The sequence below is a fragment of the Myxine glutinosa genome, chromosome 12, assembly GCF_964187855.1.
Source record: "Myxine glutinosa chromosome 12, kmMyxGlut1.1, whole genome shotgun sequence".
Taxonomy (NCBI): domain Eukaryota; kingdom Metazoa; phylum Chordata; class Myxini; order Myxiniformes; family Myxinidae; genus Myxine; species Myxine glutinosa.
The window spans coordinates 48,622,193-48,766,371 of NC_136272.1; the positions used below are offsets into that span (position 1 = coordinate 48,622,193).

A 144,179-nucleotide genomic window follows, 5' to 3' on the forward strand; every position below is an offset into this window, starting at 1 on the left:
GCACCAACACAAGTGCGAAAAGTGGATTTCAACACTAACACAAGTGCGAAAAGTGGTTTTTCAACACTAACACAAGTGCGAAAAGTGGTTTTTCCACACTAATACAAGTGCAAAAGTGGTTTCCTGCACCAACACGAGTGCGAAATGTGGTTTTTCAACACAAACACAAGTGCGAAAAGTGGTTTTTCAACACTATCACAAGTGCAAAAAGTGTTTTTTCCACACGAATACAAGTGCAAAAGTGGTTTCCCGCACAAACACAAGTGCGAAAAGTGTTTTTTCCACACTAATACAAGTGCAAAAGTGGTTTCCTGCACCAACACAAGTGCGAAAAGTGGTTTTTCAACACTAACACAAGTGCGAAAAGTGGTTTTTCAACACTAACACAAGTGCAAAAAGTTGTTTTTCAACACTAACACAAGTGCGAAAAGTGGTTTTTCCACACTAATACAAGTGCAAAAGTGGTTTCCTGCACCAACACAAGTGCGAAAAGTGGTTTTTCAACACTAACACAAGTGCGAAAAGTGTTTTTTCCACACTAATACAAGTGCAAAAGTGGTTTCCTGCACCAACACAAGTGCGAAAAGTGGTTTTTCAACACTAATACAAGTGCAAAAGTGGTTTCCTGCACCAACACAAGTGCGAAAAGTGGTTTTTCAACACTAACACAAGTGCGAAAAGTGGTTTTTCAACACTATCACAAGTGCAAAAAGTGTTTTTTCCACACTAATACAAGTGCAAAAGTGGTTTCCTGCACCAACACAAGTGCGAAAAGTCGTTTTTCAACACTAACACAAGTGCGAAACGTGGATTTTCAACACTAACACAAGTGCGAAAAGTGGTTTTTCCACACTAATACAAGTGCAAAAGTGGTTTCCTGCACCAACACAAGTGCGAAAAGTGGTTTTTCAACACTAACACAAGTGCGAAAAGTGGTTTTTCAACACTAACATAAGTGCGAAAAGTGTTTTTTCCACACTAATACAAGTGCAAAAGTGGTTTCCTGCACCAACACAAGTGCGAAAAGTGGTTTTTCAACACTAACACAAGTGCGAAAAGTGGTTTTTCAACACTAACACAAGTGCGAAAAGTGGTTTTTCCACACTAATACAAGTGCAAAAGTGGTTTCCTGCACCAACACAGGTGCGAAAAGTGGTTTTTCAACACTAACACAAGTGCGAAAAGTGGTTTTTCAACACTATCACAAGTGCAAAAAGTGTTTTTTCGACACTAATACAAGTGCAAAAGTGGTTTCCTGCACCAACACAACTGCGAAAAGTGGTTTTTCAACACTAACACAAGTGCGAAAAGTGGTTTTTCAACACTAACACAAGTGCGAAAAGTGGTTTTTCCACACTAATACAAGTGCAAAAGTGGTTTGCTGCACCAACACAAGTGCGAAAAGTGGTTTTTCAACACTAACACAAGTGCGAAAAGTGGTTTTTCAACACTATCACAAGTGCAAAAAGTGTTTTTTCCACACTAATACAAGTGCAAAAGTGGTTGCCTGCACCAACACAAGTGCGAAAAGTGGTTTTTCAACACTAACACAGGTGCGAAAAGTGGTTTTTCAACACTAACACAAGTGCAAATAGTGGTTTTTCCACACTAATACAAGTGCAAAAGTGGTTTCCTGCACCAACACTAGTGCGAAAAGTGGTTTTTCAACACTAACACAAGTGCGAAAAGTGGTTTTTCAACACTAACACAAGTGCGAAAAGTGGTTTTTCAACACTAACACAAGTGCGAAAAGTGGTTTTTCCACACTAATACAAGTGCAAAAGTGGTTTCCTGCACCAACACAAGTGCGAAAAGTGGTTTTTCAACACTATCACAAGTGCAAAAAGTGTTTTTTCCACACTAATACAAGTGCAAAAGTGGTTTCCTGCACCAACACAAGTGCGAAAAGTGGTTTTTCAACACTAACACAAGTGCGAAAAGTGGTTTTTCAACACTAACACCAGTGCGAAAAGTGGTTTTTCCACACTAATACAAGTGCAAAAGTGGTTTGCTGCACCAACACAAGTGCGAAAAGTGGTTTTTCAACACTAACACAAGTGCGAAAAGTGGTTTTTCAACACTATCACAAGTACAAAAAGTGTGTTTTCCACACTAATACAAGTGCAAAAGTGGTTTCCTGCACCAACACAAGTGCGAAAAGTGGTTTTTCAACACTAACACAAGTGCGAAAAGTGGTTTTTCAACACTAACACAAGTGCGAATAGTGGTTTTTCCACATTAATACAAGTGCAAAAGTGGTTTCCTGCACCAACACAAGTGCGAAAGTGGTTTTTCAACACTAACACAAGTGCGAAAAGTGGTTTTTCAACACTAACACAAGTGCGAAAAGTGGTTTTTCAACACTAACACAAGTGCGAAAAGTGGTTTTTCCACACAATACAAGTGCAAAATTGGTTTCCTGCACCAACACAAGTGCGAAAAGTGGTTTTTCAACACTAACACAAGTGCGAAAAGTGGTTTTTCAACACTATCACAAGTGCAAAAAGTGTTTTTTCCACACTAATACAAGTGCAAAAGTGGTTTCCTGCACCAACACAAGTGCGAAAAGTGGTTTTTCAACACTAACACAAGTGCGAAAAGTGGTTTTTCAACACTAACACAAGTGCGAAAAGTGGTTTTTCAACACTAACACAAGTGCGAAAAGTGGTTTTTCCACACTAATACAAGTGCAAAAGTGGTTTCCTGCACCAACACAAGTGCGAAAAGTGGTTTTTCAACACTAACACAAGTGCGAAAAATGGTTTTTCAACACTAACACAAGTGCGAAAAGTGGTTTTTCAACACTAACACAAGTGCGAAAAGTGGTTTTTCAACACTAACACAAGTGTGAAAAGTGGTTTTTCCACACTAATACAAGTGCAAAATTGGTTTCCTGCACCAACACAAGTGCGAAAAGTGGTTTTTCAACTCTAACACAAGTGCAAAAAGTGGTTTTTCAACACTATCACAAGTGCAAAAAGTGTTTTTTCCACACTAATACAAGTGCAAAAGTGGTTTCCTGCACCAACACAAGTGCGAAAAGTGGTTTTTCAACACTAACACAAGTGCGAAAAGTGGTTTTTCAACACTAACACAAGTGCGAAAAGTGGTTTTTCAACACTAACACAAGTGCGAAAAGTGGTTTTTCCACACTAATACAAGTGCAAAAGTGGTTTCCTGCACCAACACAAGTGCGAAAAGTGGTTTTTCAACACTAACACAAGTGCGAAAAATGGTTTTTCAACACTAACACAAGTGCGAAAAGTGGTTTTTCAACACTAACACATGTGCGAAAAGTGGTTTTTCCACACTAATACAAGTGCAAAAGTGGTTTCCTGCACCAACACAAGTGCGAAAAGTGGTTTTTCAACACTAACACAAGTGCGAAAAGTGGTTTTTCAACACTAACACAAGTGCGAAATGTGGTTTTCCACACTAATACAAGTGCAAAAGTGGTTTCCTGCACCAACACAAGTGCGAAAAAGTGAATTTCTACACCAACAAAAGTGCGGAAAGTGGTTTTCAACACTAACACGGATGAGAAGATTGGTATCGCAACAATAGCACAAGTGCGGAAAGTTGTTTTTCAATACCAACACGAGTACGAATAGTAGTTTTGCAACACCAACAAATGTGCCGAAATGTGTTTTTCAACACCAGCGCAAGTGTGTAAAGTGGTTTTGCAACACTAGCAGAAGTGCGGAAAGTGGTTTTGCGACACTGGCACAGGAGCTGAAAGTGGTTTGCAATACTAACACGGGTGAGAAAAGTGGTTTTGCAACACGAACGCATGTGCAAAAAGTATTTTTCAACTTCAACACTAGCATTGTCTGTGTGTGTGTATGTTTGTGTGTCTGTGTGCGGTGTGTATGCGTTCGCATGATAATGTAAAGCGCCATGAGGGTAGTTTACTCTGCTTGATGGGGCTATATAAGACTCCTTTATTATTATTATTATTATTATTATTATTATTATTATTATTATTATGAGTGCAGAAAGTGTTTTTGCAACACCAGCACATGTGCGGAAAGTGGTTTTGCAACACTAACACAAGGGCAGAAAGTGGTCTTGCAACATGAGCAGAAGTGCGGAAAGTTGTTTTCAACATTAACACGAGTTCGAAAACTGGTTTTTCAACACTAACACATGTGCACAAAGTATTTTTCAACACTCGCATGAGTGCAGAAAGTGTTTACGCAACATTGGCACATATGCGGAAAGTGGGTTTGCAACACTGGCACAAGTGCGGAAAGTGGGTTTCAACGCCAGCACAAGAGCTGAAAGTGGTTTGCAATACTAACATGGGTGAGAAAAGTGGTTTTGCAACACGAACACATGTGCAAAAAGTATTTTTCAACTTCAACACTAGCATGAATGCAGAAAGTGTTTTTACAACACCAGCACATCTGCGGAAAGTGGTTTTGCAACACTAACCCAAGGGCAGAAAGTGGTCTTGCAACACTAGCACAAGTGCGGAAAGTGGTCTTGCAACACTAGCACAAGTGCGGAAAGTGGTTTTCAACACTAACACAAGTGACGAAAAGTGGTTTTTCAACACTAAGAGGAGTGCAAAAAGTGGTTTTCAACACGAGCATAAGTGAGGAAAAGTGGTTTTTCATCACTAACATGATTGCGAAAAGTGTTTTTCAATACTAGCACAAGTGCGGAAAGTGATTTTCAACGCCAGCACAATAGCTGACAGTGGTTTTGCAACACGAATACAAGTGCAAAAAAGTGATTTTCGACACAAACAAAAGTGCGAAAGTGGTTTTCAACACTAACACGGATGAGAAGATTGGTTTCGCAACAATAGCACAAGCGCGTAAAGTTGTTTTTTAACACTAACACGAGTACGAAAAGTGTTTTTACAACACTATTTCAATAAAACAAGTGTGTAACGTGGTTTTGCAACACGAGCACAAGTGAGGAAAGAATATTTCAACAACAAAAAGAGGTTTTCAACACTAACACGATTGCAAAAAGTGTTTTTCAACACTAGCATGAGTGCAGAAAGTGTTTTTACGACACCAGAACATGTGCGGAAAGTGATTTTCCAACATTAACACAAGTGCGAAAAATGTTTTTCACACAAGCATGATTGCAGTAAGTGTTTTTACAACAATAGCACATGTGCGGAAAGTGTTTTTCAACACTAACACAAGTACGAAAAGTGGTTTTTTTACACGAACAAAAGTGCGGAATGTGGTTTTCAACACTAACACGGATGAGAAGATTGGTTTCGCAACAATAGCACAAGTGCGGAAAGTTGTTTTCAATGCCAGTAATAGTGCGGAAAGTTGTCTTCAACATTAACACGAGTGCGAAAAGTGGTTTTGCAACACTAACAAATGTGCAAAATGTGTTTTTCAACACTAGCATGAGTGCTGAAAGTGTTTTCACAACACTAGCACATGTGCGGAAAGTTGTTTCGCAACACTGGCACAGGTGCGGAAAGTGGTTTTCAACGCCAGCACAAGAGCTGAAAGTGCTTTTCAACACTAACATGGGTGAGTGTATCACTAGTACAAGTGCAGAAAGTGGTTTTGCAACACTGCCACAAGTGCGGAAAGTTGTTTTCAATGCTGGCACAAGTGCGCAACGTGGTTTTACAACACTAACAAATGTGCGAATAGTGTTTTTCAACAATAAAACAAGTGCATACAGTGGTTTTGCAACACTAAAACAAGCGCGTACAGTGGTTTTGCAACACTATCACAAGTGCGGAAAGTGGTTTTCAACACTAGCATAAGTGAGGGAAAGTGGTTTTTCAACACTACGAGGAGTGCAAACGGTTTTCAACACTAGCACGAGTGCGGAAAGTGGTTTTCATCAATAATACAAGTGTGTAAAGTGGTTTTGCAACACGAGCACAAGTGAAGAAAGAATATTTCAACACTAGCTCGAGTGCAAAAGGTGGTTTTCAACACTAACACGATTGCGAAAAGTGTTTTTCAATACTAGCACAAGTGCGGAAAGTTGTTTTCAACACTTGCACAAGAGCGAAAAGTGGTTTTGCAACATTAACACAAGTGCGGAAAGTGGTTTTCAACACAAGCAGGAGTCTAATAAGTGTGTTTGCAACACAAACACAAGTGTGAAAAGTGTGTTTCAACACTTGCATGAGCGCGAAAAGTGGTTTTGCAACACAGGCACAAGTGCGGAAAGTGGTTTTCAACGCCAGGACAAGAGCTGAAAGTGGTTTTCAACACTAATACAGGTGAGAAAAGTGGTTCTGTAACACTAGCACAAGTGCAGAAAGTGGTTTTGCAACACTGGCAAAAGTGCAGAAAGTTGATTTCAACACTGGAACAAGTGCGCAACGTGGTTTTGCAACACTATCACAAGTGCAAAAAGTGTTTTTTCCACACTAATACAAGTGCAAAAGTGGTTGCCTGCACCAACACAAGTGCAAAAAGTGGTTTTTCAACACTAACACAAGTGCGAAAAGTGGTTTTTCAACATTAACACAAGTGCGAAAAGTGGTTTTTCAACACTAACACAAGTGCGAAAAGTGTTTTTTCCACACTAATACAAGTGCAAAAGTGGTTTCCTGCACCAACACAAGTGCGAAAAGTGGTTTTTCAACACTAACACAAGTGCGAATAGTGGTTTTGCCACACTAATACAAGTGCAAAAGTGGTTTCCTGCACCAACCCAAGTGCGAAAAGTGGTTTTTCAACACTAACACAAGTGCGAAAAGTGGTTTTTCAACACTAACATAAGTGCGAAAAGTGGTTTTTCAACACTAACACAAGTGCGAAATGTGGTTTTTCCACACTAATACAAGTGCAAAATTGGTTTCCTGCACCAACACAAGTGCGAAAAGTGGTTTTTCAACACTAACACAAGTGCGAAAAGTGGTTTTTCAACACTAACACCAGTGCGAAAAGTGGTTTTTCCACACTAATACAAGTGCAAAAGTGGTTTGCTGCACCAACACAAGTGCGAAAAGTGGTTTTTTCAACACTAACACAAGTGCGAAAAGTGGTTTTTCAACACTATCACAAGTACAAAAAGTGTTTTTTCCACACTAATACAAGTGCAAAAGTGGTTTCCTGCACCAACACAAGTGCGAAAAGTGGTTTTTCAACACTAACACAAGTGCGAATAGTGGTTTTTCCACACTAATACAAGTGCAAAAGTGGTTTCCTGCACCAACCCAAGTGCGAAAAGTGGTTTTTCAACACTAACACAAGTGCGAAAAGTGGTTTTTCAACACTAACACAAGTGCGAAAAGTGGTTTTTCAACACTAACACAAGTGCGAAAAGTGGTTTTTCCACACTAATACAAGTGCAAAATTGGTTTCCTGCACCAACACAAGTGCGAAAAGTGGTTTTTCAACACTAACACAAGTGCGAAAAGTGGGATTTCAACACTATCACAAGTGCAAAAAGTATTTTTTCCACACTAATACAAGTGCAAAAGTGGTTTCCTGCACCAACACAAGTGCGAAAAGTGGTTTTTCAACACTAACACAAGTGCGAAAAGTGGTTTTTCAACACTAACACAAGTGCGAAAAGTGGTTTTTCAACACTAACACAAGTGCGAAAAGTGGTTTTTCCACACTAATACAAGTGCAAAAGTGGTTTCCTGCACCAACACAAGTGCGAAAAGTGGTTTTTCAACACTAACACAAGTGCGAAAAGTGGTTTTTCAACACTAACACAAGTGCGAAAAGTGGTTTTTCAACACTAACACAAGTGCGAAAAGTGGTTTTTCCACACTAATATAAGTGCAAAAGTGGTGCGACCAACACAAACCAACACAAGTGCGAAAAGTGGTTTTTCAACACTAACACAAGTGCGAAAAGTGGTTTTTCAACACTATCACAAGTGCAAAAAGTGTTTTTTCCACACTAATACAAGTGCAAAAGTGGTTTACTGCACCAACAAAAGTGCGAAAAGTGGTTTTTCAACACTAACACAAGTGCGAAAAGTGGTTTTTCAACACTAACACAAGTGCGAAAAGTGGTTTTTCAACACTAACACAAGTGCGAAAAGTGGTTTTTCCACACTAATACAAGTGCAAAAGTGGTTTCCTGCACCAACACAAGTGCGAAAAGTGGTTTTTCAACACTAACACAAGTGCGAAAAGTGGTTTTTCAACACTAACACAAGTGCGAAAAGTGGTTTTTCAACACTAACACAAGTGCGAAAAGTGGTTTTTCCACACTAATACAAGTGCAAAAGTGGTTTCCTGCACCAACACAAGTGCGAAAAGTGGTTTTTCAACACTAACACAAGTGCGAAAAATGGTTTTTCAACACTAACACAAGTGCGAAAAGTGGTTTTTCAACACTAACACAAGTGCGAAAAGTGGTTTTTCAACACTAACACAAGTGCGAAAAGTGGTTTTTCCACACTAATACAAGTGCAAAATTGGTTTCCTGCACCAACACAAGTGCGAAAAGTGGTTTTTCAACTCTAACACAAGTGCAAAAAGTGGTTTTTCAACACTATCACAAGTGCAAAAAGTGTTTTTTCCACACTAATACAAGTGCAAAAGTGGTTTCCTGCACCAACACAAGTGCGAAAAGTGGTTTTTCAACACTAACACAAGTGCGAAAAGTGGTTTTTCAACACTAACACAAGTGCGAAAAGTGGTTTTTCAACACTAACACAAGTGCGAAAAGTGGTTTTTCCACACTAATACAAGTGCAAAAGTGGTTTCCTGCACCAACACAAGTGCGAAAAGTGGTTTTTCAACACTAACACAAGTGCGAAAAATGGTTTTTCAACACTAACACAAGTGCGAAAAGTGGTTTTTCAACACTAACACATGTGCGAAAAGTGGTTTTTCCACACTAATACAAGTGCAAAAGTGGTTTCCTGCACCAACACAAGTGCGAAAAGTGGTTTTTCAACACTAACACAAGTGCGAAAAGTGGTTTTTCAACACTAACACAAGTGCGAAATGTGGTTTTCCACACTAATACAAGTGCAAAAGTGGTTTCCTGCACCAACACAAGTGCGAAAAAGTGAATTTCTACACCAACAAAAGTGCGGAAAGTGGTTTTCAACACTAACACGGATGAGAAGATTGGTATCGCAACAATAGCACAAGTGCGGAAAGTTGTTTTTCAATACCAACACGAGTACGAATAGTAGTTTTGCAACACCAACAAATGTGCCGAAATGTGTTTTTCAACACCAGCGCAAGTGTGTAAAGTGGTTTTGCAACACTAGCAGAAGTGCGGAAAGTGGTTTTGCGACACTGGCACAGGAGCTGAAAGTGGTTTGCAATACTAACACGGGTGAGAAAAGTGGTTTTGCAACACGAACGCATGTGCAAAAAGTATTTTTCAACTTCAACACTAGCATTGTCTGTGTGTGTGTATGTTTGTGTGTCTGTGTGCGGTGTGTATGCGTTCGCATGATAATGTAAAGCGCCATGAGGGTAGTTTACTCTGCTTGATGGGGCTATATAAGACTCCTTTATTATTATTATTATTATTATTATTATTATTATTATTATTATTATGAGTGCAGAAAGTGTTTTTGCAACACCAGCACATGTGCGGAAAGTGGTTTTGCAACACTAACACAAGGGCAGAAAGTGGTCTTGCAACATGAGCAGAAGTGCGGAAAGTTGTTTTCAACATTAACACGAGTTCGAAAACTGGTTTTTCAACACTAACACATGTGCACAAAGTATTTTTCAACACTCGCATGAGTGCAGAAAGTGTTTACGCAACATTGGCACATATGCGGAAAGTGGGTTTGCAACACTGGCACAAGTGCGGAAAGTGGGTTTCAACGCCAGCACAAGAGCTGAAAGTGGTTTGCAATACTAACATGGGTGAGAAAAGTGGTTTTGCAACACGAACACATGTGCAAAAAGTATTTTTCAACTTCAACACTAGCATGAATGCAGAAAGTGTTTTTACAACACCAGCACATCTGCGGAAAGTGGTTTTGCAACACTAACCCAAGGGCAGAAAGTGGTCTTGCAACACTAGCACAAGTGCGGAAAGTGGTCTTGCAACACTAGCACAAGTGCGGAAAGTGGTTTTCAACACTAACACAAGTGACGAAAAGTGGTTTTTCAACACTAAGAGGAGTGCAAAAAGTGGTTTTCAACACGAGCATAAGTGAGGAAAAGTGGTTTTTCATCACTAACATGATTGCGAAAAGTGTTTTTCAATACTAGCACAAGTGCGGAAAGTGATTTTCAACGCCAGCACAATAGCTGACAGTGGTTTTGCAACACGAATACAAGTGCAAAAAAGTGATTTTCGACACAAACAAAAGTGCGAAAGTGGTTTTCAACACTAACACGGATGAGAAGATTGGTTTCGCAACAATAGCACAAGCGCGTAAAGTTGTTTTTTAACACTAACACGAGTACGAAAAGTGTTTTTACAACACTATTTCAATAAAACAAGTGTGTAACGTGGTTTTGCAACACGAGCACAAGTGAGGAAAGAATATTTCAACAACAAAAAGAGGTTTTCAACACTAACACGATTGCAAAAAGTGTTTTTCAACACTAGCATGAGTGCAGAAAGTGTTTTTACGACACCAGAACATGTGCGGAAAGTGATTTTCCAACATTAACACAAGTGCGAAAAATGTTTTTCACACAAGCATGATTGCAGTAAGTGTTTTTACAACAATAGCACATGTGCGGAAAGTGTTTTTCAACACTAACACAAGTACGAAAAGTGGTTTTTTTACACGAACAAAAGTGCGGAATGTGGTTTTCAACACTAACACGGATGAGAAGATTGGTTTCGCAACAATAGCACAAGTGCGGAAAGTTGTTTTCAATGCCAGTAATAGTGCGGAAAGTTGTCTTCAACATTAACACGAGTGCGAAAAGTGGTTTTGCAACACTAACAAATGTGCAAAATGTGTTTTTCAACACTAGCATGAGTGCTGAAAGTGTTTTCACAACACTAGCACATGTGCGGAAAGTTGTTTCGCAACACTGGCACAGGTGCGGAAAGTGGTTTTCAACGCCAGCACAAGAGCTGAAAGTGCTTTTCAACACTAACATGGGTGAGTGTATCACTAGTACAAGTGCAGAAAGTGGTTTTGCAACACTGCCACAAGTGCGGAAAGTTGTTTTCAATGCTGGCACAAGTGCGCAACGTGGTTTTACAACACTAACAAATGTGCGAATAGTGTTTTTCAACAATAAAACAAGTGCATACAGTGGTTTTGCAACACTAAAACAAGCGCGTACAGTGGTTTTGCAACACTATCACAAGTGCGGAAAGTGGTTTTCAACACTAGCATAAGTGAGGGAAAGTGGTTTTTCAACACTACGAGGAGTGCAAACGGTTTTCAACACTAGCACGAGTGCGGAAAGTGGTTTTCATCAATAATACAAGTGTGTAAAGTGGTTTTGCAACACGAGCACAAGTGAAGAAAGAATATTTCAACACTAGCTCGAGTGCAAAAGGTGGTTTTCAACACTAACACGATTGCGAAAAGTGTTTTTCAATACTAGCACAAGTGCGGAAAGTTGTTTTCAACACTTGCACAAGAGCGAAAAGTGGTTTTGCAACATTAACACAAGTGCGGAAAGTGGTTTTCAACACAAGCAGGAGTCTAATAAGTGTGTTTGCAACACAAACACAAGTGTGAAAAGTGTGTTTCAACACTTGCATGAGCGCGAAAAGTGGTTTTGCAACACAGGCACAAGTGCGGAAAGTGGTTTTCAACGCCAGGACAAGAGCTGAAAGTGGTTTTCAACACTAATACAGGTGAGAAAAGTGGTTCTGTAACACTAGCACAAGTGCAGAAAGTGGTTTTGCAACACTGGCAAAAGTGCAGAAAGTTGATTTCAACACTGGAACAAGTGCGCAACGTGGTTTTGCAACACTATCACAAGTGCAAAAAGTGTTTTTTCCACACTAATACAAGTGCAAAAGTGGTTGCCTGCACCAACACAAGTGCAAAAAGTGGTTTTTCAACACTAACACAAGTGCGAAAAGTGGTTTTTCAACATTAACACAAGTGCGAAAAGTGGTTTTTCAACACTAACACAAGTGCGAAAAGTGTTTTTTCCACACTAATACAAGTGCAAAAGTGGTTTCCTGCACCAACACAAGTGCGAAAAGTGGTTTTTCAACACTAACACAAGTGCGAATAGTGGTTTTGCCACACTAATACAAGTGCAAAAGTGGTTTCCTGCACCAACCCAAGTGCGAAAAGTGGTTTTTCAACACTAACACAAGTGCGAAAAGTGGTTTTTCAACACTAACATAAGTGCGAAAAGTGGTTTTTCAACACTAACACAAGTGCGAAATGTGGTTTTTCCACACTAATACAAGTGCAAAATTGGTTTCCTGCACCAACACAAGTGCGAAAAGTGGTTTTTCAACACTAACACAAGTGCGAAAAGTGGTTTTTCAACACTAACACCAGTGCGAAAAGTGGTTTTTCCACACTAATACAAGTGCAAAAGTGGTTTGCTGCACCAACACAAGTGCGAAAAGTGGTTTTTCAACACTAACACAAGTGCGAAAAGTGGTTTTTCAACACTATCACAAGTACAAAAAGTGTTTTTTCCACACTAATACAAGTGCAAAAGTGGTTTCCTGCACCAACACAAGTGCGAAAAGTGGTTTTTCAACACTAACACAAGTGCGAATAGTGGTTTTTCCACACTAATACAAGTGCAAAAGTGGTTTCCTGCACCAACCCAAGTGCGAAAAGTGGTTTTTCAACACTAACACAAGTGCGAAAAGTGGTTTTTCAACACTAACACAAGTGCGAAAAGTGGTTTTTCAACACTAACACAAGTGCGAAAAGTGGTTTTTCCACACTAATACAAGTGCAAAATTGGTTTCCTGCACCAACACAAGTGCGAAAAGTGGTTTTTCAACACTAACACAAGTGCGAAAAGTGGGATTTCAACACTATCACAAGTGCAAAAAGTATTTTTTCCACACTAATACAAGTGCAAAAGTGGTTTCCTGCACCAACACAAGTGCGAAAAGTGGTTTTTCAACACTAACACAAGTGCGAAAAGTGGTTTTTCAACACTAACACAAGTGCGAAAAGTGGTTTTTCAACACTAACACAAGTGCGAAAAGTGGTTTTTCCACACTAATACAAGTGCAAAAGTGGTTTCCTGCACCAACACAAGTGCGAAAAGTGGTTTTTCAACACTAACACAAGTGCGAAAAGTGGTTTTTCAACACTAACACAAGTGCGAAAAGTGGTTTTTCAACACTAACACAAGTGCGAAAAGTGGTTTTTCCACACTAATATAAGTGCAAAAGTGGTGCGACCAACACAAACCAACACAAGTGCGAAAAGTGGTTTTTCAACACTAACACAAGTGCGAAAAGTGGTTTTTCAACACTATCACAAGTGCAAAAAGTGTTTTTTCCACACTAATACAAGTGCAAAAGTGGTTTACTGCACCAACAAAAGTGCGAAAAGTGGTTTTTCAACACTAACACAAGTGCGAAAAGTGGTTTTTCAACACTATCACAAGTGCGAAAAGTGTTTTTTCCACACTAATACAAGTGCAAAAGTGGTTTCCTGCACCAACACAAGTGCGAAAAGTGGTTTTTCAACACTAACACAAGTGCGAAAAGTGGTTTTTCAACACTAACACAAGTGCGAAAAGTGTTTTTTCCAACCTAATACAAGTGCAAAAGTAGTTTCCTGCACCAACACATGCGAAAAGTGGTTTTTCAACACTAACACAAGTGCGAAAAGTGGTTTTTCAACACTAACACAAGTGCGAAAAGTGGTTTTTCAACACTAACACAAGTGCGAAAAGTGTTTTTTCCACACTAATACAAGTGCAAAAGTGGTTTCCTGCACCAACACAAGTGCGAAAAGTGGTTTTTCAACACTAACACAAGTGCGAAAAGTGGTTTTTCAACACTATCACAAGTGCAAAATGTGTTTTTTCCACACGAATACAAGTGCAAAAGTGGTTTCCTGCACCAACACAAGTGCGAAAAGTGGTTTTTCAACACTAACACAAGTGTGAAAAGTGTTTTTTCCACACTAATACAAGTGCAAAAGTGGTTTCCTGCACCAACACAAGTGCGAGAAGTGGTTTTTCAACACTAACACAAGTGCAAAAAGTGGTTTTTCAACACTAACACAAGTGCGAAAAGTGGTTTTTCAACACTAACACAAGTGCGAAAAGTGGTTTTTCCACACTAATACAAGTGCAAAAGTGGTTTCCTGCACCAACACAAGTGCGAAAAGTGGTTTTTCAACACTAACACAAGTGCGAAAAGCGGTTTTTCAACACTATCACAATTGCAAAAAGTGTTTTTTTCACACTAATACAAGTGCAAAAGTGGTTTCCTGCACCAACACAAGTGCGAAAAGTGGTTTTTCAACACTAACACAAGTGCGAAAAGTGGTTTTTCAACACTAACACAAGTGCGAAAAGTGGTTTTTCCACACTAACACAAGTGCGAAAAGTGGTTTTTCAACACTATCACAAGTGCAAAAAGTGTTTTTTCCACACTAATACAAGTGCAAAAGTGGTTGCCTGCACCAACACAAGTGCGAAAAGTGGTTTTTCAACACTAACACAAGTGCGAAAAGTGGTTTTTCAACACTAACACAAGTGCGAATAGTGGTTTTTCCACACTAATACAAGTGCAAAAGTGGTTTCCTGCACCAACACAAGTGCGAAAAGTGGTTTTTCAACACTAACACAAGTGCGAAAAGTGGTTTTTCAACACTAACACAAGTGCGAAAAGTGGTTTTTCAACACTAACACAGGTGCGAAAAGTTGTTTTTCCACACTAATACAAGTGCAAAAGTGGTTTCCTGAACCAACACAAGTGCGAAAAGTGGTTTTTCAACACTATCACAAGTGCAAAATGTGTTTTTCCACACTAATACAAGTGCAAAAGTGGTTTCCTGCACCAACACAAGTGCGAAAAGTGGTTTTTCAACACTAACACAAGTGCGAAAAGTGGTTTTTCAACACTAACACCAGTGCGAAAAGTGGTTTTTCCACACTAATACAAGTGCAAAAGTGGTTTGCTGCACCAACACAAGTGCGAAAAGTGGTTTTTCAACACTAACACAAGTGCGAAAAGTGGTTTTTCAACACTATCACAAGTACAAAAAGTGTTTTTTCCACACTAATACAAGTGCAAAAGTGGTTTCCTGCACCAACACAAGTGCGAAAAGTGGTTTTTCAACACTAACACAAGTGCGAATAGTGGTTTTTCCACACTAATACAAGTGCAAAAGTGGTTTCCTGCACCAACCCAAGTGCGAAAAGTGGTTTTTCAACACTAACACAAGTGCGAAAAGTGGTTTTTCAACACTAACACAAGTGCGAAAAGTGGTTTTTCAACACTAACACAAGTGCGAAAAGTGGTTTTTCCACACTAATACAAGTGCAAAATTGGTTTCCTGCACCAACACAAGTGCGAAAAGTGGTTTTTCAACACTAACACAAGTGCGAAAAGTGGGATTTCAACACTATCACAAGTGCAAAAAGTATTTTTTCCACACTAATACAAGTGCAAAAGTGGTTTCCTGCACCAACACAAGTGCGAAAAGTGGTTTTTCAACACTAACACAAGTGCGAAAAGTGGTTTTTCAACACTAACACAAGTGCGAAAAGTGGTTTTTCAACACTAACACAAGTGCGAAAAGTGGTTTTTCCACACTAATACAAGTGCAAAAGTGGTTTCCTGCACCAACACAAGTGCGAAAAGTGGTTTTTCAACACTAACACAAGTGCGAAAAGTGGTTTTTCAACACTAACACAAGTGCGAAAAGTGGTTTTTCCACACTAATACAAGTGCAAAAGTGGTTTCCTGCACCAACACAAGTGCGAAAAGTGGTTTTTCAACACTAACACAAGTGCGAAAAGTGGTTTTTCAACACTAACACAAGTGCGAAAAGTGGTTTTTCAACACTATCACAAGTGCAAAAAGTGTTTTTTCCACACTAATACAAGTGCAAAAGTGGTTTCCTGCACCAACACAAGTGCAAAAAGTGGTTTTTCAACACTAACACAAGTGCGAAAAGTGGTTTTTCAACACTAACACAAGTGCAAAAAGTGGTTTTTCCACACTAATTTAAGTGCAAAAGTGGTTTCCTGTACCAACACAAGTGCGAAAAGTGGTTTTTCAACACTAACACAAGTGCGAAAAGTGGTTTTTCAACACTATCACAAGTGCAAAAAGTGTTTTTTCCACACTAATACAAGTGCAAAAGTGGTTTCCTGCACCAACAAAAGTGCGAAAAGTGGTTTTTCAACACTAACACAAGTGCGAAAAGTGGTTTTTCAACACTATCACAAGTGCGAAAAGTGTTTTTTCCACACTAATACAAGTGCAAAAGTGGTTTCCTGCACCAACACAAGTGCGAAAATTGGTTTTTCAACACTAACACAAGTGCGAAAAGTGGTTTTTCAACACTAACACAAGTGCGAAAAGTGTTTTTTCCAACCTAATACAAGTGCAAAAGTAGTTTCCTGCACCAACACATGCGAAAAGTGGTTTTTCAACACTAACACAAGTGCGAAAAGTGGTTTTTCAACACTAACACAAGTGCGAAAAGTGGTTTTTCAACACTAACACAAGTGCGAAAAGTGGTTTTTCCACACTAATACAAGTGCAAAAGTGGTTTCCTGCACCAACACAAGTGCGAAAAGTGGTTTTTCAACACTAACACAAGTGCGAAAAGTGGTTTTTCAACACTATCACAAGTGCAAAAAGTGTTTTTTCCACACTAATACAAGTGCAAAAGTGGTTTCCTGCACCAACACAAGTGCGAGTAGTGGTTTTTCAACACTAACACAAGTGCAAAAAGTGGTTTTTCAACACTAACACAAGTGCGAAAAGTGGTTTTTCAACACTAACACAAGTGCGAAAAGTGGTTTTTCCACACTAATACAAGTGCAAAAGTGGTTTCCTGCACCAACACAAGTGCGAAAAGTGGTTTTTCAAAACTAACACAAGTGCGAAAAGCGGTTTTTCAACACTATCACAAGTGCAAAAAGTGTTTTTTTCACACTAATACAAGTGCAAAAGTGGTTTCCTGCACCAACACAAGTGCGAAAAGTGGTTTTTCAACACAAACACAAGTGCGAAAAGTGGTTTTTCAACACTAACACAAGTGCGAAAAGTGGTTTTTTCACACTAATACAAGTACAAAAGTGGTTTCCTGCACCAACACAAGTGCGAAAAGTGGTTTTTCAACACTAACACAAGTGTGAAAAGTGGTTTTTCAACACTATCACAAGTGCAAAAAGTGTTTTTTCCACACGAATACAAGTGCAAAAGTGGTTTCCCGCACCAACACAAGTGCGAAAAGTGGTTTTTCAACACTAACACAACTGCGAAAAGTGGTTTTTCAACACTAACACAAGTGCAAAAAGTGGTTTTTCCACACTAATACAAGTGCAAAAGTGGTTTCCTGCACCAACACAAGTGCGAAAAGTGGTTTTTCAACACCAACACAAGTGCGAAAAGTGGTTTTTCAACACTAACACAAGTGCGAAAAGTGGTTTTTCAACACTATCACAAGTGCAAAAAGTGTTTTTTCCACACTAATACAAGTGCAAATGTGGTTTCCTGCACCAACACAAGTGCGAAAAGTGGTTTTTCAACACTAACACAAGTGCGAAATGTGGTTATTCAACACTATCACAAGTGCAAAAAGTGTTTTTTCCACACTAATACAAGTGCAAAAGTGGTTTCCTGCACCAACACAAGTGCGAAAAGTGGATTTTCAACACTAACACAAGTGCGAAAAGTGGTTTTGCATCACTAACACAAGTGCGAAAAGTGGTTTTTCCACACTAATACAAGTGCAAAAGTGGTTTCCTGCACCAACACAAGTGCGAAAAGTGGTTTTTCAACACTAACACAAGTGCGAAAAGTGGTTTTTCAACACTAAAACAGGTGCGAAAAGTGGTTTTTCAACACTATCACAAGTGCAAAAAGTGTTTTTTCCACACTAATACAAGTGCAAAAGTGGATTCCTGCACCAACACAAGTGCGAAAAGTGGATTTCAACACTAACACAAGTGCGAAAAGTGGTTTTTCAACACTAACACAAGTGCGAAAAGTGGTTTTTCCACACTAATACAAGTGCAAAAGTGGTTTCCTGCACCAACACGAGTGCGAAATGTGGTTTTTCAACACAAACACAAGTGCGAAAAGTGGTTTTTCAACACTATCACAAGTGCAAAAAGTGTTTTTTCCACACGAATACAAGTGCAAAAGTGGTTTCCCGCACAAACACAAGTGCGAAAAGTGTTTTTTCCACACTAATACAAGTGCAAAAGTGGTTTCCTGCACCAACACAAGTGCGAAAAGTGGTTTTTCAACACTAACACAAGTGCGAAAAGTGGTTTTTCAACACTAACACAAGTGCAAAAAGTTGTTTTTCAACACTAACACAAGTGCGAAAAGTGGTTTTTCCACACTAATACAAGTGCAAAAGTGGTTTCCTGCACCAACACAAGTGCGAAAAGTGGTTTTTCAACACTAACACAAGTGCGAAAAGTGTTTTTTCCACACTAATACAAGTGCAAAAGTGGTTTCCTGCACCAACACAAGTGCGAAAAGTGGTTTTTCAACACTAATACAAGTGCAAAAGTGGTTTCCTGCACCAACACAAGTGCGAAAAGTGGTTTTTCAACACTAACACAAGTGCGAAAAGTGGTTTTTCAACACTATCACAAGTGCAAAAAGTGTTTTTTCCACACTAATACAAGTGCAAAAGTGGTTTCCTGCACCAACACAAGTGCGAAAAGTCGTTTTTCAACACTAACACAAGTGCGAAAAGTGGTTTTTCCACACTAATACAAGTGCAAAAGTGGTTTCCTGCACCAACACAAGTGCGAAAAGTGGTTTTTCAACACTAACACAAGTGCGAAAAGTGGTTTTTCAACACTAACATAAGTGCGAAAAATGTTTTTTCCACACTAATACAAGTGCAAAAGTGGTTTCCTGCACCAACACAAGTGCGAAAAGTGGTTTTTCAACACTAACACAAGTGCGAAAAGTGGTTTTTCAACACTAACACAAGTGCGAAAAGTGGTTTTTCCACACTAATACAAGTGCAAAAGTGGTTTCCTGCACCAACACAGGTGCGAAAAGTGGTTTTTCAACACTAACACAAGTGCGAAAAGTGGTTTTTCAACACTATCACAAGTGCAAAAAGTGTTTTTTCGACACTAATACAAGTGCAAAAGTGGTTTCCTGCACCAACACAACTGCGAAAAGTGGTTTTTCAACACTAACACAAGTGCGAAAAGTGGTTTTTCAACACTAACACAAGTGCGAAAAGTGGTTTTTCCACACTAATACAAGTGCAAAAGTGGTTTGCTGCACCAACACAAGTGCGAAAAGTGGTTTTTCAACACTAACACAAGTGCGAAAAGTGGTTTTTCAACACTATCACAAGTGCAAAAAGTGTTTTTTCCACACTAATACAAGTGCAAAAGTGGTTGCCTGCACCAACACAAGTGCGAAAAGTGGTTTTTCAACACTAACACAGGTGCGAAAAGTGGTTTTTCAACACTAACACAAGTGCAAATAGTGGTTTTTCCACACTAATACAAGTGCAAAAGTGGTTTCCTGCACCAACACTAGTGCGAAAAGTGGTTTTTCAACACTAACACAAGTGCGAAAAGTGGTTTTTCAACACTAACACAAGTGCGAAAAGTGGTTTTTCAACACTAACACAAGTGCGAAAAGTGGTTTTTCCACACTAATACAAGTGCAAAAGTGGTTTCCTGCACCAACACAAGTGCGAAAAGTGGTTTTTCAACACTATCACAAGTGCAAAAAGTGTTTTTTCCACACTAATACAAGTGCAAAAGTGGTTTCCTGCACCAACACAAGTGCGAAAAGTGGTTTTTCAACACTAACACAAGTGCGAAAAGTGGTTTTTCAACACTAACACCAGTGCGAAAAGTGGTTTTTCCACACTAATACAAGTGCAAAAGTGGTTTGCTGCACCAACACAAGTGCGAAAAGTGGTTTTTCAACACTAACACAAGTGCGAAAAGTGGTTTTTCAACACTTTCACAAGTACAAAAAGTGTGTTTTCCACACTAATACAAGTGCAAAAGTGGTTTCCTGCACCAACACAAGTGCGAAAAGTGGTTTTTCAACACTAACACAAGTGCGAAAAGTGGTTTTTCAACACTAACACAAGTGCGAATAGTGGTTTTTCCACATTAATACAAGTGCAAAAGTGGTTTCCTGCACCAACACAAGTGCGAAAGTGGTTTTTCAACACTAACACAAGTGCGAAAAGTGATTTTTCAACACTAACACAAGTGCGAAAAGTGGTTTTTCAACACTAACACAAGTGCGAAAAGTGGTTTTTCCACACAATACAAGTGCAAAATTGGTTTCCTGCACCAACACAAGTGCGAAAAGTGGTTTTTCAACACTAACACAAGTGCGAAAAGTGGTTTTTCAACACTATCACAAGTGCAAAAAGTGTTTTTTCCACACTAATACAAGTGCAAAAGTGGTTTCCTGCACCAACACAAGTGCGAAAAGTGGTTTTTCAACACTAACACAAGTGCGAAAAGTGGTTTTTCAACACTAACACAAGTGCGAAAAGTGGTTTTTCAACACTAACACAAGTGCGAAAAGTGGTTTTTCCACACTAATACAAGTGCAAAAGTGGTTTCCTGCACCAACACAAGTGCGAAAAGTGGTTTTTCAACACTAACACAAGTGCGAAAAATGGTTTTTCAACACTAACACAAGTGCGAAAAGTGGTTTTTCAACACTAACACAAGTGCGAAAAGTGGTTTTTCAACACTAACACAAGTGCGAAAAGTGGTTTTTCCACACTAATACAAGTGCAAAATTGGTTTCCTGCACCAACACAAGTGCGAAAAGTGGTTTTTCAACTCTAACACAAGTGCAAAAAGTGGTTTTTCAACACTATCACAAGTGCAAAAAGTGTTTTTTCCACACTAATACAAGTGCAAAAGTGGTTTCCTGCACCAACACAAGTGCGAAAAGTGGTTTTTCAACACTAACACAAGTGCGAAAAGTGGTTTTTCAACACTAACACAAGTGCGAAAAGTGGTTTTTCAACACTAACACAAGTGCGAAAAGTGGTTTTTCCACACTAATACAAGTGCAAAAGTGGTTTCCTGCACCAACACAAGTGCGAAAAGTGGTTTTTTCAACACTAACACAAGTGCGAAAAATGGTTTTTCAACACTAACACAAGTGCGAAAAGTGGTTTTTCAACACTAACACATGTGCGAAAAGTGGTTTTTCCACACTAATACAAGTGCAAAAGTGGTTTCCTGCACCAACACAAGTGCGAAAAGTGGTTTTTCAACACTAACACAAGTGCGAAAAGTGGTTTTTCAACACTAACACAAGTGCGAAATGTGGTTTTCCACACTAATACAAGTGCAAAAGTGGTTTCCTGCACCAACACAAGTGCGAAAAAGTGAATTTCTACACCAACAAAAGTGCGGAAAGTGGTTTTCAACACTAACACAAGTGCGAAAAGTGGTTTTTCAACACTAACACAAGTGCGAAAAGTGGTTTTTCCACACTAATACAAGTGCAAAAGTGGTTTCCTGCACCAACACAAGTGCGAAAAGTGGTTTTTCAACACTATCACAAGTGCAAAAAGTGTTTTTTCCACACTAATACAAGTGCAAAAGTGGTTTCCTGCACCAACACAAGTGCGAAAAGTGGTTTTTCAACACTAACACAAGTGCGAAAAGTGGTTTTTCAACACTAACACCAGTGCGAAAAGTGGTTTTTCCACACTAATACAAGTGCAAAAGTGGTTTGCTGCACCAACACAAGTGCGAAAAGTGGTTTTTCAACACTAACACAAGTGCGAAAAGTGGTTTTTCAACACTATCACAAGTACAAAAAGTGTGTTTTCCACACTAATACAAGTGCAAAAGTGGTTTCCTGCACCAACACAAGTGCGAAAAGTGGTTTTTCAACACTAACACAAGTGCGAAAAGTGGTTTTTCAACACTAACACAAGTGCGAATAGTGGTTTTTCCACATTAATACAAGTGCAAAAGTGGTTTCCTGCACCAACACAAGTGCGAAAGTGGTTTTTCAACACTAACACAAGTGCGAAAAGTGATTTTTCAACACTAACACAAGTGCGAAAAGTGGTTTTTCAACACTAACACAAGTGCGAAAAGTGGTTTTTCCACACAATACAAGTGCAAAATTGGTTTCCTGCACCAACACAAGTGCGAAAAGTGGTTTTTCAACACTAACACAAGTGCGAAAAGTGGTTTTTCAACACTATCACAAGTGCAAAAAGTGTTTTTTCCACACTAATACAAGTGCAAAAGTGGTTTCCTGCACCAACACAAGTGCGAAAAGTGGTTTTTCAACACTAACACAAGTGCGAAAAGTGGTTTTTCAACACTAACACAAGTGCGAAAAGTGGTTTTTCAACACTAACACAAGTGCGAAAAGTGGTTTTTCCACACTAATACAAGTGCAAAAGTGGTTTCCTGCACCAACACAAGTGCGAAAAGTGGTTTTTCAACACTAACACAAGTGCGAAAAATGGTTTTTCAACACTAACACAAGTGCGAAAAGTGGTTTTTCAACACTAACACAAGTGCGAAAAGTGGTTTTTCAACACTAACACAAGTGCGAAAAGTGGTTTTTCCACACTAATACAAGTGCAAAATTGGTTTCCTGCACCAACACAAGTGCGAAAAGTGGTTTTTCAACTCTAACACAAGTGCAAAAAGTGGTTTTTCAACACTATCACAAGTGCAAAAAGTGTTTTTTCCACACTAATACAAGTGCAAAAGTGGTTTCCTGCACCAACACAAGTGCGAAAAGTGGTTTTTCAACACTAACACAAGTGCGAAAAGTGGTTTTTCAACACTAACACAAGTGCGAAAAGTGGTTTTTCAACACTAACACAAGTGCGAAAAGTGGTTTTTCCACACTAATACAAGTGCAAAAGTGGTTTCCTGCACCAACACAAGTGCGAAAAGTGGTTTTTCAACACTAACACAAGTGCGAAAAATGGTTTTTCAACACTAACACAAGTGCGAAAAGTGGTTTTTCAACACTAACACATGTGCGAAAAGTGGTTTTTCCACACTAATACAAGTGCAAAAGTGGTTTCCTGCACCAACACAAGTGCGAAAAGTGGTTTTTCAACACTAACACAAGTGCGAAAAGTGGTTTTTCAACACTAACACAAGTGCGAAATGTGGTTTTCCACACTAATACAAGTGCAAAAGTGGTTTCCTGCACCAACACAAGTGCGAAAAAGTGAATTTCTACACCAACAAAAGTGCGGAAAGTGGTTTTCAACACTAACACGGATGAGAAGATTGGTATCGCAACAATAGCACAAGTGCGGAAAGTTGTTTTTCAATACCAACACGAGTACGAATAGTAGTTTTGCAACACCAACAAATGTGCCGAAATGTGTTTTTCAACACCAGCGCAAGTGTGTAAAGTGGTTTTGCAACACTAGCAGAAGTGCGGAAAGTGGTTTTGCGACACTGGCACAGGAGCTGAAAGTGGTTTGCAATACTAACACGGGTGAGAAAAGTGGTTTTGCAACACGAACGCATGTGCAAAAAGTATTTTTCAACTTCAACACTAGCATTGTCTGTGTGTGTGTATGTTTGTGTGTCTGTGTGCGGTGTGTATGCGTTCGCATGATAATGTAAAGCGCCATGAGGGTAGTTTACTCTGCTTGATGGGGCTATATAAGACTCCTTTATTATTATTATTATTATTATTATTATTATTATTATTATGAGTGCAGAAAGTGTTTTTGCAACACCAGCACATGTGCGGAAAGTGGTTTTGCAACACTAACACAAGGGCAGAAAGTGGTCTTGCAACACGAGCAGAAGTGCGGAAAGTTGTTTTCAACATTAACACGAGTTCGAAAACTGGTTTTTCAACACTAACACATGTGCACAAAGTATTTTTCAACACTCGCATGAGTGCAGAAAGTGTTTACGCAACATTGGCACATATGCGGAAAGTGGGTTTGCAACACTGGCACAAGTGCGGAAAGTGGGTTTCAACGCCAGCACAAGAGCTGAAAGTGGTTTGCAATACTAACATGGGTGAGAAAAGTGGTTTTGCAACACGAACACATGTGCAAAAAGTATTTTTCAACTTCAACACTAGCATGAATGCAGAAAGTGTTTTTACAACACCAGCACATCTGCGGAAAGTGGTTTTGCAACACTAACCCAAGGGCAGAAAGTGGTCTTGCAACACTAGCACAAGTGCGGAAAGTGGTCTTGCAACACTAGCACAAGTGCGGAAAGTGGTTTTCAACACTAACACAAGTGACGAAAAGTGGTTTTTCAACACTAAGAGGAGTGCAAAAAGTGGTTTTCAACACGAGCATAAGTGAGGAAAAGTGGTTTTTCATCACTAACATGATTGCGAAAAGTGTTTTTCAATACAAGCACAAGTGCGGAAAGTGATTTTCAACGCCAGCACAATAGCTGACAGTGGTTTTGCAACACGAATACAAGTGCAAAAAAGTGATTTTCGACACAAACAAAAGTGCGAAAGTGGTTTTCAACACTAACACGGATGAGAAGATTGGTTTCGCAACAATAGCACAAGCGCGTAAAGTTGTTTTTTAACACTAACACGAGTACGAAAAGTGTTTTTACAACACTATTTCAATAAAACAAATGTGTAACGTGGTTTTGCAACACGAGCACAAGTGAGGAAAGAATATTTCAACAACAAAAAGAGGTTTTCAACACTAACACGATTGCAAAAAGTGTTTTTCAACACTAGCATGAGTGCAGAAAGTGTTTTTACGACACCAGAACATGTGCGGAAAGTGATTTTCCAACATTAACACAAGTGCGAAAAATGTTTTTCACACAAGCATGATTGCAGTAAGTGTTTTTACAACAATAGCACATGTGCGGAAAGTGTTTTTCAACACTAACACAAGTACGAAAAGTGGTTTTTTTTACACGAACAAAAGTGCGGAATGTGGTTTTCAACACTAACACGGATGAGAAGATTGGTTTCGCAACAATAGCACAAGTGCGGAAAGTTGTTTTCAATGCCAGTAATAGTGCGGAAAGTTGTCTTCAACATTAACACGAGTGCGAAAAGTGGTTTTGCAACACTAACAAATGTGCAAAATGTGTTTTTCAACACTAGCATGAGTGCTGAAAGTGTTTTCACAACACTAGCACATGTGCGGAAAGTTGTTTCGCAACACTGGCACAGGTGCGGAAAGTGGTTTTCAACGCCAGCACAAGAGCTGAAAGTGCTTTTCAACACTAACATGGGTGAGTGTATCACTAGTACAAGTGCAGAAAGTGGTTTTGCAACACTGCCACAAGTGCGGAAAGTTGTTTTCAATGCTGGCACAAGTGCGCAACGTGGTTTTACAACACTAACAAATGTGCGAATAGTGTTTTTCAACAATAAAACAAGTGCATACAGTGGTTTTGCAACACTAAAACAAGCGCGTACAGTGGTTTTGCAACACTATCACAAGTGCGGAAAGTGGTTTTCAACACTAGCATAAGTGAGGGAAAGTGGTTTTTCAACACTACGAGGAGTGCAAACGGTTTTCAACACTAGCACGAGTGCGGAAAGTGGTTTTCATCAATAATACAAGTGTGTAAAGTGGTTTTGCAACACGAGCACAAGTGAAGAAAGAATATTTCAACACTAGCTCGAGTGCAAAAGGTGGTTTTCAACACTAACACGATTGCGAAAAGTGTTTTTCAATACTAGCACAAGTGCGGAAAGTTGTTTTCAACACTTGCACAAGAGCGAAAAGTGGTTTTGCAACATTAACACAAGTGCGGAAAGTGGTTTTCAACACAAGCAGGAGTCTAATAAGTGTGTTTGCAACACAAACACAAGTGTGAAAAGTGTGTTTCAACACTTGCATGAGCGCGAAAAGTGGTTTTGCAACACAGGCACAAGTGCGGAAAGTGGTTTTCAACGCCAGGACAAGAGCTGAAAGTGGTTTTCAACACTAATACAGGTGAGAAAAGTGGTTCTGTAACACTAGCACAAGTGCAGAAAGTGGTTTTGCAACACTGGCAAAAGTGCAGAAAGTTGATTTCAACACTGGAACAAGTGCGCAACGTGGTTTTGCAACACTATCACAAGTGCAAAAAGTGTTTTTTCCACACTAATACAAGTGCAAAAGTGGTTGCCTGCACCAACACAAGTGCAAAAAGTGGTTTTTCAACACTAACACAAGTGCGAAAAGTGGTTTTTCAACATTAACACAAGTGCGAAAAGTGGTTTTTCAACACTAACACAAGTGCGAAAAGTGTTTTTTCCACACTAATACAAGTGCAAAAGTGGTTTCCTGCACCAACACAAGTGCGAAAAGTGGTTTTTCAACACTAACACAAGTGCGAATAGTGGTTTTGCCACACTAATACAAGTGCAAAAGTGGTTTCCTGCACCAACCCAAGTGCGAAAAGTGGTTTTTCAACACTAACACAAGTGCGAAAAGTGGTTTTTCAACACTAACATAAGTGCGAAAAGTGGTTTTTCAACACTAACACAAGTGCGAAATGTGGTTTTTCCACACTAATACAAGTGCAAAATTGGTTTCCTGCACCAACACAAGTGCGAAAAGTGGTTTTTCAACACTAACACAAGTGCGAAAAGTGGTTTTTCAACACTATCACAAGTGCAAAAAGTGTTTTTTCCACACTAATACAAGTGCAAAAGTGGTTTCCTGCACCAACACAAGTGCGAAAAGTGGTTTTTCAACACTAACACAAGTGCGAAAAGTGGTTTTTCAACACTAACACAAGTGCGAAAAGTGGTTTTTCAACACTAACACAAGTGCGAAAAGTGGTTTTTCCACACTAATACAAGTGCAAAAGTGGTTTCCTGCACCAACACAAGTGCGAAAAGTGGTTTTTCAACACTAACACAAGTGCGAAAAGTGGTTTTTCAACACTAACACAAGTGCGAAAAGTGGTTTTTCCACACTAATACAAGTGCAAAAGTGGTTTCCTGCACCAACACAAGTGCGAAAAGTGGTTTTTCAACACTAACACAAGTGCGATAAGTGGTTTTTCAAAACTAACACAAGTGCGAAAAGCGGTTTTTCAACACTATCACAAGTGCAAAAAGTGTTTTTTTCACACTAATACAAGTGCAAAAGTGGTTTCCTGCACCAACACAAGTGCGAAAAGTGGTTTTTCAACACTAACACAAGTGCGAAAAGTGGTTTTTCAACACTAACACAAGTGCGAAAAGTGGTTTTTCCACACTAATACAAGTACAAAAGTGGTTTCCTGCACCAACACAAGTGCGAAAAGTGGTTTTTCAACACTAACACAAGTGTGAAAAGTGGTTTTTCAACACTATCACAAGTGCAAAAAGTGTTTTTTCCACACGAATACAAGTGCAAAAGTGGTTTCCCGCACCAACACAAGTGCGAAAAGTGGTTTTTCAACACTAACACAACTGCGAAAAGTGGTTTTTCAACACTAACACAAGTGCAAAAAGTGGTTTTTCCACACTAATACAAGTGCAAAAGTGGTTTCCTGCACCAACACAAGTGCGAAAAGTGGTTTTTCAACACCAACACAAGTGCGAAAAGTGGTTTTTCAACACTAACACAAGTGCGAAAAGTGGTTTTTCAACACTATCACAAGTGCAAAAAGTGTTTTTCCCACACTAATACAAGTGCAAATGTGGTTTCCTGCACCAACACAAGTGCGAAAAGTGGTTTTTCAACACTAACACAAGTGCGAAATGTGGTTATTCAACACTATCACAAGTGCAAAAAGTGTTTTTTCCACACTAATACAAGTGCAAAAGTGGTTTCCTGCACCAACACAAGTGCGAAAAGTGGATTTTCAACACTAACACAAGTGCGAAAAGTGGTTTTTCATCACTAACACAAGTGCGAAAAGTGGTTTTTCCACACTAATACAAGTGCAAAAGTGGTTTCCTGCACCAACACAAGTGCGAAAAGTGGTTTTTCAACACTAACACAAGTGCAAAAAGTGGTTTTTCAACACTAACACAAGTGCGAAAAGTGGTTTTTCAACACTAACACAAGTGCGAAAAGTGGTTTTTCCACACTAATACAAGTGCAAAAGTGGTTTCCTGCACCAACACAAGTGCGAAAAGTGGTTTTTCAAAACTAACACAAGTGCGAAAAGCGGTTTTTCAACACTATCACAAGTGCAAAAAGTGTTTTTTTCACACTAATACAAGTGCAAAAGTGGTTTCCTGCACCAACACAAGTGCGAAAAGTGGTTTTTCAACACTAACACAAGTGCGAAAAGTGGTTTTTCAACACTAACACAAGTGCGAAAAGTGGTTTTTCCACACTAATACAAGTACAAAAGTGGTTTCCTGCACCAACACAAGTGCGAAAAGTGGTTTTTCAACACTAACACAAGTGTGAAATGTGGTTTTTCAACACTATCACAAGTGCAAAAAGTGTTTTTTCCACACGAATACAAGTGCAAAAGTGGTTTCCCACACCAACACAAGTGCGAAAAGTGGTTTTTCAACACTAACACAACTGCGAAAAGTGGTTTTTCAACACTAACACAAGTGCAAAAAGTGGTTTTTCCACACTAATACAAGTGCAAAAGTGGTTTCCTGCACCAACACAAGTGCGAAAAGTGGTTTTTCAACACCAACACAAGTGCGAAAAGTGGTTTTTCAACACTAACACAAGTGCGAAAAGTGGTTTTTCAACACTATCACAAGTGCAAAAAGTGTTTTTTCCACACTAATACAAGTGCAAATGTGGTTTCCTGCACCAACACAAGTGCGAAAAGTGGTTTTTCAACACTAACACAAGTGCGAAATGTGGTTATTCAACACTATCACAAGTGCAAAAAGTGTTTTTTCCACACTAATACAAGTGCAAAAGTGGTTTCCTGCACCAACACAAGTGCGAAAAGTGGATTTTCAACACTAACACAAGTGCGAAAAGTGGTTTTTCATCACTAACACAAGTGCGAAAAGTGGTTTTTCCACACTAATACAAGTGCAAAAGTGGTTTCCTGCACCAACACAAGTGCGAAAAGTGGTTTTTCAACACTAACACAAGTGCGAAAAGTGGTTTTTCAACACTAACACAAGTGCGAAAAGTGGTTTTTCAACACTATCACAAGTGCAAAAAGTGTTTTTTCCACACTAATACAAGTGCAAAAGTGGCTTCCTGCACCAACACAAGTGCGAAAAGTGGTTTTTCAACACTAACACAAGTGCGAAAAGTGGTTTTTCAACACTAACACAAGTGCGAAAAGTGGTTTTTCCACACTAATACAAGTGCAAAAGTGGTTTCCTGCACCAACACGAGTGCGAAAAGTGGTTTTTCAACACTAACACAAGTGCGAAAAGTGGTTTTTCAACACTATCACAAGTGCAAAAAGTGTTTTTTCCACACGAATACAAGTGCAAAAGTGGTTTCCTGCACCAACACAAGTGCGAAAAGTGGTTTTTCAACACTAACACAAGTGCGAAAAGTGGTTTTTCAACACTAACACAAGTGCGAAAAGTGGTTTTTCAACACTATCACAAGTGCAAAAAGTGTTTTTTCCACACTAATACAAGTGCAAAAGTGGTTTCCTGCACCAACACAAGTGCGAAAAGTGGTTTTTCAACACTAACACAAGTGCGAAAAGTGGTTTTTCAACACTAACACAAGTGCGAAAAGTGGTTTTTCAACACTAACACAAGTGCGAAAAGTGGTTTTTCCACACTAATACAAGTGCAAAAGTGGTTTCCTGCACCAACACAAGTGCGAAAAGTGGTTTTTCAACACTAACACAAGTGCGAAAAGTGGTTTTTCCACACTAATACAAGTGCAAAAGTGGTTTCCTGCACCAACACAAGTGCGAAAAGTGGTTTTTCAACACTAACACAAGTGCGATAAGTGGTTTTTCAAAACTAACACAAGTGCGAAAAGCGGTTTTTCAACACTATCACAAGTGCAAAAAGTGTTTTTTTCACACTAATACAAGTGCAAAAGTGGTTTCCTGCACCAACACAAGTGCGAAAAGTGGTTTTTCAACACTAACACAAGTGCGAAAAGTGGTTTTTCAACACTAACACAAGTGCGAAAAGTGGTTTTTCCACACTAATACAAGTACAAAAGTGGTTTCCTGCACCAACACAAGTGCGAAAAGTGGTTTTTCAACACTAACACAAGTGTGAAAAGTGGTTTTTCAACACTATCACAAGTGCAAAAAGTGTTTTTTCCACACGAATACAAGTGCAAAAGTGGTTTCCCGCACCAACACAAGTGCGAAAAGTGGTTTTTCAACACTAACACAACTGCGAAAAGTGGTTTTTCAACACTAACACAAGTGCAAAAAGTGGTTTTTCCACACTAATACAAGTGCAAAAGTGGTTTCCTGCACCAACACAAGTGCGAAAAGTGGTTTTTCAACACCAACACAAGTGCGAAAAGTGGTTTTTCAACACTAACACAAGTGCGAAAAGTGGTTTTTCAACACTATCACAAGTGCAAAAAGTGTTTTTCCCACACTAATACAAGTGCAAATGTGGTTTCCTGCACCAACACAAGTGCGAAAAGTGGTTTTTCAACACTAACACAAGTGCGAAATGTGGTTATTCAACACTATCACAAGTGCAAAAAGTGTTTTTTCCACACTAATACAAGTGCAAAAGTGGTTTCCTGCACCAACACAAGTGCGAAAAGTGGATTTTCAACACTAACACAAGTGCGAAAAGTGGTTTTTCATCACTAACACAAGTGCGAAAAGTGGTTTTTCCACACTAATACAAGTGCAAAAGTGGTTTCCTGCACCAACACAAGTGCGAAAAGTGGTTTTTCAACACTAACACAAGTGCAAAAAGTGGTTTTTCAACACTAACACAAGTGCGAAAAGTGGTTTTTCAACACTAACACAAGTGCGAAAAGTGGTTTTTCCACACTAATACAAGTGCAAAAGTGGTTTCCTGCACCAACACAAGTGCGAAAAGTGGTTTTTCAAAACTAACACAAGTGCGAAAAGCGGTTTTTCAACACTATCACAAGTGCAAAAAGTGTTTTTTTCACACTAATACAAGTGCAAAAGTGGTTTCCTGCACCAACACAAGTGCGAAAAGTGGTTTTTCAACACTAACACAAGTGCGAAAAGTGGTTTTTCAACACTAACACAAGTGCGAAAAGTGGTTTTTCCACACTAATACAAGTACAAAAGTGGTTTCCTGCACCAACACAAGTGCGAAAAGTGGTTTTTCAACACTAACACAAGTGTGAAATGTGGTTTTTCAACACTATCACAAGTGCAAAAAGTGTTTTTTCCACACGAATACAAGTGCAAAAGTGGTTTCCCACACCAACACAAGTGCGAAAAGTGGTTTTTCAACACTAACACAACTGCGAAAAGTGGTTTTTCAACACTAACACAAGTGCAAAAAGTGGTTTTTCCACACTAATACAAGTGCAAAAGTGGTTTCCTGCACCAACACAAGTGCGAAAAGTGGTTTTTCAACACCAACACAAGTGCGAAAAGTGGTTTTTCAACACTAACACAAGTGCGAAAAGTGGTTTTTCAACACTATCACAAGTGCAAAAAGTGTTTTTTCCACACTAATACAAGTGCAAATGTGGTTTCCTGCACCAACACAAGTGCGAAAAGTGGTTTTTCAACACTAACACAAGTGCGAAATGTGGTTATTCAACACTATCACAAGTGCAAAAAGTGTTTTTTCCACACTAATACAAGTGCAAAAGTGGTTTCCTGCACCAACACAAGTGCGAAAAGTGGATTTTCAACACTAACACAAGTGCGAAAAGTGGTTTTTCATCACTAACACAAGTGCGAAAAGTGGTTTTTCCACACTAATACAAGTGCAAAAGTGGTTTCCTGCACCAACACAAGTGCGAAAAGTGGTTTTTCAACACTAACACAAGTGCGAAAAGTGGTTTTTCAACACTAACACAAGTGCGAAAAGTGGTTTTTCAACACTATCACAAGTGCAAAAAGTGTTTTTTCCACACTAATACAAGTGCAAAAGTGGCTTCCTGCACCAACACAAGTGCGAAAAGTGGTTTTTCAACACTAACACAAGTGCGAAAAGTGGTTTTTCAACACTAACACAAGTGCGAAAAGTGGTTTTTCCACACTAATACAAGTGCAAAAGTGGTTTCCTGCACCAACACGAGTGCGAAAAGTGGTTTTTCAACACTAACACAAGTGCGAAAAGTGGTTTTTCAACACTATCACAAGTGCAAAAAGTGTTTTTTCCACACGAATACAAGTGCAAAAGTGGTTTCCCGCACAAACACAAGTGCTAGAAGTGTTTTTTCCACACTAATACAAGTGCAAAAGTGGTTTCCTGCACCAACACAAGTGCGAAAAGTGGTTTTTCAACACTAACACAAGTGCGAAAAGTGGTTTTTCAACACTAACACAAGTGCGAAAAGTGTTTTTTCCACACTAATACAAGTGCAAAAGTGGTTTCCTGCACCAACACAAGTGCGAAAAGTGGTTTTTCAACACTAACACAAGTGCGAAAAGTGGTTTTTCAACACTAACACAAGTGCAAAAAGTGGTTTTTCAACACTAACACAAGTGCGAAAAGTGGTTTTTCCAAACTAATACAAGTGCAAAAGTGGTTTCCTGCACCAACACAAGTGCGAAAAGTGGTTTTTCAACACTAACACAAGTGCGAAAAGTGTTTTTTCCACACTAATACAAGTGCAAAAGTGGTTTCCTGCACCAACACAAGTGCAAAAAGTGGTTTTTCAACACTAATACAAGTGCAAAAGTGGTTTCCTGCACCAACACAAGTGCGAAAAGTGGTTTTTCAACACTAACACAAGTGCGAAAAGTGGTTTTTCAACACTATCACAAGTGCAAAAAGTGTTTTTTCCACACTAATACAAGTGCAAAAGTGGTTTCCTGCACCAACACAAGTGCGAAAAGTGGTTTTTCAACAATAACACAAGTGCGAAACGTGGTTTTTCAACACTAACACAAGTGCGAAAAGTGGTTTTTCCACACTAATACAAGTGCAAAAGTGGTTTCCTGCACCAACACAAGTGCGAAAAGTGGTTTTTCAACACTAACACAAGTGCGAAAAGTGGTTTTTCAACACTAACATAAGTGCGAAAAGTGTTTTTTCCACACTAATACAAGTACAAAAGTGGTTTCCTGCACCAACACAAGTGCGAAAAGTGGTTTTTCAACACTAACACAAGTGCGAAAAGTGGTTTTTCAACACTAACACAAGTGCGAAAAGTGGTTTTTCAACACTAACACAAGTGCGAAAAGTGGTTTTTCCACACTAATACAAGTGCAAAAGTGGTTTCCTGCACCAACACAGGTGCGAAAAGTGGTTTTTCACACTAACACAAGTGCGAAAAGTGCTTTTTCAACACTATCACACGTGCAAAAAGTGTTTTTTCCACACTAATACAAGTGCAAAAGTGGTTTCCTGCACCAACACAACTGCGAAAAGTGGTTTTTCAACACTAACACAAGTGCGAAAAGTGGTTTTTCAACACTAACACAAGTGTGAAAAGTGGTTTTTCCACACTAATACAAGTGCAAAAGTGGTTTGCTGCACCAACACAAGTGCGAAAAGTGGTTTTTCAACACTAACACAAGTGCGAAAAGTGGTTTTTCAACACTATCACAAGTGCAAAAAGTGTTTTTTCCACACTAATACAAGTGCAAAAGTGGTTGCCTGCACCAACACAAGTGCGAAAAGTGGTTTTTCAACACTAACACAAGTGCGAAAAGTGGTTTTTCAACACTAACACAAGTGCGAATAGTGGTTTTTTCCACACTAATACAAGTGCAAAAGTGGTTTCCTGCACCAACACCAGTGCGAAAAGTGGTTTTTCAACACTAACACAAGTGCGAAAAGTGGTTTTTCAACACTAACACAAGTGCGAAAAGTGGTTTTTCAACACTATCACAAGTGCAAAAAGTGTTTTTTCCACACTAATACAAGTGCAAAAGTGGTTTCCTGCACCAACACAAGTGCGATAAGTGGTTTTTCAAAAGTAACACAAGTGCGAAAAGCGGTTTTTCAACACTATCACAAGTGCAAAAAGTGTTTTTTTCACACTAATACAAGTGCAAAAGTGGTTTCCTGCACCAACACAAGTGCGAAAAGTGGTTTTTCAACACTAACACAAGTGCGAAAAGTGGTTTTTCAACACTAACACAAGTGCGAAAAGTGGTTTTTCCACACTAATACAAGTACAAAAGTGGTTTCCTGCACCAACACAAGTGCGAAAAGTGGTTTTTCAACACTAACACAAGTGTGAAAAGTGGTTTTTCAACACTATCACAAGTGCAAAAAGTGTTTTTTCCACACGAATACAAGTGCAAAAGTGGTTTCCCGCACCAACACAAGTGCGAAAAGTGGTTTTTCAACACTAACACAACTGCGAAAAGTGGTTTTTCAACACTAACACAAGTGCAAAAAGTGGTTTTTCCACACTAATACAAGTGCAAAAGTGGTTTCCTGCACCAACACAAGTGCGAAAAGTGGTTTTTCAACACCAACACAAGTGCGAAAAGTGGTTTTTCAACACTAACACAAGTGCGAAAAGTGGTTTTTCAACACTATCACAAGTGCAAAAAGTGTTTTTCCCACACTAATACAAGTGCAAATGTGGTTTCCTGCACCAACACAAGTGCGAAAAGTGGTTTTTCAACACTAACACAAGTGCGAAATGTGGTTATTCAACACTATCACAAGTGCAAAAAGTGTTTTTTCCACACTAATACAAGTGCAAAAGTGGTTTCCTGCACCAACACAAGTGCGAAAAGTGGATTTTCAACACTAACACAAGTGCGAAAAGTGGTTTTTCATCACTAACACAAGTGCGAAAAGTGGTTTTTCCACACTAATACAAGTGCAAAAGTGGTTTCCTGCACCAACACAAGTGCGAAAAGTGGTTTTTCAACACTAACACAAGTGCGAAAAGTGGTTTTTCAACACTAACACAAGTGCGAAAAGTGGTTTTTCAACACTATCACAAGTGCAAAAAGTGTTTTTTCCACACTAATACAAGTGCAAAAGTGGATTCCTGCACCAACACAAGTGCGAAAAGTGGTTTTTCAACACTAACACAAGTGCGAAAAGTGGTTTTTCAACACTAACACAAGTGCGAAAAGTGGTTTTTCCACACTAATACAAGTGCAAAAGTGGTTTCCTGCACCAACACGAGTGCGAAAAGTGGTTTTTCAACACTAACACAAGTGCGAAAAGTGGTTTTTCAACACTATCACAAGTGCAAAAAGTGTTTTTTCCACACGAATACAAGTGCAAAAGTGGTTTCCCGCACAAACACAAGTGCGAAAAGTGTTTTTTCCACACTAATACAAGTGCAAAAGTGGTTTCCTGCACCAACACAAGTGCGAAAAGTGGTTTTTCAACACTAACACAAGTGCGAAAAGTGGTTTTTCAACACTAACACAAGTGCGAAAAGTGTTTTTTCCACACTAATACAAGTGCAAAAGTGGTTTCCTGCACCAACACAAGTGCGAAAAGTGTTTTTTCAACACTAACACAAATGCGAAAAGTGGTTTTTCAACACTAACACAAGTGCAAAAAGTGGTTTTTCAACACTAACACAAGTGCGAAAAGTGGTTTTTCCACACTAATACAAGTGCAAAAGTGGTTTCCTGCACCAACACAAGTGCGAAAAGTGGTTTTTCAACACTAACACAAGTGCGAAAAGTGGTTTTTCAACACTAACACAAGTGCGAAAAGTGGTTTTTCAACACTAACACAAGTGCGAAAAGTGGTTTTTCCACACTAATACAAGTGCAAAAGTGGTTTCCTGCACCAACACAGGTGCGAAAAGTGGTTTTTCACACTAACACAAGTGCAAAAAGTGGTTTTTCAACACTATCACAAGTGCAAAAAGTGTTTTTTCCACACTAATACAAGTGCAAAAGTGGTTTCCTGCACCAACACAACTGCGAAAAGTGGTTTTTCAACACTAACACAAGTGCGAAAAGTGGTTTTTCAACACTAACACAAGTGCGAAAAGTGGTTTTTCCACACTAATACAAGTGCAAAAGTGGTTTGCTGCACCAACACAAGTGCGAAAAGTGGTTTTTCAACACTAACACAAGTGCGAAAAGTGGTTTTTCAACACTATCACAAGTGCAAAAAGTGTTTTTTCCACACTAATACAAGTGCAAAAGTGGTTGCCTGCACCAACACAAGTGCGAAAAGTGGTTTTTCAACACTAACACAAGTGCGAATAGTGGTTTTTTCCACACTAATACAAGTGCAAAAGTGGTTTCCTGCACCAACACTAGTGCGAAAAGTGGTTTTTCAACACTAACACAAGTGCGAAAAGTGGTTTTTCAACACTAACACAAGTGCGAAAAGTGGTTTTTCAACACTAACACAAGCGCGAAAAGTGGTTTTTCCACACTAATACAAGTGCAAAAGTGGTTTCCTGCACCAACACAAGTGCGAAAAGTGGTTTTTCAACACTAACACAAGTGCGAATAGTGGTTTTTTCCACACTAATACAAGTGCAAAAGTGGTTTCCTGCACCAACACTAGTGCGAAAAGTGGTTTTTCAACACTAACACAAGTGCGAAAAGTGGTTTTTCAACACTAACACAAGTGCGAAAAGTGGTTTTTCAACACTAACACAAGCGCGAAAAGTGGTTTTTCCACACTAATACAAGTGCAAAAGTGGTTTCCTGCACCAACACAAGTGCGAAAAGTGGTTTTTCAACACTAACACAAGTGTGAAAAGTGGTTTTTCAACACTATCACAAGTGCAAAAAGTGTTTTTTCCACACGAATACAAGTGCAAAAGTGGTTTCCCGCACCAACACAAGTGCGAAAAGTGGTTTTTCAACACTAACACAACTGCGAAAAGTGGTTTTTCAACACTAACACAAGTGCAAAAAGTGGTTTTTCCACACTAATACAAGTGCAAAAGTGGTTTCCTGCACCAACACAAGTGCGAAAAGTGGTTTTTCAACACCAACACAAGTGCGAAAAGTGGTTTTTCAACACTAACACAAGTGCGAAAAGTGGTTTTTCAACACTATCACAAGTGCAAAAAGTGTTTTTTCCACACTAATACAAGTGCAAAAGTGGTTTCCTGCACCAACACAAGTGCGAAAAGTGGATTTTCAACACTAACACAAGTGCGAAAAGTGGTTTTTCATCACTAACACAAGTGCGAAAAGTGGTTTTTCCACACTAATACAAGTGCAAAAGTGGTTTCCTGCACCAACACAAGTGCGAAAAGTGGTTTTTCAACACTAACACAAGTGCGAAAAGTGGTTTTTCAACACTAACACAAGTGCGAAAAGTGGTTTTTCAACACTATCACAAGTGCAAAAAGTGTTTTTTCCACACTAATACAAGTGCAAAAGTGGATTCCTGCACCAACACAAGTGCGAAAAGTGGTTTTTCAACACTAACACAAGTGCGAAAAGTGGTTTTTCAACACTAACACAAGTGCGAAAAGTGGTTTTTCCCACACTAATACAAGTGCAAAAGTGGTTTCCTGCACCAACACGAGTGCGAAAAGTGGTTTTTCAACACTAACACAAGTGCGAAAAGTGGTTTTTCAACACTATCACAAGTGCAAAAAGTGTTTTTTCCACTCGAATACAAGTGCAAAAGTGGTTTCCCGCACAAACACAAGTGCGAAAAGTGTTTTTTCCACACTAATACAAGTGCAAAAGTGGTTTCCTGCACCAACACAAGTGCGAAAAGTGGTTTTTCAACACTAACACAAGTGCGAAAAGTGGTTTTTCAACACTAACACAAGTGCGAAAAGTGTTTTTTCCACACTAATACAAGTGCAAAAGTGGTTTCCTGCACCAACACAAGTGCGAAAAGTGTTTTTTCAACACTAACACAAATGCGAAAAGTGGTTTTTCAACACTAACACAAGTGCAAAAAGTGGTTTTTCAACACTAACACAAGTGCGAAAAGTGGTTTTTCCACACTAATACAAGTGCAAAAGTGGTTTCCTGCACCAACACAAGTGCGAAAAGTGGTTTTTCAACACTAACACAAGTGCGAAAAGTGGTTTTTCAACACTAACACAAGTGCGAAAAGTGGTTTTTCAACACTAACACAAGTGCGAAAAGTGGTTTTTCCACACTAATACAAGTGCAAAAGTGGTTTCCTGCACCAACACAGGTGCGAAAAGTGGTTTTTCACACTAACACAAGTGCAAAAAGTGGTTTTTCAACACTATCACAAGTGCAAAAAGTGTTTTTTCCACACTAATACAAGTGCAAAAGTGGTTTCCTGCACCAACACAACTGCGAAAAGTGGTTTTTCAACACTAACACAAGTGCGAAAAGTGGTTTTTCCACACTAATACAAGTGCAAAAGTGGTTTGCTGCACCAACACAAGTGCGAAAAGTGGTTTTTCAACACTAACACAAGTGCGAAAAGTGGTTTTTCAACACTATCACAAGTGCAAAAAGTGTTTTTTCCACACTAATACAAGTGCAAAAGTGGTTGCCTGCACCAACACAAGTGCGAAAAGTGGTTTTTCAACACTAACACAAGTGCGAAAAGTGGTTTTTCAACACTAACACAAGTGCGAATAGTGGTTTTTTCCACACTAATACAAGTGCAAAAGTGGTTTCCTGCACCAACACTAGTGCGGAAAAGTGGTTTTTCAACACTAACACAAGTGCGAAAAGTGGTTTTTCAACACTAACACAAGTGCGAAAAGTGGTTTTTCAACACTAACACAAGCGCGAAAAGTGGTTTTTCCACACTAATACAAGTGCAAAAGTGGTTTCCTGCACCAACACAAGTGCGAAAAGTGGTTTTTCAACACTAACACAAGTGCGAAAAGTGGTTTTTCAACACTAACACCAGTGCGAAAAGTGGTTTTTCCACACTAATACAAGTGCAAAAGTGGTTTGCTGCACCAACACAAGTGCGAAAAGTGGTTTTTCAACACTAACACAAGTGCGAAAAGTGGTTTTTCAACACTATCACAAGTACAAAAAGTGTGTTTTCCACACTAATACAAGTGCAAAAGTGGTTTCCTGCACCAACACAAGTGCGAAAAGTGGTTTTTCAACACTAACACAAGTGCGAAAAGTTGTTTTTCAACACTAACACAAGTGCGAATAGTGGTTTTTCCATAGTGGTTTCCTGCACCAACACAAGTGCAACTAGAACGGGCACTCGGTAGAGCGCATACCTCCGCCGCAGCTACTGTTCTGTACTTGGCATGGGAGTGTAGGGAACAGAACAGTGAACAGTTTGGTGCTGATTTCATGCAAATCGGATAAGAATTGACCGAGTTATGACAAAAAACGCACATTTTGCAAGGTTGTGACCCCCCTGACCTTTGACCCCCAACCGCTAACAAGGGTAATGTCTTCACTGGGTCATGTCGTATATCACAAGATCGGGCATTGAATTCTGAACATTTTGGCATTAGTTGCATGCCAATTGGATAAAAATTGACCGCGCTATGGTAAAAATACGATTTTGAACTTTTCGTGACCTTAAACTTGACCTTTGACCCGATTGCTCCCAAAATCTAATCAAATGTGTCCCGTATAATAACCAATCATCCCACCAAATTTCATGCAATTCGGTTGAATACTTTTTGAGTTATGCGAATAACATACACACACACACACACACACAGACATACAAATAAATACACAGCGATCAAATCAAAACATAACCTTCCGCTTTTGCGAAGGTAAAAAGTGGTTTTTCAACACTAACACAAGTGCGAAAAGTGGTTTTTCAACACTAACACAAGTGCGAAAAGTGGTTTTTCAACACTAACACAAGTGCGAAAAGTGGTTTTTCCACACTAATACAAGTGCAAAATTGGTTTCCTGCACCAACACAAGTGCGAAAAGTGGTTTTTCAACACTAACACAAGTGCGAAAAGTGGTTTTTCAACACTATCACAAGTGCAAAAAGTGTTTTTTCCACACTAATACAAGTGCAAAAGTGGTTTCCTGCACCAACACAAGTGCGAAAAGTGGTTTTTCAACACTAACACAAGTGCGAAAAGTGGTTTTTCAACACTAACACAAGTGCGAAAAGTGGTTTTTCAACACTAACACAAGTGCGAAAAGTGGTTTTTCCACACTAATACAAGTGCAAAAGTGGTTTCCTGCACCAACACAAGTGCGAAAAGTGGTTTTTCAACACTAACACAAGTGCGAAAAATGGTTTTTCAACACTAACACAAGTGCGAAAAGTGGTTTTTCAACACTAACACATGTGCGAAAAGTGGTTTTTCCACACTAATACAAGTGCAAAAGTGGTTTCCTGCACCAACACAAGTGCGAAAAGTGGTTTTTCAACACTAACACAAGTGCGAAAAGTGGTTTTTCAACACTAACACAAGTGCGAAAAGTGGTTTTTCCACACTAATACAAGTGCAAAAGTGGTTTCCTGCACCAACACAAGTGCGAAAAAGTGAATTTCTACACCAACAAAAGTGCGGAAAGTGGTTTTCAACACTAACACGGATGAGAAGATTGGTATCGCAACAATAGCACAAGTGCGAAAAGTAGTTTTTCCACACTAATACAAGTGCAAAAGTGGTTTCCTGCACCAACACGAGTGCGAAAAGTGGTTTTTCAACACTAACACAAGTGCGAAAAGTGGTTTTTCAACACTATCACAAGTGCAAAAAGTGTTTTTTCCACACGAATACAAGTGCAAAAGTGGTTTCCCGCACAAACACAAGTGCGAAAAGTGTTTTTTCCACACTAATACAAGTGCAAAAGTGGTTTCCTGCACCAACACAAGTGCGAAAAGTGGTTTTTCAACACTAACACAAGTGCGAAAAGTGGTTTTTCAACACTAACACAAGTGCGAAAAGTGTTTTTTCCACACTAATACAAGTGCAAAAGTGGTTTCCTGCACCAACACAAGTGCGAAAAGTGTTTTTTTCAACACTAACACAAATGCGAAAAGTGGTTTTTCAACACTAACACAAGTGCAAAAAGTGGTTTTTCAACACTAACACAAGTGCGAAAAGTGGTTTTTCCACACTAATACAAGTGCAAAAGTGGTTTCCTGCACCAACACAAGTGCGAAAAGTGGTTTTTCAACACTAACACAAGTGCGAAAAGTGGTTTTTCAACACTAACACAAGTGCGAAAAGTGGTTTTTCAACACTAACACAAGTGCGAAAAGTGGTTTTTCCACACTAATACAAGTGCAAAAGTGGTTTCCTGCACCAACACAGGTGCGAAAAGTGGTTTTTCACACTAACACAAGTGCAAAAAGTGGTTTTTCAACACTATCACAAGTGCAAAAAGTGTTTTTTCCACACTAATACAAGTGCAAAAGTGGTTTCCTGCACCAACACAACTGCGAAAAGTGGTTTTTCAACACTAACACAAGTGCGAAAAGTGGTTTTTCAACACTAACACAAGTGCGAAAAGTGGTTTTTCCACACTAATACAAGTGCAAAAGTGGTTTGCTGCACCAACACAAGTGCGAAAAGTGGTTTTTCAACACTAACACAAGTGCGAAAAGTGGTTTTTCAACACTATCACAAGTGCAAAAAGTGTTTTTTCCACACTAATACAAGTGCAAAAGTGGTTGCCTGCACCAACACAAGTGCGAAAAGTGGTTTTTCAACACTAACACAAGTGCGAAAAGTGGTTTTTCAACACTAACACAAGTGCGAATAGTGGTTTTTTCCACACTAATACAAGTGCAAAAGTGGTTTCCTGCAACAACACTAGTGCGAAAAGTGGTTTTTCAACACTAACACAAGTGCGAAAAGTGGTTTTTCAACACTAACACAAGTGCGAAAAGTGGTTTTTCAACACTAACACAAGCGCGAAAAGTGGTTTTTCCACACTAATACAAGTGCAAAAGTGGTTTCCTGCACCAACACAAGTGCGAAAAGTGGTTTTTCAACACTAACACAAGTGCGAAAAGTGGTTTTTCAACACTAACACCAGTGCGAAAAGTGGTTTTTCCACACTAATACAAGTGCAAAAGTGGTTTGCTGCACCAACACAAGTGCGAAAAGTGGTTTTTCAACACTAACACAAGTGCGAAAAGTTGTTTTTCAACACTAACACAAGTGCGAATAGTGGTTTTTCCACACTAATACAAGTGCAATAGTGGTTTCCTGCACCAACACAAGTGCAACTAGAACGGGCACTCGGTAGAGCACATACCTCCGCCGCAGCTACTGTTCTGTACTTGGCATGGGAGTGTAGGGAACAGAACAGTGAACAGTTTGGTGCTGATTTCATGCAAATCGGATAAGAATTGACCGAGTTATGACAAAAAACGCACATTTTGCAAGGTCGTGACCCCCCTGACCTTTGACCCCCAACCGCTAACAAGTGTAATGTCTTCACTGGGTCATGTCGTATATCACAAGATCGGGCATTGAATTCTGAACATTTTGGCATTAGTTGCATGCCAATTGGATAAAAATTGACCGCGCTATGGTAAAAATACGATTTTGACCTTTTCGTGACCTTAAACTTGACCTTTGACCCGATTGCTCCCAAAATCTAATCAAATGTGTCCCGTATAATAACCAATCATCCCACCAAATTTCATGCAATTCGGTTGAATACTTTTTGAGTTATGCGAATAACATACACACACACACACACACACAGACATACAAATAAATACACAGCGATCAAATCAAAACATAACCTTCCGATTTTGCGAAGGTAAAAAGTGGTTTTTCAACACTAACACAAGTGCGAAAAGTGGTTTTTCAACACTAACACAAGTGCGAAAAGTGGTTTTTCAACACTAACACAAGTGCGAAAAGTGGTTTTTCCACACTAATACAAGTGCAAAATTGGTTTCCTGCACCAACACAAGTGCGAAAAGTGGTTTTTCAACACTAACACAAGTGCGAAAAGTGGTTTTTCAACACTATCACAAGTGCAAAAAGTGTTTTTTCCACACTAATACAAGTGCAAAAGTGGTTTCCTGCACCAACACAAGTGCGAAAAGTGGTTTTTCAACACTAACACAAGTGCGAAAAGTGGTTTTTCAACACTAACACAAGTGCGAAAAGTGGTTTTTCAACACTAACACAAGTGCGAAAAGTGGTTTTTCCACACTAATACAAGTGCAAAAGTGGTTTCCTGCACCAACACAAGTGCGAAAAGTGGTTTTTCAACACTAACACAAGTGCGAAAAATGGTTTTTCAACACTAACACAAGTGCGAAAAGTGGTTTTTCAACACTAACACATGTGCGAAAAGTGGTTTTTCCACACTAATACAAGTGCAAAAGTGGTTTCCTGCACCAACACAAGTGCGAAAAGTGGTTTTTCAACACTAACACAAGTGCGAAAAGTGGTTTTTCAACACTAACACAAGTGCGAAAAGTGGTTTTTCCACACTAATACAAGTGCAAAAGTGGTTTCCTGCACCAACACAAGTGCGAAAAAGTGAATTTCTACACCAACAAAAGTGCGGAAAGTGGTTTTCAACACTAACACGGATGAGAAGATTGGTATCGCAACAATAGCACAAGTGCGAAAAGTAGTTTTTCCACACTAATACAAGTGCAAAAGTGGTTTCCTGCACCAACACGAGTGCGAAAAGTGGTTTTTCAACACTAACACAAGTGCGAAAAGTGGTTTTTCAACACTATCACAAGTGCAAAAAGTGTTTTTTCCACACGAATACAAGTGCAAAAGTGGTTTCCCGCACAAACACAAGTGCGAAAAGTGTTTTTTCCACACTAATACAAGTGCAAAAGTGGTTTCCTGCACCAACACAAGTGCGAAAAGTGGTTTTTCAACACTAACACAAGTGCGAAAAGTGGTTTTTCAACACTAACACAAGTGCGAAAAGTGTTTTTTCCACACTAATACAAGTGCAAAAGTGGTTTCCTGCACCAACACAAGTGCGAAAAGTGTTTTTTCAACACTAACACAAATGCGAAAAGTGGTTTTTCAACACTAACACAAGTGCAAAAAGTGGTTTTTCAACACTAACACAAGTGCGAAAAGTGGTTTTTCCACACTAATACAAGTGCAAAAGTGGTTTCCTGCACCAACACAAGTGCGAAAAGTGGTTTTTCAACACTAACACAAGTGCGAAAAGTGGTTTTTCAACACTAACACAAGTGCGAAAAGTGGTTTTTCAACACTAACACAAGTGCGAAAAGTGGTTTTTCCACACTAATACAAGTGCAAAAGTGGTTTCCTGCACCAACACAGGTGCGAAAAGTGGTTTTTCACACTAACACAAGTGCAAAAAGTGGTTTTTCAACACTATCACAAGTGCAAAAAGTGTTTTTTCCACACTAATACAAGTGCAAAAGTGGTTTCCTGCACCAACACAACTGCGAAAAGTGGTTTTTCAACACTAACACAAGTGCGAAAAGTGGTTTTTCAACACTAACACAAGTGCGAAAAGTGGTTTTTCCACACTAATACAAGTGCAAAAGTGGTTTGCTGCACCAACACAAGTGCGAAAAGTGGTTTTTCAACACTAACACAAGTGCGAAAAGTGGTTTTTCAACACTATCACAAGTGCAAAAAGTGTTTTTTCCACACTAATACAAGTGCAAAAGTGGTTGCCTGCACCAACACAAGTGCGAAAAGTGGTTTTTCAACACTAACACAAGTGCGAAAAGTGGTTTTTCAACACTAACACAAGTGCGAATAGTGGTTTTTTCCACACTAATACAAGTGCAAAAGTGGTTTCCTGCAACAACACTAGTGCGAAAAGTGGTTTTTCAACACTAACACAAGTGCGAAAAGTGGTTTTTCAACACTAACACAAGTGCGAAAAGTGGTTTTTCAACACTAACACAAGCGCGAAAAGTGGTTTTTCCACACTAATACAAGTGCAAAAGTGGTTTCCTGCACCAACACAAGTGCGAAAAGTGGTTTTTCAACACTAACACAAGTGCGAAAAGTGGTTTTTCAACACTAACACCAGTGCGAAAAGTGGTTTTTCCACACTAATACAAGTGCAAAAGTGGTTTGCTGCACCAACACAAGTGCGAAAAGTGGTTTTTCAACACTAACACAAGTGCGAAAAGTTGTTTTTCAACACTAACACAAGTGCGAATAGTGGTTTTTCCACACTAATACAAGTGCAATAGTGGTTTCCTGCACCAACACAAGTGCAACTAGAACGGGCACTCGGTAGAGCACATACCTCCGCCGCAGCTACTGTTCTGTACTTGGCATGGGAGTGTAGGGAACAGAACAGTGAACAGTTTGGTGCTGATTTCATGCAAATCGGATAAGAATTGACCGAGTTATGACAAAAAACGCACATTTTGCAAGGTCGTGACCCCCCTGACCTTTGACCCCCAACCGCTAACAAGTGTAATGTCTTCACTGGGTCATGTCGTATATCACAAGATCGGGCATTGAATTCTGAACATTTTGGCATTAGTTGCATGCCAATTGGATAAAAATTGACCGCGCTATGGTAAAAATACGATTTTGACCTTTTCGTGACCTTAAACTTGACCTTTGACCCGATTGCTCCCAAAATCTAATCAAATGTGTCCCGTATAATAACCAATCATCCCACCAAATTTCATGCAATTCGGTTGAATACTTTTTGAGTTATGCGAATAACATACACACACACACACACACACAGACATACAAATAAATACACAGCGATCAAATCAAAACATAACCTTCCGCTTTTGCGAAGGTAAAAAGTGGTTTTTCAACACTAACACAAGTGCGAAAAGTGGTTTTTCAACACTAACACAAGTGCGAAAAGTGGTTTTTCAACACTAACACAAGTGCGAAAAGTGGTTTTTCCACACTAATACAAGTGCAAAATTGGTTTCCTGCACCAACACAAGTGCGAAAAGTGGTTTTTCAACACTAACACAAGTGCGAAAAGTGGTTTTTCAACACTATCACAAGTGCAAAAAGTGTTTTTTCCACACTAATACAAGTGCAAAAGTGGTTTCCTGCACCAACACAAGTGCGAAAAGTGGTTTTTCAACACTAACACAAGTGCGAAAAGTGGTTTTTCAACACTAACACAAGTGCGAAAAGTGGTTTTTCAACACTAACACAAGTGCGAAAAGTGGTTTTTCCACACTAATACAAGTGCAAAAGTGGTTTCCTGCACCAACACAAGTGCGAAAAGTGGTTTTTCAACACTAACACAAGTGCGAAAAATGGTTTTTCAACACTAACACAAGTGCGAAAAGTGGTTTTTCAACACTAACACATGTGCGAAAAGTGGTTTTTCCACACTAATACAAGTGCAAAAGTGGTTTCCTGCACCAACACAAGTGCGAAAAGTGGTTTTTCAACACTAACACAAGTGCGAAAAGTGGTTTTTCAACACTAACACAAGTGCGAAAAGTGGTTTTTCCACACTAATACAAGTGCAAAAGTGGTTTCCTGCACCAACACAAGTGCGAAAAAGTGAATTTCTACACCAACAAAAGTGCGGAAAGTGGTTTTCAACACTAACACGGATGAGAAGATTGGTATCGCAACAATAGCACAAGTGCGGAAAGTTGTTTTTCAATACCAACACGAGTACGAATAGTAGTTTTGCAACACCAACAAATGTGCCGAAATGTGTTTTTCAACACCAGCGCAAGTGTGTAAAGTGGTTTTGCAACACTAGCAGAAGTGCGGAAAGTGGTTTTGCGACACTGGCACAGGAGCTGAAAGTGGTTTGCAATACTAACACGGGTGAGAAAAGTGGTTTTGCAACACGAACGCATGTGCAAAAAGTATTTTTCAACTTCAACACTAGCATTGTCTGTGTGTGTGTATGTTTGTGTGTCTGTGTGCGGTGTGTATGCGTTCGCATGATAATGTAAAGCGCCATGAGGGTAGTTTACTCTGCTTGATGGGGCTATATAAGACTCCTTTATTATTATTATTATTATTATTATTATTATGAGTGCAGAAAGTGTTTTTGCAACACCAGCACATGTGCGGAAAGTGGTTTTGCAACACTAACACAAGGGCAGAAAGTGGTCTTGCAACACGAGCAGAAGTGCGGAAAGTTGTTTTCAACATTAACACGAGTTCGAAAACTGGTTTTTCAACACTAACACATGTGCACAAAGTATTTTTCAACACTCGCATGAGTGCAGAAAGTGTTTACGCAACATTGGCACATATGCGGAAAGTGGGTTTGCAACACTGGCACAAGTGCGGAAAGTGGGTTTCAACGCCAGCACAAGAGCTGAAAGTGGTTTGCAATACTAACATGGGTGAGAAAAGTGGTTTTGCAACACGAACACATGTGCAAAAAGTATTTTTCAACTTCAACACTAGCATGAATGCAGAAAGTGTTTTTACAACACCAGCACATCTGCGAAAAGTGGTTTTGCAACACTAACCCAAGGGCAGAAAGTGGTCTTGCAACACTAGCACAAGTGCGGAAAGTGGTCTTGCAACACTAGCACAAGTGCGGAAAGTGGTTTTCAACACTAACACAAGTGACGAAAAGTGGTTTTTCAACACTAAGAGGAGTGCAAAAAGTGGTTTTCAACACGAGCATAAGTGAGGAAAAGTGGTTTTTCATCACTAACATGATTGCGAAAAGTGTTTTTCAATACTAGCACAAGTGCGGAAAGTTGTTTTCAATGCTAGCACAAGTGTGAAAAGTGGTTTTGCACAATTAGCACAAGTGTGGAAAGTGATTTTCAACGCCAGCACAATAGCTGACAGTGGTTTTGCAACACGAATACAAGTGCAAAAAAGTGATTTTCGACACAAACAAAAGTGCGAAAGTGGTTTTCAACACTAACACGGATGAGAAGATTGGTTTCGCAACAATAGCACAAGCGCGTAAAGTTGTTTTTTAACACTAACACGAGTACGAAAAGTGTTTTTACAACACTATTTCAATAAAACAAGTGTGTAAAGTGGTTTTGCAACACGAGCACAAGTGAGGAAAGAATATTTCAACAATAGCACGAGTGCAAAAAGAGGTTTTCAACACTAACACGATTGCAAAAAGTGTTTTTCAACACTAGCATGAGTGCAGAAAGTGTTTTTACGACACCAGAACATGTGCGGAAAGTGATTTTCCAACATTAACACAAGTGCGAAAAGTGTTTTTCACACAAGCATGATTGCAGTAAGTGTTTTTACAACACTAGCACATGTGCGGAAAGTGTTTTTCAACACTAACACAAGTACGAAAAGTGGTTTTTTTTACACGAACAAAAGTGCGGAATGTGGTTTTCAACACTAACACGGATGAGAAGATTGGTTTCGCAACAATAGCACAAGTGCGGAAAGTTGTTTTCAATGCCAGTAATAGTGCGGAAAGTTGTCTTCAACATTAACACGAGTGCGAAAAGTGGTTTTGCAACACTAACAAATGTGCAAAATGTGTTTTTCAACACTAGCATGAGTGCTGAAAGTGTTTTCACAACACTAGCACATGTGCGGAAAGTTGTTTCGCAACACTGGCACAGGTGCGGAAAGTGGTTTTCAACGCCAGCACAAGAGCTGAAAGTGCTTTTCAACACTAAAATGGGTGAGTGTATCACTAGTACAAGTGCAGAAAGTGGTTTTGCAACACTGCCACAAGTGCGGAAAGTTGTTTTCAATGCTGGCACAAGTGCGCAACGTGGTTTTACAACACTAACAAATGTGCGAATAGTGTTTTTCAACAATAAAACAAGTGCATACAGTGGTTTTGCAACACTAAAACAAGCGCGTACAGTGGTTTTGCAACACTATCACAAGTGCGGAAAGTGGTTTTCAACACTAGCATAAGTGAGGGAAAGTGGTTTTTCAACACTACGAGGAGTGCAAACGGTTTTCAACACTAGCACGAGTGCGGAAAGTGGTTTTCATCAATAATACAAGTGTGTAAAGTGGTTTTGCAACACGTGCACAAGTGAAGAAAGAATATTTCAACACTAGCTCGAGTGCAAAAGGTGGTTTTCAACACTAACACGATTGCGAAAAGTGTTTTTCAATACTAGCACAAGTGCGGAAAGTTGTTTTCAACACTTGCACAAGAGCGAAAAGTGGTTTTGCAACATTAACACAAGTGCGGAAAGTGGTTTTCAACACAAGCAGGAGTCTAATAAGTGTGTTTGCAACACAAACACAAGTGTGAAAAGTGTGTTTCAACACTTGCATGAGCGCGAAAAGTGGTTTTGCAACACAGGCACAAGTGCGGAAAGTGGTTTTCAACGCCAGGACAAGAGCTGAAAGTGGTTTTCAACACTAATACAGGTGAGAAAAGTGGTTTTGTAACACTAGCACAAGTGCAGAAAGTGGTTTTGCAACACTGGCAAAAGTGCAGAAAGTTGATTTCAACACTGGAACAAGTGCGCAACGTGGTTTTGCAACACTAACACAAGGGCAGAAAGTGGTTTTGCAACATGAGCACAAGTGCGGAATGTTGTTTTCACCTTGAGCACAAGTGCGTAGGGTGGGTTTTTCAACACTAGCACAAGTGCAGAAAGTGGTTTTCAACACTAATATGAGTGCTAAATGTGGTTTTCAACACTAGCACAAGTACGGAAAGTTGTTTTCAACACTAACACGAGTTCGAAAACTGATTTTTCAACACAAACACATGTGCAGAATAGGGTGGTCCAAAAATTTGAAGATTGGATTTTCATTTCTCCACAAGCCTGCCCCTATTCCTATTGAAGAAAGTAGTTTGTGGTGAAAACGGCGGTGGATGGGGTGAGCTTGATTGCACAATATTTAGAGGTTGCTCAAAATGTTGACAAATTTTAATGAATAATAAGACACAGAATTTTTAGCATCATACATCAATTCATAGATAATTATCTATTTTCAACTACTCAAATTATTTATTATTGTTATTGTTGTTGATTGTTTGTAAACTAATAAATAATTATGTGCAATGTGCCATTGTACAATGTACATGTATGTTCAATTGTTCATTGTTCAATGTTCATTCATACTACGTATAGTCAAATTATATGAATTAAAGATTATTCCCATGGGATGCACACCGTTCACGATTATATATCCCATTGTGAAACTTACAGCGACGCAATAAAGGAGCTACGCACTATCTACATCAAGCCTCGGAGTGTCATCTACACTCGATACCATCTTGCCACGAGGAGACAGGATGCTTTGGAGTCCCACGATCATTTTGTTCAAGAGCTACGTCGCCTGGGCAAGGAATGCTCTCCCGAGGACGGAACGCACGAACAGGTGTGTGATGATCTCTTGCGAGACGCGCTCGTTTCTGGTATTTACTCCCCATCAATACGGCAGCATTTGCTGGAGTCATCGACCCTGACTCTAAAGGAGGCTTACGATCTGGCTCTCGTACCCCAACAAGCCCAAACGCAATCGGAAGCGTACGGGCGGCATTATGTCAAGGCTGGTCTCACTGGGGAGAGACGCCTGGAGAACGACGCTACTGTGGAGCGCCCTGCTGCTGAAATTCCGTTGGAGTCGACGGCAGCCCTCGGAGCCAAAGGTACGAGTCTGGCTGCGACTGCCTCGGTTGGGGGTAACACTAAGTGCTTCCTCTGAGGGAATCGGAATCATCCTAGATCTGCGTGCCCGGCACGAGATGCGACATGCCATGCGTGTGCTCACGACACCCATGTCTGCCGCGCCTCACGAGGCCGGCCTACCCGACCGACGCTGGCCGGAATCACTTCTATGCGCGAGGCTCGACCGGCATCCCTAGAGGTCCCGACACTGCCTGGACCGCACGGCTTGTCCAGCGCTGTCATTCCAGTACTGTTGACGGACAGGCAGCGAACGCCCTTGTCGACACGGGATCGACTGAAAGCAACATTGATATGAGCCTCGCCCGACGGCACGGATGGCCGATTCTGGGGACATCGCGCATGATCTTCATAGCCTCACAGGCACTCTGGATGCACAGGATAAGGGGGAATGTCGCGTCAAGCTCGTGATTAATGGCACGATGTACCCGGATGTCCGACTAATGGTCTTGCCTACCTTATGTGCGGAGGTTTTGTTGGGACACGATTTTCTCCATCGACATGGTTGGTTGGAAATGAAGTTTGGTGGGGATACTACCCTCTCTGTCCGTGCGTTGGCGGGAATGGCTATCGAACCGTTGACGCTATTTCCGAATCTAACCCCTGACTGCGCCACAGTAGCTATCAAATTGAGACGCTATTCCCGGGCTGATGCGCAATTTATCGCTGAAGAGCCTAGCCACCTCCTGAAAGAAGGAATAATCGAGCACGGCCGATCGCCTTGGCGTGCCCAAGCGCTGGTTCGACAGGTTGGCCAGGTAGCCCAATACACGGTGCACAGCACCTTCGATTTGTGTAGCACTAATCATCTGATCTCTATCTGTGAGGCCGACTGGATCTACTCAGGATTAGCATCGGGCCAGCGGCTGTCTCAAATCATGTGTTTGCCCTTCGGCGTCACTTTGCACGTCACGGCGTCACTAACGCAGTTGCATGCTTTCAGAGGGCGATCGATGACGTCATCGCCGGAGTTTCATTTATCCAGAGTTTAGTTTTCGTCTATCTTGATAACCCAACAGTTTGCGGACATAATCAAGCTGCTCTATCAAGCTCAATGCGAGAGTATCATGACGCTACTTTGTGGCGCTTTCTACAGGCCACGTGACGGTGCAGTCTAGCCATCAACGAGGACACATACCGTTACTCTGCTAGATCGATTGTACTTTTGGGGTACACTGTGACCCAGGGGATGATAACTCTGGACACGGAGCGTCTGAAGCCCTTGCTAGACCCAGCAGCGCCACCCGACTGTGCGCCCTTGAACAAACCTCTCGGTTTGTTTGCACATCATTCGCGCTGGGTCGGAGACTCCGAGACGCCTCGTTCACTTGTTGACTGCAAAACATTCCCCTTGACCAAGACAACGAAGGTCGCCTTATCTAGGCTGAAGGTACACATATCTAGCGTGACTGTAATCTCGGTGGATGGGGTGGATGAGAACATACTCTCTGTTTTGTCAATAGGGGTATCCGTTCGGGACATCGCGGCGACCCTGATCCAGGGGTAGGCAAGCATTTGTATGGGGTAGGCAATACCTTGGACCAGGTATAATTGCATAGGTAGTGCTCCAACTGTCGTGAAGAAGAAGAAACCCCATGTAATAAGTAGGAAATTTGTGTAGACCATATGCCGTGGAAGAGCGTGTCTTTGTTCTCATCACGAGGGGTGGTGGGGGGGTATGTTAATTAGTGAGGAATTATGGGTAATTAATCCCCTGTATGTAATGGCCTCTGTTATTTTTCCTCTCTTCCTTATGACACCAGCAGCACACACACATAGTAAGAAATCGCCCATTTATGACACTAAAAAAACAACAACTGAGAGCAGGACATTGAGCACTACTGCGGATACCATCGACCTGGTGAGCACACAGGCACAAAAGGTCCATGGGGCCACGCCCCGAAGAGCAGTGATTGGTCAGAAATTTGGTTCAAGAAAGGACTGGTAAGAAGGGACTATGGGATTGGTGGAGAAGGCACGGATGGCGTCAGAGCCTTGGGTATAAAAGAACGCTCTGCCGACATTTTCTCCTCTTGAGCGAGGGACATTGGACAGCTCTTGAGCAAAGGGCATTCTTTGAGACACCACAATTTTCTCTTCCCCTTGATTTCCTCGCATGTTCTGGGTTTGGTGGCGAGCGGTCATCTCCCCGACATTTTGCGCTCTTGGCTTCGTTCTCTCCTCTTGATTTCCGCTCTCCTCTTCTTCATCCTCTCGAGTCCTGGCTTTGACGACGAGCGGTCGTGTCCCGACATCCCTCCTCTTCGTCTTCTTGTGGCTGGCTCATATCGTCTGGCTTTGGTGTTGATGGGCGAGATCGTGAGGACAAGCGCGGCTGGAAGAGCGAGCTGCGTGCCAAGGCCTGTTCGCTTTGCGCATGAGGCCAGGGTTGAGCAGACCGTGCGGCGAGGCCAAGTTCGTGCCCACCGGAGTGCAACCTGTGGTTTTCGCACGCAAGGACATGGGGCCCGGGATGATTCCTAACGAGGTTCAAGAGCCGATTCGAGCTAAGTACCACAAATCACACAGATTTATTTTCCAGTTATTTTTCCCATTGTTTGTATTTGAGTCTGTGTGGGGGCGCTCCAGTTCGGACTTTATTTTATCATGCATTCTTTGTTACCGGCATTTTCTTTAAGAAAGCTGATATTTTTGGAAATTTTAATCCTGTGTTGTTTGAGTTGATTAATTATCGAGGTGCGAAGACTTCGGGTGCAAGCCATCCAGGTAAGTTCGTCATCCTCCTTTCCCTCGCGTGTAAAGAATACACTCGTTTTTGTATTGAACACCTGGGAGTAAAGCTCGTTTGGTCATCCGTGTCACTCTGTGGTGTTCACTACAGAGTAGTCACATGACAATACATATACACACACAAACACATACACACTCTAACACATTTACACACACACACACAAACACACACACAAACACACATATATATACACACACAAAAACACACACATATATATATATATATATATATATATATATATATATATATATATATACACACACACACACACACACACACACACACACACACACACACACACACAAATACACGCACACACCTGTTCTGAAACCAGCAATTCATGTGAGATACCATTATGGGGACTACAACATAAAAACCATTAAAATGGTCAAAGCAAAGATAAACTATTGTCTATTGTCATAATAAAAATGAGAAATTTAAACTGGCAATGGGACTTTCAGTGAGATTTTCTGGAAATTGCTGTCTCGGTGTGGGAATGTATTTTGGTGCCTCTATTTCTCAGAAATAGTACACACACACACACATCTCGTTTTTCATTTCTGTTCCTTTCTTTCACACACATCAGTTGGTGCATGAAATGGACTTCTCCAAAAGATACTTGTTCTCTATATCATTATAAATACCATTGTTCCACTAAAAATGAAGCCTTGCTTTTCGTCACACCATTACACTCATGGCATCGAATAAAAGAATGACAATCAATTCGAGTATCCATTAAAATTTCATGTCATGTATGTCGTGACTAATACATCGTTACTAAAAAAAAGTTTATCCACATTGGAGAGCCAACGACGCAATTGTTTCATCTGATTTATTATTTAACTACAACATCAGCGTTTTCAAAATACAGTCTCACTGTGTTTCGCCCCTTAAACCTGTGAATGGGAACACAAAGGGGGCAACTCTAAAACCGGCTTGATATCAAGTCGATTGGTCTATGTGGACCACCAGACGATTCGCCTCAATGTCGCTGGGAGAATGCCCAAGAGAAACCTCTGGACCACCTTGAGGATGGAGCAGACGTAAAATCTGGGTCGGGCACGTAAAACTCTCTTTCACACAAATTTCACTCCCAAAATCAGGGCTGACGAGACTGCGCTCAACTCGATGAGCGAAAGACTTACAACTTTGCCACAAGGCTGGAAAATCACTAGAAGGCTTAAAGTCGACTTCAAAAGGCCTGTGATTCGAACTAGTGTATGTTCCTTTCACTCGCAGCGAACGTCACCTTCAAGCACGGACAGAGTGCCTGGCTTGAATAACAACATAACAAGGCCATGACTGCTTTGCAAGCCACACGAAATGGCTTTTGAATTCATGAAGTCTTCACATCCACTTCCAGGTGAGGAAGGGAAAACAACCAAGGCTCTGCACACTTATCGATTGCAGACTGAAATGGAGGATCGTGGAATGCCCTCTTGATGGAAAAGGCCACTTTGTTTTTCCTAGAGAAAACACTTTCCACACATTGGAGGCACCATGTTTTGGAGGCAAATAAAAAAGAAGGAAGTCTCCACATCTACAAAAGTATATTTTGTTTGTGTGCATTTTCTATATTATTACTAAATTGTGTCCCTGAAGATTGAGTTCAAGTCGCAACCATCCAGCTGGTATATTCCAGGCCATGCAATCACGTTTCCACATGTAGTGTCAAAACAGGTTGCAATGCAGGGGGCACCGCTCTTAGCTGCTGCTGCTGTTACTGCTGCCACAACTTCCAGATGCTTCACGCTTCTTTCTACGCTTGTTTAGCAATGGATTGCTCGAGTCTTCCAGATCTTTAATCTTCACCTGGTCGTAGTTGACCCTGAGTGATGCTAAGGCACAGGTCATCTCATCCTGAGGGCAAAATGGAGGATGTGGAATAATTTGTCAATTCATGAATGGATGAGGGAAGAGGAAATGACAAATGAAATAAAAATAAATCCGAAGAAATAATTTACCTTCACTTCTTCCCAGAGGTCCTTGTCCTCTTGAAGTACTCGGCTGGTGTACAGTGGTGTCTGCGGCATGACCATCGATTGCTGCGAAGGCATCACTCATTACACGCTTGTTACATGTCATTTACCAGGATGTCATCATCGTACTAAAGAATCATTTTCTAAAACCATTGAGCGAATTTACTCAAACTCCATCCTCAGGATATCTACCATATAAAACACAATGTCAGTTTGCGTGTTTGTACAGATGTCTGTCCCCTTCATAAGTGTCGGTTTTAAAGGCCAATCTCTTTTAACATGAATGTGTGTGAACTAAGGTCTATTTTTGAGGATAAAACAAATTCGAAAAACATTTTCCATAAAAGATAAATTATCTCTTCTATTGGAATTGTAGACGGTGGCTTGTAAACCGAGCCTCAAGGGTGGTGTACAGAAACGTTTTTTAAAATAACAATAAATACAAGGAGCAGGGAGGGGAAATTTGCTGCACATGATGTGCAGAGCTTGCAGAGTAAAACGAGTGTTCATTTACATCCGTGTGATGTCTAAAAAATAAAGACGATATAAGCACACCTGCCACTAAGCCGAGGCTTCAGACTTTGGCACGCTCACAAGGATACACCGTCAAATAAACTGTTCCAACTCGTCATTTTGATGGGCGTTTTACCAGTAATGTAAAGAAACTGAGAATACAAAAGCTTTGACAAAAATAACATCTTTCATAATTGTTTTATCATAAATATATCTGACAGAACGCATGAGTTATGAGCACGTTGTACAGAAACATCATTTGTATACGAGGTGTACATGGATACAGGACTGGTCGGTAGCTTGGGTATGGATGTGTGATTGTGGTGTTGATGTAGAACAGGTATGATAGGCCAAATGGACTCTTCCTATGATAAAGTTCCTTGCGTGTACTGCAGCTCACGTTTATCCAGGGGTGATTCATGAATTCTGTGATTGTCATCCGAGCTGAAGGATCCGTCTTCAGGAGTTCACTGATGAGTTGTTTTGCTGCAAACAGTCAGACTCTGTTTGTCAACCATTATCGTTATATTTGTTTTATCTCTTAACATAAAGAGATGTGTAAATGTATGGGGAAACGAAATCAGAACTAAAGGTTAAGGTAACGTCTACAATGGGTAAGGGGATGTTAATGGATAAGGAGGGTAAGGAAAGGGTAAGCAGATAGGGCAATGCCAGGTATCTGTAGTTAAAGCAACAGGGTTTTAAGTTATATTCGTAGTGGGATACATTAAAAATCAAAAGAGGTGGTTTTACCACTGTATAGGAATTTAGTGAGGCCTCATATAGAATATTGTGTGCAGTTTTGGTCCCCACTTCTCAGAAAGGACATAACGGCCATAGAGATGGTTCAGCGCAGGGCACCTACATTGATTCCGGGCCTAGCTAGACTCAGCTATGAGGAGCGGCTGAAGGAGACAGGGATTTATACATTAGAAAGGAGGTGGTTATGTGGGGATATGGCAGAGATGTTTAAGATAATTAAGGGAAGAGACAAAATAAATGCAGACAAATTATTCAGCACAGTAGACAGTGATAGGACCAAGGGACATACACTACATGACCAAAAGTATGTGGACACCTGAACATCACACTTCTCATTCCAAAGTCATGGGCAATAATATGGAGTTGGGGGACCCTTTGCTGCTATAACGGCCTCCACAAGTCTGGGAAGGCTTTCCACTCAATGTTGGAATATTGCTGCGGGGATTTCCTTCCATTCAGCCACAAGAGCATTAGTGAGGTCGGGCACTGATGTTGGGCAATTAGGCCTGGCTCGCAGTCGGCGTTCCAATTCATCCCAAAGGTGTTCAATGGGGTTGAGGTCAGGGCTCTGAGCAGGCCAATCAAGTTCTTCCACACCGATCTTGACAAACCATTTCTGTATGGACCTCGCTTTGTGCACGGCGCCATTGTCATGCTGAAACAGAAAAGGGCCTTCCCCAAACTGTTGCCACAAAGTTGGAAGCACACAATCATCTAGAATGTCATTGCATGCTGTAGTGTTAATATTTCCCTTCACTGGAACTAAGGGGCCAAACGAACCATGAAAAACAGCCCCAGACCATTATTCCTCCTCCAGCAAACTTTACAGTTGGCACGATGCATTCGGGCAGGTAGCGTTCTCCTGGCATCTGCCAAACCTAGATTCGTCCGTCGGACTGCCAGGTGGTGAAGCGTGATTCATCACTCCAGAGAACGTGTTTCCACTGCTCCAGAGTCCAATGGCGGTGAGCTTTACACCACTCCAGCCGACGCTTGGCATTGCGTGTGGTGATCTTCGGCTTGTGCGTGGCTGCTCGGTCATGGAAACCCATTTTGTGAAGCTCCTGACGAACAGTTGTTGTGCTGATGTTGCTTCCAGAGGCAGTTTGCAACTCAGTAGTGGGTGTTGCAACCGAGGACAGACGATTTTTACGAGCTGCACGCTTCAGCACTCGGCGGTCACGTTCTGTGAGCTTGTGTGGTCTACCACTTCGCAACTGAGCTGCTGTTGCTCCTAGACGTTTCCACTTCACAATAACAGCACTTACAGTTGACCGGGGCAGTTCTAGCAGGGAAGAAATTTGATGAACTGACTTGTTGGAAAAGTGGCATCCTATGACGGTGCCACGTTGAAAGTCACTGAGCTCTTCAGTACGGCCCATTCTACTGCCAATGCTTGTATATGGAGATTGCATGGTTGTGTGCTTGATTATATATACCTGTCAGCAATGGGTGTGGCTGAAACGGCCGAATCCACTAATTAGAAGGGGTATCCGCATACTTTTGGTCAAGTAGTGTAGCTGCGATTGAAGAAGAGGAGAGTTAAGACAGTAGCAAGCCAGGAGGGGTCTTTCACTCAGAGTAGTTAATGCATGGAATGGTTTCCCTGGAAAGGTAGTGGCAGCAGAAACAGTAGATAAGTTTAAATTGGAATTATATAGGTACCTGAAGTATTGGAGATAGATGGGAATAGCGATATTGGCAGGACTCTTAGGTATATTGAGCATGGATGGGTGATTGTTTATATCTGCACGGAGTGTTGTCTGTGGGGGTCTCGTCAAGGGGTGGTGTGTGGTTGATGTTGTGTGTTTCTCACCTCAGAACGACCTTCACCCACTCAGAGAAGAAGAGTAAGGCAAGCCAGTGCATTTGCTTTCACAAATTAATATTTGCAGGGTAAGGTACTCGAGTGAGTGTTGGGGACCAAGGGACAGAGCCTGCCTGCTTAAAGTCATGGAGGGAAGAGTGGGATAGCACAGGCTCAGGGAGGCAGTCCCACAGATTGAAGAAGAAGATAAAATAGCAGGGGTGTGCAGTGAGCATGGATTTTGGAACTGGAAGAATGTGTACATCGTGGAGTTATTGGGGTTGTCAGAGTGCTGAGAGAGCAGAAGGTGCTACAGTAGAGAAGAGATAGTATTTTTTTTAAAAAGGAAAAAAAAAAAGGAGAGGCCACAGAAATGTCTGCAATGTGAGAGCAACAGGCCATTTGCTTCAGCCTCACTGTAGGACATTCCTATAATGTTTAAAGCTTTCGATTTTGCAGAATCCAAGAAACACAGACGTGATGCCACAGCACAAGCCCGTCGGGGAGAGCAGTAGGGGAGAGTGGGGTAGGTTGAGCATAAGGGTAAGTTGAGCCACCCCATGTTTCTTAGAAAGTGAAATATTTGAAGGTGTGAGAGCGCCATCTATACTTTCATAGCAACAGTCTTTCTTCCTGAGTACACATGCAGAGGAATATGAAGCAGGGGTAAGTAAGATCTAATGAAATTTGTATTTTTTTCAGAATTTCCCAAACTTTGAGTTATGGTGTTTTGAGGGTGATAACAATAGAATTAATGGAAGCTTAATGAATTGTTTATGTAGTAATGTGAACATGAATGGTGTAGATTATTTACCTGAGAGTATGAATTGTAAATTGAATCAATACGTGAAATGAGCATGTTTATATTCAAAGTGGCGCCCGTGGGGTAAGATGATCAATTGGGTCGGGTCAAGTTGAGCCATGGCTCATCTTACCCCATGAACATGTGTGCAAGATAAAGTTACTGCTTTATACGCAAGTTGGAGTTGAAAACTGTAGTTCTTGTAACACCGATACTTGTGTATAGATCTAAAACCTATTCCTAAGAATGATTTATGTAAATATTTTTGCATTAATCACAGGTAAATGGAAAAATGACTTGGGACTATAAAAGGAAGACAGCACGTGGTTGTTCTTCATAATTATTTCAAATACAAACCAGTTCATCAGCATATATGACTGATAAATCTTGACGATTACATATGTATGAACATTCAGCCAAAGTTTACTGATAATTCATGTGTCTTACTAATAATCAGAACACAATACATGTATAATTATTTCAGTTCAAACTGTTAAATTTCATTAGATCAATTACATCATGTTACTTTGTAATAGACACGAGGTGCTTCTTACATGTGCGTAAATTTCACACAAGGGAAAGGACCATTTATCAAGTTTCAATTATTGAACTGAAAAATCTGATCTGAAAAACGTGAACATTTACAGGAAACTACTTTGTCTTGTTTTGCATTGTTAAAGCTATAAGCAACAGCTTTTGCGTGATTGTTAAAAAAATGTGTATTCATTAATACTTCATGCATTCCCAGTTCAATGGGTTTTCTCAGTGTTTTATCAATAATAAGCTTTTCCAGTGGATCTGGACTTAAACTTTTTGTCTCAAACTTGTTTTATTGCTGCTCTGTCCTGTATTGAGCCGGTGAATTTGATGGGACACAAAATGTTTCATGCTGTTTTTTTCTTGTGGCTCAACTGACCCACTGGCTCAAGTTACCCCGAACCCATGATCAACTTGCCCCATCATTGGGGCAAAATGAGCCATTAGACAACTTTTTTTTGAAGGCCTCTGCTAATTAATTACATGAAAATGAAATGGTAACATGTGTATGAGGGGAAAAGCAAGTATTTACACCATCATAATCACTATGGCTCTGATGCACAGCACTTTATATTTGATGTCCAGAAGGGCATTACTGAAAAATGGCTCATCTTACCCCACTCTCCCCTACTCTGTGTTCACCCTGAACAGTCGTCTGTTCTTTCAAAACTTTATTGCTTGTGTCTGTCAAAGTCTGTGTTTCCACTTAGCCAGAAGCAGGCTTCTGTAGTCCCTGTCTTTAAAGGCTCTGGTGAGAAATCTGATCCTTCTAACTATCGGCCTGTTAGCCTTCTACCCATTATAAGCAAACTGTTTGAATTCTTGATAAAACAACAACTCATGACTCATCTGGAAACCCACAACCTCATAACTGCTGTCCATTATGGATTTCGACATTCAAGGTCGACTGGTGATGTTCTATTCCCAATCATGGAACATGTGAATAGGGCTTTGGAACATCGTGAAGAACCCAGGGTTGTTGCTCTTGACATATCGAAGGCTTTTGACAAAGTGTGGTGCAAGGGCCTCATCCATAAGTTATAATCAAATGGCATTTCTGGAAAATTGCTTCTTACAATCTTTGCCTTCCTTGCAAATCGTCAAATCGTTGTGATAGATGAGTGACGGATGTCTATAATACGAATGCTGGTGTTCCTCAAGGATCTTCGTTTGGTCCAATATTGTTCTTGTGAAAAATAAATGATGTGCCTGATTGTATCCTTTCTCAATTGACTCAACACTGCATCATACTACCTACCCAGGAACCTTGTCTCCTCCTACCTGTGACCATGCCAGTACCACTCTCAATCAGGACCTAGAGTGTGATGAACTGAGGAAACCACTGGCTTGTTACTTTCAAACAAACAAGCCCCACTTGTTGTCTGTGTCCAGTTCAAGATCACCTTGTTTTCCAACCCTGTCTATGGATTCTTCACCTTTGTAGGAACTTCCTGTTATCCGTCTGCTCAGATTGGATATCATCTCAAACTTCAACTTGGTAAAATACATCTCTGGTATAGCTAAAAGAGCCTCCCAGCACCTTAGCTGCTTATTTCGTGCTCAGCGATACCTTTCTCAAGCTGCTATGCTCCATCTATACAAGGCCACTATACGTCCTGTCATGGAGTATCATTGCCTTATTTGGGCTGGTGTTCCAGCCTGTCACCTATCTCTTCTTGACAGAATTCAGCAACGTGCTGCCATTCTGGTGGGACTGTAGTTGGTATCATCTCTGGAACCTCTCTCAGTCTGCCACTCTGTTTCTCCCTTGAGCCTTTTCTACAGATATTACCATGGAATGTGCTCTGAGGATCTATCACAGGTTGTTCCACCTGAGCATACTTTGTCGCTCTACACATTTGACAGTTTCTTCCCATCCGTACACAGTATTTGTCACAAGGAGTAAGACTATGAGGTTTCTTTCAGTTTTTCCCCACACGGCATCACTCTAGAACAGTTTACCTGCACCCTGCTTTCTCCTCTATCCCAACCTACCTCAATTCATGAAGAATGTCAATAGATTCCTCCTTTCTGTCTAATATCTATACTTTCTTTTGTGTAGCCCCCACCTTGAGTGACCTTAAAGGCTCTGTGGCAGGTGATATCTCATTTTAAAAAGCCCTTATAGATCTCTGATTTTCCAAGGAAGGACTTGGATTGACGGAGGACTCCCAGTCTGCGGCTAGCTTTGGAGGCCAGCTTTGATATGTGGTCAGCTCAGGAGAGGTCATGGCTGATGGTGAGACCTTTAAGTTCAAGAGACTGAACCTCTTCCATTGGCTGACCATGGAAATAGATAATAGCATTGGTTTTAGGATCTTGTCATAATGACAAGGTGAGACTGCCATGTTTTACAGGATTGAAGGACATGTTCCATTTATCAGACATCCATTTATCTTTTCTTTTTTTTTTTCTTTTTTTTAAATACAAGATCTAGGCTCGTGTAAGAGCTAACATTAATCACAAAAAGACAAACTGACATATAAAACATAAGATAAAGGGAGCAGTAGACAAGATGGTGAGAGAGAGGGAAGCACACAAGTACAACATTTGAGAGCAGGGACTTCGGGAGATCTGTGGGAGGGAGAGGGCTTGGGGGGGAGGAGGCGTGGGAAGGGGAGTGGTGGGTTAAAAAAAAAAAAAAACACCTTTAGAGGCCATTTTTAAAGGTGGTTTTTTTTTGTTTTTTTTATAGAGGTAAAAAGGGTTGGAGAGGTAAAAAAAAAAAAAAACACATGGACACTGCAAGGACTTCCAGGAAAGAAGTCGGAATTTCAGAAAAGTGGATCTGGGGTGAATTAACGGGGGTAGAAAAGATCAATGTTTTGGATGGGGGAAGATAAAAGATGGTGGTGAACAGCTGTTTTAAAGACCTGGAGGGAGGAGTGGGATTGGAATTTGCGATTCATTAATAGATTTACATTCGTAGAATCTTAGATTCATTCATTAGTAGAATCTTAACGAGACATTTGCGATTATTAGTAGATTTGAAATTGTTGGATTCTTGTTGCAGCCTTATGTCCCATTGGGACGAAGAGGATAAATAAGTAATAAATAATTGGATTTGAAAATCTCAGATATAATACATACTGGATATAAGTTTACCTTTCCATGCACAGTACAGGATTCAAGTACACAGTACAGCGGTGCAATGAATGAGGGAAGGAGAGAGGCGAAGGATTGTGAGCAGAGGAGATACATTTGTTTTTGGAAGAGTGGACTTGTACGAGTCAATTTCCCCATGGGAGAAGGAAGATGAGTGCGAATTAAATCCGCCAAATACGGCCTGAAGGACTGAATGAATCTAGGAAATGTGTGCATCATGGTTAAAAATGAAATTTCTAAACTAAGGGAAGCTGGCAATGTAATGGATCTCCCCAGGGAATTACCACGGACCACAACCCAAAAAGGGAAGTGCGCAATGGTCACATGGATTGTTATTCAGTTCATGTTAACACCAGTCCTGGGCAGCACTGTTTCGGCCTTAATGGCAAGACAGAATGGTCACAATGAAAATTCTGAAATAAAATAGCGTTTTACTTAAGGCCAAAGCACACCGTGAATGCAAGGGTGCTGAGAACATAAAAACTTTAACTGGAAAAGATAGAGAGAAGTAATGGTGGAAAGTAAAATGGAATGAGCAGATGAGAGAAGTGAGGAAGAAGAATTTTGTGATGCAATTTTAGTAACGGTCATTTCTGGACACGACACGTGCTATTATTTATAACTATTTCATACTAATGCATGTGAGATTGGTATATGAAAATGTTAATCATTTGTTTAAGTAGATGCATTTGTCCATAATAAAAACCTGTTAAAAATTCCTCAAAAAGTGATCCTAATATTTTCTTGTCAGAATGAGAAACGTTTATTGAGGGTCTAAGCACAAGCATCTTATCTCATCTCATGTAAAAAGTGTAAACGAAGAGTACAAGGTACCTTCTGTTGAGACTTCAGCCCATTCGGGGTTTGGAAACTCATACTGACCCAGCCGTATCCTCTTTTTCATGCCAGGTGAGATGGCAAGGCCGTGGTTGGAGTAAAAGGGAGGAAAACCACAGAGCCTGTGTACGACACCCATTGGGGATAACATGTAAAGTGATCCATATTTAAAGTATGCAAATATACTGTTACGTGAAAAGCGGGGATCCATATATTGTAATAAGAATAGCTTGGTACATGTGGTCACGTAGGTTCGATTATCTCTTGTAAAATATTTTTGTCTAGAGATAAGTCATATTGTAAATCGTGGACCGAGGATGCAGCAAACGTCCATTATAATACAGATAGGGTAAGATTGTTGTGTTAAACCTTCCGTTTTTCAGGTGAGGCCATGTGAGGACTTATGGCACACACTAGATAACCCACTGTGCTTCAGGAGGAATGACCATAACAAACTGTTTGGCCATAGGTTGCATAAGCCATGGCAACGAGACCGGCTGCAGCGTCATGAAGGAAGGCGGAACACTTTTATTCATGGCTGACCCACAGTGCGGGACAGCCTGGAAGATGGCTCCGCCCACAAGCAGCAAGTGGCCAATAACAGGGACTCCCCATGCATAAGGCCAGTCCCAGATTTCACGAGGACTGTAACCACACCTGTGTGCGGCAGTTTGAGCTGGACCTTGAAGAGAGGAACATCTCTCTCCTTCCCTCTGTTTGGTTGCTATATTCACCACAATGTCACGCCTCTACCACATTGCTCCAGCCATTAGCTGTCCAGAGCCACACTAACCATATGTGCCAGGAACCTGCATGCCAATGGATTGTGCCCACCACAAGCCCTCATCTGCCCCTTTGTTAATGTTGTGTGAATCTGGTATTTTGGCACCATTGGCAGGTTAGGCCTTGTTTATTTTGTGTACAAGATTGCATGTTCCTTATCCTTTTCTTATGTCTTTTGACCACCAGATCTGTACCGTATACTGAGGGTCCTGTCCTTCCTTATTCCCATTATTACTTTTGCAAATAAACCCCCTTTTAATTATAAGAAGTGTTTTCCCACCTTTTGCCATCCCGCACGAACACTGCCAGGTTCAGCTACGTTCAGGTGAACCTTGGGGAATCATAACAGCTAATATTGAACGCAGTAACATAAACACTGTGTCTGGGTCCACAGAGGTCTTAGACTTGGAGCATCCTGCTCAGAGTGGTCTGTGTTAACGGACGACGTCTGACAAGACAATACCTGCACCATATTTTTATATAAAATAATAATTAAACAAACTAGAAAGATTGTGTTACACCTTACACGTTAATATGCTAATGCGTCAGTGCATGCATGAACATAATGAATTTACTCGTTAACCACATACTTACAGAATGTACATAATTACGCCCAACGACCACATGTCACAGCTTTTATCGTACTTCTCTGATCCAAGTACCTCGGGTGCTGTGAGAACAAAGCGGACAGAAAAACGAAAAAGCAATGAAATGGGACATTGAATTTTTCAGACACTCAAAACTGCTCGATTCTTGCGAACAGGATGCTGCGTGCCGAAAGAGCAAGCGCAACAACGCCTAGATTGACCTAACAGCACAATGAATATATTGAAAAAAATATTTACAGCCATTGTTGAAGGTACATCGATCAAATTACACCAAACAAAAACAATGCCAAGGAAGCATCGTTTCCTTGATATAAATTACTTATGAAAGCTTTTGACAAGATGGAATTACTGAATTTCCGGAATACAAACCAACATAATAGGGTGTGTAGCATGGCGTAGCGAGGGACTTGCAACATGTGGTCTCCTTAGCAAAGCCAAAGTCAGTAAGTTTGAGCACGGCGTTGGCCTTCCGTGACGAGTACAGTAGGTTTTCTGGCTGTAACGACACAATATGATGTCATACAGCAACAGACAAGCACGCAGTAACCGAGGCACAGACTGATTGAGATGTATTTTCATTGCCGGGATATTAGAACGAACAGAATAGGAGGGGGAATAAAATGGGTTTTGATTCATGTAAGGAATGAATCTCCACCAAAACTCAGGACAGATGTGTCCTTTTTCAGTGTTGTTCGCAGCCAGTTTCACATAATGTACCGAGCACTGGGCAGGTTTGTTGTTGCCAATGGAATAGGTCATGCTTTGGGCGATGAAACCCTTTAAAAAGGGAAATACTTTCTGGCTTCTCCCACCATTTTTTGAGAGCGAATTTCATATATAAGGGTCCTCACTCATTCCCATACATGTCATCAATTTTTTTCTTCTGATTGTCATTTCTATATTTCGTCCCCATCAGACTATTTGACACTAGTCTATTTATCTATCTGTCTGTTTTACTTCTTCTAACCCCCCCCCCCCCCCCCCCTCCCACTTTTGACCACACAGCTCTCAATCTCGGTGCTATACAAGAACCTCCTAACTGAATAAAATTGTTATGCTGGTTAGTGCAACCAAAAACTCTCATTAATTACCCCTATACTGCATTTGGGTCTCTGCAGTTGTCTGACAGAGCAAGAGTTTAACAACAGAAATTGAATATGCAGTTAGAAATGTCATACCAAAGAGAGGAAGAGAGGGACAGAGGAAGAGAGAGAGACAGTCTGAGGAACTGATGGAGAGGGAGAAGGCAGGACAGAGGGAGATGGAGGGATAGAATAAGATGGAGACTGAGGGAGAGAGAGAGAGAGAGGGAGAGAGGGAGAGAGGGAGAGAGGGAGAGAGGGAGAGACTGAGGGACAGATGGAGAGGGAGAAGGCAGGACAGAGGGTAGAGGAAGGTAGACGGGGAGAAGGAGACTAGAGACTTGGGGGTGGGGGCATAGACATGTGGAGGGTGAGACTCTGAGAAGGGGACATGGAGAGAGGGAGACAGAGATGGGGAGACAGAGATGGGGCGACAGATGGGAAGACAGATGGGAAGACAGATGGGAAGACAGATGGGAAGACAGAGGTGGGAAGACAGAGGTGGGAAGGAAGAGATGGGGAGACAGATGAGGAGACAGAGATGGGGAGACAGAGATGGGGAGACAGATGGGGAGACAAAGATGGGGAGAACTGAGATGGGGACGCAGAGATGGGGAGGCAGAGATGTGGAGACAGAGATGGGGAGACAGAGATGGGGAGACAGAGATGGGGAGACAGAGATGGGGAGACAGAGATGGGGAGACAGAGATGGGGAGACAGAGATGGGGAGACAGAGATGGGGAGACAGAGAGAGGGGAGACAAAGAGATGGGAGACAAAGATAAAGGGGGGGTACAAAGACAGAGAGAGACAGACAGAGAGACAGAGAGACAGAGAGACAGAGAGAGAGAGAGAGAGAGAGATGGAGAGGGAGAAGACAGGACAGAGGGAGATGGAGGGATAGAAGAAGATGGAGACTGATGGAGAGGGGTATTCGGGGAAGGGGAGACTATGGGAAGGTAGACGGGGAGAAGGAGACTAGAGACTTGGGGGTGGGGGGCATAGACTTGTGGAGGGGGAGACTCTGAGAAGGGGAGATGGAGAGAGGGAGATGGGGAGACAGAGATGGGGAGACAGATGGGAAGACAGATGGGAAGACAGATGGGAAGACAGATGGGAAGACAGAGGTGGGAAGACAGAGGTGGGAAGGCAGAGATGGGGAGACAGAGATGGGGAGACAGAGATGGGGAGACAGAGATGGGGAGACAGAGATGGGGAGACAGAGATGGGGAGACAGATGGGGAGACAGATGGGGAGAAAGAGATGGGGAGAAAGAGATGGGGAGACAGATGGGGAGACAGAGATGGGGAGACAGAGATGGGGAGACAGAGATGGGGAGACAGATGTGGAGACAGAGATGTGGAGACAGAGATGGTGAGACAGAGATGGGGAGACAGAGATGGGGAGACAGAGATGTGGAGACAGATGTGGAGACAGAGATGTGGAGACAGAGATGTGGACAGAGATGTGGAGACAGAGATGTGGAGACAGAGATGGGGAGACAGAGATGGGGAGACAGAGATGGGGAGACAGAGATGGGGAGACAGAGATGGGGAGACAGAGATGGGGAGACAGAAATAAGGAGACAGAGAGAGGGGAGACAAAGATAAAGAGGGATACAAAGACAGATAGAGAGCGTGAGAGAGAGCGAGAGCGAGAGAGAGAGAGAGAGAGAGCGAGAGCGAGAGCGAGAGAGAGCGAGAGTGAGAGAGAGCGAGAGAGAGAGAGGGAGAGAGAGAGAGTGAGAGCGAGAGAGAGAGCGAGAGGAAGAGAGAGAGAGAGAGCGAGAGGAAGAGAGAGAGAGAGCGCGAGAGAGAGAGCGAGAGAGAGAGCGAGAGCAAGAGAGAGAGAGAGATGGAGATGGAGAGGGAGAAGGCAGGACAGAGGGAGATGGAGGGATAGAAGAAGATGCAGACTGGTGGAGAGGGATATTCTGGGAAGGGGAGACCAGGGGAAGGTAGACGGGGAGAAGGAGACTCGAGACTTGGGGGCTGGGGGGGGGCGTAGACTTGTGGAGGGGAAGACTCTGAGAAGGGGAGATGGAGATGGGGAGACAGATGGGAAGACAGAGGTGGAAAGGCAGAGGTGGGAAGGCAGAGATGGGAAGGAAGAGATGGGAAGGAAGAGATGAGGAGACAGAGATGAGGAGACAGAGATGAGGAGACAGAGATGAGGAGACAGAGATGAGGAGACAGATGGGGAGACAGAGATGGCGAGACAGAGATGGCGAGACAGAGATGTGGAGACAGAGATGTGGAGACAGAGATGTGGAGACAGAGATGTGGAGACAGAGATGTGGAGACAGAGATGGGGAGACAGAGATGGGGAGACAGAGATGGGGAGACAGAGATGGGGAGACAGAGATGGGGAGACAGAGATGGGGAGACAGAGATGGGGAGACAGAAATAGGGAGACAGAGAGAGGGGAGACAAAGATAAAGAGGGGTACAACGACAGATAGGGAGCAGGAGAGAGAGCGGGAGAGAGAGAGGGGGAGAGCGAGCGAGAGGGAGAGATGGAAAGATGGATATATGGGCTGTAGTTCGGATCTTTTGCTGCATATCAGCGGGAAGATAAAAAGATAAAAAGATAAAAGAAGAATTTAAAATTTATAGTACTGGTGAATTTCTAGTACTGGTGAATTTCTAGTACTGGTGACCTTCAATTTCATATTGACTGCCTCCTGTCTTTTTCTTGATGTTTTTGCCATTTTATTATTTAGCGAGAAAGCTTCTGATAAATTCAATTGTCTGGCTCACTTTGTTTATCCACCACAGTATTGGCAAAAAATAAGAAGCCACGTGCAAACAACACGTGATTTCAATGTAAATTAATCACAGAGTGAAACTGTGACTGCGATCGAAATGACTACATTTGTCCAATCTGTGAACACTCTTAATATCCCGGCAGGCAAGCGCTCGTGATCCAAAACAAAGTGAGCTAACCCGTTTTTAAATGTTAGGATTGCAATGCCCACTTTGAATAATGAAAAGATTAACAGGGTTAGAGGGTAGGAGTGTCACACTGACATACTTTACTATTCATTCCATTTTTTTTTTTATAAACAAAAGGTGTGATCGCCTTTTTCATTTTTTGGCCCCCTCAGTATAAACAGCTGGTGGTGTACGATTCAGCAGATGTTTGTAAACCACCAGCCACCGGATATTGTAGAATGCACCACAAGTGTAACCCAGGAGGGCATGCTTGGATAGCAGTTGTAATTACTGGCTGCATTCTTAAATTTACTTTGAGGGAGTGTGTATTAAAAGGCAATGGATGAAATAAACAGGATGTTGATTGAGGTATGCTAACTACAGTGGGGAGCAAGAATCTGACGTTTTGGGCATTACCCTTTCATCGGAGAACAGCTCGGGTTAACACCAAGATGTCAGCTTCTCCTCACTTTCCACGGTGGTTAACATATCTCAATCAACGTCTTGTAGATTCCATAGATTGTTCTACCTGTCCGCCGACACAGATCGACACTAGCAAGACCACTTCTCCATTCTTTATTCAAAGGCACCATGAGGTCCCTGGATTGATTACCAGGGACATGGTCAAAGAAGATGGCGATCTACGAGTGTACCTTCACATCCCGATGTGCGATGTTCATAGCATGGAGGTTTTGGATGGCCATTCCGATCTCCTTCATAATCTCTGAAGCTTCTGTAGAAGGAAAGAATGTTGTATTTATGAGACGTCCTGTTGGTCTGTTAGCCATGTCTGGTGTGGTGTACCGCATCTCAATCAGACAAACAGCTGTTAAAAGGCAATTATTCAAGAATGTACGATTGCCCAGCTCAATGGCCTAACTGGAAGTTCATTAAAGCTCTGTACAATCAGACTTCATTATGAGAGGTTCACAAATGGTAGTTGCAGTTTACACAATGGATGACAGGACCAAAGGACACTACGTACCTTTCTCCGTAAAGGCCTGGTCCCCCCTATCTTGTATACGGCTGAAGAGTTCCGCACCCTCCATGCTGCAAGCACACGTCGGTGAAGGTTCCAACATACCATGTTCTTTTATTATACCAGTTAATTGCCTCATTTTGCCCGTTTATCAACTTATTATATTGTACTTTGGTTTTTCTCTGAGGTTTAAAAGTATAATTTATGTGGTGATAAGTGGAATTTTTAAAAAGGATAAAAATTGTTGTTCTTCATCTTTTGTATGCAGCACAAGGCTGTGGGGTAGCATCGTTGGCTGAGATAACGGCTGCGCCGCTGATGCAATGGCCTCTGTGGGTTAGGGCAGGAATTTTGAATTTGTCCAGGGTGCTGTAACTCTTCGCTAAGGACACTGTGGGACCCTTATCATCCACCAACTAATGCTGGCCGGTGGGACACCCAGTTTAACATCCATCAGAGGGGTGGCACATACAATGATTACATTGTCATGCCAGAGACATTGACTACAGCATGGTTACAATCGCACAACTAGGTAACTACAGAGTATGATTGTTTAAGGGTGAGGACAATTCCATATTTTGATCCTGATGGCTTTGCAACTCACTGACAGCTTCTACTCTTTTGGAGTTCTTCAGGTATTCTTGGATTTGAAAAGGAAATTACAAATCAGATCGAAAGGGGGTTTACCTATCCCGATTGCCAAACATTTTACAATATAATGTAAGTGGAAAGTGAAAGACTCACCACTCCATGACCATAAGGAGGCAGCGCCGACTCTGGTGAAGGTTTTCATAAACATCGATGATGGGAACAACGTTGGGTTGACCTGAGGCCCGCCAATGTAAATCCACCTCCCGACGAGCTTTAGGGCAGTCTTGCAATAGCTGGAAGGAATGATAAGATATCTGTAGCATTTAATTTGAGATTTATCATGCAAGCAACAAATAAAACAACAATTCCAGTGGCATGAAGCACCACTCAAAAGCATGGATGGTGCAATAATCACGTGGGTTTGCAAATGTTTATATTAACACAGGGCTGGAAAGATAGTTCAGGGGTAGTGCTCTCTCCTTGGAGAGGTAGAGTTCGATACTTGACTCGACTGGAAACTGCTGTCCTGCTAGTTTGCAGGCAGGGCGTTGCATCAACGAGTGCACCGCTCGTCAGATGGGATATTGAGCTTGGTCCCCATTTGCCCACATTGTTTGATGAAGGACATTAAACATCACATGGGGTCTTCCACAAAGGGTAAGCAATTGTAGTTGGCATGCTCAAAAATCCCAAATTTCCTCCCTGATTAGTGCTGGAAAGTCACTGGCAAACCTCCCCGTGATTACACTAACCCTTGCCATCAGATCACTGCCTCGGGAAGCATGGAACCTGCCCTCGGGAAGACCCCCCCAAAGAGGGACATCACCAGTCTTGAGAAAAAGGGTTGGATGTGCGAGCAAGAAGAATAGGTCATGACGTGGCAGTTGAATAAAATTTAGGTACGTGTAAGTGATGGGACTAGTTAAAACCAACGACATAATTTCCTTATATTAATGTATAGGGAGATTCTGAAGTGGAAATATGAGGAAAAAGATTTAAACACAAATATAGACAAAACATGTGAGTAGCCGGTGTAAGGTAGGTCTTATGCTTGTGGATCAAAAAGTGAAAAGCGTGTGACGTTTCAAAGACGGTCATGGGAGATTGGGAGATCCACAAGCACAAGACAAGGCTAACTCCATATAAATTACTGGGGAAGTCACTCAATGACTGCATTCACCATTTGATGGTGACAAACTATCATCAAATAATGTCTGTTTTTGAAATCAGATTATATTCAAGGAGATGGTTTTTCATAAATGCATTCATTGACCTATTTGATAACGAATGAACCAGGGACACGATATTCAATAAGAACTAAAAGGTACTAGACCTGGTGGCACAGTGTCCATGTAAGATCAATTGCCTCATGTAAGGTGTAAGTGTAATAATGTAAGTCTCATGTAAGTGTCCATGTAAGTTTGACAATGACCCCAAGAGGTTATACGTGTTTTGTTCTGACTCTGTAAGTTGCTGGAGATGCAGCAACATGTTGTCTGGGAAACATTTATATTGTCTCCTGTTGTTTTGAAACGTTCAGAGTCCATACGTCCTGTAAATGTCTGAGCGTTGTTGCGGAGCAGTTGTAACTCCGAACGCTCTAACATGCCAGTTGGTATTATTGAGCAGATTAGAACAAGACAATCACCATCTCTGGGCTTCAACACCATGAAAGACAATATTATTCGAGTAACGAAGAAAGATGACAATACATGTCCAAGGAAATAAGATCCAAGCCAAATATGCCACATGGAGGTTCTTAAGCACAAGGCACATTCGGGAACATTTAATTCATTTTATCCACCGGTTATTCCTGATTCGTGAAACATCCTGCAACCCATGGCTGCCTACAGAAAACAGACTTTTTGGAATGGCTGTCACATTTTCCATCCAGTCATCATGTAACTGTTTAATAATTATCCATGGGTAGGTATGTATTCCGATGTGGAAAGTTTTGTGTCAATCGCTCAAGCGGTTGTGGAGAAAGCAAAGGTACAAGCGAATAAAGGTGAAAAAGTAAAGGTGGAAGGGGGGAAAAATGAGGGCCTCATCCGACGTTCCACAACATGGTCAAGGATGGTTGTGGATGCTTATTATCCGTGTTAATGCCATAAATACATTTTGGTAGTTTCTCCAAAGCCCGCAGTGTGGCGCTATGAACTAAACTGAAGGAATGATTGAGTGAGAGTGGCTTTGTGGTCGTGTGGTCAATCCTTGGTACTTATGAGGGTGCTGGTACTTATATTTAGTATAAGCATTGTAAATTCCAAAGAGTATGAAACTTCTCTTCTTGGAAAATGAAACTTGGGGCGTATCCCCGATGATCAGACATATCAGTCGTCAGTCAGTCTGTGGTACAATCAGTTGTCTGTACCGTGGTTACAATTTCCTTCGGTGAAGAGGGAGTTTCCATACAGCACTGATCACATGTCCACCTTCTGAGTTTAAATTTCCTTACACATAAAATACGTTATTCATTTGCAATTCTATTTCAAGTTCTATAAATGTATTCCTCCATTTCTAAACTTACCTAAAGGAAGCTAAGAGGAGCGAAAATAAATCTGTGAGCAACGTTCCGTAAAGTTATGAACATTCCAACCTCACTATCTACATTTACAGGACACTCATCCTCCTTGGCCTGCTGTGTGTAAAGTCATGTATGAAAACATCTTAAATAAACACACTGGAATTGTAATGGGAAGGAAATCCGGTCTGCGGTGAGTTGTAGGGAGTGAAATAGGAAAAAAGAATAACTTGAACTTTTGCTAAATATGGTTATTTTGTGAATGAATACTGGATCAAGATTCAATTTTGAAATCGACCAGCTGGTTGCATCATTGTAGTGCAGAAGTAGTGCTCATGCAGTGTGTCTGCACATCAGGGCAAACATGTGGAATTTGGCCAAGGTGCCGACACACAATGGCCTACTATTTGCGAAACCTGTAAACCGTTTTGTATACAAAAAACGACCATCCCTCATGGGACCTTCAACATTCACAGACTAATATGCTAGCAGATGGGACACCCGTCTAAATTAACTTTATGGTGCAACACCATGCCTGGGAACACCAGGATACAGCTTATCAGAGAGTTGGAAATCGAACCAAAAATATCAGAGCTGGAAACCCTAACAACTACGCTAAATTAAATGTGTGCTTCCTTCAAGCTATCCTGGCAGTCCCAATGTTGCTATATAAGAGTTATAAATCAAAAATAAAGGAAATTTCAAAAAGCAGATAAAACAAAAAGTTTGTTCCAATACAGTGTGTAAAATCCAACAAAGATGTTCTTCTGCAGAGAGTTGACTGGCTTGTGAATCTGAAACATAACTCACTTCAGGTTAGTTTAACTAGCGGGCACTCCCGCACTTTGGGTGGTAATACCTTTCCCGGACACCTTTGGTGGGCAATGTGTTGTGGCACATTCATGGAAATGCACTTTCTAGTTTTTGTCATTTTTGAAAGAAATTTTATTGATTACAACATATCATACTCCATATCATTAAATAAAGGAAGATGATTTGTAATCCAGGCTACCACCACCAACACACACACACACACACACACACACACACACACACACACACACACACACACACACACACACATCGTGCTCACAGAAAAACAGACAGACATACAAGCAGACAAACAGGAGCGAAAACATAACGTCCATCCACCTTTGGTGGGGAACTCGTTGATGAATGAACACAAGATGAGAAATGCAGCTTTATCACCAAAGCTAGGTGCATCGACAAACTGCGTTCAGACACAATTAGTTAAAATCCATAATCAGCCCGGATGATATCAAAGGTTCTGTTGCAGTTCATGTTTTTCTTAATTATTACTAGTCCACTAACTGGAGGGTTTGCTCTCAGTCCGTCCATCCATCCGTCCATCTAACCTGTAGTTTTCTGCACTTTTTTCCCCCCATACCCAGTAACATATCCAAGTGAAACTTGGTACATGGCTTTATTATGATAAGTTACAGAACAAGTTTGAGTTTTGGGGCGTTTCGTCAATTTTTCAGTTATGCCCTTTTTGGACTTAGAAAATATCACATATTACACATGGGTCAGTTTTCCAGACTTTCCCCTTTACCCTTTAACATATCCAACTGAAACTCCGTAGGGGGCATGTATTGCAAAGTAATTCTCCCTTTTGTTTGCACTTGTTCATGATGGGCCAGGCAGAGGTGCCATGTTTGGTAACATTGGAATAGGTTCACCGCAATATCATGCAACAAGAATGGAGAACAGGAAGCTCTGATACAAACACATGAAACCTGGAAAGTTTCTGAATGGGTTTAACTGAAAACCTTTCGCTTATAGTTTGGAGACTTTCATCAAATACTACCACATCACATGATGGAAGCTACAACAACAAAGTAAGAAAGGAAGACTGATAATATCCAAAAGGCATGATGCTGAACTCTTCACCAGAGTCGACATGGCATCAACATAGTTGGACATAACCAAGTGAACAAAGTACAAGTTAGCAGACAGTTCTGCCAGAGACAACAATGCCACTGATGTAGGTGAGAGCATTAATTTTGTAATCTGTTCAGGGTGTCGGCAACAATTCATTGACTCTTTGACCTTTGTCAAAATACACCGAGGTATCTTGAATGTCTACCAACTAATGATAGGAGACGAGACACCTGGCTTAACAGCACACTTTGTGATGCGACGCCATGCCTGCGAAGCATCAATCCGACAGCTTATATAGTCGGGTCAGGAATCAAACCTGTGTGCATCATCCAGTTAAGACAAAACAACACTAATAATAATAGCACAACGTTTCGGATACCATACCCTCAAAGACTCTTTGGAATTGGCAGCATCGCACATTTAACAACATCATGCCATGGTGGTTTTTGTGGCACCATCTGTCCCAACTTGAGACATCTGGCATGAAAACTGCCAGGAAGCCACGGGACGTATCACAACGATTCGGGCATTCAACCTGTAGGGTCTTTGTGAGAGGCCAGAAAGGACTGCTGGGTAAGAGGAGCCGGATCGAGTGGGCCGTGCTGTTGAGCTTGGGTTTGAATCAAGACCCAGCTATAAACTGTTCTGCAGGCAGGGATATTCTTTAATTTGCGTCGTTCGGCATATGGATGTCAGCCTTGGTGTCCCGCCTGCCAGCATTTGTTGGTAGAAGTTAAAGATCCCATGGTGTCCTTCGTGAAGAGTAGGCGGGATATCATGGACGCCATAAGTAAATTACAAATTGCTGCTCTAACATATAGGGGGCACCACATTCGTGCCACAGTCTCATCTCCAGCAAATTGTACTACCCGCAGCCACATTCTGCCTACGAAAGAAGAAGTGGTTTGTGCTTTCACCTATTCAAGGCCTAAGGTCTTGTGAATGCCCCTCACATGAGCACAAAATAATGTTATAAGTCTTCATATTCTGCTTTCTCAATAAAAATAATCTGTACACTCAATACTCTCAATAAATAAATAAAAAACAACGAAGTTAAACTGAGTGCAAAGAACATCAGTTTAACATGACTTTGTAAGTTGGCAACGATGCCAGGCTACAAATGATTGCAGACAAGTTTATATTGGCAGAAATAGCAGTAACAATATGCGTGACCATAAATGATCCCAACACAGGCTCGCACACGTCTTGCCATCAACCAATCAGGTGACAAAGCTCTTGCTGTGAGATGTTACTCCATTCTAAGACTAGAGGCACTTGCAGTTAATCAAGAAACTGTGGGTGGAATTCGTGACCACAAACATGCCTCACAGGGCCAGGAGATCATGTGGTGGATTTTAAGTCCGGAGATCGTGTAGGCCAGTCCATGTCTGTGATGTCATGGACTTTTTGAAGTGTAGCATTCCCAAAGTGTGCAAGGTGTGGACTGTGGATGTGTGTTTCTACAAGAAGATGAAGTAGCCCATTCTGTTGTGCCTGAAAGACGATTACAGGTGGAACTAGAACGGCACTCGGTAGAGAGCATACCTTCACAAGGCTGAACCATTTATGTTTTGTATCCCACTGATAGACCAGATCTGGATCCGGACATAAACCAAAATTAGCTTGTTCTTTTCACATAAGCAACTCATCCACCTAGTTTCATCCAAATTCGTCCACACCCTTTTCAGATAACCAGCTCACAGACAGACAGACAGAAAAACAGAAAGACAGACAGGGTTGAAATCATAACTTCCATCCACCTTCGCTGGCAGAGGCAATGATCTAATCTCTGCTATCTAAAACCCATCAATAGTACACCTCCAAATGAAGGCAATATCATTTCTTCAAATTCGTCCACACCTTTTTGAGAATTCCTGCTCTCAGACAGACAGACAGACAGACAGACAGGATTGAAAACACAACTTCGTCCACCTTTGCTGGCAGAGACAATGATCTCACCTCTGCTATCTACAACCCGTCATAGTACACCTTCAAATGAAAACAATATCAGTCATTTCCCAACTTGAATGCCAACGAGTATCATCAGGTTGACCACACCAAACCTATCATGCGGCCGAGAGACACAATTAGCAAATTGGTCTGCACGTGATCTCCAGACTACAGCACGTCCATCGTAGAAGTCTTTGCAGCATAAAGACGAATCACTGAAAGGAAAAAGGTGCCAATGGTTCACCCACCAGTTGTGATATTACGTCACACATCACACATGCACTGCTGTCAATGGCACTTTGTTAGAATGATGTGGACAAGTGGTCTTCTTGACCTCCTACCACCAGCAGGAAGCCTGTTCCAAACTGTCAACTTCAAAATGTAGTGGTTAATTGTTCTTTGTAGGTCATTTGCACAGATTGTGTTGTTGAAAAGTAGTTCTTTCTGGCATGGGTGACTAGATAATGATTCTAATGAGAGATTGCAACTCCTGGGCATCTTGACCGAGGTCTTTCAATTAACTATCCAGTGTGAAGTTACCTTGTCAGCACCCTAGAAATGGCAATGCAATGAACTGGGAAGCAACGGAAGTCCACGTTATCCTCCCTTACCCTAACTTAACCGGATGATTTTGAGCTTTTGCTGAGATCTCGGCCATCGATGGTCCATGAACCATCGTCGATGACCAATACGGATTGCACGTCCATTTTCCTGATTGTGTTTCTAGCCTCAATACCCATGACTAATAATGTTCGGAAATGTGAATCCATAGTTTATTTCGCATTTCCAAAAATGTTGGTTAATTATTTTGCGACGAGTAAATATATTTGGTAATTTTTAGTTTCTCGTGAGTGGATTTGTTAATTGTATTTTGTTTTTCTTGTCCTAACGAGTGATTATATACAGCAGATATTGTTGTAAAATAGATTCCTTTATACCAAATGGTGGACGTTTGTATTGTTTATATGAATATAAACACAACATCATTCATTTATAAACATTCAAGGACAGGCAAGGGGAAGTTATAGGTACAATATAACACAGGTGCAATGTTTCCAAACTATCAGCAGATTTTTGCAAAGGTTAATGAAAATGTATGACCAGCAATTGGTCTGATGTAATCTCGTATCTGCATACCAAATATCCTGATTTTCCATGTGACCTATTCAGGACAAACAGCTGACAGTTTAACTCAGAGGTACAACACTCGCTTTTCATCTCCTGGGTTTGATTCCCAACCGAATTGTTATCCTATCATCTTGATCCTTCGTAGGCAGGACATTATGAAGCATCAATGAGTGCATCATCCATCAAAGGAGACGTTAAACCTATTGTCTAATTCGCTGGCATCTGCATGTGGACATTAAAAATGACCACAACTTTTTTTGAAAAAATAATAATAATAAACAGCTATCGTTTGCTGGTACCAGGGTGAGTAGGTCTGAGGGAAAAAATATTCTGCAGTTGTAGGCCCCATTGCCAATTGTGCGGTCGTAGGATCCATTGCCCACGGTGTGGTCGTAGACCCCATCAACGAATGTGCGGTTGTAGGCCCCATTGCCCATTATGCAGTCATAGGCCCCATTGCCAATTGTGCAGTTGTAGGCCCCATTACCCATTGTGCTATTGGTCGTAGACCCATTGAACGAATGTGCAGTTGTAGACCCCATTACCCATTGTGAGGTCGTAGGCCCTATTACCAATTGTGCGGTCATAGGCCCTATTGCCCATTGTGCGGATGTGGACCCAATTACCCATTGTGCGTGTGTAGGACCCATTACCCATTGTGCGGTCGTAGGCCTTATAACCCATTGTGTGGTCATAGACCCCAATTCCCATTGTGAGGTCATGGACCCCATTACCCATTGTGTGGTTGTAGGCCCCATTACCCATTGTGCGGTCGTTGGCCCCATTACCCATTGTGTGGTCATAGGCCCTATTACCCATTGTGTGGTTGTAGACCCCATTGCCCATTGTGCGGTCATAGGCCCTATTGCCCATTGTGCGGATGTGGACCCAATTACCCATTGTGCAGTCATAGGCCCCATTGCCCATTGTGCAGTCATAGGCCTTATAACCCATTGTGTGGTCATAGGCCCCAATGCCCATTGTGAGGTCATGGACCCCATTACCCATTGTGTGGTTGTAGGCCCCATTACCCATTGTGTAGTCATAGGCCCCATTGCCCATTGTGCAGTTGTAGGCCCCGAACCCATTGTGCGGTCATAGGCCCCAATGCCCATCGTGCGGTCGTGGACCCCATTACCCATTGTGCAGATGTAGGCCCCATTGCCCATTGTGCAGTCATAGGCCCTATTGTGAATGTACTAGTTATTGTGGGAAGTGTACTTTTGTACGTTTTATTTTGTATATTAATTAATATCTTATAAAATTGTAGGATCTTGAATGCAGGTTTTTTTATTGCTGAGATATATACAAATAATTGTTATAAAATAAAAAAGAAATGTAAATTGCTAAAGTACAAAAAATATTGTTGGTGCAGTTTTGCCGACTGTATTCCATCATTGCTTTTTCCACAGACACTTTACCTCATTTGCAAATAAAAACAGAGGGGCAATACCACTGGCACTCACCTGGTAGAATAAACAGTATAATGCACTGACTAAAGGTATTTGAAAACAATTCCAATGGTTGCTGGAAGACAGGGCAGCATGTAGAATCATTCGAACATAATCATGAGACTTTAAACAAATAAACAAAAAAATACCTATTTTGGGGGCAACCCACCCCCTTCCCCCGCACCTCTCCTTAGGGCCCGTTTTTTTTTATTGCCGTGAACAAACTTTGGTACATCATGGGTGGTGAGGGTTGTGGTGAAGTTTCATCGTAATTGCGTGTGTAGTTTCAGAGAAGAAAGCAATTATCTAATTTGGGGGGTCAAACCTGGACCCACTTTGACCCCCCGTAAATCCCCTTAGACTTCGATTTTCTTAGTGCCGTGAACAAACTTCGGTAAATCACGGGTGAAGAAGGTTGTGGTCAGGTTTAATCGAAATAGTGTGTGTAGTTTCAGAGAAAAAAGCAAATTCCTATTTTGGGAGGTCAAACATGGATCAACTTTGACCCCCGGTAAACCCCCTTAGACCCCGATTTTTTTAATGCCGTGAGGAAAACTTTAGTCACAAGGAAATACATATAATTTGTGCCAAATTTGGACACAATCCCATCCGCGGTTTCAGAGAAGAAGTTGCAAGTGTTTGTGGGCTGACGGACAGACAGACGGACGGACTGACGGACGACGCGCCGTCGCATAAGCTCCCATGAACTTCGTTCCAGGTGAGCTAAAAATGAAAGCAATTTAACATATTTAGTACGCTAATGGTTATATCACTCCTATGTGATGATTCCCATGATGTCATTGCAGGATTTCCGACTGCTGCTTGGCTTTGTTAACGTTATACTGCTGTCATGGTGGAGGAATACACTCCTGTGCCGTGTGCCACCTTACCTTTTTCAAATACTGTTCGTAATACTGAAAAAACGGTACAAATGGCATCTAGAGAAGGTATGAAATGAGATGCGTGACATTTGGATAAAAAAAACGGGATGATCCCGTAAAATGCAGGACACCTGGGGTGTGTTAGCAAGCCGCTTGCTATAATTTGCCAATTAGCCAGCAGTTCCGTATCAACCGCTTTGCAAGCCGCTTGGCAAATGGGGCAAGCGATCAAGCAAGGTTCTTGGCAAGCGGTAAGCAAGCAGCTTTCTAAAAGAACGCACTCCTGTAGGGCATGGGAATAATAATAAGTAGAACAACACTCGGTAGAGCACATACCTCCGCCCAGCTGAACAGTTTACATTTTGTATCCATATAGGCCAGATCTGGATTCGGACCTGAATCAAAATGGAGGTAATAACGACACCAGCATGACCAGAACCACCAACATGCACGTGTGTAATGTGGAAGCAAATTCATCACCTAACGGAAATTTATGTTTGTAAAACAACTTTACATTTGCTGAAAGTAAAAAAAAAATAGGGAACAATGGAACAAACAACAAAATACAGGAAAAATATTTTGCTAAATTACGTGTACATCTCCATGACAGACAATGATACACAGCACAGAGGCTTTGTGTACAAAGTTAAAAGGGATTTTAAAAATGGCTGCACCAGGAGAGACAGATGGGGAATGGCAACGCTCTTCCCAAGAAATTTATCAAAAGAGGAGTTACCTCCCCCCACCTCACCCTTAACCCTCATCCCCATCCCCCAGCTCTCACGCAGTTACCTTTATGAGCACGATGCTCACTCCACTTCATTTTAATGATCAGGGCGTCAATTGCAACATTTCTGAGATTACTTCTTTTGGATTATTGATTCCTTGGAGTGTGGTGGAAATGTACGATAACAAAATGATGTTTTTACATCACGGATAGATTAAACACGACAGCAGAAGATTCCAGGCCATGAACGGGACAGAATATTTCAAAACAAGGCACAGGTTATACTCTGATCCATCAATATTATCGATACTGTACTTAATATGAATGATCGTTTTAGGGCCATTTTTCCCCACTAGAGTGGGGGTTGGCCTTGCGGGCCCCATGACAATCATGGTTCCCTGTTTGAGGCAATGTTTTTATGGCTGGATGCCCTTCCTGACGCCAACCCTTAGTCGCCTCTTACGATGCGCAGGGATACGGTGTACCTATTCTAAGCCGAGGTACACTCCAGGATCATTCATCCCAGCAAGCTGGTACTCAATTTGCCGACCTCGGAAGGATGACAGGCTGAATCAACCCCCCTGGTGCTAATTTAGCGATCGACCGGGATTCGAGCCCAGGATCCTAGGATCCCAAGCCGGCACCCTAACCGCTAAGCCAACACCAGGCTTATGATACTGTACTTAATAATAATAATAATAATATAATATAATATATTAATACACATAATCAAATATATTTATATATATATAATATAATATATTAATATATATAATATAATATAAAATAAATATATTATGATATATAATATATATAACATATATAATATAACATAAGATATATATATCATAATATATATAATATATATATAATATAATATATAATATATATAACATAATATATAATATAATACATAATACAATATATAAGAAAGAAGAACCACCTTTAGAAGCCATTTTTCCCCCACAGAGCAGGGGTTGGCCTTTTTCGGGCACCGTGGTCCCCTTTTTGAGGAGGTGTTTTATGGCTGGATGCCCTTCCTGACGCCAACCCTTAGTCGCCTCTTACGATGCGCAGGGATACAGTGTACCTATTCTAAGCCGAGGTACACTCCAGGATCATTCATCCCAGCAAGCTGGTACTCAATTTGCCGACCTCGGAAGGATGACAGGCTGAGTCAACCCCCCTGGTGTTAATTCGGCAATCGACCAGGATTCAAACCCAGGATCCTAGGATCCCAAGCCGGCAACCTAACCACTAAGCCAACACCAGGCTGATAATATATAATATATATAATATAATATATTTTATATATATATATATATAATTTCAAAACACACCTGGGCACAAGTGTGCCTCACTGACCGGGTCGTCAGTCGAGGTCCTCAGCATCATCCCGTTTCGGCCCTTCAACCTCGATACGGTCAGCTAAGGTGGGCCATCAGAGGCACATACGCATCCACATGCAGCAGCTACCCCCGGATGCGTACATACCCCCACCCCAGCCAGTGAAAATACAGACTACAACAAAAAAACTGCCTCCACTCCCAGAATCAACAGCCCCTCATCCACTCACTCACACACACACCAAAAAAACGCAAAAAAAAACAACCGACCACCACCCTTACAACATGCACCACTCAAACAAAAACACATTCATGCAAAACCACACCCACTGCTGCAACACACATACCCACTCCTGCAAAACACACAAACACACACACACCTGCATTTCTCTTCCGTGCTCAGTCACTACCCCTTTAGACTGAAATGAACCACCCCCCACAACATCAACCTACACCGTTCGACGTGCCTCCATAAACTTCCTCCATATCCAAAGTGAGCCTTTCAAGGCAACCTGAGACACTTTGTCACACATCCTCCTTCTTTTTGTCCCAAACACTCCAAGCCGAGCAAGAAATGCAGAAAAGGAATTGCCAATATACCCTCTACACCCCACCTCAAATGGCTGACAAGAAACTCGCCAACCCTTCTCCCGACACTCTGCCGCCAGCTCACTGTACTTTCCTCTCTTCTTCGATCTTAGATTTTCATATATATATATATATATATATATATATATATATATATATATATATATATATATATATATATATATATATATAACTGTGAGAAATAGTAGAAACTCCACAGTACGAGCAGGGCGTCTCATTTGCATTGAATAAATAATCGGGAGATTAAATCAGACGCGGACGTAGCTTCAGGACTTCGATCTTTAATTCGACAAGCTTTCGACCAACAAAGGTCTTCTTCTGAGTCGGCCCCAAGTCGGCCCCAAGCTTCCGTTGAACTTGGGGCCGACTCAGAAGAAGACCTTTGTTGGTCGAAAGCTTGTCGAATTAAAGATCGAAGTCCTGAAGCTACGTCCGCGTCTGATTTAATCTCCTGAAGGAGCTGCACTCCAACGCGAGTCGAAAGAATTGACGCGACCAAAGACGGAATTCGTCCGAGTTGCTTTATTGAAACAAAACAGCTCAGGTATTCTGACAAGCCCGTTTATCGGGCAGCAATATATATACACATTTATGCCGGGGCGTTTGCCTGGGAAAACCGAGACCGGGCATGCCCGGGTGTCAAGGGCGAGTCCTGGAAAGGCGAGTCTGGACATGCCCGGGCGTCCTGGACGCGGCCTGGCAAGTCGAGGCTGGGCGTGCCCGAGCGCTCTGGGCGAGCCCTGGAAAGGCGAGAGCGGGCATGCCCGGACGCTCTGGGCGAGCCCTGGAAAGGCGAGTCTGGACATGCCCGGGCGTCCTGGACGCGGCCTGGCAAGTCGAGGCTGGGCGTGCCCGGGCGCTCTGGGCGAGCCCTGGAAAGGCGAGAGCGGGCATGCCCGGGAAAGACGAGACCGGGCGTGCCCGGGAGGTTCGGGCGTGCCCGGGAATGCCCAGGAGAGGCGCGTCTGGGCCCGTCCGGACGAGCCCGGCATGGCGATCGCGCCCTGGCCGCGTCCTGGCAGGTGCAAGGCGATTGTGTACATTCAGCGGGAACCGCTACACTCCCGATTATATATATATATATATATATATAGAATAAATTTCCAGAAGGGAAAATACACTAGAGTTTTGTCAACCTCAGTATGGACTACTCTATCGGTGTAAACTACGTTTTTCGCTTCTTTAATAAACTTTTTCTTGAATGAATATGACGCAGGCAAGCATGGTGTCAAATAGTCATTTCTTGTGCTTGATTTTCCATGAAATAATCTTTCATTTCCTTCTGAGTGGTAATGCCAAACCACTTCCTGCTGTTATCACAGTAAACACCCATCACTTGTGGCTTGAAATCATATATTTCAGTATGTCTTCATGGAACAAGAGAAGGCCACACAATCTTTGTGACAAAAATAGAAGTATGCTAAAGAGCAGAAATAACAAATCTGTCAACCAAATAAAGACCACTATGATTGATCTTAAGCTATAGACAAGGCCAAAGGCCATTCTAGGTGGATCATACACAAGGAAAGCATGAGAGAGAGAACAGAATAAATTTACTAACATTCCTCTTGAAGAGGTACAAAAAATAGATGTGTGCAAAAACATTTTAGATTGAATCCAATCTCGGGTAAATCAAATAAAATAACAGACGCCGTTTTTTAAACTTTATTCGCTATTGGAAAAATGATAATGATAATCCTTATAAGATGATAATCTTCCATATCCATAGGATTTTATAAAAAGTGCAATTTTTTTAAAAATCGGTTTGAGCAGCAGAAGCTCAATGCAAAGATATTTCACTATTCAAGATTGTGGCCTAACAGCAGGTTTAGATATATCTCATTAGTGCATTGAACAATCTTCATTATTGATCACGTGCAACTATTCTAGATAATCCCCAAGCTTAATTTTGTATTCTAGATAATCATTTCTAAATTTTGTATTATTTTGGTATTTTGTATTCACAGGTATTTGTGTTCTAGGTAATACCGAAACTTCATTTTCAATTTGCAGTTAAATACCCCAAGGGCAAATGCCCCTCTTTTCCAGTTTGCAACTTAGCTTCCTGGAAGAGTTTGTCTCTCACACCACCAAAGTATCTGCATTTAAATGCTCCTGTCAAACTTTCCAAAAATTGCCAATGAATGCTAGCCAAGCCTGATGCTTCTACCGACAAACTACTAAGGATCACCAAGTACTATCATTCTCACCACAATATGACACCAACGTGAAGATGTACAACATTAACCTGTGTGTGACTCGACTGAGCTCTTGGCACCAGAACCATCTTGGTAAAGCTACACTTGCTCAAATCTTTGAGATACTTTTATATTGCCTTTTAACTTGAGCAAGTACCAAGAGCATTTATTGAGTGGGCTCTCAGAAGGCAACTCATGTCTGAATAAATGGTCATGGGGATGTATAAAAATTAATAAATCAAGTACTATAGTAAAGACCAACTTGGGATTCATGAAAATGTTTGAATTCAAGGTTGGGTTACACCAGGGATCCGTTTTATGTCCTCTACTGTTTGTAATAATGATATAATAATTGATGAAGAATGAAAGGTTGTGATTCCCTTGAGAGTTTTTGTACGGTGATGTCTTCGTATTGAATTCTAAAAATGAAAAATAACAAAAGTGATGTTTGAAAAATGGAAAAGTGCAACAGCGAAGAACTATTTAAACATCAACATCAATACAACAAAAGTGATGGTGAGCGGAAAGGAAGGAGAAAGGAAAGAAAACAGACAATGGCCTTGTTCACTGTGCAGAAAAGGAGTTTGATGGCATTTAATTAATTGTAGCCAATGGTACAGATGGTGTCACCACAGGAGATGCAGTGTATTGGTGGAAATTTGGTAACAAAAGCTGGGATTTTCATATGTAAAATAAGTGAGGTTTTTTTAATGTTTTGTTTTGTACACAAGATCAAGGCTCGTGAAAGAGCTAACATTAATCACACAAAGAGTCAAACCGACACATAAAACATAAAATAAGGGGAGCGGTAGACAAGATGGGGAGAGAGGAGGAAGGACACAAACACAACATTTGAGAGCAGGGACATCGAGAGATCTGTGGGAGGGGGAGGGCTTGGGGGGAGGTGGGAGAGGTATAAAACATATGGACACTGCAAGGACTTCCAGGAAAGAAGTTGGAATTTCAAAAAAGTGGATCTGGGGTGAATTAGCGGGGGTAGAAAAGATCAAGGTTTTGGATGGATGAATAAGTGGAAATTCATTTGAAGAAAAAGATGAAGTAATGTTCCAGAGGTCAGAATTTAGTTTAGAAAAGGTCAAAAGTTTCTGTTACCTTGGAAACATGATCGAGGCATAGGGAGGAGCAGAATTAGCTGTTAGATCAAGAATAAAGTCTGCCTGGAATAAGTGGAGACATGGAGGTGGTATCATGAAGTACAGAAACATTACATTATCTGTAAAAGTTTATAAAGCATGTATCAGATCGGTTTTGATTTATGGTGATGAAGATGGGTGATTCAGATCAAAGATGTACAAATAATGGAAAGAATACGATAAAATGATACAATGGATGGATGGATTGTTTCTGAAAGAAAATTCTGAGCTCGGGAATCAGGAGGAGATAAAAAATCAATCCTCGCGAAGAAGAACTTTTGGAGAGAACACTTGATTGATGTGGTCACATGCAAATACTGTCAGAAGATGAAGCTATAAATAAAGAAATAAAGCTCCTGATAGAAGGAAGAAAGTTGAGAGGGTGTCCGAATAAGTCAAGGATTTGAAATTTCAAGAAATATATTGAACGTTTGGGTTTGCAGGAAACTGACGCAATGGATACATCCATATGGAGGAAGGCCATCATTTACCCAACCCTCTGAAAAAGGGGAAAATGCTCCTAAAACGTTTGTTGTTGTTTAAAACTGAAGAAAACCACAAAGAATGAGCTAAGAGCTGTGGTTATACAATTCCAGTGAAAAGGATTTCATTTTACAGGTAAAACAAAACACATCAAAGATGTAGCTCCTAAAATTTTAAAACAAGACAAGAATGTGCGGCAACTGCAAAACTTCACTTGTGGCCTCACTCCTCCAGTCTTCTCATCGCTCCATCGTCCCCCAGGTGGCAAACCAATTTTAAGCTGAACACTTATCCAAATTCCTCTATTCCCTCTATTCTCTCCAACCAACTCCTTGTACCTGTTCTCTCATTCCCCTCCATCCAGTTCTTCAAGAGTGCTGCCTGGTGTCACCTTATGCTTTCAACCATATCCACACCTGCTCTCGTACACCTTCCTTTCACCCCCTTCCTTTCCTTCCTGCCGCACACATCCAATCATGGGGAATGTCCTTGTCTCCCTGTAATGCTTTCATCCTCAATCTGTGAACATGTTGGCCTTTGTCATTTAGCTACTCCATGAGCCTAGATTTCCTTTAAAAAGTATTGGTGGGGATCTTTTGTATCACAGGTGACAATGTCAGGACCAAACACGAAGGTGATGGCAAAGAACAAGGAGATTCTGATGTGTCATGTACGACTGAACACAACTTACTGTGTCATAGGGTTTTCAGTCGAAACGTTGTGACATGGAGGCTGAACTTCCTGAATTCCAAATGTTGCACTACGATGGCATCATTGTAGCCGAATGGGATTCGAGTGTGAGTAAAACCAACAGAAAAACAACTCAGAGATGAGCACTAGTCCATGAGGTGGGTGGTTTGATGGAATTGTGTGAGTGGGGGAGTAAAAGGGTAAACCATATTTGGACCAAGGGTGTGTGGTCTGAAACAAAAACCATGCTTTTTGGAGATTAACCTCTCTCCTTCTCTTCTGTGCAGACCCGATTAGAGTGGGAGATAAAACTACGAGGTCGGGTCCTCTTTTCCCTGGGTGGTCCTAAGACTTGTTGATTACTTTGACACCTGCATGTTCTAGCTTGCCTACGTACATGTGAGATTTGGGATTTTTATACACGTCTATATTACCTTAAGTGAATACTCCTCCTCGTGTTTTTCATCTGATTGGTTTAACAACCTTCCCGTGTCTTTTCCGTTTATTGAAACGAACAAGCATTTGTCACATTGTACAGGTTTAAAAATCCGCGAAAAAAACCCAAACGGTTTGTACATTACCCAAGCATTGCTGTCATGCCTCAAACAGTTCTTGCACATATTTCTCTCCACTGAAACAAATCAATTATTTAAATTGCTATATGTGGGAAAATTACATGCCCAGACCAGGAATCGAACCCAGGTCCTCTGGAATTTTTCCAATTTCCAGAGGACCTGGGTTTGATTCCTGGTCGGGGCATGTAATTTTCCCACATATATCAATTTAATTATTTTAAACCTGTTCATTTATCGAATTCATTATTTTTCCTTCCTGTTGCCATTCAGCATGTCAACCTTCAGTGGCACCTCTTAATTCTCACCTCCCTGGCAATCCTACTCCAATGCATTAGAATAAGTAACTTTGCTTTTCATGTGTTTTACTTTCATTATTCCTCGTTTTCTATATCAATCAACCACTCCGTCCCTCCCTCCCCCCCTCACAAGCCCCACAGAGTTTGTTTTGTAACATCTCAATTAACTATCTCCCACTGGCTCCCATTGCTTTGTGATTGAACTAACATTAGATGAAACAAGCATTCTAAGTACTGCGCTGCAATACATGTCCTCTACCGGCAGTCTGTCGTCCGGAAAACTGGTATTCACGGTCTGAGGTAACTCGGCTAAAAATTATCCAATTTGCACCAAATAAAGTTTATGAATGGTTGCACAGACCCCTACTTTTCACTAAAAGTGGAAACAGAATGTAAATTGGAGTTAAAACAAGGAATAGTAACAGCTTTGACTTACCGCACTCCAAATTATAGTCCGGAAAACTGTTGGGGAAATTACCAAAGTTCAAAGTGCCATAACTTTGTCAAAAATGATCGAAACGTCGTGAAGTTCGAACTTGATCTGTAACTTATCATGAGGAAACCATGTGCCAAGTTTGAAATCATTAGCATTAAGAGTTTAGAAAAAAAGTCCGGAAAACTGTTGTTTGCATGACGGACCGACAGACTGACGGACTGACGGACTGACAGACTGACAGACGGACAGACGGAGGGACGGCGTGCAAACCTATAGTCCCCTCCGGTGTACACCGGTAGGGGAATAACAAGGCTGTGAGTGATCTTGTAAGTTTTTTCAGATACTCTTAGACTTTTATCACTTTCTTCACCTTTATATCAATGCAGTTCTTTTATTTAAGGCCTGGCCTCGATGAGGACGATATAGTCCATTACTGGAGCCTTCAATATAAAGAAGTTAAAACGATAATGGCACTCAGTAGTGCGCATACCTCTGCCAGGTTGAACAGTTTACCGTTTGTATCCCGCTGATAGGCCGGATCTGGATTCAGACCCGAACCAAAATCGAATCAGTTCCTCCTTGTCACACTCCTAACCTGTCCACCGATATTTGTCTGAATCTGTCCAAAAACTTTTTTAGATATCCTGCTCCCAGACAGACAGACAAAGACAGACAGGTAAGCAGGGGTGAAAACATAACCTTTGCCCACCTTTGGTGGCAGAGGTAAAAATTAAAAATGAATCTGTTATATATTGCAAATCGTGGTGTCTGTCCATGCGCTCATCTGTCTCCCTTTTACGGCGGCGCTTCCCACGCTGCATTTAAAAAGCTGTGTATGCAGGCAAAGTTCAACATTCACTTTTCAGTGTACCTTTCAGTAATCTGTAAAATCAACATGAACATCTGGATCAAAGTAGATTTAATACAGATCGTCATGGAGTAACACAATTTAAAACAGATATATTTTGCACTCTTTTAAGACAAATCCAACCTCCACCACCTGAATTTGCACCACCATTTTGTGGTGGGTGGTATCTCAGAGTTTTGGCTCTGTGGGAAACCAAGAGTGAAACACAATTAACCTTTTTAAGGTCCATAAAATACTCGTAATTTAAATTCACATATGAACTTAAACGTTTCCGATCATTGGGGATGGATACTTCTGCTTGCCTTTCCTGTCACTGTGGATGTTTTATCACAATAGCATTGCTTACAGGGAGGCCGCCGTGTTCTTAAGCGGTGCCGAGCACTCCGTTCTATTGGAGTGCTTGCTTGTGCACTTTGAATCAAGAAAGCCGCTTGGTGAGCAATAAGCAAGCTGCTTGTTAACGGAATACGCCAGACTTTAATTCCTTTTAGTGTCCAAAACTTGCAATTAGTTCCCCAATTTTTTCTCCCACATCTTTCTGGATCACTGCCAACCCACATGATAAAATTGGATACGAATATAATTTTAAAAATCGCACCCATGTCCAAGGAAGCGGTTCAGTTTGACATTTTTAATATGAAATAGGCAAAGCCTAGAAATTAACGAAACCTTTAGAATTACCCTTTATAACTGTGTAGAAGTACCTTTTAGAATTACCCTTTATAACGGTTTAGAATTACCCTTTAGAACTGTTTAGAATTACCCTTTAGAATTACCCTTTATAACGGTTTAGAATTACCCTTTAGAACTGTTTAGAATTACCGTTTAGAATTACCCTTTAGAATTACCCTTTAGAACTGTTTAGATTTACCCTTAAGAACCCTTTAGAATAACCCTTTAAAATTTACCCTTTAGAATAACCCTTTAGAATTACCCTTGAGAATAACCCTTTAAAACTCATTCTAAATACCCTTTAGGACCCTATAGAATTACCTTTAGAACTGTTTACAATTACCCTTTATAACTGTTTAGAATTACCCTTTAGAATTAATCTTTAAAATTACCCTTTAGAACTGTTTAGAATTACCCTTTAGAACTGTTTAGAATTACCCTTTAGAACCCTTTAGAATTACCCTTTAGAATTTACCCTTTAGAACCCATTCGAAATACCCTTTAGAACCCTATAGAATTACCCTTTAAATCTCATTATAATTACCCTTTAGAACCCTTTAGAATTACCATTGAGAATAACCCTTTATAACTCATTCTAAATACCCTTTAGAACCCTATATAATTACCCTTTAGAACTCATTATAATTACCCTTTATAACCCTTTAGAATTACCCTTTAGAATAACCCTTTAGAACCCATTATAATTATCCTTTAGAACTCATTATACTTACCCTTTAGAATTACCCTTCAGAATTACCCTTTAGAATTTATTTTTTTTTGTATACAGAATCGAGGCTAGTGTAAGAGCTAACACATTGAACATGAAAACATGCACAGACACATAGAACATGCAATGAAGGGAGCATGAGACAAGAGGGGGAGAGAGGGAAGCACACAAGCACAACAACAGAAGAGAACGGGGACGTCAGTATATATGTGGAAGGGGGAAGGCTGGGGGAGGGGGAAGGCTGGGGGAGGGGGAAGGCTGGGGGAGGAGGAAGGGGTACTTCTAGGAATTTCAGGAATTCTTCTCGGAAATGAACACTTCTAGGTATTTCAAGAAAGAAGTTGGGCATTTAAAGAGGTGGATTTGGGGTGTTTTAACCGGGGAGAAAAGATCAAGGTTTTGGATGGGGGAAGACAAGAGACGGTGGTGAACAGCTGTTTTAAAGACCTGGTGGGAGGAGAGGGATTGAAGAGAGTGAGGGAGTTTGTTCCAGAGGCGGGAGAGAAAAGGAATGAAGGAGTGAAGGTGAGCAGAGAGCCTAGATTTTGGCAGTTTCACCAGAATAGGGGTTGCTGGCAAAGAAATTAGTCCTTGTCATGCACACAACCTCTGCACCATGTTTCATCTAAATTCGTCCATAACTTTTTGAGATATCCTGATATGTCGTTTTGGCCCTATCTCCAAATGGTGAAGAATCACTTAAAAAATTATACTACCTGGATCTTCACCAAAATCTAATAATTTCGGTCCTTGCCACATACACTACCTTTCCGCAAAATTTCGTCTGAATCCGTCTGAATCCATCGAATTACCCTTTAGAATTACACTTTAGAATTACCATTTAGAATTACCATTTAGAATTACCATTTAGAATTACCATTTAGAACTCATTATAATTACCTGGTCTATTAATTACCTATTATAAGACTGGTGTTGGATTAGCGGTTAGGGTGCCGGCTTGGGATCCGAGGATCCTGGGTTCGAATCCCGGTCGATCGCTGAATTAACACCAGGGGGGTTGACTCACGACTCAGCCTGTCATCCTTCCGAGGTCGGCAAATTGAGTACCAGCTTGCTGGGATGAATGATCCCGGTGTGTACCCCGGTTTAGAATAGGTACACCGTATCCCTGCGCATCGTAGGAGGCGACTAAGGGTTTGCGTCAGGAAGGGCATCCGGCTGTAAAAACATTGCCTCAAACAGGGAACCATGATTGTCATGGGGCCCGCAAGGCTAACCCCCGCTCTAGCAGGGAAAATGGCCTTAAAACGATCATTCATTCATTCATTCAACTCATTATAATTACACTTTAGAATAACCCTTTGGAATAACCATTTAGAATAACCCTGTAGAATTACCCTTTAGAATTACACTTTAGAATTACCATTTAGAATGCCTCTTTAGAATAACCCTTTAGAATTACACTTTAAAATTACCCTTTAGAATTAGCCTTTAGAATTAGCCTTTAGAATTACACTTTAGAATTACCCTTTAGAATTACCCTTTAGAATTACCCTTTAGAATTACCCTTTAGAATTACACTTTAGAATTACCATTTAGAATTACCATTTAGAACTCATTATAATTACCTGGTCTATTAATTACCTATTATAAGACTGGTGTTGGATTAGCGGTTAGGGTGCCGGCTTGGGATCCGAGGATCCTGGGTTCGAATCCCGGTCGATCGCTGAATTAACACCAGGGGGGTTGACTCACTACTCAGCCTGTCATCCTTCCGAGGTCGGCAAATTGAGTACCAGCTTGCTGGGATGAATGATCCCGGTGTGTACCCCGGTTTAGAATAGGTACACCGTATCCCTGCGCATCGTAGGAGGCGACTAAGGGTTTGCGTCAGGAAGGGCATCCGGCTGTAAAAACATTGCCTCAAACAGGGAACCATGATTGTCATGGGGCCCGCAAGGCTAACCCCCGCTCTAGCAGGGAAAATGGCCTTAAAACGATCATTCATTCATTCATTCAACTCATTATAATTACACTTTAGAATTACCCTTTAGAATGCCTCTTTAGAATAACCCTTTGGAATAACCATTTAGAATAACCCTGTAGAATTACCCTTTAGAATTACACTTTAGAATTACCATTTAGAATGCCTCTTTAGAATAACCCTTTAGAATAACCCTGTAGAATTACCCTTTAGAATTACACTTTAGAATTACCATTTTGAATTGCCATTTAGAATTACACTTTAAAATTACCCTTTAGAATTACCCTGTAGAATTACCCTTTAGAATTACACTTTAGAATTACCATTTTGAATTACCATTTAGAATTACACTTTAAAATTACCCTTTAGAATTAGCCTTTAGAATTACACTTTAGAATTGCCCTTTAGAATTACCCTTTAGAATTACCCTTTAGAATTACCCTTTAGAATTACACTTTAGAATTACCCTTTAGAATAACCCTTCATAACCCTTTAGAATTACCCGTTAGAATTACCCTTTAGAATAACCCTGTAGAATTACCCTTTAGAATGACCCATTAGAATTACCCTTTAGAATTACCCTTTAGAACCCTTGGGAATTCTCCTTTATAATTACCCTTAAGAACCCATCAGAATTACCCTTTGGAACCCTTTATAATTACATTTTAGAACCCATTATAATTACCCTTTAGAACTCTTTAGAACCCCCTAGAAATACCTTTTATAACCCATTAGAATTACAACTTTAGAATTAAACACGGTGGGTTATAAAGGTTCTTCTGATGGACGGATGGACATAGCTAAATATTGAAGCGGCTACATTGCTTCAAGGTAAGCAGATTGTCATATATATTTCAGGACAATGCAAAAATAAAATATGGTAGAAAGGTGCTTATTTGAAACAATAACTTATTTAAACAATAATAATTATAAACAAAAACAATAACATATTAAATAAACAATAACATAAAATAAACAATAACAAATTATAAACAATAATAGTTATTTGAAACAATAACTTTTTTTTTAAAAGCATGCCTTAGTATGTCGATTTCTTCCGATTCAGACCGAGACCAAAGACATTGGAACTCTGACTCAAACTTGGCTTGCCAGGGCTCAACTATTCATAACTGCACACAAAATAACTCAAATTAAAACAATCAAAAGCACCTGTCATTGTTCTACTGGGGTAGGTAAAAGTACTGCTGAATTACACTTACAAATTTTTTTACTCCTACTCTTTTAGTCCTTTGGTCAGGATGGGATTGGATCTTTAGGCCAAAATTGTCACATTTTGAAATACATGGGATTCGAAACCATGGTCTTGGTATTGCGTGGCAAGATGTCTTTCTTTACCCTTACTAAAAGCCATTCTGTTCCAAGTGATGTTACTGATCCAAAAAATGAACCTGGCAACCAGCCCAGGTGAGCATTTTGACCTCACGAATGACTAGAGCCATATGTTACATAATTGTTTGTACACACGAAGTACAGATTCATGTGCGTATTTTATTTCAAAGAAATGCTCCTTTTGAAGTAAACAGATGGTTTTGCTCTTTGCACTGTAAACCACGTACTTCTCCTCCTCTTCCCTTTATAAATAGTCAGTTCCAAAGGCACCAAGCTTCTGCCCTGCCTTGACCACGATACTCCTCCACTCCTCTCTGTCCTCCACCAACTCTCTCCACCCTCCAACCATCCCCACTTTACTTATATCCCTCTTCACACAATCTTCCCATGTCACTCTTTTACTCCTACCTTGTTCCCTCAAACACATCACATGGAATACCTTTGATAGAGCAGACATACAGATCAGAGAAAAATGTGGATACTGAGTGAAATCAGGATGGTACGAACAGATAATGTCGTTTAATCGCTGTGAATTTCCACATGCAGTGTAGGTAACACTATGCTACTACATTTGGAACTAGAGTGTTCATGGAACGCCTTATCCCATGCAGTGTTTAAGTTTATAATTTAATTGTAATATAAATTTTTTTTAAAGGTCGTATAAAATAAAATTCCGGACGTTTACCGCCGTTGATGCCTTATGATGTCTTACGCACCACCTTATTTAGCATGTCCACGTACTGCAAAACTGGACCTTTTTGGAATTGGCAAGAAGGTAATTTGTGTTCTAAAGTGTTCAAGTGGTTCCTTGGTCCCTCCTTGGCACGGCTGAACTCTTATCCACCTACAAGGCTTTCATCCACAGCTTGATGGAGCACTGCTCTCCCCTCTGGGATGGCTCCCCTGCCTCACATCTTGCTCAGCGAGACACAATGGAAACCAAAGCCTTCAAGATCATTGGAATCTACCACAATGAAACTGAGTCTATGGGCCTATCACTTCACCATCACAGACAGGTTGGTGGTCTCCATGTCTTCTCTGTCCTCCTTTCCGGTCCCCTCTGCACCATCTGCTCTTTACGTGCTTTGTCCCAATGTCACCTCCTCATCCCTCCCCACAAGGTTTCTGCAGGGCTCACACAGTCCACCATCAACCCCCTTTTGGTGAAACTACCTAAATCCAGGATCACTGCTCACCTACACTCATTTGTTCATCTTGTTTCCCCACCTGTGGAATCAACTTCCACATCCTCTTCAATCCCATTACCCCCCTCAAGATCTTCAAGACAGCTGTTCACCACCATCTCAGATCATCCATAATTCAAAACCATGATCTTTTCTACCCTCATTAACCCCATCAAAATCCCTCCTAATGTATATGGACAGACAGACAGACAGAAGTTAACCTATTGCTTAACCCCACTTTTGGCTTTGCGTGCACAGGATAACAACAATGATACGAAGGACTGACAAAATCTTAATTTTGTGCACCGTGTTGTGAGGCTGTGTACTTTAAGCAAGATGTATGAGGGAAGTGATAACAAACCCACCTGTGTTGCCGGGTGGCGATTGCATGGCACACAGTTCTGCTCTTATCTTGGCATTACCCATAGATTTGGAATGATAAAGGTGTGGCTTGCCCCGTGGAAGGCGTGGTTTACCCTGGAGAAGATGAGGCATACTGTATGATAACGGCGGCAGCAAGAAAGTGTGAATGTGGTTTCAGAGAGCAAGCGTTCCAATTTTCCACACTAGAGTTGTTGGTATTTCTGTCAAAATGACTGCGAATGAACACTTATTCTCAAGGAAAGTACTGCGGAGTGGCGACGCATCCAGGATTGTAACCTCCAGGTAAGAAACTGCTTTGGCAGAACCGACGCTCTGTATTGAGCATGGCACATGATGATGATGATAATTATGATACTCAAACTTCGGCATAATGACTGGAAGGGACCATGTAATTTCCATCCATGCAAACAATGTTTTGGTGCCGCTTGCTATGTTTTGATGATACAGAGGGATTGTGATGATGATGGATGAGCTTGCAGAATTGAAAGCAGAAATTTGGAATTTGGCCTGGTAAAGTAAGTGACCTACTGTATTAAAAAGGTACTGTGTGATCCTCGAGTGTGATCCTCTAGCACATGAGACAGCCAGCTTCACATTCCTTCACAAAGGATGGTGTACTACAATGCAAAGTCTGACCTGAAAAACATCAGGATTGCAGTTCGTGATTGGACTTTATTTCAACAAACAAAGGTAGGAGCTGGGTGATCTACGTGATTCTGGGAACCCCAGTCCAAATCCCATTTGCTCGTTTGATGCATTTCGTCTACCTCATGTATTTAATTAACATAAGGATGTCATATATTAATGTTTAAGGATATTGTGGTATGGCAAACCAAAAGAAAATCCCAAATGTTATACCACACTTACTTTTGTGCAATTTTTACCAATTTTTTTTCCTTTGATTACTATTTTCATTGATTCTGTGTCCAAAAAAAACTAAAAGAAATATCACCCGATTATTCGGTTAGGGTGTGGTGGAGTGGGTGGTAGCAGAGATTAAAAATCCCACATGTCTGTTCGTTTAATAAATATATAACCCCTTGTTATAATTATTTTTAGCCATTATAACCATGATAATCTGCTAATAATTCGGATTTTGGAGCCTGAACTGAATAAAAGGATGAGAAAGATTCATATTTTCTTGGTACTGAATAATAAACTCAATGTGAATAGGTATTTTATACCAAGATATTTTCGCAATGTTTACCACACTACCACGACTCCAAGTAGAGAGTTCATAGAACACCTATACCCTGCGCAGTCTTGAGAAAAAGGACATGGGCAGGGTCTTGGAAGGCAGGGTCTGCAAGCAGCACATTTGATTGGTCGACATGATGTAAAATGTTGTAATATTTTGTCCAAGTACTGCCAAACGGAAGGTTTTTGAAAGTGGCAAAAAGGCGATTTGTGTTCTACAGTGTTCAAGTGTGTAATAATTTGAATTGACATAAAAAATTTAAGGTCATAAAAATATTTTTGGGAAAATCTACCACTGTTGATGCACCGTCTTTTACACCGTCACATTATTTAACACGTAACATTCATTTTCGTGTCTGTTGTTTGTGTCCTTTATGACGTCACATCACTAAAAACAGCAAGCTTCCTCTTTGGAATGATTTTCAATTTTATTTGACAACCAGACCGGCAGACAGACTAAACATATTATCTCACTTCTCTCTGCCCATGTGCGATCACAACAAATTCAGAACCAAAGTACTACGAAACTCCACGTTTCGTTTTCAGATCCATGTTCAAAATATAACATTCAATTTAAATAAGTTGTTCCCAGATCATAAACTGACATCTGTAGACAAACAGACAGACTCACAAACAGACACATTTAAACAATTACTTAACCTTGCTTTTTGCTTCGTCTGTGCGGGATAACAACTATAAGTACTACTTTAACTGATCCGATCAATCCCACATTCTTGTTTGGTCGGCTGCACACATTCTTCCTTTTCACATACCTCTGTCCCGAGCAACGTCTCTCTCTACACCCAACTCTCTCTAGTCTATTTCCACCACCTCAATTTTGGTCAGCCCAGTCTCCTGTCAACTGCATCCGCATCAAATACCTGCATGACCTCTCCCCTGCTCCCCTCGCCCTTTCCCCTCTATCTTCCCTCACCCTTTCCCTCCACTCCTCTTTCCATATTCCCGTCAGGAAGTGACTTTGTGTTAGCCGGAAACGCCGGGTACCTTTGCTCGTGTTTAATAAAAACACAATTGCAAAAACATAATTAACATCAATTCAGCATCATATGCACACAAAAGACGTTTATATTTTACCTCCATGAGTAAGATTACCACGTAATATGTCAAAGGTATACGTAACAGGACATGTTAATCCACCATTAAAATACATGAGCTCATTTGAGTTCTTCAGACTGCACGGAGGAAATTCCCAATGGATTGCCATCATCACCTACCTTATTTGGGAAAGGTTTAGGTTGAACACTGGATGTCCAAATTTAACCCACGTGGCTAACAGGCCAATGTGTGCTGGTATGTTCTATTTTGGGACCTGGAACCCAACTCCACATTAATCAGCACTTTCCAAGGTGCCTCACGTGTTGCTGCTGTTCATTCAAACTGATGTCACAGGAAACACAAGGGGAGTTTTTAATGCACTAATAAGGATGAGGAAACAATCCATTACTTTACATCACAAGCACATGAGTGTTAAGGGCTAATATAGGTAAAGGGGCAAACCAGATAAACATAAAGTTGTTCAAAAGCTGAATTGCCATTTGAATAAAGGTTTTACATAATAATGAAAAAACCGAATTTCATTTGTTGCTCTGATTATGTTTCCTCTCCAAAAAAGGTAATAACAGTTTCAAGAGGTAGAGGGAATTATAAACTGAGTGACATGTGTATCTGCAGGAAGGAGCTTTTATATACAGATCTGCTATTCTAGGATTATTAGGGTGATTCCGTGGCTTTTCTGAATTTAGTAAACTAGGGCATGCCCGTACTATATATAAGCTAGGACGTGCCCGTACGTGGGTGCCCGTTCCTTGCCAAAAAAAAAAAAAAAAAAAAATTTGTGTAGGGGTGTGTGTGTGTAAACATCCTAGGGCGTGCCCGTACGTGGGTGCAAAAAAACATGCGTGCAAACAACAACAACAAAAAAAAACTTTGAAACCACGTGGCAGTAACGACCACAGAACCCCCCCCCCCCCTCTATTTACATGAATGGTTTGGTCCATTCGCAACGACCACAGAACCCCCCCCCTCAATTTACATGCAATGGTTTGGTCCATTCGCAACGCCAAAGCGAACGGCGAACGGCTAAATCGCCATAGCTCGGTAAGTACTTGTCCGATTAATTTCAAACCTTGAAAAGGCACATCCTCGGGTCCCCAGCAATATACCTGGCAAGTTTAAAGTATATCGGACCGGTAGTTGTCGAGAAACAGCGGTCACAGACAAACATACACACATACAAACACACATACAAACACACATACACACATACACACAGAGATTAATGGAATTATAGATAGATGCCAACATTTTGGCACCGGGTATTCACCATTGTCTGTTTTCACTATGTCATGATCAACTGCCTGTGGCATAGTAATCAAATTTGTCATGTTGAAGCGAGCTTGATGTTTGAAGCTCGATTTGAAGCGAACGAGTGATGTACCCAGGAAAATGGAAAGCATGGAGGGATGAACCGCAACCCAATCAAAGACATAATACAATGCATAGGATGGATAAGTATTAGCAAGCGTAAGGGTCAGTCAAGGTTATATCCAGCATTTGGTATTCTAAATAATAGTCAAACAAAAAGAGATTTCTCTTCTTTGATCAGACGGCAGGTGGGATTCGAGGCAAGCCCGAGGCGAGTACCACCACCGTGTGATTTACATCTCTTTGCACCTTTCAATGAGCACCTGGGTGGCATCAATTTCAAGGTGGTGACGATGTGAAAGCACACGTGGCGACACGGCTGCATATCTGTGATAAAGATTCCAATGCCTCTGGCATTAAGACTTGACCATACTGATGTGTACAAGAAAGAAAGAACCACTTTTGGAGGCCATTTTTCCCCACAGACCAGGGGTTGGCCTTTTTCAGGCACCGTGGTCCCCTTTATGAAGCAATGTTTTTATGGCCGGATGCCCTTCCTGCCGCCAACCATGTTAGTCGCCTCTTGCGACACACAGGGAATTACCAGTAAACTGGTACTCAATTTGCCGACCTCGGAAGGATGACAGGCTGAGTCAACCCCGCTGGTGTTAATTCAGCGACCGACCGGGATTCGACCCCAGGATCCCAAGCCCGCACCCTAACCGCTAAGCCAACACGAGGCTTATGACCATGCTGATGTGTACGTCAAATGTTAAAGGCACAATTCTTTATTTAATATCAGTCATATTTATATAAAGACGAGCTGATACCACCTTGTGAGTATGTAGATAAAGTTCAACATCAATTAATTAAATGAAGAATGAAAAATTTGTTAATTAAAAAATATGTAATAAAAACAACCATGGTACAGGCAAACAAGTACCTACATAACAGACAAAATACACTCAATATGCCCATTACAGCACACGAACGATCTACACACCCAGAAATTGGAGTTGATGTGGCGATAGCAGGATGAAGTGGCCATTTCTATATACATTGTACATGCGGAAATATAAGGGTATGTGACCCTTGGTCAATAAACTTACGTATCTACAATCCAAGTAATAAAACTAGAATGGCACCAGGTAAAACGCATACCTCCATCAGGCTGAACAGTTTACATTTTGTATCCCACTGAGAGACCACACCTGGACCCGGATCTGAACCAAAATCGAATTGGCTTGTTCTTGGGTTAGTACATGGTGGAAGCACCTTTTGCAGCAATAACTGCTATGAGTCTTTTTGGGGAGTAGGTCTGTACCAGCTTTGCACAGTGAGATGGTGAAATCGTTGCACATTCTTCACGTGAACATTGCTCTAGTTCTGCTGAGTTTGATTGAGATCGTGGATGGACTGCAATCTTCAAGTCTCACCATAAATGTTCAATTGTGTTCAAGTCAGGACTTTGACTGGGCCACTCAATAACATTTATTTTCTTCTTATTCAGGCACTACACTGTAGCTATATCTTTCATCTGGTCTGGATCAGATCTGGATCATTGTCCTGTTGAAATGTGAATCTCCTACCCTGTTTCAGATTCATGCCTGACTCAAACAGGTTTTCATCAAGTATCTCCTGTATTTTGAACTGTCCATTGTCCATTCTATCCTGACAAGGTTGCCAGTCTCTGCTGATGAAAAGCAGCCCCATAGCATGATGCTGCCTCCACTATGCTTGACAGTCGGGGTGTTGTTGAGTGGGTAATGTGCAGTGTTTGGCTTGCACCAGACGTAATGCTTTGAATTTAGACCAAAAAGTTCTATTTGTTTTCTCATCTGATGAAACCCTAATCCTAATCCCTAATTAACCCTAATCTACTACGAGCCTTAGCCCAAGTATAAAAAACAAATATTGATGACATACAGGTGAAACCTATTACACTTATTTTGTAAATCTTTCAAAAAAAAAGAATTAGGGTTAATTAAGCAAAGTGGTTGATTACTTATGTAACTGAGAATCATCTGATTTTCTCTTCAATCCAACTTATTCACATTTTATATGCATTTTCTCGCTTTTTCACTTTGGAGTAGTCTGTGTTGTCTCTGCAATATATTATATTAAGCTTGATTTGAAAGCATCATGAAATAAGCTCAGGTGGCATCAAAATGTGAAAACTTTGGTGGGGATGAATACTTTTGCAGGCCACTGTATCATTTTTGGCCCTAACTCTCAATGGTGAAGAATCTCTTTAAACATTATAGTATCCAGATCCAGATCTTCAATAAAACTGAATAAATTTGTTCTTGGCGCACACCAAACCTGCCCACCAAGTTGCAACTAAATCCATCCATAACGTTTTGAGATATCTTGCTAACAGACAAACAGACAGACAGACAAACAGGGGTGAAAACATAACCTCTGTCGACCTTCAGTGGTGGAGGTAAAGAAGAATGGAAAGATGGGACGAGTGGGCACCAGCAGCGAGGTATAGGTATAAAATAGAGGGAGACTTGGAGGAATAAAGAACATGGTGAAGATTGACAGCAAGGGGAGGAGGACATGGGGGGGGAAAGGGGAAGGAGGGATGGTAAACAAGTTGGATACACTCAATCATAGAAGTGGAAGTGAAAACTGTGAAAGAAGAAGAAATAAAATATTATTTTTTTAAGGAAGAGGAGGGTGAGGAAGGTGAGAGAAACCCATTAACCTGGAAACCCAGAAAATGTGGGTGTTTGGGGAGGGTTTGGAATCTGATTAAAGGGGAGAGAATATCATGGGTGTGGATGGGGGATTGTGGTGAACAGATGTCTCAAAACCATTGAGGAAAGAATGAGATTGAGGTTGGTTCCATTGACTGAGGAAGTTGGTTCCACGGGCAAGAAAAAAAAGAATGAATGAGTGGAGGCGAGCATTGAGTCCTGATTTTGGGAGTTTCACCAGAGGGCATTCCTAGCAGACCACGTGCGCCCTGCAGAGGGGTACATAGCACGGAAATGGCAGAGGGTGCAAGACCAGAAAGGAGGCGGTGGAAGACAGAGACCATCAACCTCTGCATTGTGAAAGTTATAGGCCCAGAGACTCAGCTTCATCGTGAGAGATACCAATGATTTTCAAGGCCTTGTTTTCAATGGCGTAAAGCTGAGCAAAGTGTGAGGCCAGGGCGCCAGTTTAAGCAAAGTTTAGATTATAGGCCTGTGTGCTTATGGAGACGACAACATGTCCATTGGTTCTAGGTATTGGATGATAAAAATCGTAAATGAGATACATCATCCATGGGTAGGCCTATCACATGAGGTGCTTACTCAACCTTTGAGTAGCTGAGATTTGAACGTCATGAACTTCACTTGGTCGGAATACTCAATGTATGAAGACATAAAAAAGAAGATTAAAAAATATTTATGCATTATTTCTGGCATGAAAGTGTTGATTTACTGTAAACTTAGTGTTTATTAACAGAAGGATTGTGTTCTTTCCTTCAAGGAGATGTGCGAGGGACTTTGGGTGCGATTTCTGAGAAAATTGTCGTGTACGTATCGGAATTTATCCACACACTCCCTACCATAGCACACCACTACCACCCTCTCCCTCCCCCACTACTTCCCCTCCTTCCCTCCTACCCAATTCTAACTTTGCAATTCCTGGATGTGTGGCTGTTCTCTTGTAAGTTTGTTTGTCGTTGCAGTTTTCACACTCTGGTATTTTTGAGTGCCGTATAATGATTATGAGGTGCAAGTGTACAAGGAAATGGATAATTAGAATGATTATGATAACAATAACTGTTATAATTGATAAGAATAATAATCATACAAGAAAAGACCAGTCTGCCCATCATGCCCGGGTTTTACTGTGCCGGTTTTACCGGAGGGGACTATCGCTTTGCTCTACGTCTGTCTGTCCCACCTGTGGTTTTTCAGACTTTTTCCTATTCCCTTCAACATATTAAACTGAAACTTGGAGCATGGCTTAATTATGATAAGTTAAAGAACAAGTTCGATTTTTGGGCGTTTAGTCAATTTTTCACAGAGTCATTCCCTTTTTGGAGTTAGAAAATATCATACCGGTAGGGGACGGACATGTATCGCAAAGCAATTCTCGCTCTTGTTCTCAACAACATTCGATATGCTGTAAGTAAACTCTGATTATATAAATAAAAAACAGTTAAAAAGGTAGCGACACACACGCACACTACCACAGATGAATGCTCCACAAGCTAAAATTTAAAAAAGATTAGCAATTAACCCAAAACCTATAGAAACCTTTATTTTTATAGTTATCTAAATGTGTAATCCAACATACATCGATATGAAATAAAAACCGAATGAATAAGAGGAATGCTTGCCTGTTCGACCTAAAATAGTAGTGAGTGATGTAACCGGGAAATCACAAAGTATTCCCTGAGAAGTAGAAAACTCGTAATGGAAAACCCCAAGCAACGTCTTCACCAATACATTTACGGACTCCTCCACTGATTTTGGCCAATGCTGAAAGCTCTTCGCCCAGGTTAAAATTAATTCACTGATGCACTCACAACTAGAATGGCATTCGGTAGAGCGCATGCCTCCACCAGGGTGAACAGTTCACATTTTGTATCTCAATGATAGACTGGATCTGCATCTGGAACTTAATCAAAATCTAATCGGCTTGTTCTTGTTACTTACCCAACACACCCAGCATGTTTTGTCATAATCCGTTCACAACGATTTGAAATATGCCATACAGCATATCGATTTTGGCCTGATCTCTCAATTGTGAAAAATCACGATAAAAATTATCGTATCCCGATCCAGATCTGGATCTTCACCAAAATCGAATCATTTATTACTTGTCCCACATTCAACCTGTTCACCAAGTTTTGTCGGAATCTGTTCATAACGTTTTGAGATATTGTACTATATATAGCTTTTGGCCCCATACGTAAATATATATATTTAGATAGAGATAAATATAGAGATATATATCTATATCTCTCAATGGGGAAGAATCACTAAAAAAATTATAGTATCCAGATCTTCACCAAAATCTAATCATTTCGTCCTTGTCACACACCCAACATGTCCACTAAGTTTCGTCTGAATCGTCCATAACTTTGAGATATCCTGCTCACAGACAGACAAACAAACACAGGCAGGGGTGGAAACATAACCTCCATACACCTTCAGTGGCAGAGGTAATATCATTTTCCTGACGATATAAAATTTAACTTGCAGTAATTGTGCATGTATATTTTAAAGAAAAGTCATAAAACATAAACTCATGCAACGTACTGATAATGGAGCTGTGGGGCCAAATTTGGACAAAACAAACAAAATAAGAATTTTCTTGTGCATCGATTATTAAATAATTATGGAAGAGAAGATTTGAAATTTACGAATTAAATGTAACTTTTTTTACGTCATTCAGTTTCCTGCCACGGAATCAAATGCAAAGGATAATGGCATGAGTTGGTTGGTAATCAATTTGTGTAATATGAAAGCTAAATCTTGAACGGTTTTTGAAATATCGCATACACAAGCCAAGTTACCGAGATTGTTGCCAAGGCAACATAATTCAGCCAATCACCATGTGATAAAATCAGGTTGAGATAATGTCATGAGGTATAGATATCTGCAATATGAAAGCTAAATGTTCAACGCTTTTTGAAATATCGAGTACACAAGCCAAGTTACTGAGATGGTTGCCACGGCAACTTAAATAAGCCAATCACCATGTGATAAAATCAGGTTGAGATAATGTCATGTGGAATAGATATCTGCAATATGAAAGCTAAATGTTCAACATTTTTTGAAATATTGCGTACACAAAAGTACATGGACAGATGAACAGTCGGCTGGTCGGGCGGAACTCATTTTAATACTCCCCATCTCCGACCGTGTTGTAAGGGCGAAAGACAATCATTTAAATATCCACCCTGCTGTTCTCAGTTTGATAATGTCATCATTGACTGTGGAAGTTTTGACAAAGAAATGTACCATTGAGTCTTTATTGTCCACCTGTGAGTGCTAACAGACAAGACAAGCAGCTTAGTTTTTCCTTCAAGCAATGTTGAACAACATGATGATGCAATACTCGGCCTGTGAAGCAACAGAATAACAGCTTATGTCAGAAATTGAACCAAAGAGACTGGAAAGTCCAACAATTATGATCCAGCAGCAGGTGCATCACTCGTATGAGTTCGAAAATAAGACATATAATATCTATCTATATCTATCTTCTTATATATATTATATTATTATATTATTATTATTATTATTATATATACAAAAGAAAGTTTTTGTTTGTTTGTCTGCACGTGCTAATCTCCTGAACGGTGAAAGATAGGAGGAAACCTCTGCAACAAAAAATGTCGGGACGGGCCCCGGGAAGGTTATAGACTAGGTGGCGAGGCCGGTCGAGGCCGCCTCGGCCAGGCTGGGCCCATTTCGCAATTAAAAGCTGAGTTGAATTATAGTAGTCAATCTTCTACGGCCGCGAGTAAAAGCTGAATTATAGTAGTAAATTCATTCAAAAAGAACTAGAAATGTCGGGACGGGCCCCGGGAAGGTTATAGGCAGGTGGTGAGGCCGGTCGAGGCCGCTTTGGCTGGGTTGGGCCCATTTCGCAATTCAAAGCTGAGCTGAATTATAGTAGTCAATCTTCTACGGCCGCAGGTAAAAGCTGAATTATAGTAGTAAATTCATTCAAAAAGAACCCAGGCAACGCCGGGTGCTTTCGACTAGTAGATATATAAAACACGACATATATATATATATATTGTTGCGGATGCCGGGTTCGTCGACATACAAAGGGGGGTTTATGCCCCGTTCCCCCACGAACTCCGGTTCCACTGAGGCCGCCAACCGCGAGCGACTAAACTCGTGATTGACGGATTGCTAAGCAATTCCGATCGCCAATCTCCCAGCCACGCGCCGAAGAGTTTTCTGGTCAAATATCCCAAATACCTTCAAGACACGTGACCGGAGAAGTAGGGAGAGTAGGGAGAAGAGCGGACATTGGCTGAGGATCGAACCCTCGCTTTCACACACCTTATGGGTGCCGAGCGGATTTGCATGGTGTGGAAAGTGGCGTTAACTCACGTGATTGATGGACCTGAATCAAGCCAAATTCGGTCTCGGATGATGCTAGGCCAATGGAGAAAAGACGTATCCGAACAGGTTGGAAAGTAACCAAATGTACAGCCTTTTATTTAGAAGGCACAGAGAAACAGAGATGAAGATATAAGCTTATCAATTCCTTACCTATCATAAACCCCACTGGCGCCTTCACACTCTCACAGTCACTCAGGGAATAACACTATGGTTTTTGGTGTACCGATATACGTGCTGGGATTGCCTCGCAATTGGCCACATGGTCTGGTGTGTGCAGTTCGATCCTCACATGCAGTCTGGACGAGGTAAGGTCCGAAGGACGAACCGCCGCCTCGAAGTCGGCACGGACGAACTTCAGCGCAGATTGAGCTAGATTCAGCACAGGTGGGACGATTCAGCGCAAGATGGGTCGCGGGAGGGGCCAACGCTTGCAAGTCCTCCGGATCAGAGCGAGAGATCGGCGAAGCACAAAGCAAGTCAGGAGTGTTGGCGAAGGACAAAGGCAAAAGCAGGAGTGTCGTCTGGTGGAGCCAAAAACAAGAAAGTCCAGAGCAGGAGGTCGTGGCGCGGGAAAATCCCAAAGCAAAGAGAGTCATGTCGTGGGCGCAGCCAAAAACCAAGAGAGGGCAAGAGGGCGATGGATGATGGACTGAAAGCTTCCAGAATGTTCCACAGCCTCCCATTGGCTGAGGTTGGTCACGTGCTGGCCTTCAATCCTTCCTCCTCCTCGGAAAGTTTCAGTCCTCCTTCCCCCTTTAATTCAAGGCCCCGCTTTTGGCCACGCCTTCCTGCACATCTAAATGGCTTCCTTTAACCACACAAAGGTTTGACATCCTGCCTAATCTCAACGCATATTTGGTCTTTATTACTACACAATGGGAAAGGGCTAATCTTTACATTCAATAAGAAATAACTAACTACTGCAGGCTACATGTTGTCGTGCAATTAACTATAGGGTGTTTGCCTTGATGGCAAAACCGCAACAATATATATATATATATTATATATATTTTATATATATATATATATATATATATATCTGTAATTGATTAGATGCTGTTCATATAAATGTCACATCCTTCAATCCTGGAAAATCGCAGCATCACACAATATGGCTTTGAAAGGATCATCAAATGAAGTCACCTATCTATTTATGTGGTCAACCACTGGAAGAAATTGTCTCTTGAATTTATAGGCCTCATCATCAGTCCAGGATGACCATACAGCAAATCTTGCTTTGAAAGACTGGGAATGATCCATCGTTTTGTCATTCCTTGAAAAATCAGAACTATTCTCAGCTAACATGCCCTTTGTTTGTAACTCAATGGAGTACCGCTCTCCCCTATTGGCTGGTGCCACAGCATCACATGTCTCTCCTGGTATCAGTGGAAAGCTCTTCACATTATTGCGGTCTCCCCCAATGAAGCTAAGACACAAGGTTCTTGCATTACAGACAAGTGTTTTGTTTACCCCCTTCAGCCTGGTTTAACCCCCTCTGTTTTCTCAGTCATCCGACCCTTCCTAGCAACCCCAGGATACACGCGTTCTCCAGTAACCGCCTCTTGATTAAACTCTCAAAAACCTGGCTGACTGCACACAACTCTTTTGTTCCTTGCTTCTGCTGAGGCTGTTCCATCTCACTCTTCCCTCTAGGGCTTCAAACAGGCGGTGCCCCCAACATGTCATGATGTCATGCCCCCATACTTTCCCACAAATCCGCTCTTCTCCCTACTTACCCAGCCGAGCCCAACCCTCCAATTTGAAGGTTGCTGTGTTTCCTCCCCTCCTCTCCCCTCCTTTTTCATTCATTTCCTTGTTTATTATGTCCATTTGCTTCCCCACTGCCCACTGCCAGTTCATACCCTATGTCACCTTGCTCCAACATGAGACTAGATCGTGTAAAGAATTTGTTTTCTTCAAAATTCTCCTTTGAGCATGACAAATATGCAATGTGAATATTGGAAATTCATCTTTTAAATGGGCGGAGTATGATAAGGTAGGCCAGGATGCCATTCAATATTCCTCAATGATATGTCTAATAAGAGCGGCCTACAACAAGTTATTCTCGTTATACTATATTTTCTGCCATTCTTTTTGACTGTTGGGAGTATCCCATTCATAGGATTCTTTGACCTCCTAAGTCCTTAACTCTGGAACAATAATCATGTATTATTTCTGGAAGTTTGTAAAAGAAGAAAAATTCAACTCTATCTTTTCAGAAAAATGTAAATAGACAATATGAGAAAGTTAATTTGGATGAATAAAGCTCTCCACAATATCCCTGCTGGTTAAGAGAGAGAGGGTTAATGAGGAGCATTTACAGACTGTGAGCGGAGGGTACGGAGGATTACACGAGGGCACCATGATGGTTACGTCTGCCAGTTTTGCTCGAGGAAATACGGATTATCAATCAAGGAAAGTAATCATTCTCCTTTGCATTTGATCTCTCAACTTGTAAGGGCAGGGAGGCCTAAAATTGTTCTGTTTTGGACAGTTTCTTCTTGTGGGCAGAGGTGTGGCACAGGCATTATTGGGCCGATCATCATTTCCTTGCACCGATTTATTTGCACTATAATTAGCTGCTGAAGTATTTTGCCATTTGAGACAGACGCAAGGGATCACCGGGATGTCAAAGCTATTTTGAGGCCTGACATCATCCGAGTATGCAGGAAAATGAAGAAAAGGGACAGTTTTAAACCCAAGAGGATGCAAAGTAAACGATTTGCATCTGCCACAAAAAGTTATTTTGGAATTTGTAATGCCAACGCCATTTTTTGGACAGAATAAAAGGATATTAATAGGAGGTGGTTCTTTATTTCAGGCCAGCACATGGATTACGTTGAACGGAAATACGTTGAAATAGTATGGGGATGACTGCACCTGACAGCTGCCCACGGGCCAAGGCATAGAGGAAACTGTTATTGAGCACCACCCGGTTAAGTCAGCGAGAAACGGAAGCAGTCGTAGACAAGCCAAGCTTATAATACCAATCCCAAAAGCTTTGGCCTTTTCCTTCCTGTGTTTTGTTTGTAAAGCCACAAGTACGTAGCCCAGCCAAACTGACAGTGAGCTCCCACGCTCCACCCAAGACTCCCGTGTGTTCGTTGTGCCCCTTCTGTTGCTGCTGCGGTGGCCTCAAAGACAGGCTAGTGACACACACGAGTGCAACATGTGATGCAAACATTCTGGCTCTTTTTGAGGATTTTTTTCCTTCTAGCAACTAGGAAATGAATAAGTGGATTCATCTTTGATTACTTCAAACATGAACAAACATCCAATAAAGATCTCCCAGGAAATCTGATGAAAATCTCATCACATCGCCAGCAGATCTCCAACAAAATAGTCAGATATTTTAGTTGTTGGCATACGTTAGCAGAATGGTGAATCGAAGAGGAGGTATAGCTGTGGTTCAACAGGTATTTGTATTCTGCTGTTCTGCCCGACGGCAGGTCCAGTACTGCCCAAGAAGTTTCTTGGCGAGGGTCATGTTGGGCGGTTTGCCATCGCTCTTCCAGCAGTTTTTAAGGCAGGAATTTGTCATTTGTTCATGGTGCCAGTGATAGCTTGCCTACTCTTCACGAAGTGCACTGTGGGATCTTTAGCGTCAACCAACTAATGCAGGCAGATGTGACGCCCAGTTTAACGTCCATGTGAGGGACGGCACACACATTGATGGATCACCTTGCCTATGAAACACCAGAAAGACAGTTAATAGCTGGGTCGGGCTTCAAACGCAGGCTGGATAGCTTAGAGGAGTGTGCGTACCACTAGACTAGGCCATCCTGCTAACATCTGTTGAACATCTATGGGGAGGTAAATGTATACAGGGTGTTGAGGGAGGGAAAGAAACAAGTGGTGGTGGTGGTGACTCTTAACAGAGCATCGGGGCGTTCATGATAAGTCTTAAACATTTCCGTTCAAGGAGACGACCTCCAATGGAATTGGAGACGACTTCAATTAAGATTAACGATTGACACAATACAGAGAGATTTGCAAAGCCAATGGAAAAAAACTTTGACCAAAAGGCACGTAAACAACCCAACTTGTGTACTCGCCCTGACCATCTGTGTAATGGTACCTCCATGAAATTGTCCATTTCCTTTTAAAATGGGCACAGCATCTTCTTACTTACACCACTACTCCTGACAAGGTAACTCGTACAAATACAAATTACCTTGTAGGTAAAACATCTTTCTTATATTTTACGGTTTGCTCTCTTTTCCTCTCCCCCTCTCTCCCTGTCCTCTCCCCCTCTCTCCCTGTCCTCTCCCCCTCTCTCCCTGTCCTCCTGTCCTCTCCCCGTCTCTCCCTGTCCTCTCCCCCTCTCTCCCTGTCCTCTCCCCCTCTCTCCCTGTCCTCTCCCCCTCTCTCCCTGTCCTCTCACCCTCTCACCCTGTCCTCTCCCCCTCTCTCCCTGTCCTCTCCCCCTCTCCTCTCCCTCTGCTTCCCTGTCCTCTCCCTCTGCTTCCCTGTCCTCTCCCTCTCCCTCCCTGTCCTCTCCCTCTCCCTCCCTGTCCTCTCCCTCTCCCTCCCTGTCCTCTCCCTCTCCCTCCCTGTCCTCTCCCTCCCTGTCCTCTCCCTCTCCCTCCCTGTCCTCTCCCTCTCCCTCCCTGTCCTCTCCCTCTCCCTCCCTGTCCTCTCCCTCCCTCCCTCCCTCTCCCTCCCTGTCCTCTCCCTCCCTGTCCTCTCCCTCCCTCTCCCTCCCTGTCCTCTCCCTCTCCCTCCCTCTCCCTCTCCCTCCCTGTCCTCTCCCTCCCTGTCCTCTCCCTCTCCCTCCCTGTCCTCTCCCTCTCCCTCCCTGTCCTCTCCCTCTCCCTCCCTGTCCTCTCCCTCTCCCTCCCTGTCCTCTCCCTCTCCCTCCCTGTCCTCTCCCTCTCCCTCCCTGTCCTCTCCCTCTCCTTCCCTGTCCTCACCCTCTCCCGCTCGCTCTGCCTCCCTGTCCTCATCCTCTCCCTCTCGCTCTGCCTCCCTGTCCTCATCCTCTCCCTCTCGCTCTGTCTCCCTGTCTCTTGTCCTCCAAACAAAGAAAAACACCTGCTTGATGATACGTCATATAGTTCCTTTTTTTTAAAATACCTTAAATGGTGAGAGGTGAGATCGCAGTTAATGCCATGTTTGAAAAAGATTTGTTCTCACCTTTCCTCATGAATAATTATGAAGGCAATACCTTCACACCTGGTACAACTGGCAGGTGTTTTCACAAACGAATTCACTTTCAAGTGTTAATTTGTATTACGACGCCAATCACTTTCCCTTGGAGTGATGCTTCGCAGTCAAATCGAGCTAGGCATGGAAAAACACCTTCACGGACACCCAAAGGCTTTGCTAAAGTTTTCCCAAAAACATTCTGAGCGAGGCTCTATGAGTCTATGTCTATGGGAATGAAGTCATGCCATGAGTACAGCTTAAATATGCAATACTCTGGAGGTGAGAGCGATCTATGAACATTATTTTAGGAAGGTTTTGGAGAAGACACAGGCAATGAAATTGGCCGACAGGATAGTACCGAGGTAGCGTACTCGCCTACGAGCCGTCTCATGCGCGTTCGATTCCAGGTTCAACTTTAACCTGGAAACCTGATGCTTCACAGGTAGTGAATTGATGAGTATGCCGTCCTTCGAATGGGAAATGAAGCCAACAGTCCCATCTGCTTGCATTTGCCGGTGGTTGTTAACCATTCCACCCACGGTGTCTTTTGAAAAAGAGTAGGCCATTTTGTGCCAGCACCCTGGCAAAGTCCCAAATTCCTGTTCTAAGCAACTTCAAGCCTGGCCAGTGTCAGTTCGTGGAAAGTTGGGCTTATTCAGCATGGACAAAGAACAACACCTAGAGACAAAGGAAAAGGGGACTCGAAAAGAGGACCGCGGACGCAGACTAACAGGACGAGGCAAGATGTGAAGGTGAATAAAAATACATCATTGATATATCGGATCGATTTTATAAACCTCGCATTTTGTTTACCAGCAACGGTACCTGCCCTACGGGCGGGGCTTCTATTGGGAGGCCCAAATGAAAAGGTAAAATATCAGAAATTGAAGGCTTTTAATTTTATTTTAAACGATTTATATAAACATCCGTTAACTCATATCACACGCAAATCATCAAAAGCTAAACAGTATTTGTGGAATATCAATAAAAGCCACATCACTGTTCATATCGGTAAATATTATTCCATCATGTTTGGAAAAACTGGAAAATTGGAAAATTGGAAAAATTGGAAAAACAATTTCGCCTATTTTATTCCAGGGAGTCCCAGGATTACCCACCCAGAATTTCGTTGCGATTGGTTCAGCCGTTTTGCGGTACCTGGGAACAGACGGACGGATGGACAGACATTTGGTGAATTATAGTAAGAAGATGACAATAGCAGGGCAGTGGGTAACAAGACATTTGAATCACCTGTGATAAACAGAAAAAAGCTAAAATTGGACATGCGTGATATGTACAGGTGTTGACAGAGTTACTTGGTGGTAAATGTGGATTAAATTGCAATAGTTAAGGTGGTAATCCAGTAGCCAATACACATCATGGTGCGATTGATGGAATCGCCGAGCGCCATTGTGCTCACCTCTAGGTTGTCTGGTCTATGGCATCCCAACAGGTATGGGATACAACTACCTGCACTATGTGTTCTGGTTCTTCCCAAAAAACATTGTATGAATATAGCCTGTCCACCTTTTGGACGCGTACGCACGACAGAATTATTCATTCACCTGAAGTAGAAAGGTAAATTAATATAATTTGTCTGATGAAAGCACACAAGGAAAGAGGAAAATGATGATCAGATGTGGGTGGCTCGTGTGCAGCCACCCGGCTGCTGGTTGCATCATTTATGTGGGCGCATGATGCCGCTGATGCAATGCGTCTCTATAACCAGTAATCTGGTGCTCATTTGGCTGACCTCGGAAGTATGACCCCACCTGGCGTTAATTCGAACTCAGGACCTTAGGATCCCAAGCCCGCCGCCCTAACCATTAGGCCAACACCCGGTGATGATGATCAGATGATATGGCAGGATGACCCACAAAATGATGACCTTTTATAATCTCCTTTACTAGTTCGTGTGCACCTGACAGGATGTCGCTGAGGGTGCTCAGGTAGCGCAGTTATCTTGAGCAAGGTTCGATTCCTGATCGGACTCTAAACCGTCGGACTGGTGCTCCGTAAGCAGGTGTTGGTAAAGCTGGTTGTCTTGACTGCTACCATTATTTGGTGGATGTTAAAGATCCCATGGTCAGGTGTTATTCACAATGAGCAGGCGAGTTATCGCCGGCACCCTGAACAAATTACAAACTAGAAGGGCACTCGGTAGAGAGCGTACCTCCGCCAGGTTGAACAGTCTGTTTTGTATCCACCGATAGGCCGGATCTGGATTCGGACTTGAACCAAAATCGAATCATTTCGTCCTTGTCTCATACCCAACATCACAACCAAATTTCGTCCGAAATGGTCCACAACGTTTTGAGATATATTCTTCACAAACTGACAGACAAAGACAGGGCTGAAAACATAACCTGCATCTACCTTCGGTGGCGCAGGTAGTTAAGGTAAGGAAACCACCTGGTGTAAGTAATCCTCAGCCTGAGACCACTTTGGTAGCCATTGCTAGCGCCGTTCAATTTGAGGTGCAAATGTATCATCATTTCCTGGGACGCCTCGTCTCAAACAGCACATTTTATATATATTTGCGAATGGCGTGCGAGGAATTAAAAGGACAAAGATCGAAGAGCATCTCGGAAAGGTGTGATAGCGAGTGCGTGTCGTGTACACAACAATCAGAGAGAGAGAGCGTACTCCGCGATGCAGCACCCCCTCCCACCTCACACATCATTGGCTGCGTCGACAGCGCGGTCGAAATGAAAAGTTTACATCAACTTTACCTTGAGTGCAAACTTCTGTCCGGACTTCTTGCTGAAGCACTCCACCACCTTCCCGTTGACTCCCAATCCGAGCACTTGCCCGGTGATCCGGTAATCGTCCGTGACCGCGTATTGCTTCGACTGGACGTGCGGCCGCTGGCACGGCGCGGGCACGGCCTGGTGGCCCTGCCCGGAACGCGAGCCGCGCCTCGGGCCGGCGAACGTGTCCCCACCGGCCTTTCCCGCCGGGGCCGTCGCGCTTTGGGGCGGCTGAGGCGGAAGCGGGAGGTTCAGCTGTGCTTGAGAGAGCTGAACGGGCACCAGAGCCTTGCTGTGACCAGACGTTTTGTCCCTGTGCGCGAATGGCCACAGCATGACGGTCCGTGAAGTTAGTCGGTGGTGATCGCTGTGACGAGCGCTCCGAACAACACCGAGCTATTAATGTTTCAGGACGATGAAGGAGGTCAGGACGATGGAGGAGGTCAGACGAGAGAGGAGGAGGAGGGTGAGGAGAGCCGAGGAGTAAAGGAAGGAGATGGAGAGGGGTGGGGTCGTCCCTTGCATGGGAAAATGGCCCACAATGGCTAATGACATCATCACGACCCCCGCCCTAACGCGGACAGCGCTCGCTGGGAGGTCCCAGCACACACGGACAAGTGCAGACACGAACACACGGTCACACAATGTCGTGCCTCGTGTAAATACATCTGTTTATACTTCCATGGAAAGTAAGTTAGGTAAGCGCGGAAGCATGACGTAGGCTTGACAATATGACGCCTTTCATTTTGAGTGAACCTCGATATATATATACCTATATATCTATATATATACCGATATACCTATACACCTATATATATACCTATATACCTATATATACCTATACCTATATATATATATACCTATATACCTATACACCTATATATATATACCTATATATCTATATATATATTTGCATGAAATAAATAATCGGGAGATTAAATCAGACGCGGACGTAGCTTCAGGGACGTATATATATAGACGTATTGACAATGAATAAGTCCTGGGTCCCTGGAACGAGTTAAGATTGTTATTCCAAAGGACGAGATTGGATTCGTGATTCAAGGCACACGGAGGGTGGTTAAAGTGACGGGGAAGGTAATAACCGTGCGCTAGGGTGTGCTGGGTGGTGTCTGCGGGTGTTGCCCTGTGGGGGTTCTCATGGTGCGGGATTGACGAATAAGGGATCCCCATTAAAAAGCTTCGTTAATTGATCACACAGTGTCCTCGACACAAAACTTTTAAATTTCCATAATTAACGGTCGAAAGAACCCGTTAGCTTGGGTTGTAGTAAATACTAAACCAATCAGTGCAATTTTTCAGATCATCGAAGGTTATTGGGATGTGTGTATGTGTGTGCATGTATGTGTGTGTATGTATGTATGTATGTATGTATGTATGTATGTATTGTGTGACGATGTGTACATATGCATGTATGTATGTATGTGTGTATGTGTGTATGTGTCTGACCATGTGTATGTATGTATGTATGTATGTATGTACTGTCACGTCAAAAAGTTAGTACACCCCATGTAAAGTTTTGACTTTTCCAACATATTTCAACATACAGCTATTTAACTTCATTTCAACAATATTTTGATAGATAAAGGTGATATAATATAACAAATATCATGAAACATTTACATTTTGTAGTCCATTATCTATCTATAATTCCACTAATCTCTGTGTGTGTGTGTGTGTGTGTATGTCTGTGTGTGTGTTTGTTTGTCTGTGACCGCTGTTTCTCGACAACCACGGGTCCGATATACTTGCAACTTGCCAGGTATATTGCTGGGGACCCGAGGATGTGCCTTTTCAAGGTTTGAAATTAATCGGACAAGTAGTTACCGAGCTATGTCCAAAAAACGATTCAACCAATCAGAGAGCAGCGAGCTATCACGTGTGCCGAACGTGGCGAACAGACTCTGCCTCGGACGGCACATTTGAGAGCGTATTCATTTATTTCACGTTGGCAAACTATGTTGGCGTTAAACTATGTTTTAAAACTAATTAAAACTAATTTGCGATTCATCGTAACTGCGATTTGCGACCTTCCGGACAGTGAAGACTTCACTTCCGGCAGCCAATCACAGAACGCGTTGTTGCGAGCCGAGCCGAGCGCGTGCGCCATTACGGTTCGTAATTCGATTTCTTCCGGAGAAAATAATAATTTCTCGATTTCTTATGCGCATTATTTCTCCCAGAGCGAAGGGCGGAAGCGAAGAGCGTTGTTTTTTTTGTTTACGGGCGTACGGGCGTACGGGCGTACGGGCGGGGTAGAGCGTACGGGTAGCGTTTTTTTTTTTTTTTGGCAAGGAACGGGCACCCACGTACGGGCATGCCCTAGTCTATCTATAATTCCAGTAATCTCTGTGTGTCTGTGTGTTTGTGTGTTTGTGTGTTTGTCTGTGACCGCTGTTTCTCGACAACCACGGGTCCGATATACTTTAAACTTGCCAGGTATATTGCTGGGGACCCGAGGATGTGCCTTTTCAAGGTTTCATATTAATCGGACAAGTAGTTACCGAGCTATGGCGATTTCTTTACCAAACTCCGCAAGCCGTTCGCTTTGGACCAAACCATTTCATGTAAATAGAGGGGGGGGGTTCTGTGGTCGTTGCGAATGGACCAAACCATTTCATGTAAATAGAGGGGGGGGGTTCTGTGGTCGTTACTGCCACGTGGTTTCAAAGTTTTTTTTTGTTGTTGTTGTTTGCACGCATGCTTTTTTGCACGCACGTACGGGCACCCACGTACGGGCACGTCCTAGTAATTTAAATAAACATAAATGCAAATTTCACATGTGGAAAAAGTAAGTACACCCTTGGCTCTAATAGGGGGTATTGCCCCCTTTGGCAGAAACAACCTCAAGTACGCGTTTCTCATAACTGTCTACCAGTCTCTGACATCGACTGGGAGAAATTTTTGCCCACTCCTCCACGCAGAATTATTTCAGCTGTGCGATGTTTGAGGGGTTTCTTGCATGCACAGCTCGTTTCAAATCACCACACAACATCTCGATGGAATTTAGATCCGGGCTTTGACTTGTAGGCTATGAGCCGAGGGGTCGACCATGCTCAATCAGAGGGAGGATGGCTAACAGTTATTTTTGGCAAGGCCAAGGTCCCTAGTGCTGAAAAAAATGTGATAGCAGTGTGAAACTCTTAGCCGTATCTGTGTTATCATCACATTTGTCAGATCACCCATTTATCGCTTTTCGGGTCATTTTTCCCGCTTAAGATTTAGGGGGTGGGGTTAGTTTTTTGGCTCTCAAATAATATCACGTGTATATATATCAGCTAGTGTGTTATATCAGGTAAAAGGTTATTGAATTACCTTTCAAATGATGTATAGAAAGTGCCTGTGTGATCTATAGTAACCTCTTTATAATGATTTATTAAAACATAATTATTTCCACCAACTCTCAAAACTTCATCACAAAATCCCCAATTTTAGGAACAAAAATAGGCAAAAATCAAAAGGTATGTAAAAGGTATGTTTCGATTTGAGACACACATACAGTATAATTAGAGTCAATATCCTCACACATATGATCATAATGTGCAATATGTGTAGACATGCTAATACGAATGTTGTCATCAATGTCAATATTTTCATTATATTTTAGGTGATTTGCAACCATGACAGCGGTGCACGACATCTAATGTATTTCTCTTTGTAGATTTGTTGGTGCAGAATACATTTTTAAGCAACTATAGCAACTGATGCTAATTTGTAGTAGTGGTGGTGGTGGTGGTCTCATTCGATATTATGTCTTTCCAGGTGAGACGGTGGTGGTGATATTGGTGGTGGTGAAACAGAGTGTACCGCAGATAGACAATTGAACAAATACTTGCAATGGAGATTGCGATCACTCAGAAAGTTCCCAAGGACGTTTGTATCATTCATAAGCTATCGTTAGATGTCAAACCAGAAGATCCGCTCATAAGCCCTCAAACATTCGATTCGTGGACTACATTGCTGGATGCGGCCAAAATACGGAACCATGCACCCATTCTCGACCTTGCTCAGTCGCTGCCAGAGAAGGAGATTCCCCGAGTATTCTACCACAGGCAGTGCAGGAGCGTGTTCACCATGAAGCGAGATTTGGAAGCACTGAAACGAAAAGCTGAATCCAATTTAACCGACGATGCTGCTGCAACATGTTCAGCGAGCAAGAGACAAGCCAGAAGGGCATCTTCGGAATCACGCATCTATGAACCGGATTGTATATTCTGTGGAAAGACCAAGTGGTGCAAGGGAACGTCATCCCGTGAAAAGTTGAGCAAGGCTGTTGATCTGAGAGCAGATGAAACACTGCGAAACAGCGCCGTGCGTAAATGTGACACGAAAATCATGGCTGCCACAAGTAGAGACATTGTGGCAGCTGAAGCACGATACCATTTCTCTTGCTACAGAAGTTACACGAGACCAAGCACTAAAGATGCACATGACAGAAACACGGCCGCCACAAACGAATCTGACTACACTGAAGAAGAAGCATACAATGAGTTGCTAGTATACATCCGGAACCATATAATCCCGAATAAGGAAATTGTTAGGATGACAACGCTGGTAGAGCACCTACAATCGATAATGACATCAAGAGGGTTGCATGGGATAAGAACTGCTACAAGAAAAAACCTCGCACGGAAACTGGAAACTGATCTTGGAAATAGCGTTCACATCTTTCAAGACAACAGTGGAAAACTGATTGTCGTACCTGATAATGTAACACTACAAGATGCTGTCAAAGAAATACAAACACTTAAACAACAACTGAGCATTTGGAAAGGGAAATCATCAAACATGTCCAAAGTCATTGATCAGACATCGACACACATCAGATCGATGATAAGGAAGGATAACAAACCAACTCCATGGCCCTATCATCCAGCCGACGTCGACAATGACTCTTTCGTCGTTCCCGTCTATCTCCAGCGCTTTATGCTTGGCCTCTTGACTGGAGATCCGGAAAACGAGCTTCCATCAAACAGGGTCATCATGCTGATGCAATCTTTCAGCCAGGACATTATCTATGCAGTGAGCTGTGGACAACAAAAGCCTCCGAAACACATGTTGCTCCCATATGCAGTTAAGACTCTCACAGGGAACGTAGAACTAATTCGCACATTGAACCATCTTGGACATGCAATATCCTACACTCAACTGGAGGAAAATGACACTGCACTATGTCTTCAAAAACTTGCAGCAAACTTAAATGAGCAAACAGTCCTACCAAGCAGCATCCAGCTGTATGTATTCACAAACTTGGCATGGGATAACATTGATAGACTGGAAGAGACGCTGACCGGGAAAGGAACAACACATCGAGTCAATGGCATTGCAGTGCAGGCCAAAATGTATGGACCACACCTTCCAAAGGAGCCACTTCCGAAGATCGAGAAGCTCAAGCAAAGAACAGTCTGCATAACAGAAGAAACACTGCCTGTCTACATTGCAGGTGAACGTGTTGGGCCTCATCCACTACAAACATTATCAACAGCTGCAGCGGAAAACAAGATGGCTATGGAAGTTGCTCAAATCAAGAATCTTCTTTGGGTCATTGCCCGTCAGGTGGACCCAGTAACACAAAAAACACCAAGTTGGACAGGATTCAACATCACCGTCAGGGCATCTATCAGCGTCTCTCAGGATATTGTTAGATATATGCCTACAATAAATGCACCAGCTACAGAGATGTCCACAGTCGCAGAAATCTTGAAGCAGTCTGAAAACGTCCGACAGATCCTACACTTGCAGGACATCGTCGTCGTCATGGATCAGGCCCTGTATGCTAAGGCTGCCGAGATCGTCTGGAAACACACAGACACATATGCTAACATCGTACTTCGCCTCGGCACGTTCCACACAATCTGCAATGTGATGTCGATTCTTGGTGCTCGTTTCCAAGATGCTGGTCTTAGAGACTTTTGCATCGAAACAGGAATCGTCGCAGAAGGCTCACTCAATCGGGTTATGGAGGGGAAGATGTACAACCGAGCAGTCCGTGTACATAAGAGCATCTACGAAGCATTCATGAGGCTTGCGTGGATTGAATTTCTCCCTTGGTTGGAAAAGATGCGACCAAAGGCAACACAGACGGTCACTACGTTGTTAGCAGAAGTTGCTGAATTGGGACAAGATGAGAGCCAGTGGAACAACCTGTTGGAAGATCAATCGTGTGAAGAAGTTCAGGCTGTTTGGAAGCAATTCCTGCATCACCTTCGTCATGATAATGGTGAATTGTCGTCATTCTGGATGTCGTACGTGGATATCGTTGAAACGGTCTTGCTTGCTCTACTGCGCGCTTCCCGAGAAGGTAATTGGCCATTACATCTATCTGCTATCCAAGCCATGATTCCTTGGTGCTTCGCATACGACAAAATCAACTATGCACGGTATTTATCAGCATACTACGCACAAATGACAAACCTTCCAACGCAGCACCCTGGCATCTTCCAAGCGTTCTCGGATGGGTACTTCTCAGTTCAAATGTCAAAAAGCAATCCGTTTGGACGCATTCCAGTTGACCAAACTACTGAGGTCACTGTCAACAAAGACACACAGACACCAGGTGGCACTACCAGGTTCAACTTGAAATCTGGAGCAGTGAAGCGCTACTATGTCACATCCGAACACAGGAGTGCGTTTCTCCGCCAGATGAGGGAAATGGTGAATGTGAGCAACACACACGTACAACACGCGGATCTGCAGCAAACACGGATCAAGAAAGATGAGGACGCTGTATCATCACTGATAACTCTGATCCAGAGTTGGGTGAACCCATTCACTATGGCCAGCTCTCTCATCAGTATTTCCACCGCACGCGCAGCCCCTCCAAATATTGCCAAGGATCTGGAGAAAGCATGGGAAGTCGGACACAAGTGCTACACAAACTTCAAGATTGAGCGACTTGAGAGCAACCCACCAATCAAGAAATTCCACGACCCTTTGCAACTGAACAAGCTGAAGACTTTCAGCAACCTCACCAAGAAGAAGGAATGCAGAAGCAATGGCAGGGCAGTAATTCTTCAAGCAGACAGAGCTCTATTTGGTAGAATTATCGTGATGGCACAGGGCCGAGATCTTCACATGGCAGAGGTGCTATCTCATCCTCTAGGTCCCTTGCCATGGGCCCTGGCGACACCCGAAGGCCTTCTACGGAAAACCAACAAAGCTGCCCTAGCCACGGCCTTGCAAAGGACTGTGACCCCGGCTGAAAGGATACCCGACAATTCGGCAACAATTATTGACGGGATGCTCCTTATACAGAAGGTGGCAGGTGATCAAACTACATTTGCCGAAGTGGCCATGATTGTCCTATCCATGGCCCTGAAGGATGGATGCAGTAGCCAGAGGATCGATGTCGTCTTTGACACCTACAAGGAGACTTCCATCAAAAACAGTGAACGGTTAACCAGGGGGGAAGAACTTGGACTTGAGCTGAAAAACATCACGGCATCTCAAATTGTAAGGCAATGGCGCAAGTTTCTCAGCTATGTTGGGAACAAGTCAAGTCTTATCATGTTCCTGGTCGAAGAGTGGAAGAAACCAGAGTACATCAGACGCCTACAGGGAAAGGTTCTCTTTGTAACATGCGATGACAAGTGTTATCAGATCACATCTGATGCTGGCCAAGAAGTAGTGGCCCTGGAAAGCACACACGAGGAAGCAGATGGTCGTCTGTTCTTGCATGCTGCCCATGCTGCCGCACATGGATACCAGTCTGTGCTTATTAGCTCAGATGACACCGACGTACTTGTCATTGGCTTGGCATTTCATACCAAGATTCATGCCAAGTTGTTTCAGAAATGTGGCACCAAAGCAAGGGCTAAAATCCTAGACATAGGGAAAATAGGAAAGTCAGTCGGCACAAATGTATGTCAGGCCCTAATTGGAATGCATGCCTATACCAGATGCGACACAGTCAGCACGTTCGCTGGACGAGGAAAACTGACTGCACTAAAACTCATCAGAACCAACAAAGATGTGCAGGATGCATGTACAGTGTACACAGCTGGGAGAGGACTGGGACGTCAGTGAGGAACTGATGGATAAATTGGAGAACTTCACTTGTCTCATGTACGCACCGAAGTCGGGGACAGTGAAGGTGAATGACTTGAGATATCACCTGTTCTGTGCCAAGAGGGGAGAGATCGACAGTCACCAGCTACCTCCGTGCAAAGACTGCTTAACCAAACATGCACAGCGAGCCAACTATCAAGCCGCTATTTGGAAGAGGAGTCTCAAGATGGATCCAGCAGTACCGAGTCCAATCGGGAAAGGATGGCACTGGGATACCCAGGATGGTCGCATGCAGCTGGCAGTCGACTGGATGCAAGGACAGCCCGCACCACAGGCGGTTCTGGATTTACTGGCATGCACCTGTTCGAAAAGATGCACACTACCCATGTGTGTCTGCATGGCCAGTGGTTTGAAGTGCACAGACATGTGCAAACTCACCACATGTGACAACCAGAGAGTGTATGGTGAGAGTGATGACAGTTCGGCAGAAGACGATGAAGAAGACGACGACGATGACGAGGATAACTTCTGAATTGGAGAACTGTATGGAGAAAGATCATGTACATATGTGTAACAAATATGGTGTACGCTGAATTGATAACTCGTGTACTTTATGGTATGATGTCTATAAATATATGTTGCTTAAATAGAAAGTACATTGTTTTCCTTTGGTTTACTTTATGTATAGCTGGTAATATAAGAGAACCATACAACACTACAAGACTAAAAACGTTTGCATGAATATGATGTAAATTATCTCGCCAAGTTAGGGTACATCAGGATACATACATATACATGGAGTAGGTTAATCATCACATGCATCATACATCTGTGGTATATTCAAGAACACCACATACAGTTTGGTCATAATGCCTTCATATTTTTAGAATTAGACATTTCTGACACCAATTTCAATACTTTTTGGCCTATATATGGCTGACATCCCAATATTATATATACTATTTTTAGACCAATAATGGTATACAATCTATATACATGCTGTCGGTCAAAAATCGTAAAATGTAAATCAATATATCATAAGAGCGGAAAGATATACATTTATGGATTTTAGGTCATGGTTACAGCAACTACTGTATATTGGATTTTCTCATCTTTATCAAGGTGTATGAGATTTAAGGCCCAAATTTGACTTTAATCATACTGTGTGTTTCTCAAATTCAAAAATTCATTTAATATCCGCCAAACTGAATTTTTGCCTAATTTTGTTTTCATTGGGGATTTTGTGATAAATTTTTGAGGGTTGGCGGAAATAATTATGTTTTAATGATCATAAAGAGATTACTATATATCACACAGGCACTTTCTATACATCATGTGAAAGATAATTCAATTACCTTTCACCTGGTATACAACACTAACTGATACATATAGGAGATATTATTTGAAAGCCCCAAAACGAACCCTACCCCCTAAATCTTAGGCGGAAAAATTACCGAAAGCGTTATTGGGGTGGTCTGACAAATGTGATGATAACACAGATACGGCTAAGAGTTTCACACTGCTTTCACATTTTTTTCAGCACTAGGGTCCCTGGCCTTGCCAAAAATAACTGTTAGCCATCCTCCCTCTGATTGAGCATAATGTCGAAAATTTGAGGGTCTGGCTCATAGCCTATTGGCCATTCCAGAACCCTCCATTTCTTTATTTTCAGCCATTCCTTGGTGGATTTACTGGTATGTTTCGGGTCATTGTCATGTTGCAAGGTCCATCTTCGGTGGAGCTTAAACTTTCCGAAAGATGGCCTCACATTATCCTCAAGCACCCTCTGGCACAATGAAGAATTCATAGTGGATTATATAATGGTGAGCTGCCCAGGCCCTGATGCAGCAAAGATGCCCCAAACCATAACATTTCCACCACCATGCTTTACAGATGGTATCAGGTTCTTGTGGTGTCTTGTGCTGTCTTTGGTTTTCGCTAAACTTGCCTTCTGGTACTGTGGCCAAATAGCTCTACCTGTGACTCATCTGTCCAGAGCACATTGTTCCAGAAGTGCTGGTCTTTGCCGAGGTGTTCATTGGGAAACTTTAGTCCTGCCCTGATGTTCTTTCTGGACAGCAAAGGTTTCCTCCTGGCACACCTTCCATCTAGATCAAATTTGTGCAGCCTCTTTCTAATGGTAGACTCGTGCACTTTGACATCAACAGTGGCAAGAGCTACCTGTAGGTCCCGTGATGACATTCTGGGGTTCTTAGAGACTTCTTTCAGCATCTTGCGGTCTGCTCTCGGGCTGAACTTGCTGGGGCAGCCTGGCTTGAACAAGTTGGCAGTTGTTTGGAATCTTCTCAACTTGTAGATGATCTTCGGACAGTCGAATGATTGATTTCAAATTGTTTGGAGATCTTTTTAAATCCCTTCCCAGACTCGTAGGCATCCATAACCTTCTTTCTGAAGGCCTCGGAGAGCTCTTTTGATCTAGGCGTGGTGACGCTGCACACTTCAACAACAAAGAGCAAACCAAACTAAATGTCTGAGGTTTAAATACAGACTTGGCATTTAATATGGAATATTTTTTTTTGTGGAGGTGAACTTACTTTTCAAGATGACTTAGAACCAAAAGTTCATTGGAATTATGTTGAAATTATTCTAGATTTTGTTAATGTGACCTTTAAAAGAAACAAAAACCACATTTGACATTTCGAAGCAAATAAATTGATCCTTGAAAGTGATGTAAACTGATATCGAACTCAATTCACGGACAGTACTGTGTTAAACTTCTGTACATTGTCCAGAAGTATCTCTTTATTTTGCACATTAGCCAAAAAAATTTTCAACAAAAACAAAAGCTAAATTATGACTGGGATTACGGACAGTAAAATTACAGTTCAGAACTTCGTGTAACCCCCAACAGCATTCAGGAGAGCACGTACACGTCGACGCATGCTGTTCACGAGATTTGCCAAGGTTTGGACAGGAATCGCTTGCCATGCAGTGACAATAGTCTGCTGCAATTCACGCACAGAGGTCGGCTGCTGGTCCAAGTTGTCGATTTGATGCATTAATTCTGCCCACAAGTTCTCTTTCGGATTCATATCCGGGGACATGGCAGGCCACTCCATATGCTCTACACCACGGTCAGCAAGACAGTGTTGGATCATGCCAGCACGATGAGGCCGTGCATTGTCATCTTGGAAAACAATTCCTCGAAAGGCTGCACGAGCAAATGGAAGCAATGTTTCTTCCAGAATGGCCCTGTACCTGAACTGGTTCAGGTTTCCATTCAGAACAACCAGGTCAGTTTTGCCCCCTGCATGAAAAGCAGCCCAAACGGTCACCCCACCACCTCCAGCTTGGACTCTTGGCACTATACAATCTTCGTTGTGGGCTTCATGCACTTGTCTGCGCACTCGGACGCGGCCATCTTGACGATAGACCAGAAATCTAGACTTGTCACTGAAGGTCACGTGATTCCAGTGTCCTGGCTGCCATTGACGGTGCTCTCTGGCCCACTGCAATCAGCGCTGGCTGTGTTGTCTGGTCAGGCGTGGCTTTCTCAGGGGACGCCTGGCACGATAGCCTGCTTGAACCAGTAGTTGGTTGACTAGCCTTCTGGATACAGGCACATTTGTCAGTTGCTGCCACTCAGCCCTAAGCCGATTAGCTGACTTGGTACGGCCATTGCAGACTAACCGGTGCAGCTGGCGATCATCTCTCCTTGTGGTTCTGCGTGGACGTCCTGGCCTCGGTATTGGAGTAGGGACACCCCTCTGAGCATTTCGTTTCAGGATCTTTGACACCTGACCTTGAGTGATGCCATACTGCCGAGCAATAGCACGCCGTTTCATGCCAGAATTTCGTAAAGCCACCATTCCATGACAAACAGCATTGTCAAGTTGACGGACCATCTCCAGAGGAAGCCGCAATAACTTTTGTCGACGTGCAGCAGTTGTTTTCCACTAATACAGAACGCAACAACCCTTATATACCCGATTGTGAAGCCAATCGTCAAATGTACCTGTCCTTACATTTTGTCACGCCACCTGTGATATAATCCTGTTATTGACTTCTTGCTGCGAAAGACAATCCGTGCCATGGTTCTTTCAACAAAGACATCACCGAAAGGTAAAAGAAACTCACCAGATTGATATACTGAGTTCAGAAAGTAAACCCAAGTCAAGAAAAAAAAAAAATTCCATATTAAATGCCAAGTCTGTAAGACAGGTTCCTCCAAGATCCTCTCTAAAGATGTTCTCATCATTTGCACCTGAGCTGGTGCACCTGATTCTAATTTTTGGTATTTGAAGTCATGATAAATGCAGGGGTGGACTTACTTTTTCCACATGCAAAATTTGCATTTATGTGTATTTAAATTATACAATGGACTACAAAATGTAAATGTTTCATGATATTTGTTATATTATATCACCTTTATCTATCAATATTGTTGAAATGAAGATCAAATAGCTGTATGTCGAAATATGTTGAAAAAGTCAAAACTTTACATGGGGTGTACTTACTTTTTCACATGACTGTATGTATGTCTGTATGTATGTATGTATGTATGTATGTATGTGTATGTATGTGTATATGTTTGTGTTTGTATGTGTGTGACTATGTGTATGTATGTATGTATGTATGTATGTATGTATGTATGTATGTTTGTGTGTGTGTGTGTGTGTGTGTGTGTGTGTGTGTGTGTGTGTGTGTGTGTATGTGTATGTATGTATGTATGTATGTATGTATGTGTACGTATTGTTATGTCTGTGGGGTAGGCAGTAATATGTAGTCAGGTAGATTTGTATAGGTAGGTGCTCCGGATGTCGGGTAAGAACCATCACCATGTAATAAGTTTTGTTTAGCCGAATGTCGGATAAGTTGTATATCTGTCACCGTCACGAGGTGGTGGGGCATGTTATTTAGCTTAGGGGATAAGGATAAATTATCCCTGTATGCCTTACCCTATGTGATTTACATCCTTTGTCCTTTGTGGCACCGCAATAGACACTAGCGCAGGAAATGCCCATTAATTAAACCATAATAAATAATAAAACCAACCGGAAGCCAGTTCTGAGCACGGCCATTTGGACGCACCAGCTACATCGCCACGGAAGACAGGCAGGCCGAAGATACGCCCCAAGGACTCACTGATTGGCCAGGGTGGAGCAAGAAGGCACTCATCGATTGGTGAAAGAAGGGCGAGCAAGAAGCGGCATAAGTTAATTATGTGTTAATACATAATTGATTAATAGACGTAAGTAATTAATAGACACAAAAGGTATGTGGAACAGCGCGTTATAATAATGTGGTATGGTACAACAAATTTTGGGGCAATTGGCCCAAGGTTAAGGAAACAAAAAAAGCGTGACACACACACATGGTGAGAAACAGCAGAAAAATCCGTCAAAATGATCGGTGACACTTCTGCATTTTCCACTATTCAGCCTTGAAAACTGCGGCTTAACCAAAATTATCCACAAAGTCTTAATTTATCACACAAACTAGCTGAAGTGCCCATCTATCACGGGCAGTAAAAACAGGAGGTCCCCATAAAACCCTTAAATTTTGTCTTTCAGCTCATATAACCGTGTTCTGTGATAGTATATGTGTGTGTATATGTGTATGTGTGTGTGTGTGTGTATATATATATATATATATATATATATATATATATATATATATATATATAATCGTTAGATTAAATAAGACGCGGACGTAGCTTCAGGACGTCGATCTTTAATTGTCGACCAAGCTTTCGACCAACAAAGGTCTTCTTCCGAGTCAGCCCCAAGTTCAACGGAAGTTCCGTTGAACTTGGGGCTGACTCAGAAGAAGACCTTTGTTGGTCGAAAGCTTGGTCGACAATTAAAGATCGACGTCCTGAAGCTACGTCCGCGTCTTATTTAATCTAACGATTATATATTCAATACAAATGAGACGCCCTGCTCGTACTTTGGAGTTTCTACTATTTCTTACAGTTATATATACTAGGGCATTGCCCGTACTATATCTATATCTAAAATTATATCCCCCCCCCCTCTATTTACATGAAATGGTTTGGTCCAAAGCGAACGGCTTGCGAGTACGGTGACAATCCCCCCCCCTCTATTTACATGCAATGGTTTGGTCCAAAGCGAACGGCTTCCGGAGTTTGGTAAAGAAATCGCCATCGCGTGCACAAACGCGCAGGAAAGCGAATGAATCGCAAATTCGGTTTTATTAGTTTTAAAACATAGTTTAACGCCAACATAGTTTGCAAACGTGAAATAAATGAATACGCTCTCAAATGTGCCATCCGAGGCAGAGTGTGTCCTCCACGTTCGGCACACGCGATCGTTCGCTGCTCTCTGATTGGTTGAATCGTTTTTTGGACATAGCTCGGTAAGTAATTGTCCGATTAATATGAAACCTTGAAAAGGCACATCCTCGGGTCCCCAGCAATATACCTGGCAAGTTAAAAGTATATCGGACCCGTGGTTGTCGAGAAACAGCGGTCACAGACAAACAGACGTACAAACGTACAGACGTACAAACAGAGATTACTGGAATTATAGATATATATATATATATATATATATATATATATATATATATATACACACACACACACACACACACACACACACACACACACACACACACACACACACACACACACACAGACTTGGCATTTAATATGGAATATTTTTTTTGTGGGGGTGAACTTACTTTTCAAGATGTCTTAGAACCAAAAGTTCATTGGAATTATGTTGAAATTATTCTAGATTTTGTTAATGTGACCTTTAAAAGAAACAAAAACCACATTTGACATTTCGAAGCAAATAAATTGATCCTTGAAAGTGATGTAAACTGATATCGAGCTCAATTCACGGACAGTACTGTGTTAAACTTCTGTGCGTTTTCCAGAAGTATCTCTTTATTTTGCACGTCAGCCAAAATTTTTTTTAACAAAAACAAAACTTTAATTACGACTGGGATTACGGACAGTAAAATTACAGTTCAGTACTTCGTGTAACCCCCACGAGCATTCAGGAGAGCACGTACACGTTGAGGCATGCTGTTCACGAGATTTGCCAAGGTTTGGACAGGAATCGCTTGCCATGCAGTGACAATAGCCTGCTGCAATTCACGCACAGAGGTCGGCTGCTGGTCCAAGTGGTCGATTTGACGCGTTAATTCTGCCCACAAGTTCTCTATCGGATTCATATCCGAGGACATGGCAGGCCACTCCATATGCTCTACACCACGGTCAGCAAGAAAGTGTTGGATCATGCGAGCACGATGAGGCCATGCATTGTCATCTTGGAAGACAAAGTTTCCTCGAAAGGCTGCACGAGCAAATGGAAGCAATGTTTCTTCCAGAATGGCCCTGTACTTGAACTGGTTCAGGTTTCCATTCAGAACAACCAGGTCAGTTTTGCCCCCTGCATGAAAAGCAGCCCAAACGGTCACCCCACCACCTCCAGATTGGACTCTTGGCACTATACAATCTTTGTTGTAGGCTTCATGCACTTGTCTGCGCACTCGGACGCGGCCATCTTGATGATAGACCAGAAATCTAGACTCGTCACTGAAGATCACGTGATTCCAGTGTCCTGGCTGCCATTGACGGTGCTCTCTGGCCCACTGCAATCGGCGCTGGCGGTGTTGTCTGGTCAGGCGTGGCTTTCTCACGGGACACCTGGCACGATAGCCTGCTTGAACCAGTCATTGGTTGACTAGCCTTCTGGATACAGGCACATTTGTCAGTTGCTGCACCTCAGCCCTAAGCCGATCAGCTGACTTGGTATGGCCATTGCGGACTAACCGGTGCAGCTGGCGATCATCCCTCCTTGTGATTCTGCGGGGACGTCCTGGCCTCGGTATTGGTGTAGGGACACCCCTCTGAGCATTTCGTTTCAGGATCTTTGACACCTGACCTTGAGTGATGCCATACTGCCGAGCAATAGCACGCTGTTTCATGCCATAATTTCGTAAAGCCACCACTCCATGACAAACAGCATTGTCGAGTTGACGGACCATCCCCAGAGGAAGCGGCAATAACTTTTGGAGACGTGCAGCAGTTGTTTTCCACGAATACAGAATGCAACAACCCTTGGTATACCCGACTGTGAAGCCAATCATCAAATTCACCTGTCTGTACATTTTGCCACGCCACCTGTGATATAATACTGTTGTTGACCTCTTGCTGCGACAGACAATCAGTGACATGGTTCTTTTAACAAATAAATCACCAAAGTATAAAAGAAACTCACCAGATTGATATACTGAGTTAAGAAAGTAAACCCAAGTCAAGAAAATAAATATATTCCATATTAAATGCCAAGTCTGTATATATATATATTACAGTTCAGACCTGGCAGTATATATATATATATATATATATATATATATATATATATATTGTTACGGACCGTGGATAAGATGTTACTGGATTTGCCGAGCGGATGGCGCCGCGGCCCGAACCGTTAACAATGACTAAGACCCGATTCTGAACGTTGGCCAAATCGTGCCACAGATGTTCAATTGGGAAAAGACAAAGACGACGCGGATGTGAAGAAGAAGAAGGAGACCAAAAGGTTTGAAATACGATTATTATTTATTACTATTTACAGGATTGAAAGAAACCAAGGAAGAAGGAAGGATAACAAAATAAAGACAGAAAGAGGGACGGACCAGAAGGACACAGTGAAAACTTAGCTTACCTATGCAGTCTTACTTAACCCAGGACAGAACAAACAAAAGACAGACTCACACGAATGGGGAATGGAGGCAGGAGTGAATGGCTGGACCGGGAGGAAGGTTCAGCTCGGACCAGAGGACGGCCGGGCCGGGAGGGAGCAGCCGCCGCCCTTCCTCAACAGCAATCTGCCGTCAACGCTCAAGCTGCGGCGGTCAAAGCTGCGATGGTTCAAAGCTGCTGTGGTTCAAGCTCCTGTGGTTCAAGCTCCTGTGGTTCAAGCTCCTGTGGTTCAAGCTCCTGTGGTTCAAGCTCCTGTGGTTCAAACTGCTGCCGTGGGGACGTCGTGTGCTTTCTCAGGACTCCTTTTCTAATCAGTCTGGACTCTTCTGCCGTCTCTGGCGCAACTCTCTGGGGGACTCAGAAACTCATCTCTCCCGCGCACTTCTCCCTTGGCCTCCTTCTCATCACTCTTGCGCACTTCTCCCTTGGCCTCCTTCTCATCACTCCTATCAAAGGCTTCCGCGTGCGCTTTTTATAACGCCGTGGGCAAATCAAGCCGCCGGCCTCCACGACACGCCCATCTGTGAGCTCGCCTCGGCCCTGATTGGTCGGCACGGGCCCTCTGGCTCCACCCTTGATGACGATGGGCGGGGACGCCCAGGATTCGGCAGCTCCTCCCCCCTTCTTCTCTGAGCCTACCTCGTGGCTAATGGAGTCGCGGTGAAAACAGCAACCCACAGCTGCAGCAAATGCGGTTGGCAGGAAAGGCTTTGGGAATGGGAATGAAAGGGGATCTATTTATTTGAATTCGGTGCAATGGAGTGTCAATTAATAATAATAATAATAATTCATTTATTTTGTATAGCGCTTTTCCAGAAGCCCAAAGGCGCTTTGACAGAGTGGAAAACATAATGCATAACAATACATGAAAACAACAATTGCAAAAAGACAAGAATCAATAGGGAAATATTTAAAGCAAAAGGAGGGAGAAGGAGAAGGGATAGTCAGGGGTTAAATGCTGTGGGTTGAATGTTGAATGCAGTGTTGAACAGGTGGGTCTTTAGAGATGATTTGAATGTGGTGAGTGAGGAGGAGTCTCTGATGGTGTGAGGCAGTGAGTTCCAGAGGGTGGGAGCAGCGATGGAGAAGGCCCTGTCCCCCCAGGATCTGAATTTGGTCCGGATGGAGGGGGTCAGGAGGTTGGTACCAGCAGAGCGGAGGTTGCGGGTGGGAGTGTTTCTGGAGAGGAGGTCAGCCAGGTAGGATGGGGCCAGGTTATGGAGGGCTTTGTATGTCAAGAGGAGGGTTTTGTACTGGATTCTCTGGGGGATGGGGAGCCAGTGAAGCTTGTAAAGGACGGGGGTGATGTGGTCACGGGTCCGGGAATGGGTGAGTAGACGGGCAGCGGAGTTCTGAATGTATTGGAGTTTATTGGTGATTCTTGAGGGTGAACCATAGAGGAGGCTATTGCAGTAGTCCAGACGGGAGGTGATGAAAGCGTGGATGAGGGTTTCTGCAGCCGTGGAGGAGAGGGATGAGCGGAGACGGGCAATGTTTTTCAGGTGAAAGAAGGCTGACTTTGTGATCTGTTTAGTGTATTTGTCGAAGGAAAGGGTTTGGTCAAAGATGACGCCAAGATTCCGGATGTGAGGGGAGGTGGATACTGGGATACCGTCGATGTTGAGGGCAAAGTTATGGGTGGATTTTGTGAGCGTTTTTGGGCCAATGATGATTATTTCAGATTTATCACAGTTAAGCTTGAGGAAGTTGATTTGAAGCCAGGATTTTATTTCAGTGATGCAGTTTGTCAGGATAGAGTGGGTGTCGGTGGAGACGGACTTGGTGGAGATGAAAAGCTGGATGTCATCGGCGAAGCAGTGGAATTGGAGACCATGACGGCGGATTAAGTGACCGAGGGGGGACAGGTAAAGGATGAAGAGGAGGGGGCCAATAACTGAACCTTGGGGGACACCTTGGGGGAGGGGAGCAGTGGGGGATTTGCAGTTATTGATGGAGATGAACTGGCGTCTGTCAGAGAGGTATGATTTAATCCAAGAGAGGGCAGTGCCGGTAACGTTAAAGGTGGATTCAAGTCGGGTGAGGAGGATGGTGTGATCGATGGTGTCAAAGGCAGCGCTGAGGTCGAGGAGGACGAGAATGTTGAGGTTGCCAGCGTCAGAGGAGAGGAGAAGGTCGTTGGTGATTTTGAGGAGAGCAGTTTCAGTACTGTGGTTGGAGCGGAATCCGGATTGGAATGTTTCATACAGGTTATTGGCAGAGAGATGATGTTTGAGTTGAGTGGCTACAGCGCGTTCCAAAACTTTTGACAGAAAGGGTAGGTTGGAGATGGGTCTGAAGTTGTTTAGGGTGTCAGGGTTTAGACCAGGTTTTTTTAGAATGGGGGTAACAGCAGCAATTTTGAGGGAAGGTGGGACGATGCCTGTAGACAGGGAGGAGTTTATTGTTGCAATGATAAGTGGAGAGAGAGCAGGGAGGGAAGCCTTGACAAAGCTGGAGGGGATGGGGTCAAGAGTGCAGGTGGCAGTTTTCATTCCTATGAGGAGTTCAGAGAGGTCAGTAGGGGAGATTGGGGAGAACCGAGACAGGGGATGGCAGGACAAGGGGGGGCAGGTGGTTGGAGGGGGAGCGGGTGCGGCGGTGGTCAAGCTGTTGTAGATGTTGTCAATTTTGTGTTGGAAGAAAGAGAGGAAGGAGATGCAGTTGTCTACTGTGAATGACTGGGTGGTGGTGTTCAGGGGGCGGAGGAGTTTGTTTATTGTCGAGAAGAGTGCTTTTGGGTTTCCGGAGCCAGAGTGGATAATTTGAGAGTAGTAGGCGGAGCGGGCGCGGGAGAGGGCATCTTTGTAGTGTTGTAGGTGGTCCTTGTAGGCTTGGGAGTGAACTGTGAGACCCGTTTTATTGCGGAGTCTTTCAAGTTGGCGAGCACGAGTTTTCATCAGGCGGCGTTCAGGGGTAAACCAGGGAGCAGAATGGGTGAAAGAAACTGTTTTGGTTTTTACAGGTGCAAGCTGGTCAAGGCAGGAGGAGAGAGTGTGGTTGTAGTAGTCAGTGAGGTCGGAAGGGGTGTGGAGGTCAATGAAGGGAGAAGTGGACATTTTTTCAGAGAGGGTGGATGAGAATGAGGTAGGTGAAAGAGCGTTTAGCTTACGGAAGTTGATAGTGCGATAATGCCTTGGTGTTGGGGCGGGGATGTTGATGGTCAGAGTGATGGCTAAGTGGTCAGAGAGGGTGAGGTCGGAGCCAGAGAGATGGCGCAAATTTAATCCAGTGGAGCAGACAAGGTCCAAAATGTGACCACGGATATGGGTAGGAAAGTCGACATGTTGAGTGAGGTTAAAGCAGGTGAGTAAATCAGTGAAGTCAGTGGTTATTGTGGAGTCAGTGGAGTCCATGTGGATATTGAAATCACCAAGGAGGAGGATTGAGGGGGAGAGGGAACATAGCTGGGTCAGAAAGTAGGAGAAGTCAGACAGGAATGATGGGTGTGGTTTGGGAGGGCGGTAGACGGCAGCCATGACTGACTGCGTGCGACCAGAGAGTTTAAAAGCCAGGTGTTCAAATGATGGAGCAGATGATATGGAGATGAGGTTGGTCTTGATGTCTTGACGGTGGATAACGGCAATTCCACCACCTCGGCCCTCCGAGCGTGGTTTATTGACGTAGGAATATCCATTGGGTGTGGTGAGGTTGAGTGTGTAGTAGTCCAGAGGTTGTTGCCGGGTTTCGGAGAGACAGAGAAAGTCCAGTTTGTGAAGAAATGGAAGACAAATCCTTAGCCTAATACACAGAATAAGGAAATAACTGTCAACAAGGAGGAAATCTATTATTGGCTACATGGGTGCTTATGAAATAACTACGGAACGACCTTTGACCTTCATACACAACTGGAGGCAGGAGGGTCCACAATAAAGCAATAAAAAAACACAATCCTCATATCCACAACACTATATATATATATATATATATATATATATATATATATATATACGTATATATATATATATATATATATATATATATATATATATATATATATATATATATATATATATATATATATATGCAGACTTGGCATTTAATATGGAATATTTTTTTTTTCTTGACTTGGGTTTACTTTCTTAACTCAGTATATCAATCTGGTGAGTTTCTTTTACACTTTGGTGACTTATTTGTTAAAAGAACCATGTCACTGATTGTCTGTCGCAGCAAGATGTCAACAACAGGATTATATCACAGGTGGCGTGGCAAAATGTACGGACAGGTGCATTTGATGATTGGCTTCACAGTCGGGTATACAAGGGTTGTTGTGTTCTGTATTAGTGGAAAACAACTGCTGCACGTTTCCAAAAGTTATTGCCGCTTCCTCTGGAGACTTTTTTTTTTTTTTTTTTTTTTTTTTGTTGTTTGTTTTTTTTGTGTATACTGAATCGAGGCTCGTGAAAGAGCTGACATTTACTTCACAAACAAATCAACCAGACAAACAAAATATATAAAAAGAGGGAGCGGAAGTCAAGATGGGGAGAGAAGGGGAAGCACACAAACACTTGAGAGCACACAACATTTGAGAGCAGGGAGATGTGTGGGAGGGAGAGGGCTTGGGGCGAGGAGGCGTGGGAAGGGGGGGGGGGGGAAACGGTGGTCCGTCAACTCAACAATGCTGTTTGTCATGGAGTGGTGGCTTTACGAAATTACGGCATGAAACAGCGTGCTATTGCTCGGCAGTATGGCATCACTCAAGGTCAGGTGTCAAAGATCCTGAAACGAAATGCTCAGAGGGGTGTCCCTACTCCAAAACTGAGGCCAGGACGTCCCCGCAGAACCACAAGGAGGGATGCTCGCCAGCTGCACCGGTTAGTCCGCAATGGCCGTACCAAGTCAGCTAATCAGCTTAGGGCTGAGTGGCCGCAACTGACAAATGTGCCTGTATCCAGAAGGCTAGTCAACCAACGACTGGTTCAAGCAGGCTATCGTGCCAGCCGTCCCCTGAGAAAGCCACGCCTGACCAGACAACACCGCCAGTGCCAATTGCAGTGAGCAAGAGAGCACCGTCAATGGCAGCCAGGACACTGGAATCATGTGATCTTCAGTGATGAGTCTAGATTTCTGGTCTATCGTCAAGATAGCCGCGTCAGAGTGCGCAGACAAGTGCATGAAGCCTACAACAAAGATTGTATAGTGCCAAGAGTCCAAGCTGGAGGTGGTGGGGTGACCGTTTGGGCTGCTTTTCATGCAGGGGACAAAACTGACCTGGTTGTTCTGAATGGAAACCTGAATGCTCAGAGGAATCAATGCTGCCTTCAATGCCTTCAAATCAATGCCTTCAAGTACAGGGCCATTCTGGAAGAAACATTGCTTCCATTTGCTCGTGCAGCTTTTCGAGGAAACTTTGTCTTCCAAGATGACAATGCATGGCCTCATCGTGCTCGCATGATCCAACACTTTCTTGCTGACCGTGGTGTAGAGCATATGGAATGGCCTGCCATGTCCCCGGATATGAATCCAATAGAGAACTTGTGAGCAGAATTAACGCGTCAAATCGACCACTTGGACCAGCAGCCGACCTCTGTGCGTGAATTGCAGCAGGCTATTGTCACTGCATGGCAAGCGATTCTTGTCCAAACCTTGGCAAATCTCGTGAACAGCATGCCTCAACGTGTACGTGCTCTCCTGAATGCTCGTGGGGGTTACACGAAGTACTGAACTGTAATTTTACTGTCCATAATCCCAGTCGTAATTTAACATTTGTTTTTGTTTAAATTTTTTTTGGCTAATGTGCAAAATAAAGAGATACTTCTGGAAAACGTACAGAAGTTTAACACAGTACTGTCCATGAATTGAGTTCGATATCAGTTTACATCACTTTCAAGGATCAATTTATTTGTTTCGAAATGTCAAATGTGGTTTTTGTTTCTTTTAAAGGTCACATTAACAAAATCTAGAATAATTTCAACATAATTCCAATGAACTTTTGGTTCTAAGACATCTTGAAAAGTAAGTTCACCCCCACAAAAAAAAAATTCCATATTAAATGCCAAGTCTGTGTGTGTATATATATATATATATATATATATATATATATATATTGTTGCGGATATGAGGACTGTATTTTTTTTTATTGTGTGCTTTATTATTATTATTATTATTGTTATTCTGCGCCTCCTGCCTCCGGAGCTGTGTAAAGGTCAAAGGGCATCCCATAATTAGTCCACAAGCATACACGTCATCCAATAATAGAATACCCCTGTTCGATAGTTATATCTTATTCTGTGTTTTAGGGTAAGGCTGTGTCTCCCATTAATAGAAGTACTCCATTGCACCAAGTGAAAGAGATAGATTCCCTTCATTCCCATTCCCAAAACCTCCATTCCCCCTTTTCGTCGATTAGAAACTACCTCCGCTCCAATTACCGCCATTGACCACGAGGCAGGGTCGGAGAAGAAAGGCGTGTCTCCACCTCGTCATAGAGGGGAGGAGTGAGCCAGCCCCACTCGACCAACCATGAGCCAGGGGTTTGGCTAGAGAGGGCGGAGGAAGAGCGATCGGGGAGGTTCGCAAAGGTTGAGGGGCGGGGCCTATATAACCCAAGGCAGGGCGTGTCCAAAAAGGAGATGAGCTTTGACCGGCAGATGAAAGGGAACCCAAGCCGTTGAGACGAGAGGAGGTCCAAGGCAGATGAGCTGAGAAGAGAGAGGGTCCAAGAAAGAGCTGAGTTGTGAGGTCCAACAAGCAGAGATCATTCAAGGAAGCACCAAGCCTGCTATTCGTCACCTGGCTCGCGAGCGGCAGCGTCTACAGCAGCAGCAGCAACAACGCTCGCCAACCGCTTAGGGACCTGGACGGCAGTTCGGAGCAGGGCCGCGAAGGCACGGCGGCTGCCCAACGTGCGGATCATGCTGCCGGACCCAGTGGACTTTCCTCTCCTTCCAGCCAATTCCTGTCATCATTCCCCGTGTGAGTCGTCTTCATTTGTTCTGTCCTGGGTAGGTAATTAAGTCTGTATAAGCTAAAGATTGCACTGTGTCACCTGCGTCTTTATGTGTTGTAAATAAACGTGACTGCTTGCTTCCTACGTACATGTGTAAATAATAAATCCAATTACTCTTCTGTCCGTCTTCTCGTCTTATTCCTTTTCCTCTTTGCATTCGGTCGTTTTAGAGTTTTCCAGATTGGGCAGCTGCGGTGCGATACGGCCAAAGTTTGGGGTGAATCGGGTGAGTTGGGGAAGAATCGGGGGAACTGTTAGGTCGCGGTCATACCAACCGCTCGGTCAAAAATAACATCTTAACCGTGACAGTAACAATTGGTGTCAGGAGTGTCGGATTCGGACCTGGGACTAAATTTGTTAGGCCCAAATTTTGGAACACCAATTGTGTTATTACAGTAACAATTGGTGTTGGGAGTGAGATACGGACCCGAAGCGCGCTTAAAAGTTAACGCGCTCAAAATTACGAGCTGCTAAAAAATTGTGTTTTAAAAAGAAAAACCCGAATTTTGAAATCGCGCCATGGCTGGTCAAGGCGATCGGATGCCGGTGGGAGAGATAGACGGGGTGGAATCGACCCAGGACCTAGGGGAAATGTATGTGGATGAAAGAGAGGAGGAGAACATTGGCAATGTGGTTGAGGGGGTATCAGACGCGCAAAATGGCGCTCTCGCGCACAAGGTATCAGGCGCGCAAAATGGCGCCTTTGCGCACGCGGTTACAGCGGCACCAAATCTGGCCACGGCGCCCACGACCGTAGCAGCGCCGCTGGTGGATTCGAACCTTTTTATGATGATACAAATGAGGGCCCTTATGGAGAGGCTAGAAGCCAAAATGGGACAAATGGGAAACCAAATGGTGGGATTGAGGGCTGATAGTGAGCAAATAAGGGACGAAGCGAGGGCTCAGAGTGAGCAATTGGGGGTAATGGGGGGCGAAATGGGGGGCAAAATGGGAGAAATGGGGGAACGGCTAGAAGCTAAATTTGAGGGGTTAGACAATAATCTTAAGGGATTAGACAAGAAATTTGAGGGATTAGACAATGGGTTAGAGGGGGTGAAAAATGGGTTAATGGGGTTAGAAAATAGGATGGAAGACAAATTGCGGGAAATAGGGGAACAATCCGCCCGGGAAATCGAACAGATGGGGAACCAGATAGAGGAGGTGAAAATCGGGTTAGAAAGTAAACTGGATGCTCAGAGGGATGAATTGGGACAGATGAGGGTGGCATCTACAAAAGAGAGGGAGGAGATGAAAGAGGAGATACGACGAGGTGTAAGTGAGGAGGTTTCGGGGGTACGCGAGGAGGTAAAGCGAGGCGAAAAGCGTATGGAGAAAGAGGTGAGAAATAATACGGCGAGGTTACAATGGGGCATAGAGGACCTGACGGAGGAGGTGGAACAGCTGACGGAGGGACAGACTGAGTTAGTGGAGCAGGTTCAAAGGAACACTGCGGTACTAGGAGGGTTAAAAGCGACACAAAAAGACATTAAGAACGAATTAATAGCGACACAGAAGCAATGTCAGATGGTACGTGAGGGACTGACAATGAGGGTGGACGAGGTGACAGAGATAATGGAGACGAAGGACCGAGAGGTGAGGATGCACATAGAGACGGTCACGGTAGCCTTCGAGGACGAACTTGAGGAGACGCACCGGGAAATAAAAGAGGTGAAGCAAAAATTAGAGGAAGTGGAAGAAGAGGTGAGTGAAATTAAGAAGAGACGGAGGGAAACTAAGAGGGAGATAAAGGAGGAAGTAATGGAATATGTACAAGGTCTGTGCTCGAATCGTGATGTGCTGCTCACTAACCAAATAAAGAGTTTGCAGGTGGCAAAAGAGGTGCGGAGACGAGGTGCCAAGGTGAGTGGCGAAATATTCGGCAATGTATATGATGTGAGGAAAGCTTCAGTCGGCTTGGGGGTTGCTATGGATCCGGGTGTTCGTGAGAGGCCGTTGGTGAAGTGTGTGACAGGTCAAGTGTGCGAAAAAAGAGGTGTGCAAGAATGTCCAACCATGGGGTGTGTTAAGAAAAAGTGCGCGCCGACCAGTGAGTGTGCTGTCGAGAGTGAGTCGGTCGTAGCGTGTGTGCGAGGGGGTACATGGAAGCGCGGTGTGGTAAGTGTTACGGAGGAAGTAACGAAAGAGTGTGCGCAAGAGGATGCACGAGAAAGGTGTGTAACGGACAGGTGCATGGGGAAAGAGTGCGCTGTCAAGAGTAAGGGGGAATGTACGCCTGTGGTGAGTGTTACAGAGGGTGTAACGGGAGAGTGTGCGCAAGAGTGTGCGCGAGAAAGGTGTGTAACGGACAGGTGCATGAGGAAAGAGTGCGCTGTCGAGAGTAAGGGTGAGTGCGTGACCGAGAGTGGAGGTGAGAGTAGTGAGAGTGACACGGAGCGTGAGTTGGTTGTGACAGGTGAGCGAGGATGTACACCTGGAATGGAAGGATGCACACCTGGAATGGTAGAGCGTGTGTGGGAATGCACACTTGAGCTGGTCGTGAGGCACGTGGTTGGGTGTGTGAGTGAGAGCACACCTGTGATTGTCACAGAGGAGGTGACCGAGGAAGGGGCGCGAAGAGGTGTGTTGGTGAGGTGTGCGAACAACGAATGTGTGCCAAAGTGTTCGGTGGTCAGGTGTGTGACCAAGTCGGTGAGCGGAATGAGTGTACCGAGGTGTGTAAGGAAAGGTACGAGGAGCATGGGAACAGCTGGAGGTAGGAGCAAGAAAGGGGTAGCGTATGCGTGTAAGCATGCAGGTGAGGCATCGACGGTAACCGGGTTAGCGGTTAGAGCGACTTTTAGCCGAATCGGGCCCTCGGTGCGTGCCGGGCTTCGCGTGCCGCGAGAACCAGCGGGGATCCGAGCCACGGCGGGCTCGAAAGGACCGCCGTACGCGATCCACGCTGGGCCTCGCTTGGAACGGCCACGTCCGTGCTCCACTAGGCGGAGCGGGCAGCTCGATAGGAAGGGTCGTCATGGCGACCACTTTTTGTTGAGACGTGCCGGCAGGTCGAGATCGGGACATTGGATGGCTCCACGCCGAGGTGGTGCGTGGGATCTCGGCCCGGGTAAGCCCCCGTCCCTGCCCCGAATGCGGGACGTATCCAGCCGCTGGCACAAAACAACCCGCATTCATTGCTCGGCTGTACGAAGCCGAGCTTTAGAAGGGAATTGGCGCACCGAGAGGATCTAATAAGTAGACGAGTGATGAGGTTAGTGTTTTGGACCCAAAATTAGAAAAAGGCAAAATTTGATGATTGGTACGGTGATTGGCAAAAATTTTGATTGGCTGAAATTTGGTGTGCCAAATTGATAGTGGGACCTCCCCGATGTGGTGGGATGGCAGCTCTGTCCTCCCTCACAGGGGGGGGGGGCAAAGGAGCACTAGTTATGGGGTTGATGGCAGTGAAAATTAGCCCGGGTGGGTTAGGATATTGTGTGTAGGGATCTAGAAGAGATTGACATTAGGTAACGATAAGGTTAGTTAGTGACAAGGATACCTGTAGAGGGGACGCAGGTAGATTAGAGTGGATGATAATGACGAGGGAGCGCAATAGTTTAAAGGGACGACTGGGAAGCGCAAGTTTCAGAGGGGAGTAGTTAGATGAGATGATGCCGTGTGGTTGAGGATTGAACAGGTGTGATTGCACAGGTGTGCAACTGAACAGGTGTGTGGAGCAGTGTATGAGTGAGTGAAGATGATTGTGTATTGTGCTGACCCAATGGTCCAGGAAGAGGAGGAGGGTGCAGGTGGCACCAGGTGTGAGTGCACAGGTGTGCAACAACAGGTATGGAGAATGGTAGTGTGGAATAAATGGAGTATTGGAATGGATGGTCGTGGAGTGAGCATGGTGGAAACAATGGAGTGGAGTGGATGGTGCGAAGGTGTGAATGGGGGAAGAGTGGACCCCCATCACGAATACCCGGGGCGGGTAGTGTAAGTGTTAGGTAGAGGGTATAGGTAAATTGTGGTTGGATATTGGCATCTGTGGTGCGGGTGGAAGAATGGTGATTGGATGGGTGCATTAGTGTTGTGGAAATGGCTGGGTGTGTAGCCTGTTAGTGTGTGTAGTTGGTTTGGGCACTCCACCACTGTGAGGATGTCGGCCAGGTGAGGCCGCAGGTGGGCTCTGGGAGCCGGTAGTTATGGATGGGGCCCGAGGATCCGGAGGACGGGCCCGGGTAGCCCAGTGCCAGAGGGCACCAAGGGGTGACAGAGCCAGGAGGGGCCTTCCCCAGTTAGTTAGGTTAGGGTGAGGAGCTAGGTAAGCTCGGGTGGCAACTACAGTGGTGGAGGTGTGCAGGTGGGTAGACCTGCTGGGAGAGCTACACGTCACAGCCCAGAAATTGTGCAAGGGCACCGGGAGATGAATCGGGGGAGTGAGACCCCAAATTGAGAAGCACCACAGTTTGGTCAATGGGAATTGGTTTTTAGAACCCATAGTGTAAGTTGGCCAATGGATTGGCAGGGAAAGACCCCGGGTAGTGTAAAGGGTGTTAAAGTCATTTAGAGGATAGTTAGGATTGAAGTCTCCTCGCACCATCTACATGCACTCACCTGAAGTAAAGATGACGTACCTCCACACCATGCCATGTTTAATTATTTTTAATGTGCAAATGTTTTGGATTGTGAGACGCATCATGACGTGGGTGTGACATTGTGCTTTGTTGTTCCATCTCTTCCTCCTTATGAGGATTGATGATGAATTGATGATGGCAAATTTTGGATAGTGGGATTGTGGAGATGAATTTGGTATGGGAAATAAGGGGAAGACGTGACAGTAGCGACGGATTTGTAAAGGTGTAGATTTTGTAAATATGGGGTAAGGGCAAGGGTAGTGTAGGTGACAGGGGGGGTGACGTACGGTAGGGACGAGCTTTCTCATTTCGCTCTCCGTATGCATTTCACCTTGCATTGCCTTATTGATGTGTACCCTTGTGACCTTACCCCTCGCTCATTTGTCTTGTCCCCCTTTTGTCTCCCACATGACCTGTGCACCATTGGACGCCGAGGGGAGCGTGCGTGAGTCGGCCATTGTGCGCCCGGAACTCTCAGAACCAGCTGTCTGCATCGAAGCACCACTTATGGACCCCATGGGTTGGGGCATGGCCCCTCTGCTGGAACCAGCCATGAGGGCCCGAAATCTTGCTGGCGGACCTTGGCCACAGGGCACCGATGCCCCACAGGTGAACCACACGGTCGGCCCTGTGGGCCATAAATAAAATAAATAAAATGGACACGTTTGGGCAAGCTTTATTGCAAATAGGCCACCAGTAAGAAAATGAAAGAAAGACAACAACTGGAAGACAATAATAATAACCAGCAGAGGGAGCCGAAGAGCAAGAGATCACCTGCAGGGTTAGGGGTTGTTGATTTATTTTTTATTCTTGAACAGTGATGACTGCACCGATTGGTGCTTGGGTGTGTATTGGTGCGTTTTTGGGTGCTTTAATGGTGCATTGATGCAGAGCAGACTGTCTCCCCCCCAGAAAGAACAATCACAGGTCCTGGGTTAGTCTTGTAAATAAAAATAGCGTCATTGTAAATAATGCTCCCCACCGTCAGTGTGTAGTTTGAAGACCATTCCGCAATTCGGTTAACTGTGGGCGTAAGTCTGTTAGGCAGGGTGCAATGGAGCAGCGCGACACATTTATTTATGTTTTAAAACTGTCGCACTCAGGGTCAGGTTAAAAGTAGAGGGAACTACACCTACGTGTCACACTAAATAAAAGTTGTAGGCCCGGGCCGTGCCTAAGAGGAGGAGGGTGCAGTGTTGCGGATATGAGGACTGTATTTTTTTTTATTGTGTGCTTTATTATTATTATTATTGTTATTCTGCGCCTCCTGCCTCCGGAGCTGTGTAAAGGTCAAAGGGCATCCCATAATTAGTCCACAAGCATACACGTCAGCCAATAATAGAATACCCCTGTTCGATAGTTATATCTTATTCTGTGTTTTAGGGTAAGGCTGTGTCTCCCATTAATAGAAGTACTCCATTGCACCAAGTGAAAGAGATAGA

General features: G+C 42.4%; 1 protein-coding gene across 1 annotated transcript; it reads right to left on the reverse strand.

The window, feature by feature from the left end:
- Positions 1-53,942: 53,942 nt before the first annotated feature.
- LOC137437826 (MAP kinase-activated protein kinase 2) lies at positions 53,943-115,134 on the reverse strand. Its single transcript, XM_068132484.2, has 10 exons — positions 114,471-115,134; positions 70,594-70,733; positions 69,856-69,920; positions 69,524-69,603; positions 65,227-65,353; positions 64,844-64,919; positions 63,464-63,588; positions 56,017-56,102; positions 55,089-55,169; positions 53,943-54,984 (listed from the first exon to the last, which is right to left on the reverse strand). Exons 1-10 carry the CDS (start codon positions 114,822-114,824, stop codon positions 54,829-54,831), a joined length of 1,290 nt encoding a protein of 429 aa, XP_067988585.1. The 5' UTR covers positions 114,825-115,134; the 3' UTR covers positions 53,943-54,828.
- Between the last annotated feature and the right edge of the window lie 29,045 nt (positions 115,135-144,179).

Bases quoted from the DNA above. Each gene is read 5' to 3' on its own strand.
- LOC137437826 (XM_068132484.2), bottom strand. From the start codon at position 114,824: ATGCTGTGGCCATTCGCGCACAGGGACAAAACGTCTGGTCACAGCAAG. The intron at 70,734-114,470 runs GTAAAGTTGATG...CATTCCTTCCAG, and splicing joins GACAGAAGTTTGCACTCAAG to CTATTGCAAGACTGCCCTAA. The intron at 64,920-65,226 runs GTTTGTATTCCG...TTGTTCTCACAG, and splicing joins CTACACACCCTATTATGTTG to CACCCGAGGTACTTGGATCA.